General features: G+C 42.5%; 1 non-coding gene across 1 annotated transcript; it reads left to right on the plus strand.

Annotated features, from left to right (window-relative positions):
* The first annotated feature begins 72,998 nt into the window (after positions 1-72,998).
* On the plus strand, positions 72,999-73,073 carry Trnas-uga (transfer RNA serine (anticodon UGA)). The gene has a single exon. It is a non-coding gene; the product is annotated as a tRNA-Ser (tRNA).
* The last annotated feature ends 71,106 nt before the right edge of the window (positions 73,074-144,179 follow it).

A 144,179-nucleotide genomic window follows, 5' to 3' on the forward strand; every position in this document is an offset into this window, starting at 1 on the left:
GTGTCTCTCCTTTGCTGACACTAAACGGTTCAGTGACGTGATGCCGCAGTTTTATCCGTCTGGTACATGAAGTTGAACAGGCTGTACGAAACGTTCAGTATCTGCAAGAAAATGATACTACTGGTGTGGTTAAACGTAAAATTATTGCAAGATATTAACAAGGTAATAATTTCAAATCATCTATGCAAATGAAATGGAAATTGCGATATGCCTATAACTTTTATAAAAGTGTGGAAGAGTCTGGCCCAGTACGACAGTGGGTGTTCCAAATGGTGTAAGATTACCGGTAGACCTCACGGTGGAACAAGACACGCAACATCACGACATTGCTCAACCGACATCATAAGATAACAGCATTTCACGAGTACCATCAAGACTCTCCTGATGAGTCGTCGATTCTTGGTGAGTTCCTGAGTAAGATCTGCAGGTTGAACAAATGGACTTCCCCAGGCTTCCTATCATTTCTGATATTTATACGATCAATTAAAGATCTGATCTTTAGACTTTTCTTTCCTTTTTCCCCTCGGGAAGAAACACACATGCTGTCTTATGCAGCACATCTCATAATTTGTTCCATTACTCGCTTGACGTTCTAATATATCTCGTAAGCCTCATCTGATACAGATGTCTGGTAAGTTCTCGTATTTTGAAATTGTTACTTGCTTACGCTTTAGCTTTCCACAATTTTTTGCACGAGGAGACGGCACTGCCACCTTTGCTTTAACCAGAGAATAATTTGATACTAAATATAAAGAGTGACTGAGCTGCTCCTACAGTTTTATGCAAACTGTAATGCTTTCAAACACGACATGTAAGATTTTTATACTCTTTGGCTCGCTATGTACAAACTGTTAGTCATACAGGAGAAATGACCAGGACATTTTTGGAGGAAATTTAGTGCAGTTTAATTTTTTAATGCGAAACATTTTTGCTAGAACCCATAGTCTTAGAACTATTCAAGGAAAGTGTACAAATGTGACCTTCAAACAAATTTTTGTTCAGTAACACGCTAACTGTGCCCTGCCACGAAAACATTCTAGAGCAAAATTTAACTACAATAAATTTCCTACAAAAAGGTTCTGTTTGTCTTTGCCGTAGGACTAATTGATACACATAGCAAGCGAGAGGACATGAAAATCTTTCGTGTGGATTGTCAAGGCGTTATGAGTTGCATAAAACGCACCAGTAGGGGCAGCTGGAATCACCCGGTATGTGGATACATATAATGAGATTATTGTGCCTTTTATTGACAATGATATAGTTTACGAGTTTTCTTTATCTTTCAAATGTATTCGATTATGACTTTATTCTTACGGAAAGTAACAAAATTTGTAGTTCATCATTTACATTATGGCGCCTATAGAGAATGTTGGACCTATTTTTGTAGCTAGTATATGAGGTCGTGAAAAAAATACCTTTTATTATTTTTTGCTATGTAATACACTGTTTGACAAAAAATGAAACGCCCATAAGATATGGCCAGGTGTCTATGTAACTTTGAAAATGTTCACATCATTTCCGGCTATATGAATGACTAGAGTTGCAATTCCCTGCGACCAGTAGACTGACTACAAAGTATATTAGTGTTGACCGTGTTTAGTTTTGTTAACAGGCCTGGTAGGGCCTGTCAGGTCCGTGAACAGCGTTAGATCTTGAGTGATCACTGTGAAGGACTTGGAGATGCCACGTACTCATATGAGCCAGCGTTATCAGTTGAAAAGAGTTTGAAAGAGGCCTCATTGTATGTCTCCATTTGGACGACAGGTCGTTTCACGCGGTAATCAGATTTGGTAGGCAGTGGCGCTATGCTGGACTGCACCGGAAGGTGAGGGCAGGCGTACTCACCATCAAGGTATCGGTCGGCCACAAGGGAGGATCACCGTATTGTGCACCAAGCAAATCGAACGTCTTTACATCTACGCCTACCATCCGAGGGCAAGTAATGGGCCTGATGGAGTGGCCGGGAACCATGCACTACTGATAAATGGCGTCGCATAGTATCCGGGAGTAAATCGCGGTTCTGCAGTGCTCCAGATGACCATTGTTGGCGAGTTTGGCGACGACCTTTGGAGAGGTCCCATTCTCCCAATGTTTCGGAGACGCACAGTGGTTTTACTCCTGGCGTCGTAGGGTGGGAAGCCGTCAGGTATGACTTCAGACCTCAGCTAGTAGTTGTTGAGGACACAAAGATGCATCATAGATGTGTCCTCATATGTTACCTCTCTCGCGATAGTATCGTGGTGCCAATTTTCAAACGGACAATGCTCGTCCGCACGTGACACGTTACTCCATTAAATGTCTGCGTGATCCCGAGGTACTCTCCCCTAGCCAGCAAGATCCTTAAGATCTGTCCGAACAGAACATGTGTGTACCATCTCTGACGCCAACTCCGTCCCAGTGGCAGTATTCAGAGTAATCAAAGAGCAGTTACAACAGATGTGTGCTAGCTTGCCTCAGGAGACAATGCAACGGCTTCACGGCACCTTTTCCAGTAGAATGGGTGCGCGCATCCAGGTCTGAAGGGGTACAACGTAATGATAAGTGGATTCATACTGCCAAGTTCTTTGTAAATTTGAGTCGATAATCCCTAAAATAACGTCACATACTCTTTTGATTCCTCCTCTCTGTGTTGGCGCTTAAACGTTTCTTTCAGGCAACATAATTTAATCTCAAGATATTTTTGGGCACTGAGTCTACGTCTGTCATTCGTGAACAGCATTTCAGGGGGTGTTTTCCAACAGGATAACGATCGCCCATATATCGGTGTCGAAACACAACTGTCACCACAAAGTGTCGATTACTGCCTTGGCCTGTTTCATCGTCAGATCTATCTCCACTCGAGCGCATATGGGACTTCATCTAACGATAACTACAGCGTCATCCGCAACCAGCATTAACCGTCCCTGTACCGACCGACCAAGTGCAACAGGCATGAAACTCCATCCCAAAACCTGACTTACGGCACCTGTACAACACAATGCATGAATGTTTGCGTGCTGAAATTCAACATTCTGGTGGTCACTCTAGTTACTAACGTACCAGCATTCCACATTTGCAATGGCTTATCTCGCGCTTACATTAACCTGTCATCTTACACAGACAAATGTGCTCCAGTGCTCCACATTAAAAGTTTCTTTGTGTTGCGATTTTTTTTACTTCAGTATGTGTCCTGAATGAGTCTACAGCCATCACGGGTTCCTTTTACGTAAAACGTCTAGACTGCATAATATATTCATTTATTACGGCATTTCGCCCACTTCCGTCACCATATAAAAACTTATAACTTGTAAAATAACATTCAGTTTCACTATACCAAAGCGGGGCGATTATCTTACCCACCCCTTAATGACCTGAGCTGCTGTTACGTCTCTAATGACCTCTACATCGACGGCACGTTAAACCTTACTCTTCCTAAGGTTTCCGGGGATTGTTTTTGGGTCATCAATCTTCTGACTTCATCTCCGAGCAGCTCTTGAACCCAAAGTCCTCAGTTACTCGTCAGGTCAGCATTTGCACCAATCGTTTTTGATTACTTGTTGGATATACGCCGATCACAGTCCTTCCCTACAATTTTTACCCTCTACACCTCTCTGTAAACTTCACCATTGACTCTGCTTAAATTTTGGAAAAAGAATTACCAACGACAGCAGCCGAAGACTTCCGGTATAAGTAGTCACAGTCCTCCTGCCAAAAGCCTCCTCTACGATGGTGATTAGTGGACAGTTTCAGGCCAACCACTTGCACCGAAAGAGCAGAAGGGTCAGCAATGATTAATCACTTCAGGATATAGAAGGCAGTGGAAACTTCTGCATTAGGGACACATCCACAGGAAACGTAGCTTATCATTAAAAAAAATAATAAGGTCATGCTGATATCTCCATCGATTCGGATCTCCAGAACGGAACTGCGAATGAAAGCTACGAGTCGCAGCATTTGAACGTGGTGGGGTACTCAGAAAATCTGAAAATAGAGATGCAAGAGCTAGATGTAGATTCAGTGCGTATAAGTGAAGCGAAATTGCAAGTCGATATGAATATCTGGTTAGCCGAATATACGGCAATGTTAACAGGTAGAAAATTGTATAATGCGAGTAGAATTCGTTATGAATAGGAAATTTGGACTGCGAATGAATTACTGTGAACAGTTTCGTGATAAGTTTGTTCTCACCAGAACCGGCAACAAACTATCGCCAATACCATTAGTCCATGTATACATGCCAACGTCAAGATTTTAATATGAAGAGATACAGAAAATATATGAGTGTATTGAACGGGTAATTCGGTATGTAAAGAGAGGTAATACTCTAATAATCTTGAGGGATTGGAACGCGGTAGTAGGGAAAGTTATGAGGAAATATGTGCTAGATGGTATGAATGAGAGAGGAGAAAGTCTAATTGAGTTTTGCAATAAATTTCAGCTAGCAATAGCGATTGCGTTGTCCAAAAATTGCTATAGGGAAAGGTGTAGACCAGTTGGAAAAGGCCTGGAGACAAGGGAAGATTTCAGTTGGATTAGATCATAGCCAAAAATTGTGTAATTTGATAAAGACTCAGAGTACAATATAGTAGTGATGATAAGGAGACTGAAGTTCAAGATAAGCACCATCGAAAGAAGTAGTGAGGAAAGATGAGATGCCTTTGACGTTCTCCAAGGCTGTAGATACTGCGATCATGAATACCACAGTATGAAGATCAGTTGGAGAGGAACGGGCACCTCTACAGAAGGCAATCACAGGAGTTGACAGCCAAACATAGATACAACGAACGTAAGTGCAAACACAGTAGAAGTACTTGAACTGGTTGACAAACGAAGTGCAATAATGTTCAAAGAGAGACACGAATGCAGCAATATAAATCAGTTAGGAATGAAATAAGTTTGAAGTTCAGAGGGAGCCTAGGCTAAATGACTGTAGGAGAAATGTGAAAAAAATCGAGAAAGAAATTACCATTGGTAGGACATAGCCAGCATATGGAAAATACAAAACATCCTCTGGTGAAATTAACTGCAAGGGAGTCATCATTACGAGTGCAATGGGCACTCCACTGTTTAACAAAGATGAGAGAGCAGATAGATGGGAAGAGTAGCTACGAGGATGAACTTTTCTGATCACGTGACAGAAGAAGACATAGGATATCCAATATTATATTCAGAATTTAAATGATCTTTGCAATAGCTGCGATCAAATAAGGTAGAAGGGGTACATTGCATTCGTTCAGAATTTCTACGCCCATTGGGAAAGCGTAAAAAAAAACGACTATTCAAGTTGTTCTATAGAATCTCTGAGACTGGAGAGCTACCATCAGATTTTCACAAAAATGACAGGCGAGGACGAGAACTCTCGCAGAGTCATCTTAAGGGCTCATGTGACCAAGTTGCTGACAAGAGTAATGTAGGGAAGAAAGGAAAAGAAAACTGAAGTTCTGTTGGATGACGACCAGTTTGGCTTTAGAAAAGGTAAAGGCACAAGAGAGGCAGTTATAACGTTGTGGTTGATAACGAATGTAATAGTTAAGAAAATCAAGAGATGTTCATGGTATCTACCGACCAAGGAAATGCCTTTGAAAATGTAAGACTATGTAAGAAATTCGAAATTCTGAGAAAAATAGGAATAAGCAATAGGGAAGACGAATAATATGCAATATGTACAAGACCAAGAGAGATCCATAAATGGAAGACCAAGAACAAAGTGCTGGGATTAAAAATTGTAATCAGTATGTGGCCTTTCTCTCCTATTGTATGCTCTATACATCAAAAGAAGCAATAATGGGAATAAAAGAAAGATTAAAGAGCGGGATTAAAAGTCAGGGTGAAAGGATATCAGTGACAAGATTCGCTATTGACAGTATTATACGAAGTCAAAACGAAGAAGAATTACAGGGCCTGTTGAATGGAATGAACACAGTACATTATATAAGTGTAGAATAAACTGAAGAAAGAAAGTGATGAGGAATAGCAGAAATAACATTAGCAATGAACTCAACATTAAAACTGGTGTTCATGAAATAGTCAAGTTACGTAGCTCTGCTACATAGCTTAACGAATGACGGACGAAAGAAGTAGGGCGTAAAAAGTAGACTAACACAGGCATTACTGGCTACAAGAAATCTACTTGTGTCAAACATAGGCCTTAATTTGAGGAAATAATACCTGAGAATGTATCTTTGGAGTACAGCGTTGTATATTAGTGAAATATGGACTGTGGGCAAATCGGAACAGAAGAGAATCGAAACATTTGAGATGTGATGCTACAGGTGAATGTTGAAAATTACGTGCACTGGCAAAGTAAGGAGTGTGAAGGTTCTCTGCAGAGTCGATGAAGAAACGAATATATGAGAGACACTGACAAGAAGAAGGAACAGCATTATAGGAGAATAGTTAAGACATCATGGAATGACATGTATGGTAGAAAATGGAACTGTGAAGGGGAAAACAATTTAGAGAAATCCTCTTCCGCTGTAGTAACATTTATTTAAATCACGACCGGTTTCGGGATTTTAAAATCCCATCTTCAGTTGTATGAAAGTGTAGTATTTAGTAATACAAAACACGCGGACGGACCAATTAGTGAAAGAGATCAACACATTGCGTGTTGGCGGGAACTGTCTACCGCTGGCAGCTGCACGGTAGGAAATGGTTGGCCCTCCTACCTTGAACCTGCCCAGCGGCAGACATTTTCCGCCAACACGGAATACGTGGATCTCTTGCACTGACTGACCCGTCCGCATGTTATGCATTACGAAATACTACACTCTCATACACCTGAAGATGGTATTTTCAAATCCAGAAACCGGTTGTAGTTTAAATAAATATTACTAAAACTGAAGCGGCCCTCTCTACATTAATTAGGATGCCTCTTAGTTGCGGTTGTCCTACGTACCAGATCTTGCGATATTGGAATACATACATGTTGTTGTTGTGGTCTTCAGCCCAGAGACTGGTTTGATGCATCTCTCCATGCTACTCTATCCCATGCAAGCTTCTTCATCTCTCAGTACCTACTGCAACCTACATCCTTCTGAATCTGTTTAGTGTATTCGTCTCTTTGTCTCCCTCTACGATTTTTACCCTCCACGCTGCCCTCCAATACTAAATTGGTGGTCCCTTGATGCCTCCGAATATGCCCCACCAACCGATCCCTCCTAGTCAAGTTGTGCCACAAATTGCTCTTCTCTCCAATTCTATTCAATACCTCCTCATTAGTTATGTGATCTACCCATCTAATCTTCAGCATTCTTCTGTAGCAGCACATTTTGAAAGCTTCTATTCTATTCTTGTCCAGACTATTTATCGTCCATGTTTCACTTCCATACATGGCTACACTCCACACAAATACTTTCAGAAACGACTACCCTCAACTTATATCTATACTCGATGTTAACAAATTTCTTTTCTTCAGAAACGCTTTCCTTGCCATTGCCAGTCTACATTTTATATCCTCTCTACTTCGACCATCATCAGTTATTTTGCTCCTCAAATAGCGTCTCATTTCCTAATCTAATTCCCGCAGCATCACCCAATTTAATTCGACTACGTTCCATTATCCTCTTTTTGCTTTTGTCGATGTTCATCTTATATCCTCCTTTAAAGACACTGTCCACTCCGTTCAGCTGCTCTTCCAGGTCCTTTGCTGTTTCTGGCACAATTACAATGTCATCGGCGAACCTCAAAGTTTTTATTTCTTCTCCATGGATTTTAATTTCTACTCCGAATTTTTCTTTTGTTTCCTTTACTGCTTGCTCAATATACAGATTGAATAACTTCGGGGATATGCTACAACCCTGTCTCACTCCCTTCCCAACCACTGCTTCCCTTTCATGCCCCTCGACCCTTATAACGACCTTCTGGTTTCTGTACAAATTGTAAATAGCCTTTCGCTCCCTGTATTTTACCCCTGCCAGCTTCAGAATTTGAAGTAGAGTATTCCGGTCAACATTGTCAAAAGCTTTCTCGAAGTCTACAAATGCTAGAAACGTAGGTTTGCCTTTCCTTAATCTATTTTCTAAGATAAGTCGTAGGGTCAGTATTGCCTCACGTGTTCCAACATTTCTACGGATACATATACATATATAAATTCATACACGCATACAAATAATCCAGCGACCACAGGCCCTGCACACCATTTGCTGCCTCCACAAACTGCCTCCATTCCTTTATGTTCTTGTGCTCGCTTCCTTCATGTGTCTTCAGTACGCAGGGCTGTCAGGTCCATCGCGAAGTCGTCCATCCAGCTCTGAATTGGTCGTCCTGAAAGGCGTCTGGTGTTCAGTTTTCCCTCAAGTGCATTCCTCACCTATCTTTCTTCAGCGTCTGTAGGATTGTTGGTAGTTGGATCAAGAGATGGATTTCCTCGTTCTTCTTCCTCCTCCATTCTCTCTTATCTCCTTTAAAATATTATCTCTTTTTTTCTTTTTTCGTTTACTCATGCACCAGGTTTCTGAACCGTACATGGCTGCTGAGCGTGTCTCTGTGCTATATATTCTCATCTTAGAGTTCGCTGTTTTTGATTTCGAAGTGAGTATCTCTCTGATCTCGTTGTCTTAACATGTATAACACTGTCCTGTATCTTCCCCTTGTCAATGTTTTCCAAATTTTCTTGTCTTGTTGGGTAATGAGTCTGAAAAATGTCCATTCAGTTCTAATACTGGGTGCCCTATGTCTTCCATATCGACACCTACAATGTTTCATTTTCTGTCACGTTCAAAACACTTCCTCTCGCTCATAGAGGTCTTCAGTTTACTCTTCTATCTATCTGTTCTCTCCTCTGCATTCAACGGTGGAATTTATATTGCACTCTTAACGTTGACGCCCTTGCTTTTAATTTCACCGAAAGCTGTAGTGATTTTTCTGTGTGTCGAATATATCCTTCCGACGGTCATTTCTTTTTAATTTTCTCAACATTTTCCAGCAACAATTTCGTCTTGGCTTCCGTGAAATTCCTATTTATTTCATTCTGAAGCGCTTTATGCTGTTGTATTTGTGTCTTTTTCTGAATATTTTTGTTCTTCCTTCTTTCGTCGATCAACAAAAGAATTTCATGTGTTGCCCAAGGTTTATTCGCAGTTACCTTCCTTGTACATCTATTTGTCTTCCCAATTTCTGTGATTGCACTTTTTAGAGATGTCCTTCCTTTTCAACTGAACTGATTATTTTTCTACCCATTTTCGTAGTACCTAATGTGTTCCCTCATTATTAAGTACTTCAGTATCCTACCTAGTCCCACGCTGATTATTCTGGAAAATTGTCTTAAATTGCAGTATAATTTTCATCATTACTAAATTGTGAGCTGAGAATACACCTGTTCCTGGGTAAGTCTTCGAATCTAACACCTGATTTCGAATCTCTGACCAAGGTGTAATCCAACCAGAATCATACCATGTATTCAGTCCCACGCATACAGACCTTTTCCAACTATACCTCCCCCACTTGTGGTTTTTAAACAGTGTAATCGCTGTTAGTACCCGGAATTAGTTACTGAACTAAACTAGCCTTTAGCTTTGAGGGATGATAGTATTAGTGATTCTGAGCAAACAACTTCGTATGAACATATGCCCTGTTCCGAGACAGAACAAATTTAACGCAACTTTTGTACATTTTTCTTGAATAACTGGAAAACCGCACCCTTCAGCGAAAACGAAATTAAACTACATTAAATTTCTACAAAAAAGGTCAAATTCATGTTTTCTCTTGGACTAATAGTTTGCTCGAAGAGAGCGCGGAAATACTGAAAACCTAACGCTAGACCTGTGCGTTGCAGCTTAGGTAGTTTTTATGGGGAAATATGAAATAGTTTTCGGACTTGATAGACCGCAAGTGTCCTGTATCAAATTGTTCCTCTCAACTTCCTCTACTCTACAATGGAAATGTTTGAATAACACAGAAAATAGCAAACAATGCACATTAAATGTGATCTACCTCGGAAACCTTTGCAAAGGCATATGTTCATATGACGTTTGTTCAGAATCATTAATACTATCACTCCTCAAAACATGTACCTTTTTTCCTAACTCACCTTTTATTTTCCCGTAACATCGTCTTCAGATCCTTCCCCCACCACAGCGTTACAGCGTACCAATACCCCAAGATTATTAGATTATCATCTACCTTCATATACTGAATTACTGGCTAAACACAGCGTCACAACGACATTATGGGTAACTCTATGACAAGCATATCGGACAAACTATCTGTCACTGCTAGACGGCGTCACGCCCATACCGCGCAGCAAAGCCGCTGCCCGTGGTAATGGCATCAGTTCAGCGGTAAAGAGAGACTACAAGTTTCTTTAGGTAAGCCATATCTACCTGAAGCAATTTATTTTTGATTAGATTCCACAGAGCTAGAAAATTGCAAGGATGTTGATTGTCTACGTTTTATCCGACATCCCAAATAGTCTCGAACATTTTGTATGGGATTAAGAGGTCATGATTTAGCGGAGCAATCGATATGTAGTAGGGATTTTGGCTTTTCTTCAGACCAGGAACGTAGGCTTGCAGATCTCTGAACAATGCTGTTATCATGGAAGACGGAAGTAACCGCAGTATACGCATGATGAAAATGTTGAAAAAATGGCTGCATTTGGTCACAATGCGAGCATGCACATGTTAACCTGAGTTAAAGATACCAAGTCATCGTAAGAAAGACAATCCTAAACCATCAGAGAACGAAAAAGAGGAAATTTGCGATACTGCTGTTACGGCACAGAGTAATACGGGTTCCGAGCTATAAAATGTTTAACGGAGTTCAGCCAACTTAATGCAAGATAGGCTGGTTACGCCACGATTAGCGGCCGAGCAGGAAGCACAGTGATGCAAGACGTCCGGGCAGCACAGTCTGCAACTCTGCAGTAGATAGAGAGAGAGAGAGAGAGAGAGAGAGAGAGAGAGAGCGCACGCAGCGGGAAAACAGAAAACGACAGCGACTAAGCAAAATAACACGCACCCACGTGAGCGCGGCGGGATGCCGTAAGAAGCAATAGACACGGCAATAGACCAATTTAACTACCTGCTAACAGAGAATTAAAGCAAGGATAGCATCGCTAGTAAACCGCACGTCACGGAACTACGGAGAGCTCTTTAAATTCCGGAGCCCCAGCTCCAAGTTGAGGAGAACGGTTCAGGTCAATGGGAACGATGGAATCCGTGTCGACGACATTCCGTTCCATGACAATGTTGCTTAGATCAGCCAGCGCAGTACCAGCAGCCGTGGAGTGCTGCAGGGCTGAGCTCCACTGATCAACTTCATGCCGTGTCACACCAACCACTACTGGTGGGAGAGCTGATGAACTGCCAGCAGCAGTGCTGTACCAGGTGCTGTACTCTCTGAGTACGGGACGGAAGACGACGACCAGGTTTCCTGGAGGACCACTGTCCGATACGCCTAAGCGACCCTGGGTGTGGGGATACCCGGCCAGTAGTACTAGGTTCAACGCCTGCTGCCTACACCACATTGCGGATGTGGTGCTCCAGGGAAGAAGAGGCACGAAGTGTGATCTAGTACAGTCCCTCAGCCGGTAGTAGCTATCCATGCGGCACGAGGATGGTACCAGGCTAGGCGAAGCATCCGTATCGACGCAAAAGAAACAATGTCTCGCTAGGACGCAGGCGCAAGGACTGGCTCAGCGTCCGACAGCGAGAGTCTGTCCGTGACCAGGGCAGGAGGCAACTTCGGAACTTCGGCTAACAGTGCACTATCTTTTGTAAAGTTGTCACAATAAACGATTCACTGAATAACTGTTTTCTTAGCGCTATGAGCGCCTCCAGACGGTTCCTGACATCGTGCAGAGGCGTCATCTTCTCGACCTTCCTGTAAATTGCCATCAGAAGTGTCGACTGCTGTTTTCATCTGGATGTTGGGCATCGGATGTGCTCCGACTCAATGCTTGCAGTAGATCACTGTAGCGAGAATCCAGACTTCGCAACAGCAACTGTAACGAGGTGAGCACCATAAAAACATGTTTCCTCTTCTGGTGGCTATGTCGCTGGTTGAGTTTGTAGAAAGCATATGTTGTCGTCATTATTTTAGTAATATGTGGATATGGGATGGAGGAAATAGTAATTCTACATAACAGTATCTGTAAGTTGTGTTCATTAGCACGTGTCAAGCTGGTTTAAGCCATATGAGTTGGTGTGTCAGTGACTGGATCACGTGTATGTGTTAGAGTTAAGGTGTGCGAGGAGTTTGATCTTGGGTCGTTAAGGGGTCGCGTGGACTGCAATTAATTGTCATTTACGCATTATAGTATTTAGTTCTGTTGTCTGTTCTGCTGTAGTGTCATACCTATCTGTTACATGTTGTGGCTTAGAAGATAGTAGTAAATTACACAAGGATGCCAGACAAGGTCGGTTTCTACCAGTGAGACAATAGCCGATTTAACAGATCAAGTATCACATTTTCTAGGAGAGAATGTACAGCAAAGAGTGCGTCATGAGGAATTAATGGCACAATTTGAGGATTTTCGAGCTGCACAAAATTCACAGCCAGGTTCGGGTGAAACAAAATCTTCAGTAGGGCAGTGTCACTTTGCAATAGATTCTTCTTTAGCTCACTTGATTACACCTTTCTCTGGGAAGACAACTGAGGATGTCACGGTGTTTATTAATGATGCCTTGGCTACAGCCGTAATGTGTAATCGCTCAGAGGAGGTGAAGTTACGGATGGGTAATTTACGCTTTGTGGGTGAAGCGAAGACGTACGTCATGTATCATGAAACACTTGGTAAATCAACTTCATTCAAGGAATTAGCTGAAGGTTTGCGGCAGAGGTACCGTAAAGAGAATAGTGCTATGTTTTTTATAGAACAGTTGAGTGGGTTAACTCAGAAAGGAAATGAAACAGTAGAAACGCTTAGACATATGAATTAGCGGTAAATCCAGACGCGAATCTGAGAACAGGGCTTTAGATGTGTTTTTGAGGGGTATTCCTGCGGAATTTTCACGACGAGTTGGGATGGGAGTTCCGGATGATTTAGCTGCAGCATTGCGTATTGCCACGCATTTCCAGGAAGTAGACAGTGCGACGCGAGGACGCACAGAGAAACAGTAGTTTGAAACAGATGAAACTTGCTATCGTTATGGAAACAAGGGACACGTCAGAGCACAATGCAACCAGGTGCAGTGTTACGGCTGTGGGTATTTTGGCCATAAAGTGAATGAATGTAAGAGTAGTAAGCGGATTGGCGGAAATAAACTGCAGGACGCGTTAAATCGCACCGGGAATGTTTCGTCCGTCGGAAAGCATTCCCAGTAAACCAAAATACTGCAGAATTTAAGGCAGAGACGGATTGTTGTTTGATGAGCATTATAAACAGTAAGAAGAGTAAGTTTCAGGTCGATACCGGCCCAAGTGTTTCTGTGGTTAATCTAGACCTCGTGGGAAGGAGAAGATTGGCGACTTCAAGGTATAATTTACGTGGAGTTGGAGACAATGGTTCGGTGTCATTAGGGACGACCCTACTCGTTTTTTATACTGGAAATACACAATTCTGTGAGCAAATGGAAGTATTGTCGTCTATGGGACAAGGTATCTGTGATTCTTGGACTTGACTTCCTGGATAAGCATAATTTAAAATTAGTCTTTCGCAGCGCACAGTCGAACTTGGCGGAAACTTGTTTCCAATGGGTACGACAGCTGTAAATATTACAATGTCGCAAGGTGCACCGTTAGCTAAGGTGTTACCAAATGAATTGCGTACACATGCATTAAGGATAGTTACTGCTGGTACAGGGAGTTTGGGTATCGGTAGACGCCAATATTCCACAGGAAAGATTATGTGTGGTTGAGCCACTGCAGAAAAACGAGACATTGGATGAAATAAGACTGAGTCTCGCACATATCAGATGTTAATGGAGAACTGATGATTCCGGTTAGCGTGGATAATTTCGGGGCAGATGAAGTGGATCTCCCGAAGATTTAATTGTAGCGAGCTTAGAGGTACTCGACGAAGAGAATATCGACGGGATCACACCGTGATCGTGGCATCAAACAATCCGTTAATGCAGATGTACTACAGAACAAGGTTAGTCACTTGAAGGATGGAGAACAGGAAGGCATGAAAGCTTTATTGTAACAGTGTATAGATTTATTTGGTTCGAATGGTCCACTACCAGCAACACCGATCACGCAGCATCATATACCGCCAGGATATAAGAAGCCATGTAGGATTGGAAAGCATCTGAAAACACTAGTAGACGAGTTGATTCACCAGCAGCTGCATGAATCTATCATAGAACATAGTGATTGTGCTTGGTCCAGCAACATAGTCGTGGACCCCAAAAAATCAGTTGATGATACAAAAAATATAGCTGTTGTTGCGACTTTCGGTTTTAAAATGCACGAACAACAACGGATGCATATCCAATTCCTAACATTACGGATACGTTACGCAACCTAGGAAATCTGTAAGTATTTCTCAACGATAGACTCCCAAAGCGGTTACCACCAAGTAGAAGTGTTTCAGGATGAAAAACATAAGACTGCATTCAAAGCCAATTCTGGACATTACCAATATCGGAGAAAGCCATTTCGTTTGAAGAATGTTCCTGCTACTTTTCAAACGTTACTGGATGGTGTTCTTCTTGGTTTAAAACCAAAAATTTATTTGGTCTATCTGGATGATGTAATACAACATTCAAAAACAATAGAAGACCACATTAAAAGTTTAAACGAAGTGTTTAGTAGGTTACGAGCAGCACGTCTTACTTTAACACTAGAGAAATGTCATTTTGTGCTAGCACAAGTATCGTATATAGGTCATATTATACAACAGATTGAGTCGAAACAGATCCTAGACTTACATCAGCCGTACGTGATTTTCCAGTGCCAAAGACTACTAAGCAATTGCACTCTCATCTTGGATTGTGTAATTACTCCCGTACATTTGTCAAGTGTTTTGCTGAAATCGCACAACCATTAACAAGATTACTTAAGAAAGGAGTTGGTTTCCAATGGTCACCACAGTGTCAAGAGTCTTTCGAGAACCTTAAGAAAATTTTAGCGCCAGATCCTGTGTTAGTGTTTCCTGATTTTGAATGTGAGTTCATATTGGTATGTGAGGCATCTAATATCACGTTGGGTTGTGTATTAAGTAAAATATAGATTGGAATGAACATCCAATGGCGTGCGCCTCCAGACAGTTAAAGCAGAAACAAATTATTCCACATCAGAGAAAGAAACGCTAACTGTCATATATGGAATTTCATACTTTCAATGCTGTTTGTATGGTTTGGTCGGAAATTCAAAGTCGTTATAGACCATGCTTCTCTGAGATGCTTACTGGGGTTAAAGGATTCATCAAGCCGATTTGTGAGATGGACACTGAAATTAAGTGAATTCTATTATGAAGTGATTCACAAATCAGGAGCTTCAAATAAAAATGCTGACATGTTAGGCAGAAAAGTTGCTGCTTTACAAGTAACAGGTTTTGATTGGACAGAACGGATAAAAGCTCAGCTAGCTGGTGGAGAGTGTACATTGTTTCGCACACAGCCACAGTTTGAAATACAAGAAGTCTTGCTGTGCAGAACTACAAAGTGCAGACCACGTGTTGCAGTTCGTGCAGCACTGACACAGGAAGTTTTACGGCAGGCTCACGACCATGTTTTATCAGGTCACAGAGGTAAACATGTAACAGATTGACTAGTAGCTGAAAGGTTCTGGTGGATGACACGTCGCAATGATATAGCGCAATACATAACAAACTGTGTACAGTGCGGCCAATGATCGAAGTGAAGTAATCAAAAGATTGAGTTACAGCGACAACCTGAAGCAGATAGACCACTTTCTTTTTTAGGATTTGACAGTCTGGGACCTTTTAACAAAACACCGGCTAGGAACAAATATGTTTTAACAACTCTGGACCATTTTTCACGTTATTTGGTTATGGTAGCTATTCCTGATCAGAAAGCTAGTACAGTAGCACATGCAATGGCGAACAATTGGCTACTGAAGTACGATATACCTGTAACTACTACTATAGACCAGGTAAAAAATTTTGTATCTGAACTACTGAAACAACTATCTCAGTTATGTACCAGTACCAATCCATTCGATCCTCAAGCAAACGGGCGTAATGAACGAGTTCACCATGTATTGTCTAAGATGTTGAGCCACTAAACTGCCTCACAGCCTTTAAATTTGGATGACTATTTGAACCTAGTCGTCTGTGCCTACAATGCAAAAGTTCATTCTGGAATGTTTCTCTCGCCATACAAAGTTGTATATGGTGTATATGACAGGAAAATGCCATCACCTTTCAATGTGCTCCAACATAAACTGTGTCCACAACGTGAACAAGTAAAAGAAATTGCAAAAAATTGAAACAAATTTGGAGAATGGTGAAACGCACCACACAAATGCATTAGAAAAACAAGAGTGTATTGGGCAAAGAGCAAGTGAACTACCACAGTATAGAATAGGACAAAGGGTGTTGTTAACTAATCCTTATACTTTGACAGGCAAAACTAAGAAATTTTTGACTAAGTATCAAGGACCATACTAAGTTTTTGAAATGACTTCACTGGTCAACGTAAAATTGCAGTTACCAACAAGGACTTCGACAGTGCATGTCAATCGAGTCAAAACATTTAGTGGCATAGATGATACACTGTCACAAATCTCTTCAATTAATCCTGAAAGACCAGAAGGACAAAGTAAGCAACTACCAGAGAAGGATATACCTTGTTCACTCAGATCTAGGAGTACGTAAAGTAGGATTCTCCAGTGTAATCCAACTATCATGATTGTTGTTATTATGATAGTATCATTTTTATTCTATTATACTGTTTTGTCTTTAGTTAGTTCTTTAAAGGAGGGAGGGGAGTGATGATGTTTACCTTTCTCTCAGGTTACACGCTGCGATGCTGGTCAGAAGATTTTTTCTGTGCATAGCATTGCTATATTGTTGCAAAGGAGATATAATGCAGAATCAACCACTGCACAATGGTATCGTGTTCGGTAGAAAAGCTGATGTCCTACTAACAAGCCACAAATGGATAATTGAGTTTGTTTTTGATGTTTGCGAAGTTAGAAATGAAGTAAGAAGTCTACAAGACAGGTTTGTAGTATTACAGAAAGAGGTGGGTAGAGGAGGGTTGTTTGAGGATATGAAAAGCGAGTACTAGGTAATCGAAATTGTACCGCGAGCGTCAGTACGAAGGAAGCGAGGTTGGTTAGATGCAGGAGGAAAGCCATCAAAAATGGTATTTGTGACAGCATATAATTAGGATATTGAGAACATCCACAGTAAGATTCAGAGTGTACAAGAATTATAGGAGGATACGAGAACAAAAGTGGAGTGGCAAACAACACTAATAGGGAATATGGAGCAAGGAATATTCAATATGACTAGAACAGTAAGAAATTTAACAGCGGAATTAGAGTAGTATGCGCATGGAACCAGAAATGTTTGAATTATGATTTAGGGAAGATTCAGACTCATTAGATTAGTTTACATGATAAAATTCTGATAGCCGCAACACTACGGACTCTAGCGAACACATTAGGTGAAGCAAGAGTAGAGGTAGAGAAATTGCATGAGGCAATACACCGTGCTACTCATGTGCAGTTGAGCTGAACGTTAGTAAGTCCACAGCAAATTCTCATAGCCTTACAAGAAGCACAAGGAGACTTTCCCGAGGGGTTGCAGGCTATCGTGCTAATAACAAGTAGGATTATAGCTTTATTTTATCATATATTTACCGTAGAAGTTACTGCTGATTAAGCTAGGATACAAGTTAGAACTACATTTCCAATAGTAGGAATGAATACGCAATACCAATGTTACATGGAACATCTATATCCAATAAAGTCGTGTAGAATTCAAAAATGGGTACAGTTACAAACACGAGAAATAGTATTACTTTGTAAGAAAAGACGGCTTATGTTGTCATGTCCGTAGCGGCTTTCAGCGATTGCGTTCAGGAAAGAATTGCTATTTGTCCTGCAAGGGCGATACAAACGAACCAAAAGTCCTGTGAAATGTAATTATTTTAGGGAAGCTAGAAGCGAATCAGAGACCGCTGGCTTTACTGTATGTTACGTTGTTGTTGTTGTGGTCTTCAGTCCTGAGACTGGTTTGATGCAGCTCTCCATGCTACTCTATCCTGTGCAAGCTTCTTCATCTCCCAGTATCTACTGCAACCTACATCCTTCTGAATCTGCTTAGTGTATTCATCTCTTGGTCTCCCTCTACGATTTTTACCCTCCACACTGCCCTCCAATGCTAAATTTGTGATCCCTTGATGCCTCAACACATGTCCTACCAACCGATCCCTTCTTCTAGTCAAGTTGTGCCACAAACTTCTCTTCTCCCCAATCCTATTCAATACCTCCTCTTCTGTAGCACCACATTTCGAAAGCTTCTATTCTCTTCTTGTCCAAACTAGTTATCGTCCATGTTTCACTTCCATACATGGCTACACTCCATACAAATACTTTCAGAAACGACTTCCTGACACTTAAATCTATACTCGATGTTAACAAATTCCTCGTCTTGAGAAACGCTTTCCTTGCCATTGCCAGTCTACATTTTATATCCTCTCTACTTCGACCATCATCGGTTATTTTACTCCCTAAATAGCAAAACTCCTTTACTACTTTAAGTGTCTCATTTCCTAATCTAATTCCCTCAGCATCACCCGACTTAATTTGACTACATTCCATTATCCTCGTTTTGCTTTTGTTGATGTTCATCTTATATCCTCCTTTCAAGACACTGTCCATTCCGTTCAACTGCTCTTCCAAGTCCTTTGCAGTCTCTGACAGAATTACAATGTCATCGGCGAACCTCAAAGTTTTTACTTCTTCTCCATGAATTTTAATACCTACTCCGAATTTTTCTTTTGTTTCCTTTACTGCTTGCTCAATATACAGATTGAATAACATCGGGGAGAGGCTACAAACCTGTCTTACTCCTTTCCCAACCACTGCTTCCCTTTCATACCCCTCGACTCTTATAACTGCCATCTGGTTTCTGTACAAACTGTAAATAGCCTTTCGCTCCCTGTATTTTACCCCTGCCACCTTCAGAATTTGAAAGAGAGTATTCCAGTTAACATTGTCAAAAGCTTTCTCTAAGTCTACAATTGCTAGAAACGTAGGTTTGCCTTTTCTTAATCTTTCTTCTAAGATAAGTCGTAAGGTCAGTATTGCCTCACGTGTTCCAACATTTCTACGGAATCCAAACTGATCTTCCCCGAGGTTACGTAAGAAACAGTAATCATTACTTGTTACGAAAATGGAAAACCTACAAGAATTGTGCAATTAGAATTACAAGGTAACGGATTGCTAATAAATGGAACTAGATGCGAGATTGCAGGAAGGCAGTTTCACCTTCCAGCTACCATTACGGGTACAACACTAATTAACGTGTCCAAAACAATGTTGTATTGGCCAGAGGAACCCTCACACGTTCTATCCCACCAAAGCCTAACTTTTATCAACAACGCATTGGATTCAACTTATTACAGTCGATAGACAACTTGATACATTTCGGAAACCAACAGATCTCAGTAAAACAATTATTGCAGCATGTGAAACGGTATCATGAAAAGCATAGGCAAAAGACAATTATTTACAGTTCTTCAACCATAGCGTCATCTTGGTTCTGATATTTATTTGTGCAATCTACTTCTGTTTGAAACGTAAGATGGTACACTAAAGTGAAATGACAAACCACCAAATGCCAGTAAAATGAACACAACCTAGTTATAAGATGGAAGCAGAAAATACAACATTGTAATTAGATAAACATAGCACCGAGATTCAATATTCCATTGTAACTTAGCATAAGGAGAAATGTAAATTAATGTTTAAGAATGTATAGGCTAACTAAGAACAAGTGAAGCTGAAAATACGGGTTGAATTTTGACAAAGGGGTGGGATGAGTTACGGCACAGAGTAATACGGGTTTCAAGTTATAGAATTTGTAACGGAGTTCAATCACCTTGACGTGATAGGCTGTTTACGCCACTATTAGCGGCTGACCAGCAAGCACGGTGATACAAGACAGACGGGCAGCACTGTCTGAAACTCTGCAGTAGCTGAGTGAGAGAGAGCACACCGAGTTGGAAAACAGAAAAGGACAGCGACTAAGCAAAATAACACGCACTCTCGTTCGCGCAGTGGGATGCTGTAAGAAGCAATAGACATGACTAAGGAAAACACCCATAGACCAATTTAACTAGCTGCTAAGAGAGAATTAAAGCAAGGGTAGCAGAATAACGAGGCCACATGCGATCATCTCTTGTAAGCCTCACGTAACAGAACTACGGAGAGGTCTTTAAATACCGGAGCCCCAGATCCTAGCAGGGGAGAACGGTTGAGGTCAATGGGAACGATGGAGTGCATGTCGACGACATTCCGTTCCATGACAATGTTGTTTTAGTATGTCTTGTCTCAGATCACCCAGTAAGGTTGATGGTAGCCTCTTTGTATGTTTGTATGTTGGCAGCGCTGTGTTAATATCGCTGACAGCGCTAAACGCCCTCGGAAAGAGATTCTAGGGTTGGACAGACTATTGTTTTTATTGTGTAACGACAAAGTCATCTGTTCCCTGTTCCCATGGGAGGTTTTTCCCAGTTCTCCCGAGCCAAGTCAATACGTGAGGAATGTCGTCTTGCTCGGTTGCAGGCTTAAATCCATTGTGGTATACTACTGATGACATCACAAATTGGTCCAAATTGTCCCGCTCTTCAGTGGCAGTTCTGCACATGTACGCAGTCGTTACTGATATACACTCCTGGAAATTGAAATAAGAACACCGTGAATTCATTGTCCCAGGAAGGGGAAACTTTATTGACACATTCCTGGGGTCAGATACATCACATGATCACACTGACAGAACCACAGGCACATAGACGCAGGCAACAGAGCATGCACAATGTCGGCACTAGTACAGTGTATATCCACCTTTCGCAGCAATGCAGGCTGCTATTCTGCCATGGAGACGATCGTAGAGATGCTGGATGTAGTCCTGTGGAACGGCTTGCCATGCCATTTCCACCTGGCGCCTCAGTTGGACCAGCGTTCGTGCTGGACGTGCAGACCGCGTGAGACGACGCTTCATCCAGTCCCAAACATGCTCAATGGGGGACAGACCCGGAGATCTTGCTGGCCAGGGTAGTTGACTTACACCTTCTAGAGCACGTTGGGTGGCACGGGATACATGCGGACGTGCATTGTTCTGTTGGAACAGCAAGTTCCCTTGCCGGTCTAGGAATGGTAGAACGATGGGTTCGATGACGGTTTGGATGTACCGTGCACTATTCAGTGTCCCCTCGACGATCACCAGTGGTGTACGGCCAGTGTAGGAGATCGCTCCTCACACCATGATGCCGGGTGTTGGCCCTGTGTGCCTCGGTCGTATGCAGTCCTGATTGTGGCGCTCACCTGCACGGCGCCAAACACGCATACGACCATCATTGGCACCAAGGCAGAAGCGACTCTCATCGCTGAAGACGACACGTCTCCATTCGTCCCTCCATTCACGCCTGTCGCGACACCACTGGAGGCGGGCTGCACGATGTTGGGGCGTGAGCGGAAGACGGCCTAACGGTGTGCGGGACCGTAGCCCAGCTTCATGGAGACGGTTGCGAATGGTCCTCGCCGATACCCCAGGAGCAACAGTGTCCCTAATTTGCTGGGAAGTGGCGGTGCGGTCCCCTACGGCACTGCGTAGGATCCTACGGTCTTGGCGTGCATCCGTGCGTCGCTGCGGTCCGGTCCCAGGTCGACGGGCACGTGCACCTTCCGCCGACCACTGGCGACAACATCGATGTACTGTGGAGACCTCACGCCCCACGTGTTGAGCAATTCGGCGGTACGTCCACCCGGCCTCCCGCATGCCCACTATACGCCCTCGCTCAAAGTCCGTCAACTGCACATACGGTTCACGTCCACGCTGTCGCGGCATGCTACCAGTGTTAAAGACTGCGATGAAGCTCCGTATGCCACGGCAAACTGGCTGACACTGACGGCGGCGGTGCACAAATGCTGCGCAGCTAGCGCCATTCGACGGCCAACACCGCGGTTCCTGGTGTGTCCGCTGTGCCGTGCGTGTGATCATTGCTTGTACAACCCTTTCGCAGTGTCCGGAGCAAGTATGGTGGGTCTGACACACCGGTGTCAATGTGTTCTTTTTTCCATTTCCAGGAGTGTATAAACTACTCGCTTCAACTGATCAATTGCTCGGTTGGGTTCAAGCCTAGGGAACAGACAGTTCACTCCATTCTGGTGATCCTAGCTCGATGAAGGAACGTGTTCACGAGAACAGCTCAATGAACACACGAGTTATCATCCAACAAGATGAAATTGTCACCAAAATGTTGGCGATACGGTTCCACTATTTGCTGCAGAATCTCCTCCCTGTTCCGTGGAGCAGGGAGACTGCTCTGAACAGGCACGAGAGGTTTACGGCGGCACCACGTAATGCTACCACAGATCATCACTCCGCCTGATCCACTTTCGGGACACAGTGTTGGAGGCGTTCAGTATTACCGGGTTGTCTCCAAACACATAGTATGTGGCCATCAGGGTACAAACACATCCGATTTTCGTCCGCAAACAGAACCCAACAAAAATCCTGGGGCGACCACGCTGCGTGATTTATTGCCCATTTGTAACGGAGTCCATGGCGTAGTTTTTCACAATATGGTGCTCACGTTGCTTATCAGGAATGGAGATATGCGTCACGCATTTGTCTCTTAACATGCCGTACATTACGTCCTGTAGCCTCCTTGAACGCGTAATTCATTTCTGGACCATTCACCTCACTGTTTCTCCGATTCAGAAGTTGCAGGTATCGATCATAGTGTGCACCAGTCGAATGTGGACAACCCGTGCAGAGTAAGTCCTCAACACTACCTATCTGTCCGAACCGATTCCATGTCTGCCCAAGACTACTTTGACTCCAGTTCACACGTGGAGCAACTACCCCGGTTAACGAGTCTCCTTCGTGTAACATGGTTATGCAGTCCAATCATCAGTAGGAAAAACAATCTTCGGATACAGCATTAGTAATGCCCTGCTTGACACTGTCGCTTCATTTAAATACCTGGGCGCAACGTTGCAAACTGATATGAAACTATATGAAACAACAAGTTTACTGTTCCCAGTCACTGTTTACTTATCTCCACGACGCGTTTCAAATGTTTAAACCTCCGTCAGGTGGATTTACATTTGTTAGTATGACATTTGTGTGTGTATACAAGATATTTGTGTGTGAGTACAAGAGATTGACCTCCTTTACATATATATCGTCACACCAACAGCTTGTACCCCTTCTGAGCTTGGAACTATACGTACATGAACTACTGGCACACATTGTACATCCATTTGCATATTTTAAAAGCATTAACTAATTTATTACCCCAACTTTTAGGCAGTTATTACATGTAACAGACAGAATGTTAAGACCCCTTGCCATGTAAGTCTGCTCTCATACAATCACTCATTCTACCCTCTCTCTCCCTCTTTCTCTTTCTCTCCCTTTGCCTCCAGCTTTTCATATCTATCTATTAATCCCAATAAAAATTGTTATTTATGTATAATTTTACCGCTGTAGCCAATATGATTATTGTACTTGAAGTTTGTAAGATTTCACCTGATTGTATAAACAAGTATGAAGTTTAAGAGCCGGCCGGAGTGGCCGTGCGGTTCTAGGCGCTACATTCTGGAACCGAGCGACCGCTACGGTCGTAGGTTCGAATCCTGCCTCGGGCATGGATGTGTGTGATGTCCTTAGGTTAGTTAGGTTTAATTAGTTCCAAGTTCTAGGCGACTGATGACCTCAGAAGTTAAGTCGCATAGTGCTCAGAGCCATTTTGAAGTTTAAGATATTTAACCATTTCACCTGGTTGTATAAACGAGTATAAAGTTTAAGCTATTTTTACTTGTCAAAATCGGATTTATATACCACCTGAAGTATTTATTTCAACGCATGTATTCGATACCTCAAAACAAACACCTCAAAATCCTTAAAAAAACTAATCTGTAATGACGTACTTTGTACTTTGATATACTGTTTTCTCTTCAGCTATACGATCCTTGCACCCAATAGTTTCCAGACGCCATATTTGTTTAGACAGTATGACAGTATACATGTGATGTGTTACGACATCGCAAGGAACCTGTGACAACTGGAGGTACTGTAATTTACTTATTTTATGTTTACTGTTGGATATACGTTAACTTTTGCCAAAAGGAAAACAAAACCATTGACACACGCAGTGGTTACCGTTACTACAAGCCACACCACAAGTTGGGAAACGGTGCCAAATTTCTAGTAGTTTACTGTCGAGATTTTCACACGCAAATGTTTTATTCATATCTTACAGAAACTAGCAGTACGGCCATAAACAGCCTTTTAAACACGTCGCTAAAGGCAATCAAATCATTTATAACAATACAACAATTTAAAAAGTTTCTTTTTAAAAAACGGCAAGCAAGTCATTTATAGCAATACAACAGTTTAAATTAAAAAAAAAAAAACACGGAAGCTAACAGTGCGGCAATAACAGCCTTTCAAAACTCGCCACTAACGGCAATCAAATAATTTGTAGCAATACCACAACTTAAAAAAAATTCTTTTTTTAAAAAGAACACAGAACTTTGTTAATAAAGTACGGTGAGGTAGTGAAGCTACAAACACCGCCATTAAAAAAATCAAAGGTCTCAGCAAACACACGATTAATGGCAATAAAGGAATGGAGGAATTTAAAACAGTTTTTAAACGGAAGTGTCCTGGAATATCATTAGAACATAACATATGACGGACCCGTGTAAGGTGGCCAGAAATCACCCACTCAGGGATGCTCAGGCTAGGCAGAATACTGACCAATTTAAATACGCCCGTAAACACAATTGCCACTCTCAGGCTCGTCCCTGCACCGGCTTTTAGCCAGCGAAAACATGTAATAAGATGGCTTAATTTGCTGACAGAATTAGAGCTAACCTCGTGCAAGGAAACATTACACCACACAGTCCTGAATGAGCGACCACATGATCAACCAACAAGGAGCATGAATTTACTCATAACACACGACAGAACAGCGAAACAATGAAACTGCCAAAACTACACCTCCCATCGGGCAGTAACGAGAGGAGGAGGAAAGATCACTGTCTTCAATTACACCTGTGCCGGGGACAGGAAACCCGATCGCCGGAGGCCACAAGGTAGAAGACACTGGTTACGCAAACTTATTACTTAATGATTAAATCTTACACTAACTTAACTTGCAATTATGCTCGAACAGGCAGTACACGACCTCCGATGGCAAGGATCCACACATCCGACCGCGCACTCGTCGCCAGTGTACCCAACACGCCACGGTCACGCTACAACACGCTCTGTCACCGGAGTTCACGTCTTCTCTGCAACGTTGACGGATAGTGACCGCTCTTTCATGTTAAGTGTCTCCTTTTTAAACTCCAGTGTTGAAACGGAGGACTTAAAGAAGTTTGTTAACGTCCCACCAAGGTGAAATGAACAGCAACTACTCGTGGTGCGATTCTGTGTACAACCAACCTGTGGGGAGCTCTTCCGTCAACTCGACCCGCTCGTTACACACAACCGACATACATCACGTGGCGACTCGGTACAACCGACCACGCCTGGTCCGCGCTGGCGAGCCACACTGCTTTCCCGTGTCCACCAGACTCTCTGTGCGCGCAACAACCTTACTTCCACGCCACCACGCGAGGTTACCACAGGTCAGAGACCTCACTTCCTCCATAGCAGTTTCCCGGACGCAAAAACGCAGATATCGATAGCAGAGAGAAAAGACAACCAAGCAGCCACTTAACGACAGACAACATATCAAACAAACATGTCACGGGAAGAAAAGTAAAACCAATGCAGTCTAAGCACAAGGTGTAGCACGAGTCGATACACGGCTCAACCATGTTCTGAAATAGTGTCTTGTTTTCTCCGCTATACAGTGCCACGATTTCCTCCAAAAAATCGTAACACAACACACACACAAATGTCACACTAACAAATGTAAATGCACCTGATGGTGGAGGTTTAAAGCTTTGAAAGGTATCGTCGATATAAATAAACAGTGACTGGTAACAGTAAACGTGTTGGTTCATTTAATGCCAGTAACAGTAACGGTAAGGCCTAACCCAAAAGGTTCGCATTTAAAGTTAAACCGATATGAAATGGAACGAACATGTGAGGATTGCAGTTAAGGAGAATGGTCGAGTTCAGTTTATTGGGAGAACTGTAGGACAGTGTGGTTCACCTGTAAAGGAGACCGCATATACTACGCTAGTGCGACCTATTCTTGAGTACTGCTCGAGTGTTTGGGATGGGAATCAAGATGGATTAAAGACATTGAATCAATCCAAAGGCGGGTTAGATTTGTTACCTGTGGCTTTGAACAACATGAAAGTATTACAGAATTCTTTGGGAACGGGAATCACTGGAGGCAGGGCGGCGTTCTTTTAGCCTTCTTATTGATACGGGAACAGTCACAATAGCAAAATACCCACATGACATTGGAGTGATGCAAAAGTTTTGTTGGTGTGTGTATTTAGTCCGGCGAGCTTAGAAAAGCTAGACGGCCGTTAGACGGCGCCTACCTGCAGCAGAGTCTCCCTGGACAGCGTGTAGAGGCCGCACACCTTGAGGCTGAGCGCGCGCGAGGATCGCCGGCAGAGGGCGACCAGCAGCCGCCAGCAGTGGGTGTCGGCTTCCGGCCATCCGCAGCTGAAGGCGGACCGCGGCAGGCGCTCGCTCTGCAACACCAGGCGGCCACTCAGGCTCAAGCCGCCCACTCACAGGCCGACCAGTCGACCAGCCTCCCTGCCGAGCTGATCTGCCCCGACACGTTCGCTTATATTGTACGATTTTATAAATGTCGGGTCCCAGGGCCTGGGTTCATCGGCTCCACAGCCCCACCACTACCTGCAAGCCACGACTTCTACCTGTCACTCCACACTCTGCCTCTTCCCTTCTGCTTTGGTATGGTGAAAATTGTGTGGGGTCCGCCACGCAGTCACAGTGTGCCCACACACAATCAGATGGGTCAGTGGCCGGCCCAGCGGTGAGGGGCAGGGTCGGCCAAGACTCGTCGGCCTCTGCATGGGCGGCTTGACACTTTGGTCAGATAACAGCCAGTCCCATTCACCGGAAAAAATGCTGCAGGACTAAACAAAATTTAACACAATATTAGATTGTGGGAGAAACCCAGTGGGGTAACCGAGAGTGCTAATGCGCTGCTTCCTGGACTCAGGTAGGCCCGCCAGCCCCGGATCGAATCCGCCCGGCGGATTAACGACGAGGGCCAGTATGCAGTACAGCCTGGATGTGATTTTTAGGCGGTTTTCCACATTCTGCTCGGTGAATGCCGGGCTAGTCCCCATGTTCCGCCTCAGTTACACGGTTCGAAGACACCTGCACACATTCGCACTACTCCATGGATTACACTAGACGCAGACAGTTGGGGTCCACTAATTCCTTCCTAGGGGGTATGGTGTGGCGATAGGAAGGGTATCCAGCCACCCCTTAAAATTGATTCGCCACATCCTATTAATCAGCAGACCCCGCAAGTCGTGATTAATGCTTAGAAAGAGAGATTAGATTATGAGAGAACATAAAAAAAATTTCAATGAGGTTAATGACAGTGCACGCAGTTCACACTGGTGCTCTGAAATGTGTGCAGTGAAATTTGTGGCGGGAAAAGATTGAGGAAAAGTCCACTAATCCCCTGTCCAGACCTCATCTTGCCCAAGAAATAGAAGAGCAGAGGGTTCTTGTGTGATGTTTTAGTTTATAACTACTGATGAAGAACAGTGAACGTTTTCTTTGAAGAACTGTAATTGAAAGATACCTATCTGCTGCCTTCTATAGAATTTATCCTGAGCTCTGTGCTTACAAGGGAGCGGTATTAAGTTCCTGTCACCGACTTTTTCACATTGACAGGATGTGTACCGCACGACTAAGATTTCAACATACGTAAAAAGGAAGACGCAGCTCTCAACTGTCTTCGAGAAAACAGAGTTTGAAAGTTTTACGCATGTTTATATATTTTGTAAGGTCCGCTAATACTCAAGAAGTCCGCAGCCGACTGCCGGCACGGTAGCTAAGTGTTTCCAGTCATAAGATCGCCTGCCCTCTGTAATAATAATAATAATAATAAAATTAGTGAATTATTCAAGGATGAACTTGAAGGGGGGTCATGTGACGTCCGCCCAGACCGAATGCCGAGAACATTAACTAAAGAAGGGAATTAAATGGTTAGTCTCAGGAGCGAGAGGTCCATGGATTGAATACCCCTGCCAGCGCTTCTGTTTCATTTTTTGTTTTGTTTTTCTTTTTTTCTTTCCTTCCTACGGAATTATTATGATTGTGCGGACTGCCGTTACTGAATGATTCATTTATTCCTTTTATAACCTCTATCCTGAAAAAAGGACAAAAAGTTTTTGTAATGGGATTGAAAAAAAATGGATACACAAGGGCTCCTAATCAAAGCTTCATAATCATTTTATTTACATTATTTTTTCTAAGTGTATGGCAAGTATAATGTGTAACCTATGGAGCACTGTACGAATCCGGATGATACTGATCATAGAAACATGATACACAATAGTTATTGCGACGTACGGCCCTTGTAATGAACGCAGAACCTTTGCATGTGCACGGATTTTTCAATGCGTCTATTGAAAAACACACTTGGGTTACCTTCATACGCGGTTATCGGTCATCACAAAATTTCGTTGCGTACCGCGCGTTTCAGTTGTTAGAATAACGTGGAAATGAAATTTAAAAAAAAACCGGAAGCCTGGTTTTATCCACAGTCCTCGCTCTTATGGAACTACGCGCTTACTCCCTTAGCTGCGGAATCCTTGGTTACTAGCAGCCATACGAAGTATCTAAGAACGTGTAAAATGTAGAAACTCGATTTTCCCGAAAACGGTTGAGAGTTTCGTCCTGCTATTTACATATGTTGCAGTCCTAATCGTGCAAACATGAATCAAAGGGGCGAAGTTCGTACGGTCCCTTTATTTGTGAAACATGCCGTTTGCTAATTCTCATTTAACTAAACCTTACTTATGAAATCTATAAGATAATTATCCTCGGGCTATTGGGAGACAAGTTCAATGTTTGACCATAAATCAAGATGTATCAACATTCAGATTTTATTGAGACGACGGAAACGCAACATTTCCTTTATACATTTAGGTCAAGTACTTTATCCATCAGTAGCATTTGTATGTATAAAAAAAATGGTTCAAATGGCTCTGAGCACTATGGGACTCAACTTCTGAGGTCATCAGTCTCCTAGAACTTAGAACTACTTAAACCTAACTAAGCTAAGGACATCACACACATCCATGCCCGAGGCAGGATTCGAACCTGCGACCGCAGCGGTCGCGCGGTTCCAGACTGAAGCGCCTAGAACCGCTTGGCCATTGTATGTATCATCAGGGGCTATAGCTTGTAATGTACAAAACATAAAGTTTGTTAAAGACTTCATGAATCAAATTTATTTTCAGTACAGAGATCAAATGTGACATGGGACAGTCAATACCCTACATAAGACAATAATGCATACTCAAAATAAGATTAACCATAAACATACAATTATGGGAATGTGCTCCAGTTTATTTCAAGCAGAATCTGGAATCATTTCATCGTTACGTCACGGCGGGAAAATAATTAAACATGGAATGAAACATTCCAGCAGTCATAAAGAAATACTGGAGGTTCGATAGAGAAGCAAGTCATCACAATGAGCAATTAAAAAGAAACAGGGAAAATTGTAAAACTGAGAAAATTAGAAATCAGTTAAACTAGTTCTGCATCGAAGAAGAAAGCAATTGGTTACGGAAAGTTATAGCGCCCTGCAGCATTATATGATAAGCACGTCGACTGACAGAAGCATGCACATAAGAAAATCACGAAAAAACAGTAAATTAGAAACCAGATGAAATTTAACTACACAAATAGATTTTCATTTTATGAAGGAAATTAAGTATTCTTCTATGATGAATACGAATAGTCATCTCAGTACAAAATAGTGAAAACGTGGTAGAACCCTGACGAAACTACGATGTACGAAACCCGGCTATGTAGCCTCAAAAAACACATTTTAGTGGAAAGTCACACACATTCTAGACATACACTGAAAGTGAGAACACTTATGAAAGACTACGAAAGCAAAAGACATCGATCCTTTCACAGCATCACTCGAAATGTGGCTGGAAAAAAGACCCAATTACAAAGTCCGTTAAAAAATAGGGAAATTTGGTATTCCAAGACCACGTTACATGAAGATTGACCCCTTCAATATATCTAAGCCATTGAGATTGAAACGGCTCGAAAAAATATTTAACTAAATATGATTCCTTTGTGTCACCACACCACGTGGTGAGCATGCGATCTGTAGACAAAGAGCTAGTCCTGTAAATATCAGAAACACTAGCGTACTTGCGAAAGTATAGTGGAAACGAGTAACTTAAATTTACAGTAAACTCTACGCAGAACACTTCTGCCAGACAGTTGGTACAATGTTTATGAGCATTGTTTTGGATTTGCTCTGTAACGTTACATGCAACAACCAGACCGCTTGTGTCATGACTTAAGCACAAATCGGCAACCTGAAGATGTTCTACTAAAGAAACCGGTAGTAACACAATAAATAGTTAACACTGGCTGATTCAAGACATTCTGCTTGGGGGGTAGTAGGTTCACAACTGCCTAGTATTGAGGAAACTTCGTTAAATTTATATTTTGTCCGTCTCAGCTGCGCGAATATGCAATTAATTGTTTCAGTTGTTACCTGTTCAGGGCTGATTCTCTCATTCTCAACCCACGCACCTAAAATTTACAAAGTACATGTGGCACAGAAATATTTACATTCAGGATGCATGTCCATATTGCAATTACTTACGTGATTATAGACATACCTTGTAATTAACCGGAATTAGCTACACAACATGGTGCCAAAAGACACGAATAGCTTTGTACAAGAAAACCAAACTGTGAACAACAAATACTCTCATTGGTAAGACAGCCTACGTGCCTACTGTTACACCTGAACGACGCAACCAAACTGACAAATGTAGTTTTTAGACGTCAACAGGACACGTTGATATGTGTCGGTTTCATACTTACCCGCATAGACATATGATGGTCTATTAAGCTGCTATGGTGCTGTCGCACCCACCGTCATTTATTAACAACATTCGTAGAACGTAGGGAACTACCTGTTTCACATTACAAGAAATGTTAACAATTTTATTTTAAAAAATAACGCGGCATCTAAATTAAACAAAATCCAGGAGGTGACGACTAGCACACCATACCGTATACAACATTGTATTTTCATTGCAAGGTACAATATTTCTAGCTATCTCTTGAAATAATGCAACACTAAAAGCTGCTACATTCCATACAGGAAGCCAATGCTGAAATCCAAAATGTCATTTCCTTGTTATATGTTATTCACAATTAATAAGGGGAAAGAAAAATAAGGTGAAATATATTAAAAGTTACATCTTTTTTATTTATGTAACCTTTGGTAACAAACCTCCAGTTACGCAGTGAATAACTTTACACAACGCCATACTAAGCATCACCCAACGCAATCATAATCCATGGTGCGAAGGCCGCATTTGAAGCCCAAGCTTAATTTGTACATTGAATGACATTTCTTGAAATGTAAAATTCGTAGTTTTGTATGTTAGACAAATGCTGGCAAATAAACGACAAGATGTGCTGAAGCACCACAGCAAACTAATAGAGAGTCACATGAGCATTCGCATATGTATGAGGGCGACGGTTAGCAGGGTGTCATGTTGACTACTGGAAGTTTTATTTGTAAGTGTGGTTGTGTCGTTCAGGTGGAACAGTAGACGCACAGGCTAACTTATTAATGAGAGTATATGTTGCTCACAGATTAACTTTCTTGTACAAAGCCATTGTACACCTAGTTACGATTAATTACAAGGTATGTCTATAACCATATGAGTACTCGTAGTATGAACATGCATACTTTATGTAATTATTTCTGTACGACATGTGATTCGTAATTTTTAGAAGTGTGGTTTGAGAATGGGTGAATCAACCCGAAATCTCTAACCACTGCTGGGTTAATTGTGTATTCATGCAACTGAGGCGGACAAAAAAAAAAAAAAATGTGGTGTCACCGCCAGACACCACACTTGCTAGGTGGTAGCTTTAAATCGGCCGCGGTCCATTAGTATATGTCGGACCCGCGTGTCGCCAGTGTCAGTACTTGCAGACCTAGCGCCACCACATGGCAGGTCTAGAGAGACGGACTAGCACTCGCCCCAGTTGTACGACGACTTTGCTAGCGACTACACTGACGAAGCCTTTCTCTCATTTGCCGAGAGACAGTTAGAATAGCCTTCAGCTAAGTCCATGACTACGACCTAGCAAGGCGTCATTAACCATATCTGGAGAGAGTCTTATTTGTATCGTCAATAGCGATGTACCACAATGATGGATTAAAGATGAGTATTAACTTAGCTGCATACTTTTCTTATTAGCATTCATAACTTATCCTGTTCCAGACTTCACGCCAGTCGGCGTGTGTGTGACGCGTGCCCCTCGGTAACCTCACCCTGTGTCTAGACTGTCTTGTCTAGACACAACAAAAGTTGGCGACGAGTCTTAAAAAAGACTTTCGCGTTCGTATTGCTCTGATTTGATTTGCTTGTGTCATGGCTTCGCCACATTCTCCAGATGTACTGTCCGAATTTTATCGCTTGCAGAATCAGCAGACGCAGGCCTTATTGGATGCCCTTGGACAGCTCGTCCAGGGTCAACGTGCGCTGCAAAACGATGCGGCCGCCGCCGCTTCATCGCTCCCGCAGCCACAACACGCAGTTGCACCCCAGTTTCGTCCGTTTCGCGCGGACGACGAAACATGGACGGAGTGGTCACGCCAATTTGGATTCCATCTCGCCGCCTACAGAATTCAAGGTAATGAGCGGCAGCCGTTTTCGCTTTCGTGTGTAGGTGTGTCCACCTACCGTGTGATAGTGAAATTGTTTCCCCTACGCGACGTAGCAACTCTGTCCTACGAAGAAATTTTGTCGGCTTTAGATGCCTATTTCAAAGAAACAGTCAATGTAGTTGCAAAAAGGTATACATTCTTTCGTACAAAACGTACGGCCGGTCAAACTAATCGGGAGTGGGTTGCAACTTTGCAAAAACCTTCCGGAAAATTGAGACTTTGCGTGGACTTCAAGGCAACAGTGAATCCACAACTAGTGACTGCTACTTTTCCTTTGCACCGCCGCGGAAATTCTTTGCTTGGCCAAAAGCCACTTCCCCTTGGCACCGCTTACACATAGATTTTGCTGGTCCCTTCTGGAATGCTCGATGGTTGGTTGTTGTCGATTCCTTCAGTAATTTTCCTTTTGTTGTCCGGATGTCTTCCACGACGTCTTCTGCCACCATCCAAGCGTTGTCTGCTACCTTTTGCGTGGAAGGTCTTCCACAGACTATTGTTTCCGACAATGGCCCACAATTCATGTCCGCAGAATTTCAGTCATTCTGCAAGGCCAATGGTATTCAACATCTGACGTCCGCGCCGTTTTCGCCTCAGTCAAACGGTGCCGCTGAACGATTGGTCCGGACTTTCAAGTCACAGATGTTGAAAATGAAAGAGTCGCATTCTCGGGAGGACGCGTTGTTGCTCTTTTTGTCTTCGTATCGCTCTCAGCCCCGCGATGGTCGCTCGCCGGCTGAGTTGCTCCACGGTCGTCCTCATCGAACTTTGATGTCTTTGCTGCATCCACCGCATCAGGTTCCTGTGCAGCGGCAGACTCCTGCTTTTGCTCCCGGCGACGTTGTATTCTATCGAAACTATCGCGGTTCACGGCGTTGGCTCGCAGGGCGCATTCTTCGCTGCCTCGGCCGCGCGATGTATTTGGTTTTGGGGGCCTCTGGTGAGGTGCGTCGGCATCTCAATCAGCTGCGCCTCTGTCGTCGCACGGGTTCTGCCGCTCCCCGTCTGCTTTCAGCGACGGTGCCGTCCGGTCAGCGCCCTGGGGACGCATCTACTGGCTCGCCTCATCCCCAGGTGTTACCGACGATGCCTTCCATTTTGCCCCATGGCGTCGCGCCGCCGCCGCTGCCGCCGCCGGCGCAGCCCGCAGAGGACGCTTCGCTGCAGCTGCCTTCCGCCTCCCTGGGTCACGCGCCGCCGATCGCTTCCCGTGACCAGCTGTCCTTCGCTCCGGACCACATGGCGTCATCGCGCGTCCGATACCCCGATGCACTGGAGGTCGACCCTTCGGACCGTCCTGTCTCATTACGGGCGCATACGTCGCATGTTGACGTGCACCCTGGACTAGGTTTTCAGGCGTTTCCTATCTCCCCTCGGACCGAATGGCCGGGTGCGGGTGGCACAGCCTCGCCTGTTGTTAGGCTCCCCACCTCATCGCATACGTCAACATGGGGCCCTCCCCACGGCGGGCGGAAGCCTTATAACACGACCGTTCGCCGATTTGCGGGGGAGGAATGTGGTGTCACCGCCAGACACCACACTTGCTAGGTGGTAGCTTTAAATCGGCCGCGGTCCATTAGTATATGTCGGACCCGCGTGTCGCCAGTGTCAGTACTTGCAGACCTAGCGCCACCACATGGCAGGTCTAGAGAGACGGACTAGCACTCGCCCCAGTTGTACGACGACTTTGCTAGCGACTACACTGATGAAGCCTTTCTCTCATTTGCCGAGAGACAGTTAGAATAGCCTTCAGCTAAGTCCATGACTACGACCTAGCAAGGCGCCATTAACCATATCTGGAGAGAGTCTTATTTGTATCGTCAATAGCGATGTACCACAATGATGGATTAAAGATGAGTATTAACTTAGCTGCATACTTTTCTTATTAGCATTCATAACTTATCCTGTTCCAGACTTCACGCCAGTCGGCGTGTGTGTGACGCGTGCCCCTCGGTAACCTCACCCTGTATCTAGACTGTCTTGTCTGGACACAACAAAAAATTATCATCGTTTCATCAAATGTGTAATAATACAGCCGAGGTGGTTTTCACTGATAATTAACGAAACTAATTGAGATGGACCTAGACTAACTGACCAGCAATTCTTGTTTTGTTTGCAAACAGTGTAGTTGACAGAGCGTGGCACTTGTCTCAGGTCCCCGTCGGTTAGAATACTTTTACTACCACTGTTTCCAAACAGTGATATGTGGCTGCGAGCTGCACATCATTCCTTGTACATATTTACACATTGATACATCAATAAATTGGGCAACTTCATTCACGATGTGTTCAAAGAAAGGTACGTCAAAACACAAAGCCTTCTTTTTCCCATTCTACGATTTCTCCACTTCGGCCTATTTTTCTGCACAGATTTCGTACAGTCGTCTGGCACATTGGCACCACTACACTGCAAAGACTTATTTTAGCGGTAGACGGTCGTATGACCGTAACTTTGTAACATGGTTATGTCATTTACGTGATCTGATACTGAAAAATAAATGAAATAATTTTGTTTAAAAAACGAGCACTGTGTTTCTAAAAGGCAGTATGTACAGGGTGGTTCACTGATCGTGACCGGGCCAAATATATCACGAAATAAGCATCAAACGAAAAAAATACTACTAAGAACGAAACTCGTCTAGCTTGAAGAGGGAAACCAGATGGCGCTATGGTTGCCCCGCTAGATGGCGCTGCCATTGGTCAAACGGATATCAACTGCGTTTTTTTAAATAGCAACCCCCATTTTTATTACATATTCGTGTAGTACGTAAAGAAATATGAATTAGTTGAACCACTTTTTTCGCTTTGTGATAAAAGGCGCTGTAATAGTTACAAACATATGGCTCACAATTTTAGACGAACAGTTGGTAACAGGTAGGTTTCTTAAATTAAAATACAGAACGTAGGTTCGTTTGAACATTTTATTTCGGTTGTTCCAATGTGATACATGTACCTTTGTGAACTTATCGTTTCTGAGAACGCATGCTGTTACAGCGTGATTACCTGTAAATACCACATTAATGCAGTAATCCTCAAAATGATGTCCGTCAACCTCAATGCATTTGGCAATACGTTGAAAGGTGGCTACACTGAGCCACAGCGCCAGAAATCGCGCCAGAGAGAGTATTGTTCCGCCGCCTCCACTGGCAGTGCGTGTTGAGAGGTAGCGGCAGGCAGTGCTTTATGAGACGTAGTGGCAAGCAGTTCTTGCCGAGAGTTCTTGCCGAGAAGTTGTGGTGGACACAGCTTGTAGCTGAAGTGGGATGAGATGTGGTAGTGCAGAGTGTTGTTCCATGTTTTATGCAGTTATTGATGGGAGAGATAGCAGATGTTGTTCCAATGCAGATATTGTAATGATCTGAGTGCTTTTCGTCAATATAAATTAAGTAACTAACTACTGTTCTTATTTTCTTATTATTGTGTGTCCTGAATAATGCTTCATTACAGGTTCAGTCAACAAAGCATCTGGTTTGTGTTCTTGTATTAGAGTGTAATTTTGGTTTTCTTGCACAGTTATAGTATTTCTAATTTTCCTTTATCACGTCAGTATAATTGATATTTAAAAATTCTTGTCTTATTGAAGAAGAACCGTGCCAGATGTGTACGTTGAGTCACACTCCCACACACAGAACAGTTATACTTGTGCTTTGGTTTCGTAGGTTTTATAGTTGCTGGGGACTTAATTAATTAACTGTGTTAACGAAGAGTTTCTTTCATTGTTTGTTGTTATTCTATGCAGTCAGATAGCGTAACAATTAGCTGTCAGGGCCATCCGTTCACGAGACTTGCGTTATCGGACATACAGCTACTAAAATTATTTGCATTTCATTTTATTAAGCCCCCATGCACGTGGCGACCGCTGCTTCGGATCGTCCCTTGGAATCTTCTGATTGTAAAAATAGTAGACCGTAGTATTGTAGTAATTTGTAGTTTAGTAATTGTAGTCTATTTTGCATGTGTAGATTTTGTAATTGTCATTCTTCTTATGGTATTTCACAATTTAATTTGTTGTCTTGTATACGCGTTCGACGATTTAGTGCAATTATTTCAATTGTTCGTTAATCGTGTTTGAAGGAAGCATTTCGTGTGATTGATATTGTTGGTGATAAAGTGTCATTGTGTATAAATTTCATATAGTGACGAGTTTTGTACATTTCGTAAATGATTACGCGGTCGATGAAAAAGGCAAAAATGATGGATAGTGAGAATGACGAAATTGTTAACATGGCGAACTCGCCAACACAGGACAACAGTGTGATGAATAATGAAGTTGAAAACAATTTAATAAGTCGGGAGAATAGTCCAGAACCATTTCAAAATTTTTCTCAATCAGAAAATTCACAGAATACGAGGTTAACGATAGAGGATTCTGAAGTAGTATCGAACAGAGATAGCCTTACAGCTATGCAGAAGGAAGTTAGTTTTGTGGGAAATGTTAGGGGCGAAAAGAATTTCGAACAACTTAACACGGAGCAGTTGATGAGTGCAATATTAAATTTGGGATCACAAATGGGAACAATGGAAGCACGGTTTAGATCTGAATTAAAAACAGATAGGGAAACAATGGAAACACGGTTAGACTCATTGGGATCACAGTTAGGTTCTGAATTTAAAACAGAGATTGGAACTTTGGAAACACGGTTAGACTCACGAATAGGGACATGTTTCAAAAACATGAAAGATGAATTAAAGAAAGAAATTCGAGAAGAAGTACAACCGATTTTGAATGCTCACAATAATAGATTAGTTGCAGTAGAGATTAGACAAAGGGAACAGGATAGAGAACAGGAAGAAAGAGATCGCGTGATAGTACAGAAATTTTCAGAGTTAAATTTACAACGTGCAAAAGATAAGGAAGAAATATTTGAGAGAATCGAGGATTCCGTACCAAATGACAGATTAAATAACCTAACACAACAGTATGAACAGTTAACTACTAAATGCGTTAATACTGAAACGCGAGTCGCGACACTTACGGAAGACGTAAATAAACAGAAAGAACAAATTGGTGACTTATCGGAAAGAGTGGAGGAGATTTCAGATAAATTGACAAATCTTAGTTTAAATGGGGACAGAGATTCAGATGACACAGCTCCATTGCCATTTTCAGAAACCGAAGAGTACCAGAACATAAATAAGCATGTTGAAAATCAGGGAAAATTTAATGAACACGTTAAGAGGGAAGTTGAGGCATTACGAAAGCAAGTGAAACAAATTGAAGGCGAAATTGTAGGTAAAGACCGTAGAAGAAATTCAGAATCACAGATAGCAGAGGGGTTTGAAGAAAATAATTTGTTTCATTTACGGGATGCAACAAGAGAGCGCCAGGCGCGCGAACTTGACAATAATCGGCATTGGGACTGGGACAGACGCGGTAGGTCTTTGTCGCCACGAGGCGAAAACTTTGACTATAAACACTTTTTGACTGTTCGGAAATTTAAGATCTTCCGCAATTCTAAGAATGACATACATCCATGTTCATGGTTGGATCAATTTATGTACGCACTTCCATCAAATTGGCCACTAAGTCACAAACTGGAATTTATGTGTGGGTATTTAGAAAACGAACCGGCGACGCGGATGCGCGCAATCATTAGAGATTGTAATAGCCTAAATGATTTTTATCATGCATTTCTATCGGCATATTGGTCCGAAAACACGCAAGACAGAGTCAAACACAGTCTTATAATGCAGCGTAATTTCAAACAGTCTGAATTCCGCACGCCAGCGGAATATTTTGAAGACATGATTCGAAAGAATCAGTTCCTTTCCAACCCTTATAGCCCGACTGAATTAATTCGCATTTGTTTAACCAAGCTGCCACAATCCATAAGACAAATTGCTTTAGCCGGAAGATGTAAAGACGACATTGAGACTTTTAAGACTTTGCTACAAGAACTCGAGTACGACAATGACGACGGGACTACCTGTAATTTTTTCAGTAGCAGTAATTATGATAGATTTTCAGAGAAAAGGGACAGTGATCGGAACGGACGTTATAGCGGTAATTTTGAGAATGACAGACGAAACAGACAGGACAATAGATACCAGCCTTATGACAATAACAGGCGTTCTAACAGAAATTACACAGATAATTATAATAACGGTAATTCGTACCGGAATGATCAATCATACGGAAACAGTAATCGGTATTATCAAGACAGAAATTATTCAAACAGTAATAGAAATTCTTACTACAGAAATAATCCGGGTAGTAGATACAACAATAATTTCAGAAGTGACAGTCGAAATTACACAAGAAGTAGTTATGCAGACAGACAGGAAAACAGAAATTTTAATAACAGACACAACCAAGAATTTGTATCTAACAGACAGGAGGGACCTAATTGGCATCCTCCACGTGACAGAACTTCAGAGAGACAAGTGCAAATCGTAGAAATGGATCCGCGAAATGACGCGAATACTCAAAGACGTGACGCAAACAATCGACAATGACTTGCAGCTTCGGCTTCTGGCAGCAATATAGACGGTTCAGAAAGTAATGACACTACGGCTTTACACTACGTACGCCTGGAAGACATGAGAGACATTTTGTTAGACGAAAAGGAAAATAATGTAGACGCATTTTTACATCCTGTTATTGAAGTATGTGTGGGTAAGAATAAGTTCACTGCAGTTTTAGATTCTGGGAGCCCATTGAACGTCATCAGTGAATCAGTTTTTCGTATATGTGAAAGAACTATTGCCTGTCCTGTGTTACCTATTTCTAAAACTACAATTCGAGGAGCGATTTCTGGAAAGGGTGTAGAAGTTAAACAACAGACCAACCTAAATTTCAATTGTCAAGGATACGAATTTTCTGCTAATTTTATTATTGTTCCATTACTCAGTACACAAATTATATTAGGTATGGAGTTTCTTAACGCACATAAGGCAATTTTGAACTTTAAAGAAGGAAGTGTGAATTTGACTGTTGCCGGAATGCCGAAATGTTTGAAATTTTTCGAGTGTTTAACAAGATCTGAGTCAGATACAAAATGTTTAAGGTTTCTTACTTCTGATGTTTTCGTTGAGCATTATGACGACAATGTGTTTATTCATGACAATGACAATAGATACAGAGACGCGATGGATGACATAATTAATAGCGAAGAACTAATTAATGAAAAGGTTAAGAAAGCTGAAGTGCCAGATGACGTTGCAAGAGAAGAGCTGCACCAAATTTTGACTTCACATGCTACAGTGTTTAGTCATCACACGGGAACTATACAAGGCTTACAATATTTATTTAAAGTAAAAGAACACACACCATTTCGCGGGAAAACGTACGCTATTCCTTTGGCTTACAGAGACAAGGTTAAGAATGTACTTCAGTACATGTCAGATCAGGGCATTATTGAGCCTGCAGTCAGTCCTTATACTAGCCCATTACACGTTGTTCTTAAAAAGGATGGGTCAATTCGTTTGGTTCTGGATTCCAGACAGATAAATAACATCATCATTCCTGAAACTGACCGTCCACAAAATTTAGATGAACTTCTTCAACATTTTCATGGAATTAAAGTTTTATCCACGATTGATATGCGCGCAAGTTTTTGGCAAATAGAACTCCACCCGGATTGTAGAAAATATACTGCCTTTTTAGCCTTTGGTAACTGTTACCAATTTCGGAAATTACCGTTTGGACTTACTGTATCTTCGGCAGCATTCATTCGTAGCTTAAATGAAATTTTACCTGTTTATCTTCGTGACAATATTACTTCATATGTTGACGATATTCTTATTGCTAAACATTCTTGGAGTGAACACAACAAAATTTTGGATTCATTGTTACGTATCTTTGCAAGAGTTGGCATTACGGTGAACTTAGAAAAATCTGAATTTGGTCGTTCTCAGGTGAAATTTCTCGGTCACATTATTTCTACAGAAGGTATTCTTCCTGATCCAGAAAAACTAGACGCTATTCGTAATTATGCTGTTCCTACCACAAAACGTGATGTTCGTAGTTTCCTTGGTGTCTGTAATTTTCTTCGACGCTTTGTTAAATTGGACGATTTGGCCACACCTCGTTTATGTGAACTATCTGGAAAGAAATCTAATTGGTGTTGGGATGAGGAAGCTCAGTCAGAATTTGAACAACTTCGTGATGCTTTAGTTGCTGCTCCACTTCTTTCACACCCGGATTTATCTAAAGATTTTTGTTTGGCGACGGACTCATCATACAAAGGACTAGGTGCACATTTATTTCAAGAGATAGAAGAAAACGGCGTTGTAGTACAAAAGACTATTGCATTTGGAAGTCGTGTTCTCTCTAAATCAGAAAAGAATTATTCGATTACGGAACTTGAAGCTTTGGCTGTTGTTTGGGCTTTTACAAAATTTCGCACATTTTTGTTTGGCAGACATACTAAGGTTTACACCGATCATCGAGCTCTTGAGTTTCTTATGTCGACAAAATTAACTCATGGCAGATTGTCACGATGGGCATTGTACTTACAGGAATTTGACTTTAGTATTGTTTACATACAGGGTTCTTCAAATATTGTTGCTGATGCTTTATCACGTGCACCTATGGGTTTGAAACAAAGTGCTGAAGAGGACTGCAAGGAAAACAATTATTGTTTGATGTATATTCAAGGTGTTGCGTTTGAGAACTTTATTTCGTCTTCGCTCCAGGACATCGCTAAGGAGCAAAATAAGGATCCAATCTGGAAGGACATTAAGGAGAAGTGGAAGAGAAAGGAAAGCGTAGCGATTAGACAGCATTATTTAGTTCGCAATGACATTCTTTTCAAACGAAAATCGGTCGACAACTCTGTTTGGTTAGTTTGTATTCCTGATGAGTGGGTTAATAAGCTGATTTGGTATACGCATTTCAGTTATGCACACTTTGGTCCCAGAAAATGCTTTCATAAATTACGAGAAAATTGCTACTTCAATAATATGGAAAAACGTATTCGATTTGTTCTTGCCAAATGCAAATTATGTCAAAAGGCTAAACCGCCGACAGTTTCTCACAGAGCACCGTTGTTTCCTATCATTCCAGCAAAATTAAAGGACATGGCTGCAGTTGATTTGTTCGGTCCAGTGGTTCGTTCTACTAATGGTTTTGCGTACATTTTCGTAGCAGTGGAGTTGACATCAAAATATGTGTGTTTTACACCGTTACGCAAAGCAACAGCTCGTTCAGTATCTAATGCTTTCATTAACCATTTTCTTAAAGAAGTGGGTCATGTTGATAAGGTTATATCAGATAATGGATCACAGTTTCGTTCTAAAATTTGGCTTCGTACTCTACAGCGTCGTAAAATTAAACCAATTTTCATTTCACTTTTTCACCCTCAATCTAACGCTTCAGAGAGATGGATGAAGGAAATTAATAAATTGTGTCGTCTTTATTGTCATCAGAATCACAGAACGTGGGATCAGTATCTTCATATTTTTCAAAACATTCTGAATGAACTCCCTAATGATTCAACTTCTTTACCGCCTATACTGATATTAAAAAACAAAGCACCGACAAATCGCATTTCTGAAATCGTTCCTTTTCCGCCTTCACGGAAACTGCGGCATTCTGAAATTGTGAACCTGGCTCTGCAAAATATTGCATCTGCGGCTGCTAGAAGAGAGAAATCAGCTAAGCGTCCTGGTCGTTTAAAAATCTTGTCAGTTGGTCAGAAGGTGTTAATTAAGTCCCATCGTTTGTCTCACAAAGGAAAAGGCTTATGTCGCAAATTTTTTCTGCTTTATAACGGTCCATATAGAATTCGCAAAATTATTCATGATAACACTGTCGAAGTAGAAACTCTTAAATCACGACGCTCTAAAGGAATACATCATATATCTAACGTTAAAATTTTTGTGGAATGATATACTTTTGAAAAATTGTTTGTAGAATGACATACTTTTGAGAAACTAACAGTTGTATGTAAACACACGGAGAGTACAAGGATACCGCGCTGTGTTTTGGCGGCGGCACATACTCAAAGCAACAGTCAAGTCTGCGCGCCGCTAAAGGCAGTCGTTGACCGCAAACAATCACTTCCTACGTCACGCGCCTACAGCTGATCGAGCGCTCAGTGCGAATGCACTGACAGCCGTAAATAAATACACAGTCTAATTTCTCCGAATAAAATCAGTATAAAGCTATAGTGACTTGATAAATTCTGTTATTAACATTCAGTATTTTTCAGGATACGGTTCTATAAAATATTTAAGAACTTCAGGTAAATTCTGTGCGTGTCCGACGTTAAGACGACTTGCTATCGAGAAAATTTCAGGAAAAATGTCATTTCGAAGAAGAAAGTAATAAACTAAAAAAAGGTAACTATTAATTGAGTTTATTTTTTCAGGTAACATATTTCCACTTAGGTACGTACTTTAGACGTAATTTGCTGCTCGCGATTACGTGATTCATACTTTGTGCTAATTACATGTTCTATGAATTTGCTTGTGAAGCGACGTGCTTGCGTACGTTAACTGATTTTGACAATGATTATCCATGAATTGAGTTGTTACTTGTGTATATTATGCATCGCTTGGCTGCACTGCTTTTTCAATGATGTCATATTTTTTAATTATGTGCCTGCTGTGCCAATTTATTTAAATTATAATTGTCACCTGATTAATTGTGCTGATGTGGTTAGGTATGTAAGTTATACTTTGTGATTTATCTGCTTGCGCCTTCATGTTTACTTATTAAGATACGATGCTAATGACCTGTTTAGTACGTAAGATATATGTTTACTGCTATGCGTATGGATTGCACATTTACATATTTCTGCTTGTTGTCATAACTATACTTCAATTTGGTATATAGCAATGCTGATGTACAGTGTACAAACATAGAGTTTAGGTTACACTATGGTACTAGTTACAGATTGTTCGCTTGGCAGAGCCTCGTTGTAAGATTTGTGCTGCATCCACTTGTTGACATTCTGTTCTCTACTGGTATATTTACTCGCTATTGCTTGTTTTGCTTACGCACAGTGCTTTATATTTTAACATAAGAAAATGAACTGCAGTAATTCGACGAGCGACTTTAGTACAAGAAACGTCATAGAAGTCACATGAGCTGGAGGTTTTATGAAAGCTGTATAAATGTATGCTAATAGGAAGGAAGCTAACGACATGACATACCAACACAGTTATTACACTGCATTTTTCGTGAGCAATTGAAAGAGGATGTGACACTTGACACAAGAAATACTCCACATGTTTGCTTCTGTTTGCCATAATTCTTGAAGTGGTGTACAGACTGTGAAATATTATGATCATTCACACTCCGTAATCGTACTTAATTACTGAGGGTTATTTGAACTAAGTCTGTTAGAGGTCATGTATGCATTCTTTGTTTATAATTCATAATGAGTAGAAGATTTTGGTCAGATGGATTACACAGAGGTTGTGTGTTGACAGTGTGTCTTCGGATTGTATGGGATGAGGAGGTTTGCATTAGGATTTTATCTGTACTTGTTCGACGAAACTGAGTTGAGGAAAGAGTTGTTATGGAAGTGAACTGATATTGGTGCTAAGGTTTATATGTCGACGTATTGAAGAGGTATTATGGAGGTATTGAGATTGTATGAAGTTGATTGGAGTATGGGTATAAGAGGTAAAATAAGTGAGGTGCATATTTTTTGTTGTTGTTGGTCTATATGGAACAAGGAGGATGAAGATAGCAGACTAGAACACTAAAATGGAAGGAAGATTGTCTACACACACTTTGTTAAATCACTAAGCAGTATGTATTTTTTTTTTTTTTTGGAGAGAGGAAGTTGCATATCTTGGCACACTGACAGTTGTTCAGTAACAGTACATTTTGATCTGGCTTGGCAAACATTGGTCTTGACATGATGACTATGACGTTGACTTAACTATTATTGACTGTTATGCATTGGTGTCACTACTACTTGATACACATGATGAACATGAAATTCGACAGAAGTGGATTCAGACAGTTAACACTATACAATTACACAGTAGTACTTAATGTGGATGAAAGATGAGTGGGTGTGTTTTGTGTGTTTTCCTTTCCTAATCCTACCCACCTATCTCCTAAATAATATTTTATTTGTTTGTAGTGGCTTGCACTGACACCCATAATTATTAACTGATGTTTGTGTATTTGTAATAGTAATATAACAATTATCTGATATCATTTGTGTGTTGTTATGATTTGTATGTTTAGTGTAAAAGCATTTGTAAGTGTATTCAAACTATTGTTCATGCTTGAACTGTCTGAGTAGGGATGAAATTATGGACTGTTACTTGTACTGTTTCTACATGATTGGTGCCACTAGGACATGTTTAATTTGTGCTTAGGAACAGTGTAATCAGTGATAGTTGTTTAATGTCATTTGTTGGGGTCTGCATCTACTCCACAATGCTGGGTGCCACTGATGGAACTGCTTCTACTGACATAATGTCACTTGATGGTGTCTGCACCTACTCAACATTCCTGGGTGCCACTGATGGACTGCTTCTACTGAAATGAAGTCACTTCTTGGTGTCTGCACCTGCTCAACATTCCTGGGTGCCACTGATGGAACTGCTTCTACTGACATAATGTCACTTGATGGTGTCTGCACCTACTCAACATTCCTGGGTGCCACTGATGGAACTGCTTCTACTGACATAATGTCACTTGATGGTGTCTGCACCTACTCAACATTCCTGGGTGCCACTGATGGACTGCTTCTACTGAAATGAAGTCACTTCTTGGTGTCTGCACCTGCTCAACATTGCTGGGTGCCACTGATGGACTGATTCTACTGAGATGATGTCACCTGTTGCTGTTTGCACCTGCTCAACATTCCTGGGTGCCACTGATGGAACTGCTTCTACTGAAATGGTGTCACTTGTTGCTGTAAGCACCTGTTCAACATTCCTGGGTGCCACTGATGGACTGCTTCCACTGAAATGAAGTCACTTCTTGGTGTCTGCACCTGCTCAACATTCCTGGGTGCCACTGATGGAACTGCTTCTACTGACATAATGTCACTTGATGGTGTCTGCACCTACTCAACATTCCTGGGTGCCACTGATGGACTGCTTCTACTGAAATGAAGTCACTTCTTGGTGTCTGCACCTGCTCAACATTGCTGGGTGCCACTGATGGACTGATTCTACTGAGATGATGTCACCTGTTGCTGTTTGCACCTACTCAACATTGCTGGGTGCCATTGATGGACTGCTTCTACCGAAATGATGTTACTTCTTGCTGTCTGCACCTGTTCCACAATGCTGGGTGCCACTGATGGACTGATTCTACTGAGATGATGTCACCTGTTGCTGTTTGCACCTACTCAACATTGCTGGGTGCCATTGATGGACTGCTTCTACCGAAATGATGTTACTTCTTGCTGTCTGCACCTGTTCAACAATGCTGGGTGCCACTGATGGACTGCTTCTACTGAAATGATGTCACCTGTTGGAGTCTGAACCTACTCCACAATGCTGGGTGCCACTGATGAACTGCTTCTACTGAAATGATGTCACCCGTTGGAGTCTGCACCTGTTCCACAATGCTGGGTGCCACTGATGGACTGCTTCTACTGAGATGATGTCACTTGTTGCTGTCAGCACCTATTCAACAATGCTGGGGGCTACTGCTGGAACTGTGAACTACTTGTTGTGAATATTTGTATTAACTGATTTTTTGTGTATTACTGTTTGTGAAAGTTATAAGACTCTTACGTGCTCATATTCGTCATTGCTGACATTATCGATTGAATTGTTTAACCACATGATATTTCTGTAAACTATTATGTAAAGTCACATGTATGAAAGAATTTGTATTGCTTAGTGTATTTTATATATTAGGCTATTGAAAGGTCAGTGCAAAGCCAAAATTTTATCTAGTTATATGATATTTACGTATTAATATGATCTTTTATTTTTGTCTGTATTTTTTTTGACGAATTTGGTGGTATTTTCACCACCAATGCTGGCAAAAATACCATCAAATTCTAGCCCGTGGAGGAAGGGCATATGAAAGGTGGCTACACTGAGCCACAGCGCCAGAAATCGCGCCAGAGAGAGTATTGTTCCGCCGCCTCCACTGGCAGTGCGTGTTGAGAGGTAGCGGCAGGCAGTGCTTTATGAGACGTAGTGGCAAGCAGTTCTTGCCGAGAGTTCTTGCCGAGAAGTTGTGGTGGACACAGCTTGTAGCTGAAGTGGGATGAGATGTGGTAGTGCAGAGTGTTGTTCCATGTTTTATGCAGTTATTGATGGGAGAGATAGCAGATGTTGTTCCAATGCAGATATTGTAATGATCAGAGTGCTTTTCGTCAATATAAATTAAGGTAACTAACTACTGTTCTTATTTTCTTATTATTGTGTGTCCTGAATAATGCTTCATTACAGGTTCAGTCAACAAAGCATCTGGTTTGTGTTCTTGTATTAGAGTGTAATTTTGGTTTTCTTGCACAGTTATAGTATTTCTAATTTTCCTTTATCACGTCAGTATAATTGATATTTAAAAATTCTTGTCTTATTGAAGAAGAACCGTGCCAGATGTGTACGTTGAGTCACACTCCCACACACAGAACAGTTATACTTGTGCTTTGGTTTCGTAGGTTTTATAGTTGCTGGGGACTTAATTAATTAACTGTGTTAACGAAGAGTTTCTTTCATTGTTTGTTGTTATTCTATGCAGTCAGATAGCGTAACAATTAGCTGTCAGGGCCATCCGTTCACGAGACTTGCGTAATCGGACATACAGCTACTAAAATTATTTGCATTTCATTTTATTAAGCCCCCATGCAACGTGTAACGACATTACTCTCAACAGCGAGTAGTTCGCCTTCCGTAATGTTCGCACATGCATTGACAATCCGCTAACGCATGTTGTCAGGCGTTGTCGGTGGATCACGATCCTTTAACTTTCCTCACAGAAAGAAATCTGGGGACGTCAGATCCGGTGAACGTGCGAGCCATGGTATGGTGCTTCGACGGCCAATCCACCTGTCATGAAATATGCTATTCAATACCGCTTCAACAGCACGCGAGCTATTTGCCGGACATCCATCATGTTGGAAGTACATCGCCATTCTATCATGCAGTGAAACATCTTGTAGTAACATCGGTAGAACATTATGTAGGAAATCAGCATACATTGCTCCATTTAGACTGCCATCGATAAAATGGGGGCCAATTATACTTCCTCCCATAATGCCGCACCATACATTAGCCCGCCAAGGTCGCTGATGTTCCATTTGTTGCAGCCATTGTAGATTTTACGTTGCCCAATAGTGCATATTATGCCGGTTTACGTTACCGCTGTTGGTGAATGACGCTTCGTCGCTAAATAGAACGCGTGCAAAAAATCTGTCATCGTCCCGTAATTTCTCTTGTGTCCAGTGGCAGAACTGTACACGACGTTCAGAGTCGTCGCCATGCAGTTCCTGGTGCATAGAAATATGGTACGGGTGCAATCGATGTTGATGTAGCATTCTCAACACCGACGTTTTAGAGATTCCCGATTCTCGCGCAATTTGTTTGCTACTGATGTGCGGATTAGCCGCGACAGCAGCTAGAACACCTACTTGTGCATCTTCATTTGTTGCAGGCCTTGGTTGACGATTCACATGTGGCCGAACACTTCCTGTTTTCTTAAATAACGTAACTATTCGGCGAACGGTCCGGACACTTGGATGATGTCGTCCAGTATACCGAGCAGCATACATAGTACACGCCCGTTGGGCATTTAGTAACAATAACCATACATCAACACGGCATCGACATTTTCCGCAATTGGTAAACGGTCCATTTTAACACGGGTAATGTATCACGAAGCAAATACCGTCCGAACTGGCGGAATGTTACGTGATATCACGTATTTACACGTTTGTGACTATTACAGCGCCATCTATCACAAAGCGAAAAAAGTGGTCCAACTACAACATTCATATTTCTTTACGTACTACAAGAATATGTAATAAAAATGAGGGTTACTATTTTTAAAAAAACGCAGTTGATATCCGTTTGGCCTATAGCAGCGCCATCTAGCGGCCCAACCATAGCGCCATCTGGTTTCCTCCTTCAAGCTAGACAAGTCTCGTTCTTTGTAGTTTTTTCGTTTGATGCGCTAACAAAAATGTTAATATAACTCCGTTATTGAGAGGCCGAGTGGCCCAGTAGATCAATAAATATTCAAAAATTTTCTTGTCTCTTTATTTCAGGATTCTAACCCAGCGGCGACTTTGTGCTATCACATTTGTTATACGAGAGATATTCGGAAAGTAAGTTCCGATCGGTCAATGAATGGAAACGACTGTGACAATCTAAAAAAGCACTGCACATATGTGTTCGGCAGTGTCTTTAGTATGCCTGTCGGTTGCATCACTTCGTTCTTTTCAGTTCTGAGCGCATGGTGAGCACGTAAAGATGTGTATAAAATAGTGTCTCCCGCCATGTATGAGGTCCTGCTGAGAGATTTCGCCTGATGTTATGCAGCCCACATTACAGAACTGTCATACGGTTCCTACTTCGTGACAATTCTCGGTCGTAATCTACAGGGGCAATGAAAATGCTCCTGCAACGTTTTGGTTAGGAAGTGTTTGACCACCCGCACTGCAGCCAGTAATTGGCTCCCACTGTGTTTCATCTCTGCTCACATTAACTACTGGCTATGAAGACAACATTTTCGCACAGACAACGAGCTATAGATGAGCGTAGAGAATTGGCGGGAAGCACAGGCGGCTGATTTTTATGGCGAGGGCATTGGAAAGTTGGTACAACGCCACGACAAATGTCTAAGTCAGAATGGTGACTATGTAGAGCAGTGGCTCAAAACTGTAGCTAACTGTTCCATACAAAATATTTCTGATTATCACAGTGGTTTTCATTTCGCAATCAATCGGAACTTATTTTCCGAATAGCCCTAGTATACTCTAAGTACTATTCACTTCCACCGGATATGTGTACAGGGTGTGTTCGTGAGAAAGTCCAATTCTAATCCACTACAGAAAAACAAACTAAGATAGTTACTTTTCCATATGTGGTGACGAGCTGCAACGACGGCTAACAATCTCAAGTGTTCCATCATAGTATGGCTGTAAGTGTAGACCATGAGTGGCTTAAATTCATAGGTGTAGTACTGATGGGATTCCAAATAAATTAATAAGAGACGGAACACATCCCCCATGGTACACAAATCAGGTCGGAACAATGAAGCACAAAAGCAACGAAAAAATCACGCCAGAATTAAAAGAACGCAAAATCGCGAAGATTGGTGCTGTTGTACAGGAGCTCGAAATTTCTTGCGGACTTTGATGTAAGATCCTTTTAGTAGCTCCAAAACGAAACTCTTTCTAGAAGTCCGGCAGAAAATCCAAAGAGATTCTAGTCGTATGTGAGTACACCAGCAACTAGACACACGCAATACCTTCATTACATGATAGCAATGGCAATGTTACCGACTGCAGGTGTTACTAGAGCAGAGTGTCTAAACAAGATTTTCCGAACTTATTTCGTTAAAGAGGACGAAGTAAATATTGCAGAATACAGATCAAGAAAAGCTGCCAGCATGAGTAACTTATAAGTAATTTCCAATGGTGTAGCGAAGCAACTAACATCACTTGATAAAGGCAAGTCTTCCAATTTAGACTTTATAGCAGTTCCTTTCGGAATTCGCTGATTGTAGCTAACTCGTATCCTCTGGGCTTTTAGTCTCAAATTTAATGACTCAGCTACAGATTCACACTCCAAGTAGAAAATTACATTCTAATACCAACGTCAAAGACTAAATAATCCCTACGAAAAGGTAACAAAATTCTGTAATGCTGTGAAGACCTGCTCCGAGAACGCCAATCGTAAGGCCTTGGTCGGAGTGTGGAAAATTCAGCCTTACGAAATCGTCCAGCAAAATCAAACCACACTGTTATCAGAATTTGCATGGAATTCATTTTCGTTCTAGGTAACACTTGTACAACAGCGCGTATTGTAATAATCACTCATGTACTTATTACTAGTAAGTCATAACAATGCTTAACCTTTTTATGGATTTGAAATAACCTCGGTGTTCGTAACTTTTCGCCTATAAATCAACGTACATCAGGCAGCCCCTCATGTACAATATTTCCGAATTGGGGCAAAAACTGAAAAACTGTATAGTGGCGCTCACCCCCCCCCCCCCCTCCGCTTCCACCACCTCCCCGCCCTCCCTTGAGCGTTTGAGATAGGACGTAAAAAATTTAAAAAAATGGATTTTTAAAAAATGTGTTAATTTTGTAGCGCAATTCATTCTGAAGATTTTGATATATAAAACGTGTATGTTCGAGGGCATGTTATTCGGTCTTAAGTGAGCCAAAGTGTAGTGTCACGCCTCTTCACACAGTATTCTTCTATCTCACATGACTGTACTGCGCTCTGTGGAATTCAAGTGTGTATATTTTGTAATGGAAGCCATCAAACCCAGATTCGAAACAGTGGAAATTAAAATGTTCTGTGGTGCCCCTCCTGTTCCCAGTCGGCTGGTTTGACATCCTACCCTCCCTTAAAAAAACTCACGATTAGTACTATTATTTATGACCGGGAGAATAAGAACTCTTCAGAATGTTTGCACACTTTATTGTCTATAGCTATAATAAAATTAAATAAAGGAAACATAAAACCAGTAAAGACAAGAAACAAGCAAGACAGTACAAATTTCTTCAATCCTTAGGTCCCAGCACTTTTTTCTCTCTAATTTGCTACTGCCTTACAGGGCATGCTTTCATTTCTGCGAAAGAATCTATTACCTAAAATTCTAAAATGTTTTCCTAGATGAAAAATCAAATGGTCGTTGTCTAATACTGAAAAAGCTGTTAATTCGTTTAGTACCCATGAGTGATGTGGTTGCTCGGTTTGATTACGTCTATTTGTCACTGTCTGTTAGCTAAAGCGAAATGGGCCATAGTTCAACATGGCGGCGAGTGAGTGACGTGCGTTAGCTTGGCTCGCAAGTTTACGTGAAATCTGGAGGTGTTTTAAGCAGTTAGGCTAGTCTACATATACTAAAGCCGTATATCTACTGCCGAGTGTCGTATTTTACATCACATACTGAGCACCAATTACACGGAATCGCACTAAAAATGTAAACTCGCCGAACAACCCGCAGTGCAGCCAACGGCCAGGCCGGCGACAGCGCAGGCGTGGAGTCTACACCGGGAGCTGCGGCCGCTCCGCCCGGCATCGCTGACATCGCCGCACTCGTGAAGGCTGAGGTGAGCGCCGCGCTGCAGTCTAAGGAGACGCTCGGGCTCGTTGTTCAAACCATCACTGATGCTGTCACTGCAGCAGTGACGGATAAAATACAGAAAACTCTGGAGGCGAATGCGAGCGAGATCCGTGCACTGGACACATCGTTAAAAGCAAGTGAGGAGGAAGCACGACTGCTCGAACAGAAATTGATCGAGAAGACGGACGAGCTCGAACAATATCAGAGACGCAATAGTCTCAGACTGTTCGGCATTCCAGAGAGCAGCAGAGAGAACACAGATGAACAAGTGATAAACCTTGTCGAAGAAAAGCTAGGCGTGCAGGTGACTCTGAGTGACATTGACAGAAGTTATAGAGTGGGTCGTAAGTCGCCAGGTTCTACAAAACCAAGACCTATAATAGTGAATTTTTTTTTTGTCGTATAGGAAAAGATCTGAAATCTTCGGAGCAAAGAAGAATCTCGCGAAGTCCGGTCTGACAGTACGCGAGGATCTGACCTCTGAAAAACTAAACATTTTGAAGAGCGCGATTTCGAAATTTGGGCTACAGAACGTATGGACAAATGACGGCAGGATAATGGTTAAGACCGAAAACGGAAAGAAAACAATTTGCAGTGTTAATGAACTCGAAAGCCTGTGCTTTAGAAGCTAAATCATGTCTAATCTTGCTGCCAGTAACCTGTATTTTTATATTGTTTACACTGTCAACCATATCGTAACTAATGTATTATCAAATTGTTCGTTTATCTACATAACTATTTTTTTATCTCCAATTATTTTTTCTCGTGTAATATTTGTTATTATTTGTATTATCAACTTTTCGTTTCTGCACATAACTATTTTCATTTTTAATTGTTTTTCTCATGTAATTTTGTTAATTATTACATAAGGTAGTCTCACTTCCATCCTTAATTAGCAACCCACCATCATACTTTAGTTGTTATCCTCACAAGTGAAATTAATATCACATTCTGTCGTAACGTGCAGATTACTCCCGTTGTGTTTAACGAAATTCCTTCCCCTGCCAGCCCACAGCTACTTCCAGAACCGTTGCAGACCTCGCTGACCTTCGCCGCAGATCCCATTGTCTCCCCGGGGACCAACCCCCTCCCCCTCCCGGCCGCTTTCACTGCACAGAACTGGGAGGACACTCCCTCACCCCCCGCCCCTCCTTCACACGCCTTCCGCGTTCCTCATGCCAGACCCTCTTGTCACCGGCAACCACGACCCGCAAACATCGGTCGGCAGCCTCCTCGGGCAATCAACACCTGAACGCACCAAGCTGCATATTGCACATGCAAATGTCCAGTCTCTGCCAGCTCACTTCGGCGAGTTCAAATATGTATTTCAGACTGCTGATATACACGTAATACTTTTGTCAGAGACTTGGCTCAAACCAAGTATTCCTACAACTTCCGTAAACCTAGACGGCTGGCCGGCCGCGGTGGCCGTGCGGTTCTAGACGCTGCAGTCTGGAACCGCGGGACTGCTACGGTCGCAGATTCGAATCCTGCCTTGGGCATGGATGTGTGTGATGTCCTTAGGTTAGTTAGGTTTAAGTAGTTCTAAGTTCTAGGGGACTGATGACCTAAGATGTTAAGTCCCATAGTGCTCAGAGCCATTTGAACCATTTTGAACCTAGACGGCTATATCTTTCTCAGGCACGACAGATGCAACAGACGAGGGGGCGGAGTAGGGGCGTACATACGCTCTGATTTGTCACCTACAGTACTACACACATCCGACAACAATATAGATAAACAAGTGGAATATATGTTCATAGAGATCAAATCACTTAACAGAAAGTGCTTAATATGTGTCCTTTACAAACCTCCTAAAGTAGGTGCGTTCGCCTGCTTCGAAACTGCCCTCTCTAGTCTCGAATCGTCATATGAACATGTAATTATAGCAGGTGACATTAACATTAATTTTCTGTGCAATAGTCCTTCCACTGGGAAATTTAAGAGGATGCCTTCTTCCTCAAATATGACGCTACTTCAACTGGCACCTACTCATCACACGACTACCAGTCACACTTTCATAGATATATTCGCAACGACATCTCCGAACAGAATAACCCACACCTCTCAAATATCTGCGCCTGGCATGTCTGCCCATGACATCATTTCCATGACGTATTCACTAGAATGCCCTAGAAAGAAACAAAAACTGTCTACATACCGAGACCTCAAACGCATAAATATGCCTGAACTCGAAACTAAGGCACAAGAAATAGTTTGGGGGATGACCTCTACTCCCCTCATGGACGTAAACGACAAACTCCAGGATTTCACTAACAAAATTACTCAACTATATGACAAATATGCTCCAATAAAGACCAGAAAAGTAAAAAGGCAACCTGCACCTTGGCTGACTGATGAACTAAAACAGCTCATGAATCTCAGAGATGCTGCACATCGAGCATACAAGATACACCCTACACCTGAAAATCATGCTGTATACAAGCAGAAACGAAACAAAGTCAGTCAAGCGATGAGAAACGCTAAGCTCAGACATGCCCGTACATTAGCTGACAATACGAGTTGCATTCAAGTTCTAAGGCCTCCGACTTTTTTTCTAATTAACTACTCACCCGAAATCGATGAAACTGGTGTTACTTCTCCACGTAATTGCCCTGCAGACGTACACATTTTTCACAACGCTGACGCCATGATTCCATGGCAGCGGCGAAGGCTTCTTTAGGAGTCTGTTTTGACCACTGGAAAATCGCTGAGGCCATAGCAGCACGGTTGGTGAATGTGCGGCCACAGAGATTGTCTTTCATTGTTGGAAAAAGCCAAAAGTCACTAGGAACCAGGCCAGGTGAATAGGGAGCATGAGGAATCACTTCAAAGTTGTTATCACGAAGAAACTGTTGCGTAACGTTAGCTCGATGCGCGGGTGCGTTGTCTTGGTGAAACAGCACACGCGCAGCCCTTCCCGGACGTTTTTGTTGCAGTGCAGGAAGGAATTTGTTCTTCAAAACATTTTCGTAGGATGTACCTGTTACCGTAGTGCCCTTTGGAACGCAATGGGTAAGGATTACACCCTCGCTGTCCCAGAACATGGACACCATCATTTTTCCAGCACTGGTGGTTACCCGAAATTTTTTTGGTGGCGGTGAATCTGTGTACTTCCATTGAGCTGACTGGCGCTGTTTCTGGATTGAAAAATGGCATCCACGTCTCATCCATTGTCACAACCGACGAAGAGAAAGTCCGAGTCGTGCTGTCGTTGCACATCAATATTGTTCGGCAACATGCCACACGGGCAGCCGTGTGGTCGTCCGTCAGCATTCGAGGCACCCACCTGGAAGACACTTTTCGCATTTTCGGGTCGTCATGCAGGATTGTGTGCACAGAACCCACAGAAATGCCAACTCTGGAGGCGATCTGTTCAACAGTCATTCGGCGATCCCCCAAAACAATTCTCTCCACTTTCTCGATTATGTCGTCAGACCGGCTTGTGCGAGCCCGGTTTGTTGTCACACGATGTTCTGCCTTCATTAAACTGTTGCACCCACGAATGCACTTTTGACACATCCATAACTCCATCACCACATGTCTCCTTCAACTGTTGATGAATTTCAATTGGTTTCACACCACGCAAATTCAGAAAACGAATGATTGCACACTGTTCAAGTAAGGAAAACGTCGCCATTTTAAGTATTTAAAACAGTTCTCATTCTCGCCGCTGGCGGTAAAATTCCATCTGCCGTACGGTGCTGCCATCTATGGGACATATTGACAATGAACGCGGCCTCATTTTAAAACAATGCGCATGTTTCTATCTCTTTCCAGTCCGGAGAAAAAAATCGGAGGCCTTAGAACTTGAATGCACCTCGTAGATGTAGACCAGCTATCCCGTGGAAAAATCTCCATAGTCTCGGTTTAGGCAAAATAAAAGTTGCAGAAGATCCCATGGTCCCAGCTGAAGAACTAAACCGATTCTTCACATTACCTACAACCAAAATTGATCCGCAAAAAAAAAAAAAAAAAAAAAACAGAGAATCATTGATTACTTCATGGGGATGAACGACTGTAGCAAAGAAAAATTCTATCTACAGCACGTCACTTGCAGTACTGTCAAGAAAGCCATAATGCGGATTAGATCAGCATCTACTGGACATGATGGTATCACTATCCAGATGGTAAAACTTATTATTGGCCAACTACTGCCCTCTATAACAGACATTTTCAACAATTCATTAATCACAAGTGTTTTCCCTGAGGCCTGGAAACTGGGACAAATTAAGCCACTGCCTAAAAAGGACATCGCCACAGCACCCTCTGACTACCGCCCCATCTGCCTTCTTCCTGCGCTATCAAAGGCCTTAGAATATATAGTTCATGACCAACTCACCAACTACCTAACTACTAACAACCTACTAGACGAATACCAATCAGGTTTCCGTAAACATCGAAGCACAACATCTGCTCTGATAAAGGTGACAGATGACCTGAAACTTGCCATGGACAGACAAGAAGCGACTATCATTTGCTTCTCTAACTTTCAGCAAAGCATTTGATACTGTCGACTTCGACATCTTACTAGCCAAACTTAGCGGTCTAAATTTCTCACCAAGCGCAGTGCAATGGTTTCGCTTATACATGATGTCTCGTCAGCAACGCGCCCTGTCTGGGAATATAAAATCACAATGGCGGCAGGTAGTGTCAGGCGTTCCCCAAGGCTCAGTATTAGGTCCTATACTCTTCTCTCTTTATGTCAATGATGTGTCATTGGTCCTGATCTATTGCAAATACCATATGTATGCTGATGACCTTCAGTTGTATCTAAGTGCGAAACCAAGAAATCTCAAGAAAGCTATTGAAAATTTCAATACTGACCTCGATGCACTGTCAAAATGGGCACAGGACATAGGTCTAAAACTAAACCCATCTAAAACCCAAGCGGTACTTGTTGGTCACTCTAAGCTCATTAGCCCAAAACATCGGGAATCCGTACCACCTCTTATCCAAAATGGAACAAATATTAACTTCTCTCCCTCAGCAAAGAGTTTGGGAGTAATAATAGATGAAAATCTAAATTGGACAGAGCACGTAACTGCAGTGTGCAAAAAAGCATCAGCATCCCTTCATGTCCTACAAAAATATAAAAAAACTCTTCCCTTTCAATCTGAAAAAGAAACTAGTATAAACGCTTATACTCCCAATCATTGACTACAGCAATATTATCCTACAAGGCCTCTCTCAGGAAAATTCCCGACGTCTAGAACTGGTCACGAATGCCTGCGTCCGATATATCTGTGACGTTCGACTGTTTGTTCACATTTCACCAGCATATGCAAAATTGTCCTGGCTGCGTGCAGACAAATGCAGAGATTTCCATACAATCTGTCTCATCTACTGCCTTATAAATGTACACTGTCCCTCATATCTCTCCTCGTCCCTAATGCTCATGTCGGAACAACATGACAGAAATACACGTTCCCATTATAATAAAATCCTCTCCGTTCCATTGCATCGCTCAGTCACCTTCTCCAAGTCCTTTACAGTAGCGGGAACCCGACTCTGAAATAACTTCCCTCGTTATGTTAGAGAACTTAAAAACATGACCGGCTTCAAAAAACAGTTAATGACGTATCTCCTTAAGCAACAGTAGTGCCTTCCTCTGTACATGAGTGCACTTCACCTCATTACTTCCCTCTTTCCCCCTCCTTAAATCTCCCTTCCCCAAAACTCGCTATACGAGTAAACATCTACTTTACACACCAAGATATTAATGTACATCTGCACAAACCTTCATTACTATTGCCAATCTTTCTCATGTTTGTCATTATTATTTGATTTTTTTACTGTTATTATAATTGCTCTCACCATAATCTGTATGTATAGCACCTGATGTAAAAATACTGCCAGCATTTACTTTATTAGGTCTTAGTCATGTTTATCATTATTATTTGATTTTTTGTTTTACTGTTATTATTATTGCTTTTATCATAATCTGTATGTATAGCACCTGTTGTAAAAATACTTCCGCATTTACTTTATTAGGTCTTAGTCACTACTCTTTATTCATATTGTCACTAGAGTAAGCTAATTTTCTCATTTAAACTATGTTCATGATGTAACTTTGATGTGTGAAGTGCTGCATGTGTGGGACACTGACCCGATGTAAGAGAGGGCCTTATGGCCCTAATCTGATCAGGTTAAATAAATAAATAAATAAATAATATCGCAGCAATTGTAACACACGCCAAATAAGCCAGACTGTTTTGGCACAACGGTCATTTTTATTCATTTACGTAAATAACACGACAGAATATAATTTATGAAGTACTAATATCAAATGTATATTATGCCTACCACAAGCAACAAGTTTTAAGTTAGGAATTAGTTTCACTTTTTACTCATACGCTGAAGTTTCTCAAGTTTGAGATCGAAAAGCAGTGATACGAAATTTTTATATAAATTTGGAGTCATCATATTTTTCCATATAATTAGTGTGATGTCCCCGTTTCTTCTCCCTCCACTTTCTAACAAACAGTCTCGTTATCACTAATTCTGTAACTATTCCTGCCATTGCCAAAACTTTTTCTCCTATTAACTTCACTGACCCTGCCATAATGACAGGTTCAGTTATCCCGTGTTTGTTCTCCGGTTTGGCGTTATAACGTGTTCGTACAATGCGTTTTCCGCGCTATTACCAAAATATAACTTAAAGTTGCTGCTAAACGGGTATTGTACAACTGTCCCTTAGTAGTGTAGCGATCTGACAAAAATTTTCAGTTATGACCAAAGCTTTGCGAGTTCTCTTATAACATTAGTGACAAATTTTCTGCCATTATCAGACTGAAGAACGCACGGCGCTCCTACAGTTAGGAATATGTCATTCAAATGATAAGCCTCTTCTTTAGCCCTCTTTGATGTTAACCCAAGAAGGAGAACAAATTTTGTGAGGTGGTCTTGGTAAACTACAATGAATTTTAAATTCCCGTCTGGTTGTGTTTGGAAATCAATCAGATCAACTTGGCATCTGCTATTCATTTCCGAATCGAGAATTGGCTTTGAAACTAGCCCTTTTTTTCTTTTTTGTCTTCTTTTGTTGACAAACATATAGTATTGATAAATGGAGGTATATCATTTCCTTCGTGATATTGCCATATTTTTTTGATGTCTCGGTTAATATCCTATTGAGACCACCATGATCCACAGCTACATAAGCTGCGTCAATCACATGATAAAGTTAATCAGCTGGAACAAAGTATTTTATATTCCCTTCACACCGTACAATGAGTTTTTTACATGACCAATTCTCAAAACAGCAAATCGTTTCAGTCTTCTTTTTTGTAACGATGTCCTTCTTTACAACTTTTCCGTGTATTCTACTTGTTTAACCAAATCCGCATATTTGTCTACTGATAACACATTGTAATGAGAAGACTTTTTGTTTTCACTCTGCAAAATTTCCTCCAGAAACTTTTCTCTCCACAGCTTTTGATTGGCTTGTCTACTACACGAAGGCTCATCCATGATGAAACGCCTCACAATAAATATACTAGGATTATAGTAAAATCTTTTAAACGCAACCAGCAACTTAACACTCGCACTCGTCGATGCAAAATACCGTTCAAAACAAAGAACAGTGCGAGCGAAGAGCGGTTGAAGGGCGCGAGGTGGATGATTCGGGGGTTCCCCTTTCGTACATGCAGCGACATGTGTTCCGACTAGGCAACATTATGTCAGGCTAGGACGTACCAGTTTATCCTAAAGCATTGCAATTCTAACTAGGATAAACCGATTCGACCTAGGCTAAACCGTTTTATCCTATCGGTAACAGGATGAACGAGTTTGACCTAGGCGAAACTAGTTCATCCTAAAATCTGATTTGGTCTGTAACAGATACACCGAGAACATAGTATGTAATCTTCCTTGGTCTAACACACGGCTTTCCGGGAGGGAAGGAGCGACTGGTCCCTGGCACGAATCCGACCGGCGGACTTGTGTCGAGGTCCGGTGAGCCGGCCAGTCTGTGGACACTTTTTAGGCGGTTTTCCATCTGTCTCGGCGAATGCGGGCTGGTTCACCTTATTCCGCCTCAGCTACACTATGTCGGCGACGATTGCTGCACAAACAAGTTCTCCACGTACATGTACACCACCATTACTCTACCACGCAAACATAGGGGCTACACTCGTCTGGTGTGTGACGTTCCCTGGGGGGGGGGGGGGGGGGGGGGGGGATCTACCAGGGGCCGAACCGCACAATAACCCTGAAAGAATGTTTCGGTGTGGGGCGGCGGAGGGGTGAAGTGGACTGCGGTAGTGGTCGTGGGATTGTGGACCACTGCGGCTGTGGCCGGGACAGAGCCTCTCCGTCGTTTCTAGGTCCCCAGTTAACATACAACGCAATACAATGCAGTGTAATCTTCCTTACCTGTTATTCCTGCCAGTCGTTTATTTCCACACTGGTAGTCTGAATCTATGGATTTCGCTAATAATTACAACAAGTCTGATCATTCGCGCACCTTATGAACCGCAAACAGCGATTGGCATTCACCAGTTCGGGTTTATTCTGCTGAGCTCATATAGCGCTGTCCCCTTTTGTCTGCGAGAAAGTTTCTTATTTCTAGATATGACGGGCATGGCAGAGACAGCACGTACACTATGCACGCATTCAAAAATAAACTTGCAATTATTTCAGAAATCGTCTTAGAATCTATTAAATAATGTTCGAAAACAAATTGGGATGCGTTTCAAAATCTTATGAATAACAATCGACAGACCAACGTGCGCTGAATACTAGGCGCTCTGTGAAATAAAGAACGTGAATTTGGCACCCCCTGGAATTGCCGCCCAGGGCTGATGCCCCGGTTTGCCCGCGCTCAACACCCCCCCCCCCCCCCCCCGGCCCCTCCCACCCCTAGATGCAGGTATGGTAGCAGGTCATAACCTGACGGAAAAAAATTGCAACGATAAGGAAGAGTTGTCTGGCACAAAGTCGCTAGGCGTGTATCTATATCTGAAAGATGATATTCATTCAAATTTCGCTCCAGTCGCTTTAGAGTGACGCTAGTAGGACACTATGAGGACGCAAATCAGCTTTGCTTTAAATGCATTCTGTAGCGGTTGTGAACGCTAGTTATCTCTGAGACTGGACGTGGTGAGTTGATGTCAGTCAACAACGCCTTTAAGGTGACGTCGACACCATTATCATCACTGCACTTAGTTTGAGGGAGGTTGTATAATAGGCCTTCGAGAAGCTAGATGTTCATTTTGCGATACTGCGGAAAGAATTGGCAGAAATATAGCTACTGTACGTGATTCCTGGCAGCGTTATTCACGAGAATGTACGGTCACTAGGCGACCGTGCTTTGGACGGCCATGTGGCACTACCGAGAGGGAAGACCATCGTACTGCATCTGCAGCAGTAATATGAGCAACAGTTAGCGCCACAGTGACCCGACGGACTGTTACAAAACGGTTACGTCAAGGACAGCTCCGAGCTAAACGCTCTACCATGCTTTCCACTGACCCCAAATCACCACCATTTGCGGCTTCAGTGGTGTCAAGCGAGAGCTCACTCAGGGGCAAGGTGGAGACCACTTGCGTTTTCTGATGAAAGCTGGTTCTGCCTCGGTACTAGTGATGACGGTATGTTGCTTAGAAGAAAGTCAGTTTAGGGCCTGCAACTAACCTGTCTGCATGCTACACACACTCAACCTATACCTGGAGTTATGATCTAGGGTGCGATTTAGTGTGACAGCAAGGACTATCTCGTGGTTATCCCATTCACACTTACTACAAATGTGTACGTCAGTCTGATGGTCCGACTTGTGATGCTGCCATTCGTGAACAACATTCCAGGGAATGTTTTCCAACAGGATAACACTCGTCCACATACCGCTGTTGTAACCCGACATGCTCTGCAGTGTGTCCAAATGTTGCTTTGGCCTGCTCGATCACCAAATCCAGCACATATCTCCTGTGCAGGAGAGCTTCTGTAAAGTGTGGAAGATAGGAGACGAGGTACTGGCAGAAGTAAAGCTGTGAGGACGGGACGTGAGTCGTGCTTGGGTAGCTCAGTTGGTAGAGAACTTGCCCGCGAAAGGCAAAGGTCCCGTGTTCGGGTCTCTGTCCGGCACACAGTTTTAATCTGCCAGGAAGTTTCATTCTTACGGTTACTGTGAAATAACGCCTCCCGTGATCCGGTAGAAATAATTCACTGTTTATGTCTAAGGAAAGATATATTTTGCGTTAACTGCAGCGATCGTGTAACGTTGATTGTCTGAGCTAATGTCAAGCTTACTATGATTGGCGTGGCATTAACATCTCTCTTACTACTATAAATTACGATGCGTGACCGATTTTGCGCTCTCTATTCTTCTAGCGCCTTTCTGTTAGCCTCTCGAACTATCAGATTCTATCTTCTCAGACATTTTAGTTGTAGTGTGTTCTGTTTCTTAATATTGTAATTATTCCTTGTGTCTTATGACATGCATCGCAGTTACTGCGATATTATTATTTTTCACGATGATTTACTCTGCTGATGAGCATTCTAATTTATAAACAGGACTAAAATTAGTAAACGATAACTAATTTTCGCAGTAAGTTGGCAAATTCCATTGTGTTTTCTTTGCAGAAGATGTCTGCCATGAAACTTCGTAAATGTACGAAACAATTTTTCTAAATAATAATTTGAATTACTTTAAAATAAAAACGGGATGGTTTTCACAAAATTATTTATTAGTTAGATTTCGAGAGTCTCAGATATTCTATATTTCAATGTTAGTCGAACCCACTTCTGGACAGTAATAAGAAAAAAATATTTTTCTCAGCAAAGTTTTACCATGCTCTTTAAAAGCTATCCGGTGTATTCTATATTTCATTGTTAGTCGAACCCACTTCTGGACACTAATAAGGAAAAAAAAATTTCTCGGCAAAGTTTTACCATGCTCTTTAAAAGCTACCCAGTATACAACGCAATTAACTGTTGCAATGTCTTATCTCGTGCTTCCATTAATCTGTGGTTGTGCAATGTTCATCACTTAAATGTGTTACCTAGACAAATGTAATCCCGAAATCCATTACTGCAAATTAACTATTTTCTGGTACTGCGGTCTTTTTCTTGTTGGTGTATTAATCATCCTTACGCACCAACGAGCATAACAACAATAAGGGACCATGTAAATTTACCACCTGAGCTATTTCGTTTCAGATACATGAAATGGAGTTAGTGGTAGCGTTAAGGGTGAAAGCATGCACGATGTTCAAGATTTTTGTTGCACTAAAGAGCATCTCGAAGACGTAGACTTACAAACGGCGATGTGAGGTCTTGGTAGGATTGCAAAGGTTACAAGTGAGACTGACCTCATTGATGATCTTCTGACCGAGCAGGCAGAACAGTGCCACTTGGTAAGCGTACAGTGTGGAGCTCATCAACATCTTAACCGTCTGGATGACCTCCACGTCCTCCTGCAGCAACTGAAACAACAAATGTCAATTGTTGTATAATCCTCTAACTGAAGTACAATTCCGTTTGTTGCCCATATTTGTTGTCTTTCAGTGTTGTTGTTGTTGGCTCAATCGTAGTCAACCAGACTGCTTAGGTAGAAGTCTGGGGTTCGATATCACGTCATGTCTATGATCTATATACATCACTTACCACCAATTTCATATCTGGCAATGTTTTATGTGAAAACTGCAAAGTTTGAGCTTGGAGTCCACGTTAAACTACTGGGTGTCCCAAAAAGAATGACCCGACTTTAACTTGTAATAATATTGAGATAAATGTCACTAGGTAACTGAAAAAGCGCTAGATGTAATCGGGATCATCTAGAGTTTCAGAAAAAATCCGCTAGATGTCGCTACGAGCGCTGACCTGGAGCATGCAGCCAGTCTCCCGCAATATGGCGTCCGCGCAACAGAAGGCGTATTGTGTTACTGAATTTAGTCGTTCTCAATCAGTGATCGCAGTTCAGTGGGTGTTTCATATTCGATTTCGTGCTAAACCACCATCGCTAAAGAACACTGGACGGTGTATAAACTGGTCTACGCGTCCTGCTAGCCGAGAACTTGCGTTACCGCGCATGACAGTGTGGCGTGTGTTATGGCGTCGTTTAGCCTTCAAACCATATCAATTACAGCTGGTACAAGCTCTTCGAGATACTAACAAAGTGAAGTGAGTGGACTTTTTCAATGCTGTTCTAGAGGACATGGAAGACGACACTTTTATGTCACAGTTGATATTCAACGTTGAGGCTACTTTTCATATTAGCGGTAAGGTTCACCGTCGCGATGTGCGCATATGGGGGCTCGAAAATCCTCATGAAACAATTGAATACGAACGTGATTCACCAAAAGTGAATGTTTTTTGTGCTCTTTTGCAAATCAAGGTTTACGGACCCTACTTTTTTGAGGAAGAAACCGTAACAGGATTATCATATCTTGCAATGCTACGGAACTGGTTATTCCCACAACTTGACTCTGACAATTTCATCTATCAGCAAGATGGAGCACCACCGCACGGGCACAACAACGTGCGCAGTTTCCTCAGTGCCACGTGCCTCAACGTTGGAGAGGGCTACAGGACCGCGAGACCAGGCTTTACACTCTTGGCCTCCTAGGGCCCCTGACTTAACACCATGTGATTTCTTCCTGTGGGGATATGTTAAACAATGTGTTTATGTTCCTCCCTTACCTCGTGACATTGATGAACTAAAAACCAGAATATCAGCTGCTGTAGCTTCAGTGACAGAAGACACCTTACACTTAGTTTGGGATGAATTCGGCTATCTGTTAGATGTCGTCCGTGCAGCCAGTGGAGGACATATTGAACATTTATGATGGATTTTTATAAACTTCTGTCTTTTCTGAGTAATTTAGTATTCAATTCGTTGGTGTTAAGCGCTTCTTCCTAATAAATACACTCCTGGAAATTGAAATAAGAACACTGTGAATTCATTGTCCCAGGAAGGGGAAACTTTATTGACACATTCCTGGGGTCAGATACATCACATGATCACACTGACGGAACCACAGGCACATAGACACAGGCAACAGAGCATGCACAATGTCGGCACTAGTACAGTGTATATCCACCTTTCGCAGCAATGCAGGCTGCTATTCTCCCATGGAGACGATCGTAGAGATGCTGGATGTAGTCCTGTGGAACGGCTTGCCATGCCATTTCCACCTGGCGCCTCAGTTGGACCAGCGTTCGTGCTGGACGTGCAGACTGCGTGAGACGACGCTTCATCCAGTCCCAAACATGCTCAATGGGGGACAGATCCGGAGATATTGCTGGCCAGGGTAGTTGACTTACACCTTCTAGAGCACGTTGGGTGGCACGGGATACATGCGGACGTGCATTGTCCTGTTGGAACAGCAAGTTCCCTTGCCGGTCTAGGAATGGTAGAACGATGGGTTCGATGACGGTTTGGATGTACCGTGCACTATTCAGTGTCCCCTCGACGATCACCAGTGGTGTACAGCCAGTGTAGGAGATCGCTCCCCACACCATGATGCCGGGTGTTGGCCCTGTGTGCCTCGGTCGTATGCAGTCCTGATTGTGGCGCTCACCTGCACGGCGCCAAACACGCATACGACTATCATTGGCACCAAGGCAGAAGCGACTCTCATCGCTGAAGACGACACGTCTCCATTCGTCCCTCCATTCACGCCTGTCGCGACACCACTGGAGGCGGGCTGCACGATGTTGGGGCGTGAGCGGAAGACGGCCTGACGGTGTGCGGGACCGTAGCCCAGCTTCATGGAGATGGTTGCGAATGGTCCTCGCCGATACCCCAGGAGCAACAATGTCCCTAATTTGCTGGGAAGTGGCGGTGCGGTCCCCTACGGCACTGCGTCGGATCCTACGGTCTTGGCGTGCATCCGTGCGTCGCTGCGGTCCGGTCCCAGGTCGACGGGCACGTGCACCTTCCGCCGACCACTGGCGACAACATCGATGTACTGTGGAGACCTCACACCCCACGTGTTGAGCAATTCGGCGGTACGTCCACCCGGCCTCCCGCATGCCCACTATATGCCCTCGCTCAAAGTCCGTCAACTGCACATACGGTTCACGTCCACGCTGTCGCGGCATGCTACCAGTGTTAAAGACTGCGATGGAGCTCCGTATGCCACGGCAAACTGGCTGACACTGACGGCGGCGGTGCACAAATGCTGCGCAGCTAGCGCCATTCGACGGCCAACACCGCGGTTCCTGGTGTGTCCGCTGTGCCGTGCGTGTGATCATTGCTTGTACAGCCCTCTCGCAGTGTCCGGAGCAAGTATGGTGGGTCTGACACACCGGTGTCAATGTGTTCTTTTTTCCATTTCCAGGAGTGTAATTCTATTTAAAATCGGATCATTCTTTTTGGGACACACTGTATAGCTCTCCCCATAACTGGCTGGTAGGTCAGTTCGGAAGTCAGAGGAAGGCATTCCATCTCCAGTATGACCGTGCCTGGTAAAGGATTGTGGTGTTCAGGCTAACCCTCGGTTTTATGACAACTTTACTTTTACTGTAATAATTAATGGAAACCACCTTGACTGTATTATTACATATTTATTGTGTTACGACCGGTTTAGTTCCTTTGAATATCTATGGATTGTCCACAGTTAAACAAAACAGGAAATTAGGCTGCAGCTACAGCATCTTAACGAATTCAATAAGCGACTCGCACTGATAACACACTTTAGAAAATCCCCACCGAATCGTGCTGAAGTTAAGGCATAAATGGTCTGGTTGTCGTATGTAATGTTGAAGACTAAATCCAAGACGACTGATCGTAAACATTCTGTCGACCGCTTCGCGAAAGCAATTACGCATGGTACAACAGAACCCACAGTTGTGATCACACAAAGTGATCATGGCAACAGAATAAAAGCCAATACAAAACATAATGCCTTGTCACTGAAGGTATAAAAGAACTGAAAATAGCTGAACAGAGCAGATTTAATGCGTTGCTAACCAACTAAAAGCGAGCCATGCTTAATTTGATACATTTCTGTATATCAAAGGAACAGATTCCAAAGGTTAAAAAAATTGCACTTACATAGATGGATGAGGTGGATAAAACAGTGAGTAACCACTTACACACATGAAGTAACTGAACACAACTTAGTAGAAAAACTGTTAAGTGACATTGAGCAGTGCATAAAGGCGATTACAAGAAAACATGTTGTCGCTGAAAATATGGAATGCTAGAATTACTAAACTGGGTAGTTTCAGTCGTTTATTGACAGTTAAAGTCTAGCTGTGTTTACCTTGCTACCATTTTGTACAAGTACAAAACTGATGAAGAATAGAAGCCACTACATAATAAATTCGAACGACTGAAATGTTTTGTTCTGCGTATCTATACAATAGAACAATAAATGCCGAAGTTCTTAAATGAGCGCTAGTTTCTTGAGCAAGAGTAACTGAACTCACTTCCCTTGAAGTTCCCTGGTATATTTTCAAACTCATTCACGTCTTAGTGTTCTGAACAGTATACTGATGTACACTCCAATACAGAGACGATGCAACTAATGTTTAGGCAGCTCTTAGTGCGTAGTTTGGTTACTCTGTTTGTGATGAGGTTTTATGTACGCTTAAATTTTTTGCGTTGATACTTTTATCCACATAACGTTAATGGTGCAATGTTGTTTTGGTCGTAAAGCTTATGTCTTGCAGATTTGTATTTATACATATCTCACTTTTTGATGTTTTCTATTCTTTTGACACAAGTTAATGGTGATAGAACCATTACATGTTTTACATCATAATAACTCACTAACGTATCTATTTAATTATGATATAACTTTGGGCAACCACTGGTCATTTCCGCTTTTATCGTACATAATAATAGCAAATATAACACAGCTGGATTTAGTTGTCAACAAATGACTGAAATTACTCAGTTTAGTTCTTTTATTTTTTCACGTTTTCAATGAAAACATGATTTTTTGTAACCGCTTTTATTCGCTGATCACGGTCACTTTCGTTAGCACATTTACTGCCTGCGCTATGCAGTGAACCATCACTTCATATTCGTTTGTGAAATCAGTTAGGCGTTGTCCCATCTGGAAACGTTAGTGCATCTAAGCTTTGATATTTTTTCTTCAATTTTATAGTCACGTAGAAAATTCACACAACCCGCTTTTAGTTTGGTAGTAACACACAAGACTACGCAGTCGCGATTTTTTATTCCTCTACATATTCAACGAAAACTTTTATTTTTAATTGCTTTTCTTAAACATGATCATTTTCATATAATCACAATTACTGGTCCTGTTCTTCTGTATCTAATCCTTCGACAATCAATTGTACAATAAATTGTGTGGCTGTGTCAACCTAGGGTTTGGTAACCACTGGCATTTGTCTCTTCTATTGTAAATAATTGTAGCTTATTGTAATATTATTAACAGTACACGATAACAACCAGAATAGATGATTCGCTCATTTACATTTGTAATATCAATGTGTTTTCTGTAATTATATTATTCATGACATACGATAGTTTTGTGAGATTTTAATTATCATTCCTGAGTATTTTGTAACTTATTTTACAGTTACCTACTTACGGTCAAATGCGTCAAAAGAGGGTACAGTTTGGTGTAAGGTATGTTATCTGATCCATTGTCACTGTGCATAGTTGTATTGAAAACATATGCTCGTACCTATTTTCAGTTGTTTGGATTAATTATGTAGTGGATTTTATTGTTTATTAGTCCTATACTTGTACATAAACTTGTACATAATAGTAGAAAGTCAAACACAGCTAGATTTTAATTGTCAGTAGATGGCTGAAACTATCCAGTTGATTATTTTAGCACTCCACATTTCAGAGACAACAAGTTTTCTGATAATCGTTTTTATTCGTTGCTCACGGTCACTTTGTATGAGAACATTTACGGCTTTTTCACTCTGTTGCGTGCAATTACATCACATATGCAAGTGGTTACTCACTGTTCTATCCATCTAAGTAAATGTAACCTAGTGAAAGCTTTGGAATCTGTTCCTTTGTTGTACAGACATGTAGCAAATTAACCACAGCTCACTTTTCGTTTTGTTAGCAACGCACAAAAACTACTCAGTTCAGATACTTTCCGTTCTTTTACGATTTATATGACAAGACGCTGTTTGTTGTAACGTCTTTTATTCTGTTGTCATGATCACTTTGTATGATCACACTTACGGATTCGATTGAATAATAAGTCGTAAGGCGCCATCAACCTGATGATGATATGGCTTTGTGTAACTACTGATGTATGTTCTCTTTCATTGTAAATAATCCTAGCTAACTTAAAACAGTTCGATTGTAACTAACAGCGTACGATAACCATCAGTTTGGTTACATTAGCTCTTTTATATTTCGAAAGACAACGCATCTGTCGCAAATGACTTCTGTGAGATCAGGGTAGAGGAAACAGAGGATATCCAAAGAAGAGCAGTATGTTTCGTTACAGGTTCATTTACTAAGAGTGAAAGCGTTAGGAGATGCTCAGCCAGTTCCATGGGCAAATGCTGCAAGACAGGCATTACGCATCACGGTGTGGTTTACTGTTAAAATTCAGAGACTGTTCGATCTGAGAAAGGTCAACCGATATATTCCTTCCCTCTACGTGTCTCCGATAAGACCGTTAAGGCAAAAGTAGAGACATTCAAGCTCAACCGAAGGGTTTGCAACAAACATTCTTCCCTGGGACTATTAGCGACTGGAACAACAAAGGGACTATGTGACAGTGGTACATAACGTCTTTCCGCGCAGTAGAGATGACGATGTAAACCGAAATCTTCCTTGTTTTCCTTGCAACTGGGCAAACCCATTATAAAGTCATGACCTCACCATTATTAGTTTCTTCGTTTTTAAATGAAGCACATGATTTCTAAAACAAATGTATGTCAGTAAACAGTTTTTGATGTGCTGAGCAACAGTCATACAATATTTTTTAAAGGAACACTCCCCATTTGACCATTTTATTGTTTATTTAAGTTCAACCCAGGGTTCGGGGTCTTATGCCATTTTCAAGTATTTGATTTTATGTCTTTAACATATATTGCAAAAGAATTAACATCTTGTCAAGTTCAGAGCTGCCGTAACTTAAGAAAAATATTAGCTCCCCACGAAATGCCAGATGTAAAATGACCTTCTTGTAAGATATCAGTAAATAATCATGGGAGGACATCATATTTAATAAAAACAGGCTTACATTGGTAAATAAAATTTTTGTTATTTACTGATCTGTTACAAGATGGTGATTTTACGTCTGGCATTTGTAGGGCGCCAGTATTTTTCTTAATTTATGGCCAACTTTGAGCTCGACAACATGTTAAATGCCATGCAGTATATGTTAAAGACATAAAATCAAATTATTGAAAATGGCATAAAAGATCAAAACGTGGGTTGTACTTAAATAAACAATAAAACAGTCATATGTCGGTGTGTTCCTTTAAAAAAATGTTTGTCAGTTTGTTCATTAATCTCTCACCCTCCCTCACTCTCTGTCTCTCTATCCGTCTGTCTTCCCTCATTTTTCTCTTTCTCTGAGTACCGAAGATCTACATTTCAGTACGTATTAATAGCTCTGACTCCGTTTATATGCTGTTTAAGAAACTTATTGTATAGGAAGTACAATGTCTGCTGTGAACAGTTTCACTAAAAAGTGTGTCGTAGTAGTAACAGATGTATTTATTGCCACCGTTTTTCTCTAGGCTTTGTTATGCATAGTCAGTTGGCGCCTGTTGTACATCGTTACCTTCGTGGACCAAATGATACTCACCACAGCTGTAGCCATGATTTGGAAGCAGATGGAGACCGTGTTGCAGAAGAGGAGCATCGAAGTCGCACGACTCAGCAACTTCTGCAGCAAGCTGACACATCTGAAAAGAGACCAGAAAAACAAATTATTACGGTGTTTAACTATACATGATATTTCTCATTTTACGGTTAACTTGGCTTGCCATCACTGACAAGTACCTTATGCCCATTTTCTTAACTCATTTTCAAATACAGTTTATTAAATAAACAGTGTTTCTGTCTGTATAAAGTATTTTGTTGTAATTGTATTAAGAAAGTTACGCAAAAACTGTGAAAGGCACTGAATGATTCAGAAAAGAAATACTCCACTTATGAGCTAGAAGCATTAGAGAGTTTCTTAGGAAAGTTCGCTATTATTTAGAATATCGAAATTTTACCTTAGAGACAGACAACCAAGTCCTCAGCTGGATTCTAGCTAGGCAACAGAAAACTGGGCTTATTGCCAGGCGAGTAATCTGGATTGTAACCTTCAGATTTGTGGTGCACAACGTAAAGAGGCTGGATAATTTGGTGGCAGATAGAGTGAGTCACATGTTAGATTGGCGTGATAATAAGCCAGCAAATGATCAGGCCGCAAAAGATCGAGGTCATGATTTGATTGCGATTTCCTCGATTACTCCGTGATATAAGGGAATTTCAACATCAGGCTGACTGGCTGACTGGCGGAAAACGACAAATGAGAGAGAAATGAGCAGGTAATGCCTTATGTCTTAAGAGAAAAGATCATCAGTTATTAGTTCCGGGCTAGTGAATATAATGTAGTAGTGAATATAATGTAGTTGTTCCAAAGGAGCTGGCTCCTTTGCTTTTTCGATATTTTCACGAATCACAAGAAGGGGTAGGCGGAGGGTATTTAGGCATACAAATACGAAATTATGAAAAAATTTGGCAGAAATTAATATGGAATTTTGGAAGACGTATTTGGATTTTGTAGGTCCTTTGACTAGATCAAAGCTCGGTAATCGCTACATTCTGGTTCATGTCGATGCATTTACGCGTTTTCTGTGGCTGCTACCTACTAAAGTTTCTACTGCTCAAGTAATTGACAATGCTAAATCTTTTATGGCCCATAGTTTTAAACAATGCTGCCTAAGTGCGGGAACTCAAATGGAGAATGTTAGAGGTAATCAGTATAGACTGTTGCGTCCATTCGTCCACACTTCAGCAGCTGACTGACTGCCCAGAGGAAAATAAACACTAGTGGCTTGCTTGTACCATGCATATTTGACGCTTCTCACCAACCTAAAACCATACTACTCGTAATAGCTATAATTTTTAGTGTGCAAATGAAGAAAATATTTAAGTAATGTTGGTCATCATCACTAGACATATCTGCACTTGTATCTCTTTTATCACCCTGAGCGCATTGATAAGAACTTGAAGTCTGCCTTTATAGCTTATGATAGCAGCGTGGCTGAGATCGATTGCTTCCGTCGCTAACCATGGAATTTAATAATGTCCGTTATAGAAGCCAGCAATGTATCCCCGCTATTTGCTCTTGGGTTCTTGAGTCGGTGCTCCACTTTGTAGCTTTTGGCCAATTGATAACGTTTTGCCTCAGAGCAGAAATTTTCAAGAAGTAGCCACTCAGTGAAGAAGGGCTAAGAGGAAGATTAAAGGACCACATCAAGAGGAAACTAAACGGTAAAACATGGGCCGGCCATCCAATATCTACCGAGTTGGGAGCAACGTTTTTGTGTGGAACTGTTTGGTTATTAGTAAAGCCACTGAAATTAATCACCGAAAAGCTTTTGTCCAAGCTCAAAAGTCCATTCCAAATTACCAAGTTTCCAACTCCAGCAACAGTTTTGTTGAAACTTCCTGGCAGATTAAAACTGCGTCCCGAGTTCGAGTCTCGGTCCGGCACACAGTTTGAATCTGCCAGGAAGTTTCATATCAGCGCTCACTCCGCTGTGGAGCGAAAATTTAATTCTAGAAACATCCCCCAGGCTGTGGCTAAGGCATGTCTCCGCAATATCCTTTCTTCCAGGAGTGCTAGTTCTGCAAGATTCGCAGGAGAGCTTCCGTGAAGTTTGGAAAGTAGGAGACGAGATACTGGCGGAATTAAAGCTGTGAGGACGGGGCGTGGGTCGTGCTTGGGTAGCTCAGTTGGTAGAGCACTTGCCCGTGAAAGGCAAAGGTCCCGAGTTCGAGTCTCGGGCCGGCATACAGTTTTAATCTGCTAGGAAGTTTCATATCAGCGCACACTTCGCTGTAGAGTGAAAATTTCATTCTAGAAACAGTTTTGTTGATTGATATTCACACTGGAAGAGAAGCGAGAAGCGAGAGCTCACTTTTCCCAAATAAAGCTGGTTCTCGAGACTGATCTGATCGTTTAGCCTTATGTAATCAAATCGGGAGGGGGTAAGTGTCAAGGGTGGCGCTATTTTTGTTTATGTAACAAGTTTGGCACAACAGTAGGTCTGCGGGCCGCTTGTAAGATCAGGTGTATGGTCCCTCTGGCGACAATGTGGCTCTGAGCCTTGTCAAGGAAGTTCACTGAGAACCAAGTTCAGGGCTACTGTCAGCGGAGCGCTTGATGTCTCTGAGCACTATGGGACTCAACTGCTGTGGTCATAAGTCCCCTAGAACTTAGAACTACTTAAACCTAACTAACTTAAGGACAGCACACAACACCCAGCCATCACGAGGCAGAGAAAATCCCTGACCCCGCCGGGAATCGAACCCGGGAACCCGGGCGTGGGAAGCGAGAACGCTACCGCACGACCACGAGATGCGGGCGCAGAGCGTTTGAGGCAACGGGTGTCATCAGTAGAGACGTGTCCGGTTGAGTTCTCAGAGTACTCAGTCGACGTTATGGAAAGTGTGACTCCAGAGTGCTGAACGTATAAATGCGGCTCATAATTCTGGCATTTTGGACACGGTGCGTCATTGGGTAACCCACAAGTAAATGTCATGAGCATGTGCTCATAAAGATAGATTTTCGATCAGATACTGTAAGCTGGTGTTTCGCTAATGCCGCCCTCACTTACCTGTAGGGATTAAACCGTTCCATTTGGATGCAAACTTATTTATTTCTTTGTCAAATGAACTGGCCGTCAGTAATCAGGTTAAATGCGCAGCGAATGAAGTATTCGTTGCATGTACAAGGGTGCAACTACTCGGAATGAACTGTTGTTTTAAGTGACTTATGGAAGTGTTTCCAAGTGGCCAGTGGGTAGTGATAAAAACTTACTGCGCGACTCTGGAAGACGTTTTTAAAATATTTAAGCTGTTAACGACACACGAGAGGCGCACGTTAAATTGAGGTTGTAGAATGCTGTGGTGTCTTGTGTCTAACACTGAAGTGTGTCAGGCACACCTTCGAGTAATGCCTAATTTTGGTGTAAACTATATGCACGGATGATGATTAATTGTTCAGCCATTATGAAGTAACCAGTCGGCAGGTGTAATGGAACCAGGTGGATGTTTCATAGCAGTTACGTTTGAACAAAATTTTCTAGAATCGAAACTCCATCGAAGTCATTCTCGAACTAAGCTACCAGTCTTAAATGTTTGATTTTTAACATTGTGTTATACATTGAAGAGCCAAAGAAACTGCTACACCTGCCTAATATCGTGTAGGGCTCCCGCGAGCACGCAGAAATGCCGTGGCGTGGACTCGACTAATTTCTGAAATAGTGCTGAAGGGAACTGACACCATGAATTCGTAATAGTACGAGGGGATGGAGATCTCTTCTGAGCAGCACGTTGCTAGACATCCTATAAATGCTCAATAATGTTCATTTCTGGGTAGTTTGGTGGTCAGTGTTTGAAATCAGAAGAGTGTTCCTGGAGCCACTCTGTAGCAATTCTGCACGTGTGGGGTGTCGCATTGTCCTGCTGGAATTTCCGAAGTATGTCGGAATGCACAGTGGACATGAATGGTGATCAGTCACCTATCAAAGTTGTATCTAGATGTATCAGGGGTTCCGTATCACTCCAACTGCACACGCCCCACACCTTTACATTCGTACCCGTGGACGTCCATCCGCTCGATACAATTTGAAACGAGACCCATCCGACCAGGCAACATGCTTCCAATGTCGTTGCTGGCGAGCCCAGGCAAGGCGTAAACCTTTTTGGCGTGCTGTCATCAAGGGTACGCGAGTGGGCCTTCGGCTCCTAAAGCCCATGTCGATGATGTTTCGTTGAACGGTTCTGACGCTTGTTGATGACCGAGCATTGAAATCTGCAGCAATTTGCGGAAGGGTTGCACTTCTGTCCCGCTGAACGATTCTCTTCAGTGGTCGTTGGTCCCGTTCTTGCAGGATCTTTTCCCGGCAGCAGTGATGTCGGAGATTTGATGTTTTACTGGATTCCTGATATTCACAGTACAGTCGTGAAATGCTAGTACAGGAAAAATCCCTTTTCCTCGCTTCCTGTGTCCCATAGCTCGTGCGCCGACTGTAACATCACGTTAAAAATCACTTAAATCTTGATAAGCTACCACTGAAGCAGCAGTAACCGATCTAACAACTGCGCCAGGCACTTGTCTTATATTGGCGTTACCGACCGCAGTGCCGTCTTCTGCCTTTAACATATCTCTGTATTTGAATATTCATGCCTATATTGGTTTCTTTGGCGCTTCAGTGTATAATTGTCAGCTTCCGTAATCGTTCGGAAGTTCTGTTTTAAATATTGGTTTCGCTACCATTAAGCTGTGTTTTAAAAGTGATACTGTTTTTAAGCGTGATGTTTTGAGAGTTGTTAAGAGGCTTATGTCTTTGATCTTCTTTTTGTTTACTAGACATTTTTTGGCATAATTGTAAGTGTTGAAGCTGTTCGTCACTTGCCCTCGTTTTACATTTCGAGACTAAACATTATTATTGCGATCTGTTATGTCTAAAGGTTTTTATTTAAATAAATGTACAAATTTTTGCAGTTTGTAATTCAAGTCAGTAATCCGTCCGATCCTTCCATCATACTGCCATAAGAGTGGAAAAGAAAGTATATGACAGCGTCGAAAGCAACCCCCTCAAGAAAAGATATTCCCGCAGTATCGGTGAAAAATCGTACGGGGAAATGTCTCAGCGCTTTGTTACTGCCACTAAGGCACAGCACACGATACGAAGTTGTAAACAGGGCGATGCCGACCAATGAAAAACTGCAGGCAAACATATGATCGGGACAGATGGCTGCGACCCGAGCAGTGAACTGGACGCTCTGGAGCACGGGGTTTTGGGTCAAATTATCTTAGAGACGTTTGTCAGACTAATAAATAAATTTCCAGTCACATCAACAACACCTGGTCGAATCACAATGATGCAACAATAACCACAGAACCGGTACACATATTAGTTACAGTCTGGAAACAAATATTATGGAGGTAAGGACCACCAGCCCCCTATTGGGGTGAGCGTGATTATGTGGAGAGACGAGGCAGAAGGAGGAGATGGGAACAGATATCGTGGGAGGAGATGGACATAAAACGGAAAGAGATGGATGGAAAGAGGGGGTGAAAGGACGGAGAGAGGGGAAGGGAGAGATGAACACACAGGGGGAGGAGGAAATGGACAGTTTGTTTCATAAAGGAGAACTACACACACTATCATCTGAACTCCATTTTGTGTATCGCAGCCGGCCGCGGTGGTCTAGCGGTTCTAGGCGCTCAGTCCGGAACCGCCGACTGCTACGGTCGCAGGTTCGAATCCTGCCTCGGGCATGGATGTGTGTGATGTCCTTAGGTTAGTTAGGTTTAAGTAGTTCTAAGTTCTAGGGGACTGATGACCACAGATGTTAAGTCCCATAGTGCTCAGAGCCATTTGAACCATTTGATTTTTTGTGTATCGCAATATTCAGTTTGCTACCAGAATGAAATTTTCTCTCTGCAATGGAGTGTGTGCTGATATGGAACTTGTTGGCAGATTAAAACTTTGTACTGGGCCGAGACTCGAACTCGAGACCTTTGCCTTTCGCGAGCAAGTGGTCTCTGTCAACTGAGTTACCCAAGCACGACTCACAACCCATCCTCACGGCTTCAATTCTGCCAGTACCTCGTCTCCTACCTTCCAAACTTCAGTTCACAGGAGAATTTCTGTGACTGGAGCGAGGTGGCACCGATGCAGGACTGCTCCTCACCTGCTTTCGCTGGGTTCCTGGTAGAACTTCATCAAACCGGCTGTGAAGCAGGTGACTGTGTTATGGCCCGATTACATCCACATTCTTTTTAATTCCACCCTAAAATTTAAAATGAAACGGTGCGCTGTTGTATTGAAAAAGTTTGCTGAGTGATGAGACAAGGGCTACAGGGTGTGGTAAACTGCTTCTATTAAACGGCATACATGAGAATATCACCTTCACGATGGAAGTAGAAGAGAATGGCTGTATTCCATTCCTGGACATACTGATCAGGAAGAAAGCGGATGGCACGCTGGGCCATTCAGTATATTGAAAAAAGACGCACACAGACCTGTACCTCCATGCAACCAGCTGCCACCATCCGGCGCAACGCCAGTCAGTACTGACCACCTTGGTACATAGGGCGCACGTCATTTGTGACAAAGAAAGCCTCTCAGACGAATTACACCACCTAAGAGAGGTATTTCGGAAAAACGGATACAGTGAAACACAGATTGGCAGGGCCTTCAAGAGGAGACAGGCTGACAAATTTCAGGAAGAGGAAGAGGAAGTTAACAAGAGACTCGCCTTTCTTCCATATTTGGGGCCCACATCAGCCAAAATCGGGAGGCTATTAAGAAAATCTTCCGACTACCGCCGAAGACGAAAGAGCTGCTGGGCTCAGCTAAAGACCCACTCAAACTAAACACACCTGGTATATACAGCATTGCCTGCTAATGTAGTGTGCAGTACATTGGTCAAACGCAGCGCTGCATCTCTAAAAGGTGCGAGGAACACATCAGGCATGTTCGACTTGGACAGATAGAGAAATCTGCTATAGCTGAAGATAGCATCAAAGAAAACCACACTTTGATTTCGAAAACACCAGGGTGCTCTACCGAGCCGGGAGCTATTGGGATAGAGTCATTAAAGAATCAATAGAAATACGGGTCCACGAGAATCTTGTGAACAGGGACGAAGGCTATCAACTGAGCGCGGCCTGGAATCCAGCATTAGCTGCAATACGCCAAGAACGCACCAAGAACCGTCCAGCTCACGAGACGCGACCAGAATGCTCTGACAGAGACACGAACGGCGCACCCGCTTCCCCCTCCACCCCGCCCGACGGCTCCTCTGGACCCAGCCTCCCGCGGCCAGGAGGTGGGGGGCACACCGCAGGTATAAAGGGACCGGCATCCGCAAAGTCTCGGCACTTCGCCAGAAGATGATGAGTATGTCACTCGTCGAAACGTCGCAGTTTGAAGACACCGCCACCCGGCTGGAAGCCCGAGAACTCTTCGCCAGCTGTATACGCCGGGAAAGCATACATTCACATTTGCTTTTATTAACTTTTTGGAAAATCTGTTCCCTGTTGAGGACGCCTGATGCGTCTCGCAGATGCAAACTCCCAGGAAATACACGGAAGATGCGTAAGCGCTGTAGGCGATGAACAATGAGCCAGACGACGCGCTGTCTACAGATGTTCTTGCCGTGCCGAAAGCAGTTTATCATTTCCTTGGTCCAGTGTTCCATGAGTGATTATTCTTTGGTGGCTTGAAGTTAATGTAGTATGCAAAGAGAGAAGCGAACGGTGCATAACAGTCACGGAACGAGAAAGTTGCGCGAGTGTTTCAAATTCAACGATCATACGGACCCTATCTTTTAAAAGCAGGCGCCGTTCTCTGGATAGTGCCCCCCCCCCACACCCCCTTTAGGACAGGGAAGTCTTTTCGCTGGCAGTGGTCTTTTCCAAACGCTAAACACTTCTTGCTGAACTGTGTAGATTAGTGGACGTGCACACAAGGTTATTTCTACCTGGTATGAGGGGAAATTTGCCGTTTTCAATTGCGTTTACTTCAGCTCAGTTACGATAGCGACGCAGTTTGCGGTGTTATTACATTTCACACGGGGAGTTGGACTCGCTCTCCGTTCGGCAATGATAATTCTCTGCTTTATCTACACTGTTTTACAATAGGAAATGGTAAATAATACAAAAGCATATTTTACATGTCCACCTATGAGGAATACGAGAGAATAATATTTTTCCTTCATCGTTAATGATTATACCAGTTTCTCTCCAGAGGAGTATGTCTTTGAATCTTGAACAGGTGCATGTTAGAAGACCACTCGCTGTTGTTATAGCGTCCTGATTGTAACTGTAAATATGCGTGTTGAACCAGTTAACTTTATCTTGAGAAATAAAAAATTCACCGTAGAATGTAGGCTTTCACGGCCAGTTATTTGCATTACTGCTGACATTTGTTTCAAGGGCATCAGGCCGTAATGCAAAGCACAGTTCTCTGCCTAACGTTTCGTCTTCCGATGTTGAAGACACCTTTACAGGTTTTAACAACTCAGAAAGCAACTGCAGTTCAAATAAGCTCAGAAAGTCGAACTGTTTGTATCTAAGCACGCAAACGTTCGATCGTGACGCATGAATCAGCTGTAGCAGGTTATGCACTGGAACAAGTGGTTTAAGCAAGAGCTAATAATTTGGGGATGGCGGGGCAAGATGGGGAAGCTAACTTTAAACCCTTACAAAAGGGACAAAAATAAACAAATTCAAGTAGGTTTGATTACCATTTGTTTACTTAACCATTGAATTACAATAGCATGCAAAGAAACCTGCAAACTTGTTACATTTAGTTAGAAATATCTCGATTTGAAACAGAAACTACCTATTCCCCGGCTTGCCCCATATGCGGGGTAAGATGGGGAACTAGCATGAATTCATCTCTAAAGCTTAAATAAGGACTGGAATAACGAAATCATGTGACGATAAGGTTTCGAAACATGGTTCTGCGAATTGTAGAATCAGGTATTACGTTTTATTTAGGCCTCTTACATTCACATAGTACACAAGTGTGGACAGCCTCGTCATCATCACTTTTTGTCCCTGCACAAGTGTCGTGGGCACCCCGACGCTGAAACACAGATTTCTGTCGCACGTTGAACTATCGAGCAGCCATGATAGAACCCATATGACCTTCTATAACAGCATTTACAGCGCCTTCCATTGACTCCAATGACCAATCTTGCCTAGACGTTTGTCACCGAAACTTGCGAACCATCTGAAATAAAACACGTGGAACGTACTATTGAGTCAGATCATTCCTGGTAATCTATATTATATAGTAAATACCATATTTCCAATAGTCAGTCGTTAAGGCATAGCAAGAATACTGACTTTGCACGTTTTGTGTATTTTTATTCACCATATAGCCTAAGGCATACTTTCTAGTTAATTAGGAAACATTGGAATAACGAATACCATTCTATTTACAATTGCATTCAACGTATAATGTACGTGTTCAAAACCCGCAGCGAGACGATAAGAACGTAATGGTTGGACAAATAGTAGGGCCAAGACAGGGAAGCTCCCCATCTTGCCCCACCCCGTCTTGCTCCCTACTATGCTGTCAGGTTATATTAAGACCTACATGAACACTATGTAGTGAAGACATTGACTACTGACACAGCAGTTTACTGTTAATAAGACGTACTGTTCAGTGCTATTTATACAGTGTGGGCAAATGTTCAGGAAACACATGTTTTAGGATCTCGAAAGGTGTAAAACATTGCAAATCAGTATAACAATTGTACTTACCTTGCAAAGCTCACAGAAACCGCCGCGAAACTAAGGTTCAGCAATGTCAACACACTGGGACCTGTTTACTGATGATGTTGACGTAGCTATCCACAGATGGCAATACTCTAACTGTACCTTATAGCCCTTCCCCGTCTTACCCCACCTCCCCGTCTTGCCCCGCCTTCCCTTACTTAGCTAGGATGTACACAGAGGACATAAAAATTTAAAAACACACAAACAGCTTTAAAGGAGGATTAAAATTAGCCAGTTGTCGACCTTAGTGGTAAATACAACACACAGCATCGACTTTTCCCCAAGACACTTTCCAACATCTGTTTGTTAAAAAGTCGGTATCTCTTTCCGCGACATTGGATTATTCTTTACTGGAGCGTGATTTAATTCATTCTAATAACTGACGCAACAGGCAGAGTTGCTCATGTAAGGGTGGAAAGCAAAAGAAAAGAGAGATGGCTAACTAGTAATAGCACACTTTCATTTTCAGCGACCTTCTGCGAAGCTAATAAACAGAGAACAATTGGGCTGCTTTGAATAAGACTTTCCTTTTACTGGCAGATGCTTGTGATATTTTACTAAACTTATTTTAAAAATGGGTGCAGTGTGTCTTTCTCTGTTTTATTTAATGATTGCCACGTGGAGTTGTGTGAATTTTTTACTTTTACAACTAACGTGGAGTACTCTCGACTTATCACACGCCAGGAGGGGCAGAACTTTATTTTCGTACGAAGCTGGTTCATTTAAATGTAATCAGATTGCATATTTCACGGCCACAGTGGGATTTTCTTTTAGTATATCAGGAGAGATTTATATTAGACTTCTACCAGGCATGTTTAACCGGAGACAAAAAACGTTTATACTTTTTCGATACGGAGACTCGTGCAATAAAACTCAGTTATCCACTAAAATAGCAAAAGCGTAACAACTGGAAATACTTGCACGTTGGTCTTTCATTTCTTCCTTTTGTTTATTAAGTAGATTTTTAAAATTTCATCGTTTTCAATAGTTAATGCAGTTGTGACTGTCCAAGAGCATCAAACGTTAAATGAAGAAATGAATAAATAACTGGAAGACTCTAGGTAGTATCAGACCTAATTACTGCGCTGCTTGATTACTGAGATGGGATTGCACAAAAATTCTTGACTAGATAAGACTGACCAACATGATTTCATAGCTCCGAAGTACATGCGTTTTAGCTTAAAAAATGGCAAGCCATGTCGCGCTAACACTCGATCCGTCAGCTTAGATGCATATGTGGCAACGTCAGCAAAAAAGGAATATATATATATATATATATATATATATATATATATATATATATATATATATACTCCTGGAAATTGTAATAAGAACACCGTGAATTCATTGTCCCAGGAAGGGGAAACTTTATTGACACATTCATGATCACACTGACAGAACCACAGGCACATAGACACAGGCAACAGTGCATGCACAATGTCGGCACTAGTACAGTGTATATCCACCTTTCGCAGCAATGCAGGCTGCTATTCTCCCATGGAGACGATCGTAGAGATGCTGGATGAAGTCCTGTGGAACGGCTTGCCATGCCATTTCCACCTGGCGCCTCAGTTGGACCAGCGTTCGTGCTGGACGTGCAGACCGCGTGAGACGACGCTTCATCCAGTCCCAAACATGCTCAATGGGGGACAGATCCGGAGATCTTGCTGGCCAGGGTAGTTGACTTACACCTTCTAGAGCACGTTGGGTGGCACGGGATACATGCGGACGTGCATTGTCCTGTTGGAACAGCAAGTTCCCTTGCCGGTCTAGGAATGGTAGAACGATGGGTTCGATGACGGTTTGGATGTACCGTGCACTATTCAGTGTCCCCTCGACGATCACCAGTGGTGTACGGCCAGTGTACGAGATCGCTCCCCACACCATCATGCCGGGTGTTGGCCCTGTGTGCCTCGGTCGTATGCAGTCCTGATTGTGGCGCTCACCTGCACGGCGCCAAACACGCATACGACCATCATTGGCACCAAGGCAGAAGCGACTCTCATCGCTGAAGACGACACGTCTCCATTCGTCCCTCCATTCACGCCTGTCGCGACACCACTGGAGGCGGGCTGCACGATGTTGGGGCGTGAGCGGAAGACGGCCTAACGGTGTGCGGGACCGTAGCCCAGCTTCATGGAGACGGTTGCGAATGGTCCTCGCCGATACCCCAGGAGCAACAGTGTCCCTAATTTGCTGGGAAGTGGCGGTGCGGTCCCCTACGGCACTGTGTAGGATCCTACGGTCTTGGCGTGCATCCGTGCGTCGCTGCGGTCCGGTCCCAGGTCGACGGGCACGTGCACCTTCCGCCGACCACTGGCGACAACATCGATGTACTGTGGAGACCTCACGCCCCACGTGTTGAGCAATTCGGCGGTACGTCCACCCGGCCTCCCGCATGCCCACTATACGCCCTCGCTCAAAGTCCGTCAACTGCACATACGGTTCACGTCCACGCTGTCGCGGCATGCTACCAGTGTTGAAGACTGCGATGGAGCTCCGTATGCCACGGCAAACTGGCTGACACTGACGGCGGCGGTGCACAAATGCTGCGCAGCTAGCGCCATTCGACGGCCAACACCGCGGTTCCTGGTGTGTCCGCTGTGCCGTGCGTGTGATCATTGCTTGTACAGCCCTCTCGCAGTGTCCGGAGCAAGTATGGTGGGTCTGACACACCGGTGTCAATGTGTTCTTTTTTCCATTTCCAGGAGTATATATATATATATATATATATATATATATATATATATATATATATAGGTTCGAATCCTGCCTCGGGCATGGATGTGTGTGATGTCCTTAGGTTTAAGTAGTTCTAAGTCTAGGGGACTGATGACCTCAGATGTTGAGTCCCATAGTGCTCAGAGCCATTTGAACCATTTGAGCCAAGAATAACTCGAAAAATAAGCTTCACACGAAAAAATGTGTAGAATCCAAAGTTGATTATTTGCTGGTGCTAATATTAGCCCGCCACCGCAGCCCCCTGGGGGTGGGACGGGAGGCAACTTTAAAATTTCAAATGGGAAGCCCCATTTCTTATTGAAGAATCAGAGTCTACACAAAAAACTACGTACATTTTGTCTTAAACATTTGTTTTCCTTCTTGGTAGTTGGCACTGTGATTCAAAAAAATCCATGTTCTCATTTTTGTGTGGAAAATGGTTACGGATGAATGAAAAATACTTATTTACTTCGTAAATTTTGATTAGCTAAAACTAAAACACTCCCACTATCCCTATAGGATGGCGTTTGAGGGAGGGAAATTAGAGATTTACAAATGTTGACCCAAACAATACTTATCCGAATCTCAATATTTTTAGCGCAACGCAATCTGACTTTCAAAAATCCCTACAAAAGAATGGCCCTGACTAACAATAACCTATACCTTTCATGAATCACTTACCTCACAAAACTCTGCGTTACTCAAACTACTGCAATACAGCTAGCGCCAATACTGCCAGCTGAATAAAAATTCTATTTACTGAAGGCACTAACTACTGATAGGCATAGTTAGCAAATGAAAGATTTCGATAGAGAACAAACAATGTATTTACCTTAATAGTGTTCAAAAGTCATAATATATATATCACTTCATGACATCCAGTCTTACAAATTTACTCTCTCTGATGGACACACGTCCAGATCATCCGCTCTAAAAACTCCGCCATCTCTCTCTCTCCACATCCACCACTGCTGGCGGCTTACCTCCAACTGCGCAACGCTACGCGTTGTTAACAGCCAACTGCCCAACACTACAATAGCAAATTCCAACAATGCAAACCAGCCACAGACTGCACACAGCACAGTCAGTGATTTTCATATAGAGCGCTACGTGGCGTTAACAAAATAAAAGCTAAACAGCCTACTTACAATATTTGCTTCATCATTTGTAAAACTCTAATTCCTCTCCCTCAAACCCCACCCTATGGGAAGAGAGGGAGAGTTTTAGTTTTAGCAAATCAAAATTTACGAAGTAAATAAGTATTTTTTTATATAACTGTAACCTTTTTCCACGCAAAAAGGAGAACATGGATTTTCTTGAATTACAGCGCCAACTACCAAGAATGAAAAAAAGAAAATGTTTTGAGACTAAATGTACGTAGTTTTTTTATGTAGAATCTGATTCTGCAATAAAAATGGGGGTTCACATTTGAAATTTTAAAGTTGCCTCACGTCCCACCCCTACGGGGCTGGGATGGCGGGCTAATTTTAGCACCAGCAGATGTCCACCTCGAAAATAATCAACTTTGGATTCTCTACATTTTTTCGTGTGAAGCTTATTTTTCGAGTTATTCTGGTTTGTCAACTTAAAATGTATACGAAAGAAATCAGCCCCACAGTAGTCTGTAAGAAAGCCTTAGGCTTCTGTTTATGGATGTTAAGGATGACGATAGCAACAAGAGATTCTAAAGCGTGCGTTACCTGATAATCATTTGATGGTGTTTTATGTTGTCCACCAATTGTTGATACATTTCGTCGGGCGCATATCTACTTCGAGACGTGGTCGTGACTGAGGACCCAGACCGTTCTCCAGCCACCAAAGACGATGGGGACGCCGGCGACACCTGGACACGAGTGGCCCCCGGCACACCCTGCCCAGTGTCCGCTGCGGTGGCGGCGAGCCTGTCGTTGAGGACGGCGAGTTCCGCGGCCACCTGCAGTATCAGCGCTATGAGGGAGCCGTCCACCAGCACCGTGGTCTCGGAGACGGTCCAGCCGAAGGCCAGCTGCAGGCAGTACAGCGTCTCGTAGGCCGGCGAGGCCCGGGTGTCGAGCGGCAGCCACAGGGGGATCACCAGGTCCCTGCTGGCGCGGGACGCGCTCCCGGCCGCCACGATCCTGATGATGGGGGCCACGCTCCAGTAGGCCGAGTTCATCCGGTAAGTCACCTGCAAAACGCGGCGCATTCTCGCAGAATTATAAGAATAGTACTAGTGACCGAGCGAGGTGGCGCAGTGGTTAGACACTGGACTCGCATTCGGAAGGACGACGGTTCAATCCCGCGTCCGGCCATCCTGATTTAGGTTTTCCGTGATTTCCCTAAATCACTCCAGGCAAATGCCGGGATGGTTCCTCTGAAAGGGCACGGCCGACTTCCTTCCCCATCCTTCCCTAATCCGATGAGACCGATGACCACGCTGTCTGGTCTCCTTCCCCAAACCAACCAACCAACCAACCAATAGTGCTAGCGGTTTAACCACAGTTACAATACACTAGAATATACAGATCTTCCAAACAACCCTGAATGTAGCAAGGGTAGATAAGTGTGAGAACTACCATGCAGTCAGCTTAAAGGTGCATGCATCGAAGTTGTTGCCAAGAATAATGCACAGAAGAATGGAAAAGAAAATTGAGGATCCGTTAGAAGGCGATCAAGTTAGCTTTCAGGCAGGTAAGGACACCAGAGCGGTAATTCTGACGTTGCGATTGGTGATAGAAACTTAAAAAAAAACTAAGGCATGTTAACAAGATTTAAATTACTTAAATGGTGTTATAGTGGGCGCACGAGCAATTGGACACAGGATTTCCGAGGTAACGATGAAGTGGGGATTTTCCCGTGCGACCGTTTCACGAGTTTACCGTAAATATCAGGAATCCGAAAACATGAAATCTTCGACATCAGTGCGGCCGCAAAAAGATCCTGCAACAACGGGACCAACGACAACTGAAGAAAATCGTTCAGCGTGACAGAAGTGCAACCCTTCTGCAATTTGCTGCAGATTTCACTGCTGCATCATCAACAGGAGTCAGCGTGTGAACCATTCAACGAAACATCAGCGATCTGGGCTTTCGGAGCCGAAGTCCTACTCGTGTAACCTAATGACTGCACGACACAAAGCTTTACGCTTCGCCTCTGTCCGTTAAAACCAACATTGGACTGTTGACGGTTGAAAACATGTTGCCTGGTCCGAAGAGTCTCGTTCCAGATTGTATCGAATGGACTGACGTCTACGGATATAGAGATAACCTCATGAATCCATGGACCCTGGATGTAAGTAGGAGACTGTTCAAGCTGGTGGACGCTCTGTAATGGTGTGGAGCGCGTGCAGTTGGCGTGATGTTTGTACCCCTGATACGTCTAGATACCACTCTGACAGGTGTCACGTACGTAAGGCTCCTGTCTGATCACTTGCATCTATTTATGTCCGCTATGCATTCCGACGGACTTGGTCAATTATGGCAGCACAATTCGACACCTCACGCGTCCAGAATTGCTACAGAGTGGCTCCAGAAACACTCTTCTCAGTTTAAACACTTCGGCTGGCTACCAAACTCCCCACGTATGAACGTTACTGAGTGTATCTGGGATACCTTGCAGCTTGCTTTTCAGCAGAGATGTCCACTTCCTCGTACTCTTACGGATTTATGGGCAGCCCTGCAGCGTTCATGGTGTCAATTCCCGCCAGCACTACTTAAAACATTAGTCGAGTCCATGCCACGTCGTGTTGCGGCAATTCTGTGTTTTGGCTGTGGCCCTACACGATGGTGTACCAACTTCTTTGGCTCTTCAGTGTATACACAGGATGATTCAGGAGGAATATTGTGATTTGTGAGGTGTCTCATTTGAAAATAAACCGTGAAAGTCCTAAGAACATGTGTTCGATTTCCCATCTTTACGGAACTGGAACGGATCCAACACAACTCACACTATCATCACTGGATATGAAGACAAGTATGAGTATTACTTAGCTGAAATACTGTATAGGCACTGTGATGGACAGAATAATGGTGGGACAGATGACTGATTCATCCTACAAGAGCTGTGGGGGTTCTCAAATAGATGGAAACACTGTAACGTTGCACCGAGGCAACAATTGCAAGCGTAACCAGCTTGCAATCGTGGGTTGGATGAGCAGTCGTGAGGCTCTGTGCGTGTTGTGCTTGAGTGTTGTTTAATTGAGCAAGTCCACTCTGTCAGTGAATACCAATACGTTCACACATGCAGAATACACGGACGTGTTGTTTGTCTACAGTTTCTTTAATGTGCGGGTATGAGAAAATACCACAGACGTTCCACTGATCGATGAACCTCTGTGCCATGGTATTTCCTAGGTTTTTCAAACATTACGTGAGTCCGGAACACTACTCATTGTACATGTAACATCGGAATGGTAGGCCGTCTAATCAGCAGAGGAACGGGAAAATATTTTTGCAATATTACAACGGAATCCCACAAGCAGTAAACGGGCATTAGCTGTCAGTTCTATATTCCAAAAACACGAGTGTGGCGCGTGTTACATTCCGAGGGCTGGTATCCATTCCATGTGCAGCCTGTGCAACATATCCATCCAGGTAACTCAGTGAGCAGACAACTATTTTGTGAATGGTTGGCTGAACATAGAACGTCGTTCAATACACTTCATTGGCAGATGAGCTTGCATTTATATGCAATGATATAATTAATATCCGAACTTCTCATACATGGGCGATGGGGAACCCATATGACACTAGGGAATCAAGATTACAAGCTAAGTTCTCAGTGAACGTTTGGTGTGGAATGATTGATGACCTGGTGATAGGGCCTGCCAAATTGCGCGACATCTGCAACATACACAAATTTACTGATTGAAGACCTACTTGCACTTTTGGAAGACAGGACATTAGAGCAAGGACGGCAAATGTACCTGCAACATGATGGTTCACCGATTCACTGTACCAGGTACTCCATATCAGCGACCTCAGTAGTCATTGGACATCGCGAGAGAGCAGAATGGGGCGCTCCACGTAACTCAGGGACTTCGAACATGGTTAGGTGATTGAGTGTCACTTGTGTCATAGGTCTGTACGCAATACTTCCACACTCCTAAACATCCCTAGGTCCACTGTTTCTGATGCGATAGTGAAGTGGAAACGTGAAGGACACGTTCAGCACAAAAGCGTACAGACCGACCTTGTCTGTTGACTGACAGAGACCGTCGACAGTTGAAGAGGGTCGTAATGTGTAATAGGCAGACATCTGCCCAGACATTCGCACAGGAATTCGAAACTACATCAGGATCCTTTGGAAGTACAATGAGAGTTAGGCGGGAAGTGAGAACTCCTGGATTTCATGATCGTGCGGGTGCTCATAAGCCACACATGCTTCCTCCTTCGTAGCGTAGACATTCCCCTTTAACCATCCACATAAACCGAAGTGTAATGAGTTAAGGTCGGGTGATCCGGTAGTCAAGTTAATGTCAAGGAAATGCATTATTCAAATACTGGGATACTTGTCTGGCGGAGGAGCGGATAGAGGTTCAGGGCACTCTCTTGTCCTAGGGGTGGGACATTGCCCCTAAAGGCGGAAGAATCAGCAATGATCAACGACATGAGGATGCAGAAGGCAATGGAAACCACTGCATTAAAGACACGTAACGTGTATCCACAGGACATGTGACCTGTAATTGAAGAAGTGTCATGATGATCTCTCCATTGGCAAAAGATTCCGGAATAGTCCCCCAGTCGGATCTCCGGGAGGGGACTGCCAAGGGGGAGGTTACCATGAGAAAAAGATTGAATAATCAACGAAAGGATAACGTTCTACGAGTCGGGGCGTGGAATGTCAGAAGCTTGAACGAAGTAGGGAAACTAGAAAATCTGAAAAGGGAAATGCAAAGGCTCAATCTAGATATAGTTGGGGTCAGTGAAGTGAAGTGGAAGGAAGACAAGGATTTCTGGTCAGATGAGTATCGGGTAATATCAACAGCAGCAGAAAATGGTATAACAGGTGTAGGATTCGCTATGAATAGGAAGGTAGGGCAGAGGGTGTGTTACTGTGAACAGTTCAGTGACCGGATTGTTCTAATCGGAATCGACAGCAGACCAACACCGACAACGATAGTTCAGGTATACATGCCGACGTCGCAAGCTGAAGATGAACAGATACAGAAAGTGTATGAAGATATCGAAAGGGTAATGCAGTATGTAAAGGGGGACGACAATCTAATAGTCATGGGCGACTGGAATGCAGTTGTAGGGGAAGGAGTAGAAGAAAAGGTTACAGGAGAATATGGGCTTGGGACAAGGAACGAAAGAGGAGAAAGACTAATTGAGTTCTGTAACAAGTTTCAGCTAGTAATAGCGAATACCCTGTTCAAGAATCACAAGAGGAGGAGGTATACTTGGAAAAGGCCGGGAGATACGGAAAGATTTCAATTAGATTACATCATGGTCAGACAGAGATTCCGAAATCAGATACTGGATTGTAAGGCGTACCCAGGAGCAGATATAGACTCAGACCACAATGTAGTAGTGATGAAGCGTAGGCTGAAGTTCAAGACATAAGTCAGGAAGAATCAATACGCGAAGAAGTGGGATACGGAAGTACTAAGGAATGACGAGATACGTTTGAAGTTCTCTAACGCTATAGATACAGCAATAAGGAATAGTGCAGTAGGCAGTACAGTTGAAGAGGAATGGACATCTCTAAAAAGGGCCATCACAGAAGTTGGGAAGGAAAACATAGGTACAAAGAAGGTAGCTGCGAAGAAACCATGGGTAACAGAAGAAATACTTCAGTTGATTGATGAAAGGAGGAAGTACAAACATGTTCCGGGAAAATCAGGAATACAGAAATACAAGTCGCTGAGGAATGAAATAAATAGGAAGTACAGGGAAGCTAAGACGAAATGGCTGCAGGAAAAATGTGAAGATATCGAAAAAGATATGATTGTCGGAAGGACAGACTCAGCATACAGGAAAGTCAAAACAACCTTTGGTGCCATTAAAAGCAACGGTGGTAACATTAAGAGTGCAACGGGAATTCCACTGTTAAATGCAGAGGTGAGAGCAGATAGGTGGAAAAAATACATTGAAAGCCTCTATGAGGGTGAAGATTTGGCTGATGTGATAGAAAAAGAAACAGGAGTCGATTTAGAAGAGGTGGGGGATCCAGCATTACAATCGGAGTTTAAAAGAGCTTTGGAGGACTTACGGTCAAATAAGGCAGAAGGGATAGATAACATTCCATCAGAATTTCTAAAATCATTGGGGGAAGTGGCAACAAAACGACTATTCACGTTGGTGTGTAGAATATATGAGTCTGGCGATATACCATCTGACTTTCGGAAAAGCATCATCCACACAATTCCGAAGACGGCAAGAGCTGACAAGTGCGAGAGTTATCGCACAATCAGCTTAACAGCTCATGCATCGAAGCTGCTTACAAGAATAATATACAGAAGAATGGAAAAGAAAATTGAGAATGCGCTAGGTGACGATCAGTTTGGCTTCAGGAAAAGTAAAGGGACGAGAGAGGCAATTCTTACATTACGGCTAATAATGGAAGCAAGACTAAAGAAAAATCAAGACACTTTCATAGGATTTGTGGACCTGTAAAAAGCGTTCGACAATATAAAATGGTGCAAGCTGTTCGAGATTCTGAAAAAGTGGGGGTAAGCTATAGGGAGAGACGGGTCATATACAATATGTACAACAACCAAGAGGGAATAATAAGAGTGGACGATCAAGAACGAAGTGCTCGTATTAAGAAGGGTGTTAGACAAGGCTGTAGCCTTTCGCCCCTACTCTTCAATCTGTACATCGAGGAAGCAATGAAGGAAATAAAAGAAAGGTTCAGGAGTGGAATTAAAATACAAGGTGAAAGGATATCAATGATACGATTCGCTGATGACATTGCTATCCTGAGTGAAAGTGAAGAAGAATTAAATGATCTGCGGAACGGAATGAACAGTCTAATGAGTACACAGTATGGTTTGAGATTAAATCGGAGAAAGACGAAGGTAATGAGAAGTAGTAGAAATGGGAACAGCGAGAAATTTAACATCAGGATTGATGGTCACGAAGTCAATGAAGTTAAGGAATTCTGTTACCTAGGCAGTAAAATAACCAATGACGGACGGAGCAAGGAGGACATCAAAAGCAGACTCGCTATGGCAAAAAAGGCATATCTGGCCAAGAGAAGTCTACTAATATCAAATACCGGCCTTAATTTGAGGAAGAAATTTCTGAGGATGTACGTCTGGAGTACAGCATTGTATGGTAGTGAAACATGGACTGTGGGAAAACCGGAACAGAAGAGAATCGAAGCATTTGAGATGTGGTGCTATAGATGAATGTTGAAAATTAGGTGGACTGATAAAGTAAGGAATGAGGAGGTTCTACGCAGAATCGGAGAGGAAAGGAATATGTGGAAAATACTGATAAGGAGAAGGGACAGGATGATGGGACATCTGCTAAGACATGAGAGGGAGCTGTAGAGGGCAAAAACTGTAGAGGAAGACAGAGATTGGAATACGTCAAGCAAATAATTGAGGACGTAGGTTCCAAGTGCTACTCTGAGATGAAGAGGTTAGCACAGGAAAGGAATTCGTGGCGGGCCGCGTTAAACCAGTCAGTAGACTGATGACCAAAAAAAAAAAAAAGAACGTCCGCACGCAAGCTTAGCTGGGTGGTTACGTACTTGCCTCCCATGCAGCGGTCTCGGAGTCGGTCCGGCCGAACTTCCCCGGATGGGATGGGGCTTCCCGGCCAACAATGCCATACGCTCGTTTCCTTTCCATTGGAGCCTTATGCGATTTTATCTCGGAAACACTTGACGTATGGTTTCACAAATATCGTTAGAGGCGCGATACTCTGCTGAGCATAAGTTACCTGCAGAAATCGGTGCAGCCTCGTAGCTGTGACGTGGTGACGAGCTCTGTGGCCTTCTTTGTCCGGGAATCGTTGACGAGACGCTGCCAGCAGTCGCAGCAGTTCCGTTAGGCGCTGCCCGTCCAGCGAAAACGAGAACATCTGCACAGTGCAAGTCGAACAAGAGGCTATTACCAAAATGTGCATTACTCTGTCACCTCTACGGTTCCACACCTCGTGGCTGTCCGGGAAGAACCCCGAGCGAAGTGAAGCGGCGGTCAGTACACCGGACACAATATGTTTTTTCATATCGGATGCTACAGCCACAAATTTATTAAAAGACAATTCCATTTTACACCTTGGCGTATAAAGATCACAGTCATTTATTTCACACAATTATCTGGTTTGGCGAAGTGCCATTTTCATGTGGTTGCTCATAACAATGATGTCTTGAATTTATCCATATTCTTGCAATATGTCGATGTCTACAACTTATTGTATATTTATGAAGTAATTTCACCTGTTTCGGTCACTTTTTATCAGTATTTAAGTAGCGCGATGTGTTTCGGCTTCATGGTACCATCGTCAGGTACATTCCAGTTTGCTGGTTCATTATATTAATTTGAAGTACGATTAGATTCATTTGGTGTCTGTGGCGGTGAGACTAAAAGTTGGAAATTGGAAATTTAGTTGTCTGGATCACAGAGTACGTTGACAAACGCATTACAGCTTAATACTTTCACACAAACATATAACAGCTGTGGTAGACTATAACCAGAACAGCTTTCCATACTCTTTAACAATTTAAAGAAGGCTTCCGCCTTACTGGTAGATGTGGTGTCATTGCATCGTTTAAGGCAAGTACTTGCATTCTTCCTTTAAAAAGGTCGATGAAGTCGTTTCGCAATATGGGCTTTTGCTCAGCGTCGTATGACCGCGTTGTCAAACTACAATTCTTTCACTCTCTCAAGCGAAACCAGTGTAAAACATCGTACATTACCCCAAGATAAAGTCACTAGTCAAAAACAAAGTTTCAGCGGAACGGAATCATTTGGGCCTCTTGATTGACTGATCCAATTAATCTAACACTGAAGATTCCTGGAAGATTAAACTATGGAGACATGGGTCTCTTGACATCTCAACATAGGTTAAATCTATTCGTCGTCCTAATACATTAATACTGTTCAGCTTAGTCCAGCAGACTGACAGTGAAAAATGGAAGCTAAGGCAAATTAATAGACTAATGATAATAATAGAAATAAACCGTTAAGTTCGAGTAGCTTCCAGCAGCGAGGGTTCTATACAAACTTACTTAGTTATTTACATAGCTAGTTCATCCATTCTGGGTATCTAGAAACTCGACGATCTCTGCCTGTTATTGATATCGATACAGGCAAGATACTGGTCCCGGGAATTCTAAGACTTTCGAGATTAAGTCGAAGATAATTTTCGGATATTTTCCCTTAATTGTACTGTGAAACCTTGCTTATTGCCACATTTCATGATTCTGGGTCAACGGGAAGTACCCTATAGTTTTTGACGAGCGACTCTGCGAATATCAAAATATGTGACGTCAATGGCCATATCTTTTGATTGCAATCACTGAGAAGCTTAAATTTCTTACATCGACAAGGAACTGTTGACTTTAACATGTGACATAAATTTGAACTTGATGTATCTAATCTGTCCCTTAGAAAAGGGGAGTCTTAATGGATTGGCAGACCGACGGATAACAAATGACAAAAATATTTTTTAATCGATATAATTACAAATTAATAATTTGCGGATCTTTTCCTTTACTTTAATTTTGCACTCTTGTTTCTTGTTAAATTTCATGATTCTAAATCTTGCGGCCGCATATCGTTTCACCTCTGAAGTTCAAAGTATCAAATGCCTTGTGGTACTGTTTCTAGTTTTGTTTGTAAAATTGATGCTTGAGATGCTTAGTCCGTAGTAACCCTAGCTGTTATAAAGTAGTAATGTTTGTGTTTTCTCATACTTCAGTTCTGCATCGTGGGAGACATGAACTAGTCCTGTAGGGTAGGAGATTTTATGGATATCGCGAAGTGAACATACTGATAGAGGAGATAAATGAAACTGTTGCTTTTTGCTTCCAGCTATGGCTGATGGTTGGTGATACTTATGTACGTTTTGTCTATCTTTGCTTCGAGTCTACTGTTACTGCACGCTTCTTCCTCGGCCAGCTCCACCGACAGCTATCCAAGGGCAACTCAACGCCCTACCCCCCCCCCCCCCCCCACCTGCTCTCGCAGTTTTATTTCTACCAGTACCGCACATTCTGCCTTTCAAAACATCACAAAAGTTCACCTGCATACCTTACAGGACTATCTTTCCTGGAAGAAAGGGTATTGCAGAGACATGTCGTAGCAAAACCCTGGGAGATTGTTTTCAGAATGAATTTTATTCGGCAGCGGAGTGTCATGAGGGCGGGTCAAGAGTCGTGCTTGGAAAGCTCAGTTGGTAAAGCGCTTTCCCACGAGCGGCAAAGGACTAAGCATCGAACGCAGCTCCATTACAGAGGTTTAATCTACCGCGAAGATTCTAGTCAGGACACGCTCCACTACTGATTGAAAATTCATTGTACTCGTAGAAACAGTTCCACAGACTTTGACTAAGCCATGTCTCTGCAGTATCCTTTCCTCCAGGAATGTTAGTTCCACAAAGAATGCAACCTCCTTCCAAGTTTTTCAGTCTATTTCTGACCACCCTGTATTGCGATCTCGCCAGAGGATTCTTTGGGTTCCATAGCCTCCAAAAATTTTGCACTATGAAACCGTTATGGTTTGCTCCTCTGCTGTTTGACTCTTGAGAATGTGAACCTATAATTTCGTAAAGATTAGCTAGCTTCGGCCGTGCGTCATTTTCAAATTTTATTGGCAAAGTATCTAACGTATACAAGGTGATTCCGCTGCCCTTACCTATGGCTTTTATGCAACCGGCAACACCTTCAAAGACCATGTGTCAGATTGTCTTTTTCTCTCGCAAACTATTAGTCCTACAGAAAAATGAACAGGATCTTCCAATACGAAATTTAATGTATTTCCAATTTGTACTGGGATACGTTTGCGTTAGAGGAGGTAATTTTCGAATTGTTCTAGAAAATTGTACAAACATGAAAAATCCAAGAAAACTGTACATACATGAGCTTCAAACTTGGTTCTCTTGAATAACTCAGAAACCAAGGCCTCCGACGAAAACGTATCACAGAACAAAATTTAATGACATTAAATTTCCTACAAAAAGGCTCATTTTTTCTGTAGAGACTGAGTAGGCAAATGTTTCATGTGGTTTTGGAAGGCATTTCAGACTGCATAAAACCCATAGGTAGAAGCATCTGAATCACCAAGTGTACAGTAAAATAAAACTGTCGTCAGCGTGAAGGTTGGTTTGACCACTGTCGTGCTTCAAAAGGTTTGATTTTATTGGATGAGTTATGATCTGGTCTTCCTCTGGTGTTTTAAATGACTTACCCAGAACAAACCTGAAGGGGCTGGGAGAGAAGATGGAGGGTGGAAGAGCGCTATAACTTAATGTCGACTCTGAACCATTGCCTAAGGCGAAAAAAGCGTTATGTGACAAAAATAATTATAGAACAAAATGAGTATTGACCTCCATACTTTTTACTCCGGAATTTGACAACTGCTGAATCACACAGATCCTGTCTTTGTAGATATCTGTAAGGCGTTTCACGCTACATCATATCATCGGTTACTAACCAACATACGACCATATGGAGTGTCTTGGCAAATATGTGTTTGGGTTGAGGAGTAGTTGACTAACATAAGGGACGATCAAAAAGCTTCCAGTCGAAGGCTGTACAGTCCGTAATCCACACGCTAGTCAGTCACTGAGGCAACATCCCACTGACACAGCAAGTTGAAGATTGCCGTTTCGTAAAACACTGTGTCCTGATGTGACAAGGAGTCTGTAGTGCCAGCTGAAAATCCTCGTCCGTCAAGGGTCGTCGACCCCTGAAGGCCATTTTTAAGGGACTGAATGTGTGATAATTCCGTGAGTCCAGATCAGGAGAATAAGGCGGGTGCTAGAGTGCCTCCCACTTGTTCATAACATATGAGGCAGGCCTTCCAGAATGAGTACCGTCTTGTATCGAATCGCGAGCAGCACGGAAATTCGCGCTCCACTGCACAACAGTGGTTTCGACAGACACACTACTCCATGCACGTTCTTCATTCCCCAACGGATCTCTACCGACGCTTGGTCCTCAACACCCAAGAAAAGAACAACAGCACATTGGTCCTGTTTGGATGCATTTAGTGATAACGTCGCTATAGTTCACATACACTCATTTACCATATACACGTCTTAAAACACAAATGACACACTAACCCTTTACCTACTTATTGGTGATTGTATAATCGCATCGAAATCGCGCTTCGTTGCAGCAATTCCCTCAAATAGAAAAGTTTTGGTCGCTCCTTATATATACATAAAAAAAAAGTTTTGCGTCACCTCGGTTCCGAGAGTTCCGGAACCTGTACAGAAAATTGGAATAGAGATCAACATGAACATCATTTCCGCTCTTTTTATTGCCCATGTAAACCACACATTGCATGTTGTATCACCATACAGCGAGACCTTCATAGATGGTGGTCCAGATTGGTGTTCACACCGGTACCTCTAATGACTAGTAGCACGTCCTCTTGCATTGAAGCATGCCTGTATTCATCGTGGCATACTATCCACGAGTTCATCAAGGCACTGTTTGTCCAGATTGCCCCACTCCTCAACGGCGATTCGGCGTATAACCTTCAGAGTGGTTGGTGGATCACGTCGCCCATAAACAGCCCTTTTCAATCTATCCCAGACATGTACGATAGGGTTCATGTCTGAAGAACATGCTGTCCACTCTAGTCGAGCGATGTCGTTATTCTGCAGGAAGTCATTCACGGATGTGCACGTTGGGGGCGCGAATCATAGTCCACGAAGTGGAATGCCTCCCAAGTATTCTACCGATATGGTTGCACTATCGGTTGGACGATGACATTCACATATCGTACAGCCGTTACAGCGACTTCCATGACCACCAGCGGCGTACGTCGGCCCCATATAATGCCTTTCCAAAACAGCAGGGAACCTCCACCTTGTTGCACTCGCTGGACAGTGTGTCTAAGGTGTTCAGCCTGACCGGGTTGCCTCTAAACACGTCTCCGACGATTGTCTGGTTGAAGGCATATGTGACAATCATCGGTGAATAGAACGTGATGCCAATCCTGAGCGGTCCATTTGGCATGTTGTTGGACCCATCTGTACCGCGCTGCATGGTATCATGGTTGCAAATATGGACCTCGCCATGGACGTCGGGAGTAAAGCTGCGCATCATGTAGCCTATTGCCCACAGTTTGAGTCGTAAGACGACGTCCTGTGGCTGCACAAAAAGCAGTATTCAACATGGTGGCGTAGCTGTCAGGGTTCCTCCGAGCCATGATCGTAGGTAGCGGTCATCCACCGCAGTAGTAGCCTTTGGGCGGCCTGAGCGAGGCATATCATCGACAGTGCCTGTCTTTCTGTATCTCCTTCATGTCCGAACAACATCGCTTTGGTTCACGCCTGGACGCTTCCCTTGTTGAGAGCCCTTCCTGGCAGAAAGTAACAATGCGGACGCGATCGAGCCGCAGTATTGACTGCCTAGGCATGGTTGAACTACAGGCAAGACGAGCCGTGTACCTCCTTCTAGGTGGAATGACTGGAATTGATCGGCCGTCTAATAGGCGCCGCTCGTGCATACTTGTTTACATCTTTGGGCGGGTTTAGTGACATCTCTCAACAGTCAAAGGGACTGTGTCTGTGATACAATATACACAGTCAACGTCTATTTTCAGGGGTTCTGGGAACCGGGATGATGAAAAACGTTTTTTGATGTGTGTAGAATCCAGTACGTTGTACTGAAAGGCGAATATTCCGCTGAACCTAAAGTAACGTACAATAGGGCTTTGGGCTTCTTAACAGACACGCACGATTTGTCAGGGTGGATCAACAGCCCTTTAAGGTAGTTCGCTGACGATGTTGCTATGTACAACCGCGTGTCGAAAAGTAATGCCTCCGATTTCTTTGTGTGAAAACTCTTAAGGATTTTTAAGTTAAACAAATGTTATTAACGTTCTACACCTTTGTTTATCATTTCAAAATATTTGCAGCCATTTACCGCTAGAGGACCCCGAACTGTAACTTGGTGGTGAGCAACGTAACTATGTCGGCGCGTGATACTTGACATGCTGTAATCGCGTTTCGAATTCGAAGAGATCGTCGCACATGGCGTACCTTATCCTTCAGCATGACAATGGTAGACCACACAGGACATGCGCAACAGTCCGACGCCTTGGGTTCACTGCCATCGATCATGCTCCACACAGTCCCAACTTGGCCCTCTCCGATTTTCATCCGTTTCCAAAACTTAAAGAACACTTTCAATGATTACCTTTTGATGGTGATAAAACAATGCAAGCAGAGGTGCGGATGTGGCTGCGTCAACAAAGTCAAACATTCTACGGTGGGGATATCAAAAAACTAGTCTCTCGTTGGGAGAAGTATGTTCGTCGCCAGGGTGAATATGTTGAGAAATGGACATGTAGACATGAGAAATACAGATGTGGAATGGTAATACCGTTTGTTTTATGTAAAAAGTCTTAAGATTTTTCCCTGGAGCTCGTACAAAATTATATCGTGTCCGGCTACCGTTAGTAATTGCAAAATGACCCGGACAAAATTCTGCTTAGTATCATGAGTGGCAATTCTCTTTAAATGTAGATAATTTCTGTAACAAAGAGAAAGAACGTGGTAGTTTTTTCAAAGGATCAGTAGTGAACATTTTGAGCAGGTCGTAGTTTGTAAGCATTTTCGGGTAATAGTAAGAGACGATGTGTAGTGGGACATCACATAAAATCGGTATTAGGAAAGTCAAATACAAGAATTAGTTTCGTTGGATGTGTTTTGGGAAAATTCAGTGCATCTTTAAAGAAAATCGCATACTAGTACAGGTTATTCCCCCAGCGCTTGGAGTGCCCATTAGGTATGCATGACAACAGACAATCAGGGCCGCGCTGCTAGGCTAGTAATCGATCTCTACAGCCCATGCGAAAGGGTAACAGAAATGCTCAGGTAGTAAGAAAACGTAGTTTTCATCAAATCATGTGCGACCATTTTACTGACCCATTGCATCTTTCGCATGGGGGTCATGAAAGTTAAACAAGAAAAGTTCCTTATCCATATGAACGATTTAAAAGACAGTCTGAGCAGCCGTCTAAGGTTGTATGCAGATGGTGCTGTCGTCTATCGTCTAGTAAAGTCATGAGAAGACCAAAAAAATTGCAAAAAAATTTAGAAAAGATATCTGTACAGTATAAAAATTGGCAACTGACTCTAAATAATAAACGTCTGAGGTCATACACATGAGTGCAAAACGGGATCCGTTAAAATACAGACCATAAATCAGTCAAATGTAAAGATCGTAAATTCAACTAAATACATAGGAATTTCAATTACGAACATCTTAAATTGGAAAGAACACATTGAAAATGTTGTTGGAAAGGCAAATCAGAGACTGCGTTTTATTGGCAGTATACTTATAAAATGTGACAGACCTACACTATGCTCGTCCGTCCCCTTTTGTACTGTTACGCGTCCTGGGAATCTTACCAGATAGGATTGACGGAGGACATCGAGAAAGTTCAAAGAAGAGAATCACGTTTTGTATGATCGCTAAAAATTGGAGAGAGTGTCACTGATATGATACAGGATTTGAAGGGGACATCATTAAAACAAAGGCGTTTTTCGTTGCGGCGGAACCTTCTCATGAAATTTAAATCACCAGCTTTCTCCACCGAATGCGAACATATTTTGTTGACGCCGATCTACATACGGAGAAACAAAAATGTCGTGTGGTTCAAATGGCTTAACATCTGAGGTCATCAGTCCCCTAGGCTTAGAACTACTTAAATCTAACTAACCTAAGGACATCACACACATCCATGCCCGAGGCAGGATTCGAACCTGCGACCGTAGCGGTCTCACGGTTCCGGACTGAAGCGCATAGAACCGCTCGGCCACAGCGGCCGGCTACGGGGAAACGATCATAATTATAAAATAAGGTAAGATATAGGTGTTCGTTTTTTTCTGGGCGCTGTTCGAGAATGGAATGATGGATAATTAGTGTCAGGTGGTTCGATGAACCGTTTGCCAGCCACTTAAGTGCTATTTTCATAGAATCCATGTGATGTACATATAGATGTACTCGTCGGTACCCTTAGTTTCTCAAGTGATTTACAATGAATTACTGCTAGGGGGAGCAAGATCTTTTGCATAATCTTTGTAGAATCTTATAGGTAGCTCATCTGGTCCTGGAGCCTTTCCACTAATAAATGATTTTTGTTGTATTTCTGTTCCGTGATCTTTATCTCAATATCTGCAGTTTACATGTTCGTACAGAGATTGAAATGAGAGACCGTGGTACGATCCTCTGCGGTGATACAATTTCGAAAGACCGAATTCAGCATTTCAGACTTCTCTCTGTTACCTTCTGTTTCGATGCCAGTATGGTCACTGAGTGAATGAATAGATTATTTTGACCCAATTACTGAATTTACATTGTACCAAAACCTCTTAGGGTCTGTACTCAGATCGGTTGACAAAGGTTTAATGTTTTACTTTAAAAGTCATTGAACGCTTCCCTCATGGCCCTCCTTACGCTTATTTTCGCTTCGTTCATCTTTTGTTTGTCAGCTACGTTTTTTACTTCTCTTGAATAAGAGATCAAGTACTCTTAGTTTACGTAGCAGTTTCATATCACGCCTATGAAACCGTGGAGGATCTTTCCTATCTATTAAGACCTTACTCGAGACATGTTTGTCTGGGGCACATTAGAGGATGCCTTTGAATTTTTTTCCGTTTGTTCTCTACATCTTCGTCTCAGCACAGAATATTTGATGCCGACTGCAGAAACAAACCGAAATATCCTGTCACTCTAGCTAAGCAAAAATATCTTCCTAAATTTCTTAACATTCTTTGTAAGACACGTTGTCCTGGGTGCTATCACAGCCTTATGATCATTGATACCTTCCTCTACGTTAACTGATTCACTAAGTTTTGCATTTCAAACTTTGCTGAAGGATTTTGCTAAACCGGTTCCAGTCTTGCGCAGACCGTACCGCACACTGTACATCATGTAACACTTGATAATGATCACGCACCGTTTTATCGAGAGCACCATTTTGTGTTTCTTCCAACCGTTCGCTAAACCCGTCTGCTCCTCACACTCAGTGAAGAGTACTGAAACAGTGAAGCACTCAGGACAGAGAATGCAGGAGATGCTGTGTCAGAAACCCATTAGTGCTTGAAAATCATGGTTTTCAGCATTTTCTAGGACGGGCACTTCTACTGTAAAGTAAGAAGTATCATTCCAAGTCAGTCTCACAAATATTTTCCGAGTCAGCTTTATTTTACTTGCATATAGGCTGATTCATCTGCCCCTGGCTACGGGTTTCATGCAACCTGCTGCACATTCCACAAGCTAGATTTTCACATTTTCTCGCTCGCTGCACAATCTTTTCGTAGGAAACTTAATGTAGTTAAATTTTGTACTGGGTTCCGTTTTCGCTGGCGGCTGCGATATTTGAGTTAATCAGGAAAAACGCGTTTGATAGTTGCATTTGTACGTTTTTCTTGGATAACGGGAATCATCGCCCTTGTGAAAACGTATTAGAGAACAAAATTTATGTACACGAAACTGCCTACAAAAAGATCTTCACTTTTTATATAGGACTAAATACTTTGTACGTAACGAGCGAGAGAATATGAAAACCTCGCACGTTGTTTTTGAAGGTGTTGTGAGTTGCTTAAAAACCAGAGGTAGAGACAGCTCAATACTTTGTATCTGTTATACGTGGCGTTAACTGGGACATTCATTTTTTCTTGCCGATATCTCAAAGCTTCGTTACTTTATAAAATAGTGAAAACAACAGTATCTTGCAGTTTTATTTAGAACTTAACCATTCGCACTGAAGGAACCTCAAATGTATCTCCTACTGAAGGATTTTGTGTCCGTGTGTTATCGTTGCTACAGCATCCTCGAAATTTGGCTTTTTATGTAGCAAAAGTAATTCAAAATTGGCCCGGCAAACTAAGGCATATATTTGGATACAACAGGCCAACGTTTTTCTTTCTCCTATGATATTATGTATGGTTTCTAAAGTTCTTATAGTGACAGTACTTTTACATCAGAGTATTTTATTCCAGTCTCCCCTTTACAGCTTGTTTTCTGTAAGCAGATCCATGTGTCAGAGCTAATTTGTCATATTTAGTGGAAATATTAAGACGACAGACGCATTAATGGTGGACATAAAAAAATTGCCTCTCACGTAACACCGTTTGAATGGTTTTTTCTACAAGGGGCAGGTTTTTGTGAACCATACAGACACCGTTTTAACCCCTTCCCTGAAAAATATGTCTTCAAATTTTGTTCAAAATCACTTTTCTGCATGACTCGTATTGAACTGCACTCTATGAGTAGAAAAATCAAAAAAGAAAAAAGCCGCAGCACGAAGGAATGATCCGAATGGGACGGAAATCGGTAGATGTCATTTCGAAAAAATTGGAAAATTTGTTCAAGAGAAAGAGTTACACAAATTGAGCAAGCCGAAAACGAGTTGTTCAACCTCTGGTACATACGCAAGCAGTTATTCGTATGAGGGTTGACTGACTGAGTTGCATGTCCTGAGGTTGTTCGCCGTTGTGGTTTGCAGCTCTCCATGCTATTCTATCCAGTGCAAGCCTCCTCATGTCACAGTACCTACTGCAATCCAGTAAAGCTGCATGCCCTGGGGAAAAATTAGGCTGTAGTTTCCCCTTGCTTTCAGCCGTTTGCAGTACCAGCACAGCAATGCCGTTTTGGTTAGTGTTATAAGGCCAGATCAGTCAATCGTCCAGACTGTTGCCTCTGCAGCTACTGAAGAGGCTGCTGCCCCTCTTCAGGAACCACATGTTTATCTGGCCTCTCAACAGATACCCCTCGGTTGTGGTTGCACCTTCGGTACGGCTATCGCTGAGGCATGCAAGCCTCCCCACCAACGGCAAGGTCCATGGTTCATGGGGGGCCTCCTGAGGTATACTATATAAAATTCTGTGCAGTATCTGCGTTAGATTGTCAAAATCCTGAGATGGTTGCAGGGCCCTACCCGTATTGCTCCAAACGTTCTCAGTTGGGGAGAGATCCAGCCATCTTTATGACCAAGGTAGGTTCTGGAAAGCATAACGAACAGTAGAAATTCTCGCCGTGTGTGGATGGACATAATGTTTCTGTAATGTAGAAGCAGGTTGGCAAGCTGTGAAGGGCAACAAAACGGGGCGTAGAATATCGTGGAAGTACTACCACCCTGTAACGTTGCCGCGGATGACAACCAAAGGGGTCCTGCTGTGGAAAGAAGTGACACATGAGACTACCCCTGACGGTTGCACGGCGGGCGACAGTCTGCTGGTATCGCACCTCTGCTACGTCTCCGCTGGTCATCGAAGCTCAGATCGAAGCGGAATTCATCAGTGAAGACAATTCTGTTGCAGTAAGTGAGATTCCAGGGCGTATAATTTGGCACGATATCCCTCAAGAGGACATTCAACAACTCTATCAATCAACACCAAGCTGAATAAATGCTTGCATGAGGGCCAGACGTGGATCAACACTTTATTTACTTGCTCAATTTGAGAATCTCTCACTCTTGAATAAATCATCCAAATTTTCTAAACTTGCAATCATTTGTTTGCTTGTACACATATAACATATCTACTAATTTACATACCATGCAAATAATTCCTTCGTGGTGCGTCTTTTTTTAATCTTAGAGTGTATGTTTTAGTAACTGAAAGATGCATACATAAATAGTTTGGAAAATTGTGTGATTTACACTGATGAGTCAAAACATTTTGACCACCTAGCTAATTACTTGATCGTCCACATGTGGAATGCAATACAGGAACAGTTCTGATTGGCATGGATTCAACAAGTCCTTGGTAGGAGGACGGATATATGTAGCACCGTATATCTATGCACGTGTCATGTAGTTCCCGTAAAGTACTGGCTGATAGTTTGTGGGCGTAGATCTGGTGTCCTATAATGTCCCAGATATGTTCCATCGGGTTCATATCAGGAGCATTTGGTGGCCACGACGTCGAAATTAGTTGACTACCATGCTTCTCAAACCACCACAGCAAGATTTTGACAGTGTCCCACTTACAGTTATCCTGTTGCTTGATACCATCGCTGTCGAGAACACATCAAGCATGAAGGGGTGTGCTTGGTCCGTAACAACGTTCACGTAGTCCTCAGTTGTCATCCTGTCTTCGATTACTACCACCGGTCCCATGGAAGCCCAGTTGGAAGTCATCCACACCCTAATACTGCCCTCACCAACATGCGTCCGGCGTGATGTCATTCAGAGCATTCAGTCACCTGGAGGACATGATATTCACACACAAACACCGATCTAGTTCAACAGCAAACGTAATTCATCCGAGCAGGAGACATGATTCCATTGACACCCTGTCCAGTCTCATATCATCCTGTGCCCATTACAATCGTAGTTGACGATGTCATAGGGTCAACATGGGAACGAGTAGAGGTCGTCTACTGTGGAACCTGATGTTCGACAACGTCCACCGAACGGTGCGCTCCGAAAAACTTGCATCAACATTAGGCTCTGTCGTCAAATACGTCACAGATCCCCGCCTGTCCTGGTTTACAGGGCAGGCAAGACTCCGACCGCCGCATTCTGTGATCAGGCGTGTGCACGTCAAACATACTGTCGCCTGCTCGTGTTTCCGCCGTCCTCCTTTCTCACTTTGCATAGATGCTCACGACTGTAGCTGGCGCGTTACGTGGCTGATCGCGACAGTTTTCTGCCGGAAGTCGTCACAGGCGACGAAACATCAGTTCAACCTTAAATAAAACGGCAATCCATGGAATGGCCTCTCCTCTGAAGAAGAAGTTCAAAACCGCATCCTCAGCATTTAAAGTCACGGCAACGGCCTTCTGGGACCCTGTAGGGGTTGTTCTGCCCGATGTCTTAATTCATGGCGCAAGGACCAACTCTGAACTTTACTGTACTACCCTCCGGAAGTTGAAGAAACGATTTCAGCGTGTTAGTCACTACAAAAATGTATACGAACTTCTCCTCCTCCATGACAACACAAGCCGTCACACATTTCTGTTCATCCGAGAGGAGATCACAAAACTTCATTGGACTGTTCTTTCTCATCCACCCTACAACCTGAATCTCGCACCTTGCGACTTTCATGTGTTTTGCTCAACGAAAGATGCTCTCGCCGAGACGTTGGCTGCTACGTCGACCAGTAGAGTAGTACCAGGCGGTCTCACACGCCCCCCCCCCCCCCCCAGTCGCGGTGAACTGATATTATGTTGAAAAACAAGGTTTTGTGTCAAAAGAGTAGGGAAGAAAGAATATGGTGTACTAGAATCCTGAATAAAACCATCCTACTCTCAGAAAGAAATGTATTACTTAGTGAAGGCCCTTCGTACAAGAATGGAAACAGAAAAAACTGCTACATCTACATCATTGATATCGACTTTGTAGGAGGACTGTGGAAAAATGATGCTGTGTTCCATCATTGTAAAATGCCTCGAAGGAAACGATCTCTTGGCACATAACCTGCACAGATTCCAAAAATGTTGACCTTGTGAAACGCAATTGACCCTTAATTCACATGAAGTAACGTATATTATCCACTAGGACTCTCAAGTTGATTAAACATTTCCTTTATTTTCAAAAGGCTTTTGATACTGATCCTCATAGGCGACATCCATTGAAATTGTGTACCTATGGCGTACCGTTTCTGCTGTGCCACTGGATACGAGATGTCTTGTAAGAAAAGTCACCGTTCGTTGTGACGAACGGAAAGTCATCTAGTGAAGATATTTGGGCGTTCCTAAACAACTGTTACAGGCTACCTGCTGTTCGTAATCTATTTCAATGATTTAAGAGTCAATATGAATAGCACTCTCAGACTAGCTGCAGATGATGCTATCGTTTACTGTCTGCTAAACTCTTATCAAGGTCAGACGAATTACAAAATGGTTTAGAAAAGACGACTGCATGCTGCGAGAAGTGGCAATTGACCCTGAACAATAAAAAGTTTGAGGTCATCCATATGAGTAGCAAATGTTTTTGAAAATATTGCTGGAGGGAATCAGTTATCGAAATAGAATATTTGATATTTATTGTAAAAAAGCCTACTCGCAAGGGCACCCTTATTATAAGATAACCGATTTAGATCACCACATGATCATTTTCAGACCTTCATAACGATACTGATGGACAATGGCTGTTGACGGAGCAGGAACCGTTGAATGACTATAGTCAACTGCAGACTATCGTCATTCAGCGATTACTGCTCCGTCTACAGCCATTGTCCATCAGTATGGTTTTGAAGGTCTGAAGATAATCATGTTGTGCTCGAATCCAGTCACCATGTAATAAACGTGTCTTTGCGATCTAGCATGTTTTACGATTAATTGCAAGTAAAGAATTACTCTACATTTTCGTTACACAATAAATAACACAAACTTAAAGGCTGTCCGTTAATCCAAATACCTGGGGTTCAGAGTTATGAATAATTTAAATTTTACATCACGCTGAAAATGTCGTGTGGAAGGCAAATCAAAGATTTCGGTTTATTGACCGGCATGACACTTAGGAAATGCAAGGAGTCTGCTGTAGTGGCTGCCTACGCTACGCTTGTCCGTTCTCTTTTGCAGTATTGATACACGGCAGCGAACAGTTACTAGATAGAATTGACGGAGGACATCGCGACAGTCAAGAAAGGGCAGCTTTTTATATGATATGATGAAAAAGAGGAGAGAGTGTCACGGAAATAAAAGCTAGTTGGGGAGTCAGTAGCTGAAACAATGGCTTTTACCGTTGCTGAGATATTTCTTCATGAAATAACAGCCATCAGATTTCTTCTCCAGAAGTCAAGAAATTCTTTTGACTCCCTCCTTCATAGGAAGAAACGTCTATTGTGATAGGATAAGAGATACGGGAGTTCGCACGGAATGATTTAGTTGTTAATTTTTTCCCACCTGCTATCCGAGAGTAAAGCTGTAGAGAAATAGTCTGAAAGGGAGTCGATGGTTTTCCATGCAGTTAAGTTATATTGCATAATAATCATACAGATACTCTAGAATCATCAACTTACGTGTAATTACGTATAAAGACGGAATTAAGTCAGTTGTTTTATGGCTGGGAAACATGTTTGTTACTTGTCTGCCATATATGTAGGTGATCTTGTACTTATCTACACGCCGGGACACCAACCTCAGTAGACCTTGACGATAACTTCACTTAACAAAGTGTAATTCTACCCAACATTGTTGTACTTAATAATGGCTTGAGGCCGAAATCATCATAGTAATATAAATTAAAAACGATTTTACAAAAATGGTTCAAATGGCTCTGAGCACTATGGGACTTAACTTCTAAGGTCATCAGTCCCCTAGAACGTAGAACTACTTAAACCTAACTAACCTAACGTTATCACACACATCCATGCCCGAGGCAGGATTCGAACCTGCGACCGTAGCGGTCGCGCGGTTCCAGACTGTAGCGCCTAGAACCGCTCGGCCATCCTGGCCGGCGAAGATTTTACAGTCAAATGGTGTAAATATCATTCGAACATTATTACATGACTGTGAACTAGAAGTACGAAAAATTATGAAATTAACTATTTTAATCTAAGACACAGGGGGAAAATGCTGTGGATCTGGTTTGTTTACAATTAATTTGTGATAACTGAAACACTGCTGCAATAACACTACAGTACAAGTAAGTGTGGGCACTGAATCTTTTTTATCGAATTAGATGCCAGTCTGTTTGCTGTAAGGCAGTTTCTCATGTTTCCGATTTCCGCACCTACCTTTGAAGCGAGACCTATGTAAGTCAAGCAGTTATAGGCAATGAATGATAGTCGTGGAAGGTCGCTCGGCGTGTCCATGATGATGCTGGCGTTGACGGTGAGGAGGAGGCAGACGTGTGAGACCATGACGAAGGCGAGCACCAGCAGGTGTCGACATCTGCGGCCCGGGGGCGGAACCCACAGTCCCAGGATGCCGAGACCCCTCACCACGTGGGGCAGCGGCCACACCAACTCCGGCTCTGTCGCTGCCATCTCTGTCAACAAAACGCGTATGTTGTATTACTGGGGACCAGAGTTCTTCTCTGTGGGTGTTCACGACAGAGGCTTCTCTTCTGGAGAGGCTAGCCATGGACCCTGCACTACTGAAGGCAACAAGAGATGTTAGACCTGAGTTTCTCCTGGCGTATAAAACTTTCAAATAACTTCCGGGAATTCAGCCAGGTAACACTTTCAGCGACCGCCGATATTTCGGCGGGAGAACACCCCGCCATTTTCAAGGCAAACTGCAATGGACAGGCGGCGTACATGCAAATTTAAAACCTCGGTTCTCGGACTGAAGCAGGAAAGATAACACACACACTGAACACTAGTGCCACCAAAGATGACCAAAGTCAGAGGTATCGATAGTGAGACTATGAATTCGCAGGTGAGGTAGCATTGACTCTGTCCCTCTGTTTTTTGACAAGGGAGAGAGCCGGATTCCAGAGTTTAAACAGAGACCTCCATCCCTGTTAACGAGGTTGCTCGCTAATTTAATCTCAACTGCCTCCATAATAACACTGTCCCATTAGCTGGACGTGCATGCCAATATCTCGGTGTTATTATATAACATGTGGTGACCAGTATCCAAACAATGTTCGGCAATAGCAGATCTATTTGGCTGCTGTAATCGTGTGTGCCGTTCGTGCTAAATACATCGGTCCTCCACGGTCCTGATAGTTTGACCAATATATGCCATGCCGCTGCTACAAGGAATACGATATACACCCGCCTTACGCAGTCCAAGATCATCCTTAACGAAACTCAAAAGTGCTCTAATTTTAGATGGCGGTCGGAAAACACATTTCACATCGTATTTCCGTAAAATACGACCGATCTTGTTGGACGTGTTTCCTACGTAAGGCAAAAAGGCAGTAGACTTAGGTGTTGACTCAGAATTATCATCAATCACCCAGTGTACAGTTGGTCGATAGCATAACGCACGTTCAATCCGTCTATCACTATAACCATTTTGACGAAATGTAACTTCAAGATGGAACAGCTCGGCCGGCAAAGTCTCAGCGTCAGAAACGACATGTGCCCTGTGTACCGAGGTACGAAGTACACCTTCACGCTGAGCCGTATGGTGACAACTATTAGCCTGTAAGTACAAGTCGGTGTGAGTACGTTTCCTGTAGACTGCATGTCCCAATGATCCATCATCCTTCCTCCTAACCAACACGTCAAGAAAGGGAAAGATGAAACTTCCTGGCAGATTAAAACTGTGTGCCCGACCGAGACTCGAACTCGGGACCTTTGCCTTTCGCGGGCAAGTGCTCTACCATCTGAGCTACCGAAGCACGAAGCACGACAAGTTTCATATCAGCGCACACTCCGCTGCAGAGTGGAAATCTCATTCTGGAAAGGGAAAGATGTTTGCAATCAGGGTATTGCAGTATGCCGCGGTGGTAGGCATGCTTGCAGATGAAGTAAGCCGGCACTTCATTATACTGGGTGACTCACGGCAGACGAATGGTTTTGAACTGCGTAGTACTGAGGGCGCGGTGGTGGGAGGCGGTCATGGTGGGGATAGTTCTGATCCACACAAGACGCCATTTCATTTACTCAGTCACTATGGAGCAGTGGGATTTGCAACGTCGAGTGTTTGTCCATGACAGTTTCGTGAAAAATAGTGAGTTTGTTATTGCTACTCAGCGATTGTTTTGTGCGCAGTTTAATGTCGGCCGACATGGAGCTGTTCCGAGCCGTAACACAATCCTCATATGGGTGGAAAACTTCAGATCAACTGGAAACATATTGGATAAGAAGCATCTTGGCCCGAGACGCAGAGTAACGACACCAGAAAATGTTGACAGGCTAAGGCAAGCGGCAGTCAGAAGCCCAGGACGGTCAGCTAGACGTCATGCTTTTGTGTTAAGAATCAATCGTGAATCGGTTAGATGAATTTTGCATAAAGAATTAAAATTCCATCCCAGCAAGATGCTCATTGCCCAACAACTTAAGGAAACTGATTTTGCTGTACGAGAAGACTTCGCTTATAGAATGCAAGTGATTTTGGTATCGAATGAAAATGAAATTTTATTGATGAGCGATGAGGCTCATTTTCATTTAAATGGGACTGTGAATAAGCAAAACCTACGTTACTGGGATCCAGAGCATCCGCACCTTATCCACCAGCGTCCTCTACACTCATAAAAGTAACAGTCTGGTGTGCTCTTGGCTCTGTTGGCATTATTGGACCTTATTTTTTGAAGAGAACGGGGCCACAGTTACTGTTAATTCGGTTCATTACATTCATATGCTTGAAACATTCTTGAAACCAGAACTAAGAAGACAACGAAGCCCTTTAAATCGCGTTTGGTTCCAGCAGGATGGGGTAACATCGCACACTGCAAACACTTCAATGACAGTTCTTAGATGCGTGTTTCCTGGTCGAATTATTTCACGTTTTGGCAATGTTCCTTGGCCTCTCAGGTCTCCCGACCTGTCAGTGTGTGACTTTTTTCTGTGGGGGTACCTTCAGAACTGTGTCTATAACCACAAACCACGAAATTTGGACGAGTTGAAGAATGCAATCATTCAAGAAATTGCTGCCATCCCTGCAGAGATTTTAATCCGTGTGATGGAGGATTTTGAGAAGAGACTTGAGTCTGTATTCAAAATGATGGACATCACCTTTACGACATTATTTTTCACAAATAGCTTTGTTAACTAAAATGAAAAATAATGAGCTTTGATTTTGTGTAAATAAACATGCATTAATTTTAAATTTGGCTGATTATTATTTAATTAAAAACCGTCCTTCTCCTGTGTGCCACCCTGTATCTTCAAGCGACGCTTTCTGCAATTTTGGAAATTATTACTGCCTTTTCACGCTTTGTAACTTAGAACATGCCAATTTCATTCTTGCTCTTCAGTTTTATACGACTGTTGAAAACGAAAAATGCGGCATTCTTATGGACAAGGTCATTTTATTGTAAAGTGAGGTGAGAGATAGTTTATGACTGTAGGAGTATATGATAAGTTCAGACCAATTGAAACACACACTTGGCAGTAAAGGGTACCAAAACAGTCCCATCAATACATACTATATCCCCTCTGTCGGCAAAGCAGGCGTGTATTCTCGCATGCAAACGATCTTAAAGGTGCCGAATTCCATCTTGTGACAGATTATATCAGGCATCTTCCACCTTTTGTTGGAATTCGCCAATGGTTCCAGCAGGCTCCAGGCAACGAGTAAGTTCCCACTTCATCATGCCTCGAAAGTGTTCAATTGTCGAGAAATCTGGCCACCTTGCTGGCCAGGAATGTTATTGTTCTCAGTGAAGAGCGTATTGTGGATCAGCATTGTTCTACTGAAAAAGCACATCACTTATCTCACAAAGGAATGGTAATGACCTGAGGATAACAACTTGCACACTGCAGTGGGCACCAGTTACTTTTCGCTTCAGAATCCCAAACGTGATGTGTAACTAATGGTCCATACACCATCAAGTCTTGGGTGGGGCCTGTGTCTCATGAGTGAATGCACTGCAGAGTAGACTGCTTACCAGATCTGCAGCATAAACGTGTACACCCACCACTCTCATACAGACAGAACCTACTTTTGTCAATGAAGGTAATGGAGCGCCATTCCAGTCGACAGTAGAGTTCCACTTGGTGTCATGGTCTCAGTGGTGGCCTGGATAGGCGAACACACGATCGTAGTCCTGCTGCAAACAAACGGTTCCCAATGACCTTTGATGACATAGCAAGTGCAACATCTTCCCTAAAAGATGTTCGGTCGGCTCCCACTGCTCGCACAGTGCATCGATTTTGACATGTATCTGTACCACATGGACATCAAGAACCTAGTCTTCAGGTGTAGGAATGTTCCAACACTACTGCTAAAAGAAGCAATGCACCAGCAATAATTTGTGCACAACATGTGTAGCCATCCATCGATACATCTATTCAGCTTCGTGCAGGCCCACAATGCGAACCCATTCAAATGTCTGAAGTTGTTCAACAAGAGTACGTACTCGTCGGTGAGCTATGGGTGTACTCTAGACTGAATGTTGCAAACAATGGTTACTTCCAAACTGCCTGCAAAGTCTAAAGAATGAGCGCACAGTCAGGCTTCCTGAACACCATCTAATCAGGGATGACCATGACAAATGAATCACTGACATTATAATCTGAGAGTATGCATATGTTGTGTCCTACTGCACTGAAGACATTCCTTGACGGTGTTGCATTTTTCTTTTCTGTCAGCGTAGAAAGAGATGAAGTTCCCCACTATTAAAGGGCTGTATGCATTATGTTTAAGTGAACGTACCTGTTGTGTTCAGTATCTCAGCCAGTAAATATTGCATAACTAATCTGCGTGTCAGGGATCCAATTGTGCATGGATGCTATAATTTTTATTTTCATCTACAGTTTCTTTCAAATCAGGCAACAATTTGTTAAATCGAAAGAGCCAATTTTTACTACAATGTGGATTCCTCGTTAAAATGGATGAGGCACTTCCATTGCCAAGTCAGTTTCTTCTGTTTCTATTTGATCCTGGTCCCATATGCTTGAGTCAGTCAAGGATGGGACGAACGATTGTTTCGTGAGTAGTCTCCTTAGCAAACATTCTCTTCATTGTTCTTGGAGCATAACACTTTACAAACTTGGAATTGTTTCCTTTTCAATTTGGGTGTTGTATTTTTTTCTAAGATTATTCTACCTTATCTCAAAGCCTCTACTCCACAGTAATCTCATGCTGCTGTAGAGTTTAGGAGTGTTTTCCTAATCTAAACTGCACTCACAAACTAGGTGCATCAGTTACTTCACAGACGTTTTCCTTTTCAGGCACTGGAAAAAAAAGAAACATGACACAATCAAATATATCGTGGATGCTTTTACAACAAACAATGCTACTTTTGTGGACCCATTTCGTAAGTGATATGCATGTTTCAGGTCGTGTGAAACTTCTTCAACAATTCGCTATAAAATCTATTTTGGACATTATCGCTATGTAGGGTCAAAGTACCACGAACAAATTGAAGAGACTGCAAAGATATTTCTTGGAGGTTACTTAACGACCAAGCTGTCTTTCTTATGGTATCATGATTGTAAGCCACTTAGCAACACCACTGCAACCCAATGCATCACTACCCTGGAGGTCAGGTTTGCCAAAGGCAAGGACCAGCAGATAGGGCCATCTGCAACATGGGAGTGTAATCATTAGTGCAGGCGTCTCAGACACCTCACTGCATATGGCAGAAAGAATAACAGGTCTGATTCGTTCACCCCCTGTCAATATGCGTATGTCATATTACTGGGGATCGGAGCTCTCCTTTCCATGAGGTTGTCACGAAGGTGATCAGCAGCCGGTGGCGCCACTTGCGGTCCAGGGGCGGAACCCACAGCCTCAGGAGACCCAGACCCGTCAACAAAGGTGACACAGGCCACAGCAGGTGCGACTCACTCGCCTCCATCTGTGTAAACAAAACACGACTGATACTGGCGACTGGAGTCCCTCTTCCTGTGGTTTACCAACTCGAGAGAAGCTTTTCCATTTCTAACATCTAGTACTCGGTCTGCCCATCGATGTTCTGAAACATGAATAATGTCAGCCAGGATTTGGGATTCTGGTTCTCCACCATAAATACAACACATTCCTTCGATTCAATTTTGTTCTGTGCAGCTATATCTACTATAGACTTCACAGCTAATTTTGACTAATAGAACCTAGTACATTATACTAGATGGCCAATGTTCAACATACAGCTTCATTATAGCTGGCCCCAAGCCTAGGATTGGGAGGGGAAAAAGTAATGTCTCGTTAAAAAATAAAACTTTTCCACCTGATTCCAGATGTTAGCACCTTGTAAGAGCTCATTATCCGGGTTATGACGAAGACCTCAGCACAATGACAGAAGAAGAGGACCCTGATATGGTGAAGCTTGCGGAAGAGGCAACCCTATCCACGACAGGAAGGGTGTTTAATCTATGGTAGATGAGACTCTGCACTTACGGAGAAACCAGTTCATCAAGAGTTCAGAAGAGAAGAGAAGAACAGAACTTAGTGTTTATATTATTGGGGAAATAGTAACGATTATAGAAGAAATTGGGAAGAACATATTAACAGAATGAGTGAAGATTGCCAACACAAGTAAAGGCACAGTAAACCCACAAGGAAATTGAGATCCAGAAAGACCTAAGAAAACATAGGAACAACTCTGAATGTGAGAACATTTTGCCTGGGCCGTGAAATACAGAAAAAGAAGAAGAAAAATGTGTTCAGCTGGTACGAAAGTGGCGTTTGGTGTGACCGCTGGAGGCATAATTTCCCTCGACATGCGTAACTGAGTTATCAGATGGGATTAGCAACATTTGTAAATTTTTTGCTGGCAGTGGTGTTGCCTGTAGCACCTTTGAGACAAATTTTAAACTTCTATCTCACAATGGGGGACAATTATGGGATTTCAAAAATGTGACCCTATAATTATATTGTACGGCGTAAATACATATTTTCTAGTATTTTTTAGGACGAATTTGAAATACTGCAAGTTAATATTTGTAATTTAATGTTTCCGTCAAAATATAATAGGTGAAACCATACCGGAGAAAGAAACAATAGCCGAAGAAATTACTTAACCGCAAGATTTATGTTTGTTTATATAAGGGGCTATCAAAAAGAAACGAGCCGGAGTCTGGAATGCGCAGACCGGTAACAGGAGGGTAATATCGTGGCGTGTGTAACGAGGTGTGGTTCCGACCAGAGTGTGGAAGTTCACAGCCCGTTGCTAGTGGACACGTGCACGTCACATGACTATACAGAGCTAGCAGCAGCATGCATCAATCGTCCAACGCTGCCAGTCGCTTTACAAACAGTGACATGGAGGCGTCAACGACGAGCAAAGAGCTGTTGTTGGTTTTCTGACAGCGGAAGGAGTAGGAGGAACGGACATTCATCGACGAATGTCGTACGTCTACGGCGAATATGGCATGTCCCTTGCGAGGGTCAAGGCGTGGCACAGGCGCTTCAGGGAAGGACGGCTGTCGTTAGCCGATGATGCACGGTCTGGAGCAGCACAACGCATTACCGCTGACATCGTGCAGCTGCTGGATGCACTCATTACCCAGTACCGCCGAGTGACAGTGAAAGCCATAGCCGCCGTTGACAGATTGGGCGTCGGAAGTGTTCACGCCACCATGAAAGAACGACTGCACATGCGCAAAGTGTGTGCCTAGTGGGTGCCCCACAGTCTTCAGGCAAACCAAGAAGCATGTCGCCCACTGTCTCCTCATCTGCAGCGCTATGCTCGGGAAGGGATGGGATTCCTGGCACGCGAGGTGGCTGGAGATGAGTATGGTGTCATCATTTCGAACCAGAATCTAAACGACAAAGTCTCCAGTGGAAGCATCCAGGACCACTACCAAAAAAAAGCCAAGGCCATCCACACGAGTGCAGAAAAGGTTATGCTGATGTTCTAAAATGGTTCAAATGGCTCTGAGCACTATGGGACTTAACATCTGTGGTCATCAGTCCCCTAGAACTTAGAACTACTTAAATCTAACTAACCTAAGGACATCACACACATCCATGCCCGAGGCAGGATTCGAACCTGCGACCGTAGCAGCCTCGCGGGTCCGGACTGAGCGCCTAGAACCGCTAGACCACCGCGGCTGCTGATGTTCTTCTTAGACCAAGATGGCCCCCTTCTCACTCACTTCCTGCAGCACGGGACAGCAGTGAATACCAAGCGTCACTCGCAACCTTGGCAACCGTTCGCCAAGCGATCAAACCAAAACGATCATGCAATGTCACCAGTGAAGTCATTCTATTCTACCACAATGCAAAGCCTCATACGGCCAACACAGTCGCGGCACTCCTGCACAAATTCAAATGGGAAGTTCTCGACCACCCTCCATACAGTCCGTGCCTCTCTCCCTGTGATTACACCCTTTTTGTCCCCTTAAAAAGGCTCTGAGGGGCAAACGATTCACCTCGGACGACGACGTCCAGTTGTACATGCGGAACTGGTTGGCATCGCAACCCCGGGAATTTCATGAGACAGCCATTCACCGCCTTGTGTCACAGTGGGACAAGGGCCTCAACAGCCAGTGTCAATACTTCTAACATACAGGTATTGGTTTCTGTAATTATGCCTCCGGCTTGTTTCTTTTTCAACTCCTTTTATAAAAGGAGTGTCTCGTAGAACCTAGTAACTCTAAAATATTTCGTAAAAAAAAGGGTGACCAAATGAAACCTGAAGTGTTAACACCTGTATTAGTACGTGGAAGGCCCTTGGCCGCAGGTATTCATGGTAATACATACAATTATATCCATAAATGTTCTGTATTAGTGAAAGGCTAAGATCGCAGTCAGAAAGATAACGTGTTTCTGATAGAACCGAAGAGTGCAAAGACAGAGGTGAATATGTGAATGCTGAGGTGGACAAGTAGTACTATGTTACATGTTTCGGCTCCGCTAAACAGACTTTACAAATACGAGTTTAGGGTGACAATTATTGAATTATATGAAATAAAATAGTCATAACTTTTAAATAGTTTGCGTTAAGACGTTCAAACCGTACGGTTGGCCGCGGGGAATGATCGGAATTAGTAAGGTTTGGTTTAGTTTGGTTTAGCGGCGAAGTCCACTTTCATTTGGCTGGGTTCGTCAGTAAGCAAAACTGGCGCATTTGGGGGTCGGAGATTCCGCATTTCGCAATAGAGAAGTCTCTTCACCCTCAACTAGTGACTGTGGTGTCCAGTCACGGAATAATCGGTGCGATACTCCTTGATGGCACAGTGACTATCGAACGGTACGCGAAGATTTTGAAAAATGATTTCGTTGCTATTATCCAAAGTGAACCTGTTTTCGAGAAGACGTGGTTTTTTGCAAGACGGAGCCCGACCCCATCGAAGCAGGACTGTGTTTCATGTCCTGGAGCAGCACTTTGGAGACCGCATTCTGGCTCGGGGCATAGGCCTCGATTGGCCGCCGTATTCTCCGGATCGGAACACACGCGACTCCTTTTTGTGGGGCTACGTTAAAGGCAACGTCTACACCAATAAACCGAAAAACCATTGCTGAGCCAAAAGCAGCCATTCAGGAGGTCATCGACAGCATCGATGTTCCGACACTTCAGCGGGTCATCGCTATTCGTCTGCGCCACATCATCGCCAAGGATAGCAGGCCTATTGATCATGTCATAACCTAAATCTGAATATTTGTAGTGACGTCTAAATGTTGAATAAAGTGTGTGCACGCCGTAGTTTGTAACTAGTTTACATTTTTTTATGTATAGTTCAATAACTGCCATTCAGTCATATTACACTATAACAGTCAGTAGGTTTGGATGCTTTAAGTAGTGGCTTCATTAAACATCCTGTTTCGTAAGATGAATCCTTGCATGCAAAGTAGGATGCATGTATCTAACTTAATAAGCTCATTTTGAACCCTCGAATTTTCATTATTTTGTCAACAAAATTTGTGAATTAAATCCACATTCGGGCCTGGATGTAGAAGTCACACACTTTCAGACATTACCAATGTACGGAAATGAATATCGAGAAAAAACCGAACAAAGTGGCGCAGTGTGAGGACACTGGGCTCGTATTCGCGAGGACGGCGGTTCAAATCTCCGTTGGTGAACTACGTCTAGGTTTTCCCAAATCGCTTAAGACGAGCATCAGGATGGTTACATTGAAGAGGTACAGCCAAATTCCTTCCTAGTTCTTTACCAATTCGAGCTTTTGCTCTATCTCTGATGAGCTCGTTGTCGAGAGGACGTTAACCCCTAATCTTCCATCCTTACTGTATTTCTTACTTCAGCGTAATTATTTTCTCGGGTGTATGAAGGAGCATTCTTCATATTCTATCACATTTCTGGCGTGCGTATCGGACAGTGTAAAATCGATTCCATTTTTGGTAGGAGTCGCGCTCTTTTGTTTCCGGCTGTTCGAGTCGGCTAGATGGCGTGCGGTGGCACGGGTGTTGGTGGCGAGAGCGTGCGGCTAGAGAGAGAAAAAGGGCGCGAAGTGAGCAGAAACACGGAAGCGTGTGTTGTGCATGGGTTCGTGGCGGTCCTGCCGTAGCGCCTTGTTGAGAATTGTCATGCTGTGGTAGATGGTTTTGTTCCACCTTCGCCTTGGTCTATGATTTACTTCTTGGCTAACAGTAAAGTCAAGAGTTCCGCATTGGAGAGTTAGCTGATTATATGTGGGTAATCTCAATTCACACTTTGTAGTTGCTTCTGCTTTTACTTGTGGCGCTGTTCATTGTGTGAATTGGAATGTATCTTTTTAGGCTGTTATATGACATTCGAACCTCGACATATTGTGTGTTACTTCCTTGTGAGTGTTCTTTAAGTTGACCTGTTTCAAACTTGATTTTGCTAAGAACTGAGCTCTTTCCATTATATTGGGAGCAAACTGTGTTCCATCATTTTCCTTTTTTGTAATACTAATGTTTTAGTTGTTTTCCTTCGAGCACCGCTGAAAGTCGTTGAGTGCTTGGGCACAGTCTAACTGTGACATCTGATGCTTTGGGCGTGCATTTGTTTGTACCCGCCTGCGTAATGGATGAAGAAAGTAGGTTCAAAACTGTAAGCAGTTTTGCTATTAAAAATAGCACGCCATAGTGTGCCTTTGGCTATTTAAATTCCGCGCTAATGTTATTGTTAGAGATATATGTGTTGAGTGCTGATTAGAAATTCCTCTCATGGTGCGTAACTATCTGTTGTATGAAATCTCTCTCTTTGATTTATTGTGTCGATAAGGGAACAAATTTTTAAAGTGCACTACTGTTATGTACATTACCTGCTGATTAGTGTCATTAATACCTGACACAAAGTGTCGCATGTATTTAGACCAATCCTAATTCATACATTTTCGCCAGCCACTGTGGCCGAGCGGTTCTAGGCGCTTCAGTCCGGAGCCACGCGACCGCTACTGTCGCAGGTTCGAATCCTGCCTCGGGCATTGATGTGTGTGATGTCCATAGGTTAGTTAGGTTTAAGTAGTTCTAAGTTCTAGGGGACTGATGACCACAGAAGTTAAGTCGCATAGTGCTCAGAGCCATTTCAATCATTCAAGTGGTCTCTGACAAATTTTCTGCCGGTCTTATATCTAGTTCCGCATGCAGAGATTCAAACGACTTGTTTAATGAACATGTCAATGTGTCCTTCAGAGTCGCAATCTTCAAAAATCCTCCATAATTTTGAGGTACACAACATACTGTAACTATAACGCCAACAGATTCAACAGTCACATCTATCGGCTGAAAGGTCAAATTCGCATTCAACAAAACAAAAATAAAAACTAAAGATTTTGATAATAGTTGAAAAAATATAATTTGGATCACAATTTTTTTTTCCAGGTGAAGGTCTTAGTATGTAAATTTCTTTTCTATAGATCAGTTGCTTTGAACAAGTTTTAGTCTCCTTCATGACAATAGCTTTCCACACTTTGGCGGATACATATGTGGGGCGACCGCCCTCCCCCCCCCTACCCCCTTCCTGTTTTGCAGGGCCGCCCACATTGACATCCGCATCTATTGCTACAGTTTTTCAACATTGCGACTTACAAAGACATGGCTGACGTCGACAATGAAAGAGGATCGAGTTAATGGCTTAGCTCTGTTGAACACTCACCCTGACATTGAGTGCCCTATTGACGATGTAATTAACCAGTTGTCAGGAAGAATAGACGCATAGGATTGATCATTTAAGGAAGAGAACCACAATTGTAACTTTTTTTGTATCATAAGATGGCATTGTGTTGTATATGTTATAATCACTTTAAATAGAACTTTCTTAAACTTTGCATGTGACTTGATTATTTTTTACTACAGTAAATGTAAAGGTAGCTCAAGATACCTTTAGCGCCCCCTCCTTGAGGTTGTTCTGTATCCACCACTGTTCCCATATCAATTTACCTGAAACACTAATTGCCACATACCACTAGTACAAGAATAATCGAAAAAAAACGATCCTTGATTATTGTATTTGTTTTAAAAATACCAGTTTTCACTATAGATAACAGTTTTTCGAATGAATTAACTGACACTCGATAATACTCAAGAAATATGTCGGAATATTCCTTCGGGTCCAAAAGTAGGCGAACGAACTACACGTTTGTTGACCTGTCACTTAGTATAGACCGGATTCAGCATTTCCTCTTCTGTCTTGACTTGGACGACGACGAGCGCGTAATAAACACAGCGCAAAAATTGAATTTATGTCCTATAAACCATTATTCATTAGTGTTCTAGAGAAGTTACGTCTCTGGCGCATGTACCTGGCCATCTGACTGCCAGAGACCGACTGCTTTTCTGCTCTTTGTGACCAGCACACTTCTGAAATTACAGCCTCGTTTTCGCCAGCTCATATCACGATGGGAAAACCTCTAGTGTTGCTGTAGCAGTTGGAAGTCTTTGTCTCTGACACAAATTTCATTTCTGCGCTTTCAAATTCAGTACCTACCCATTAGTTATGTGATCAAACTACCTTATCGTCAGCATTATTCTCTGGCATCACATTTCAAAATCCTCCATTCTGTTCTCGACTGAACTTTTACCGTCTACGTTTTTCTTTTGTTAAGGCTCCACTCCCTATAAATACTTTCAGAAAGGACTTCATAACAGTTAAATTTATATACGATGTTAACGAAATTTTTCTTTTCAAAACTGCTTTTCTTGTTATGCCACTCTGCATTTTATAACTCTGTACTTCATATATCGTTGTTTGTTAAGCTGCCGAAATAGCAAAACCCATCTACTGCTTCTAATGTCTCATTTACTAATCTCATTCTCTTAGCATTGCCTGGTTTAATTCCAACACACCCCATTACTCTTCTTACAGAGTACCACTTTTCAAGATGCTATGCTTTCTGTTCTGCTGATACTGCAAGTCCTTTGAGACTCTGCTGGAATAACAATGTCACTGGCAAATGTAAAAATTTTTATTTTTTTCCACCGGAACTTTAATTCCCATTCGAAATTTATCGATAGTTTCATTCATCGCTTGCTTAATAGATAGACTGAAAATCATAACGGACAGCTACAGCACTGTCTCACAGCCTTCCTATCATTTCTTGCGAATCGTACAAATGTGGTCTGGTATCTGTACAAGTTTCCTGCTACCGTCAGAATTTCAAAGAGCATGTTCCAGTCAAGCCTGTCATAAGCTTTCTATAAGTGCGCAAGTATTATAAACATATGCTATCTTTTCTTCGGTCTATGTCAGAGACAAAACTTGTGAACATAGGCGCCCGCAAGCGAAGGCAAGAGGAGCATTAACTCCCTCCTGGAGTTTGGGTATAGCCTTTTTATTCATTACAGATTTCTCCGTAACTTCTAGCATTCATTTTATGCGGCACTACTAAACTGCAGATAAACACTGTATGGTTCATCGGCAAGTACTGTAACTTTAGCGATGACTAACTGTCTTGGGACCTTTTTTTTCCTATGTCGCTCACGAGAAATTATGCTAATTGTTTGGTACGGCGGCAGTTTCGGCGCTATTTCGCATTCGATATGGATGCGAACCATTAAAGAACATTTATGAAATAGTGTCAACAATGTTTTCTGTGTTTGTGCTCGTAAAGCTCTTTCAGAATTGCAGAATGGGATCGAGTCAATAACTTGTGGCGCGAATTCCAGCCTGACAGAAGTCTAAGTGTTCGTCATCGGCCCACAGCTTTCACAAAAACTACTCCTAACCTTGATGCACAGCAGAATGTATGCAGTAGTTTACCGTTCGTCTTTGCACGAGTAAGACCAGGCTTGCAAATTCTTCATTCAGTTTTACGCGACAGGGCTACACTACCGCTCATTAATTGCAATACACCAAATAAATGACATCTAGTTCTCTGTAGATAAGGTCTAATACCGTGGGTACGATTGAGGAAGCAAAGGAATAGTACAACAGAAGTACACATCTCATGATTTTTGTTTGTGGTCATCGAGATACAATAGTATCCAAAAAACAATGTTGTGTATATAAACTTTATGTACCTATCTGATATGTTTGTTTACCTATTTGCCGACGGACGCCGTATTTTGTGCACCTTGTTCCCGGTAGTGAAGTGATGTCCGCAGCGAACGGCAAGCATTGCTACGATGCATAATATGTGGTTCCTGCACGTCAGTTCCTTCGTGATATTGAAGTGTGTACATGGCTAGTATTGCTCCACGAGTGGAGATGTACATAGAAAAAGTGCTACAATTGTAGCACTTAGCCAAGCAGGTTTATCTTTTCTCCAAATTGCGAAACAGTGTAGTGTGTCTATAGGGGGTGTGCAACACACCATTCACAATCAGAAGACAACAGGGAGCAATAAGGACATACCACGACCAGGTCGACCTCGTAAAACAACTAAAAGTGGTGATAAATATATCAGAATTACCAGTAAGAGAATTAATAAAGCAAAAACAAAAGTAATGGCATGCGACAAAAAAGATCAAGTGAAAGTTCAAGTTCATGTAGGCAATGAACTGCTTGAACAAGTCGATAAATTAACTTATCTGGGCAGTAATATTACCAGGGATGGAAAGAGCAAGGCAGAAGTGAGAAGTAGAATTGCTCAAGCAAAGGCTGCTTTTAACAAGAATAAAAACATCTTAACATCTACGAGCATCAGGCTTGAAATCACGAAAAGATTTTTGAAATCATACGTGTGGAGTGTGGCATGCTATGGGTGTGAAACATGGACTCTCGGGAAAGAGGAAGACCAGAAGCTAAATTATTTTGAAATGTGGTGCTATAGACGCATGCTCAAAATAAAATGTATCGACAATGTCACAAACGATGCGTTTCTGGAAAGAGCAGGTGAGAAGAGAAGCTTCTGGAGTTTCATTGTTAAAAAGGAGAGCAATTTACAGGCCATCTATTAAGACATAAAGGACTCCTGTACACAATTATAGAGGGATATGTCGAGGGAAAAAGACGAAGACGAAGACCACGGCTGAGGTACATGGATCAAATCGTGAAAAATGTGGGATGTAACACCTATAAAGAAATGAAGAGAAAAGCTGAAAGGCGCACAGAATGGAGACAAGCTGGCATTGCAGCTGTTGCAAACCAATCCTTGGATTGACCACTACAGCAGAAGAAGACCAGTAAGAGAAACAGATTCAAAACAGCGCCCCAAATTTTTGCAGAATTGGTAGAAATGAAGACGACAACAATATCTGCAATATCTGTTGCAATCGTAAAAAGGAGACTGACTGTAGCCGGCTTGAAAGAATGTGTCACAGCAAGAAAACCCCTTCTGAACCCAGTAAATAAACATAAGAGACTTAAACAGGCTAGAAAACATCGTAATTGGACATCGGAAAAGTGGAAGAAGGTCTTATTCAGCGATGAATCGAAGTTCGAGAATTTTGAAACCAGGAGGAGAATATTTGTTCGCCAATTTGTAGGGGAAAGGGTAGCCCAGCAGTGTGTTCCATCTACAGTTAAACACGGTGGAGGTTCTATTATGGTTTGGGGATGTTTTGCCAGAGACTGAGTTGGCGGCATATCAAAATAGAGGAATGTATGGATCAGAAGCATTACCACCGCATACTTCAGTATCATGCAATACAAAGTGGATCGCGCTTAATAGGGAAAGAGTTCACTTTACAACAGAGTAATGACCCAAAACATCGGTAGGCATTCTGCATCAAAGGAAAAACAAGAAGTCCTGAATGATATGGTAAGGCCGTCCCAAAGCCACGATTATAATCCCATTGAAATGGTCTGGGGTGGACAGACGTATCAGGGAAGTTAATATATCCAGCAGGGCATACATCTGGAATATTGTTAAGGATATGTGGAATCATATAGATTCACGATACCTTCAAAAACTGATTGACCGCATGCCTCGATTTTGTGAAACAGTCATTAAATCCAAAGGAGGATACTCTGATGAAGGTAAACATAATGAGTGTGGTTGTATTATATATATGGAAGTTAATATAATTATATTTTGTAGGAAATAACGTTTGATTTGTGTTGTAAATCTGAAATACTAGGGTGTATTGAAATTAATTAGCGGTAGTGTATTGCACTGGAATCTGAAGAACACAGCCCTCCGAACTTCATCTATGAGCAAAAATGCTTCAGTCAAAACATAAAATCTGATTTCATGCACCAATAGTAAGGAAAAAAGCGTAAATTTTGAAGGAAGAAAATACAGAGTGTGAAGGGTGTGAGTGCAGCCATTTATATTGGTGATGCGGACGGTGTGTTGAACATCACATCAGTGTGTACGTCATTTTCATAATAATAAGTATAGCTATTACAAGTCTTGTGTTTTGAGGTTGAGTAATACCTGCAAGAATATGTTGCAAGAGTAAGCAATTAATTACGCCTGGACAGCGGGTCAGGCGTTGCAATATTGAAGCGTGGACGAAAAATGGTCAGGCTATACTGACAGGCGAAGAAAACATTAAGTCGTATAGTTTCTGACGTGTTTGTGGGAAGACTGTTGGGCACAGAGAAAAAAACAACCAACACAATGATATGTGCATGTATTAAGGTACCACACATAAAAATAACTGCACTTATACACTGTTATGTCCTCCTTCCTTAACTCAACGGCTTGTGACTAAGCGCCAAATGCATTCATAGCAATTCTGATGGCCAGGAAGGAAACGGTCTATTGACACACAGTCAACATGGGTTTAGAAAACATCGTTCCTGTGAAACACAACTAGCTTTTTATTCACATGAAGTGCTGAGTGATATTGACAAGGGATTTCAGATCGATTCCGTATTCCTGGATTTCCGGAAGGCTTTTGACACTGTACCACACAAGCGGCTCGTAGTGAAATTGTGTGCTTATGGAATATCGTCTCAGTTATGTGACTGGATTTGCGATTTCCTGTCAGAGAGGTCACAGTTCGTAGCAATTGACAGAAAGTCATCGAGTAAAACAGAAGTGATTTCAGGCGTTCCCCAAGGTAGTGTTATAGGCCCTTTGCTGTTCCTTATCCATATAAACGATTCGGGAGACAATCTGAGCAGCCGTCTTCGGTCGTTTGCAGATGACGCTGTCGTTTATCGGTTAATAAAGTCACAAAAAGATCAAAACAAACTGCAAAACGATTTAGAAAAGATATCTGAATGGTGCGAAACGTGGCAGTTGACCCTAAATAACGAAAAGTGTGAGGTCATCCACATGAGTGCGAAAACGAACTAGTTAACTTCGGTTACACGATAAATCAGTCTTGTAAAGTATTAGCAAGTGTAATTAGTGCTTCATTTCCCTGCGTTTTATTGGCAGGACACTTAGAAAATGTAACAGACCTACTAAGGAGACTTCCGACACTACGCTTGTCCGTCCTCTTTTAGAATACTGCTGCGCGGTGTGGGATCCTTATGAGGTAGGACTGACGGAGTACATCGAAAAAGTTCAAAGAAGGGCAGCACGTTTTGTATTATCGCGAAATATGGGTGAGAGTGTCACAGAAATGATACAGGATTTGGGCTGGACATCATTAAAAGAAAAGCGTTTTTCGTTGCGACGGAATCTTCTCAGGAAATTCCAATCACCAACTTTCTCCTCCATATGCGAAAATATTTTGTTGACACCGACCTACATAGGGCGGAACGATTACCACGATAAAATAAGGGAAATCAGAGCTCGTACGGAAAGATATAGGTGTTCATTCTCTCCGAGCGCTATACGAGATTGGAATAATAGAGAATTGTGAAGGTGGTTCGTTGAATCCTCTGCCAGGCACTTAATGTGATTTGCAGAGTATCGATGTAGATGTAGATGTAAATGTAGACAGACTGCAGAACCACTACCTTGGTTCCGTCATAGGTTGTTAAGAGTAGATTCTACTGGTTCGTTTGAGGGGGATTTTGCAAGATTTCTCACTTTCATCTAGTCGATTACAGGCCCTTAGATGACACTTTACGTAACCAACCCAAAAACTGTAGTTTCCAAAACACATTTTGTTCAATTTGAGTAATACTAGGCAGATAAAAAAAAAGAAACGTGAGAGTGATGAAATAAAACCATGAAGGTGATCAGAAGTGTTTTTAAGCAAAGAAGATGTGGATGGCGTCAGACTTAAAATGGTTTTTCAGAGTAACAGCCTATTCCTCCACTTCGAGGAGTTGTAATGTTGGTTACTTTCATTGATATTCAACAGGACTTGCTCAGTCGTTGCAATTTTTCAGTTTCAGGTTTTTGATTTTCGTTACACACCACACTGTGAGCTTACAAAAAAATTGTTACAAAGATTTTCAGTCTTTATCTTATAGCTAGCGTGATTCACTGGATTTAATCATATTAGGATGAGATTTAAGAACTTCGAATAAAAAAGGTGGAATCCAATACATATTAATAACATAAGGGATGTAATTTGCATATACAAGTGGACAAGTGGCTATGGTCACATTTTGAGATATCAAAGTAATCTATCTTAAAAATAATAATTAAATAACTATGAATCGTTCGAGGGACAGTAAATTCTTGTCAAGTTTAATTCCTGGAGCACAACAGGTCTTCTAATTCACCGAACAAGTTATATAAAAAATGGCTATTTCAGAACCATCGCCCCTCTTGAAAATATTTCTGCTGACGTCCATGCTTGTGGCACCTTTTAAGCCCAAACTAGGAAAGGGAGCATCCAACATCCACCGGAATAAAATAAAAGAAAAATCTAAAGATGGTGTTTTGTTTAGATTGCCGTGTAAGGTTTCACATTATTTAACGTTGATAGATCGAAACGTTGTTACTGAAATTGTAGGACATAATGACGGTACTTGCAGCATAAAGCGTTGTTGTCTCAACCACAACACACACTTTGGTGTAGTGTTCTTTGACGTCATTTGACTTGATATACTGAAACAAAGTGTTCAGCCCACACTCAAACCCTGCCTTTGCCATCACCACTAACGCTGCCGCAATTGAGTACAATTCGGGCCGTGTGGTGCGTTCGGATAGCTCATCTGACTAGAACGTTATTGACTAAAGCCGATGGTACGCTTTCGAACTTTGCTGGGTACAGACATTTAATCTGCCAAGGAGTTTACAGAATAGAACATTGTGCCTTTTCTAACATGAGAGTGAAAGCGTTCTGCTTACCTAGGCGTGGCTGCCTTGCTCCCAAGTCTTCTGCCGCAGCAGGTATATCGCCCCTTGCGTCCAGACCTCGTCCAGAAGGATGTGGAGAGAGCACCGCTCGCTGCTGTTAAAAAAGAAGCGACCGTCCACGTTGAGACACACCGCTGGCTCCCTTAGCGTGACTGCACCATTCGTTAGAACTAACCGCCCCTTAAAAAAGAAAAGAAAAAAAAGCATCTGTTTTAGGCAGTGTCACTTGTATGTCCCTTTCTCCCTCCAGACCTTAAAATTTTTATATCGAAACGACGCCTGGGAAAAAGAGATACAGATCAGAAACAAACTCTCTGCAGTCGTCACCATGTGCTGTTTATTATGCAAAGCTCTGGTATCTGATGTTCCGCCCTTATTGCAACACGCTGTTACTTGGTTTCACAGCGGAAGGCGACCGACACGAATTGATGTTGAGCGGCGAAACTCTCTTTTGTGCGTTTCTAATCACGTGCCCTGAAGGGACAGCTGTTGTTGTTTGTTCAGCGTCCATCACTCGGAATATGAAAGAAGTTATGCAGATGAGCGATAATGAACCCAGCAAATGACGAGACGATTCTTTCAGTCTTCAGGTTCTTGTCGTAAGTGAGAAAATCTCGATTAAAGAGAACGTTTCGATCATTACTCAAATATTCAGGAAGATAAACCGACCGTCTGGCGTCGCGTTAATGACGTCTGAAGAAAGAAAAATCTGGAAAAAACACGATCAATAAGACTCCTTTCGAAATCTTTAGCGAAATAACGCCTGTCCATGTTCCAGAACGATTTTACTGCAATTTTAAGATCCAATTCGCTTTATTTTTTTCTAATACGAGGATAATATTCACCTCTTCTTTTATACATAAACTCAGCAAGCCACCATACAGAGCATAGTGGAGGGTACTTCGCATCATTATTATCGAATTTTTTGTCCAATTCCATCTGCATACTGAGCGAGGGAAAAATGTCTCAGTGTCTCTGATCGCACCATAATCTCTCTTATACAAGGGATAAACGATGATGGCAATATAATTCTCATACAGTCCTCTTCGATTTTATGGTCTCGAAATTTACGCAATTCATTTCCGTGAGCACATCGTCGTCTTTCATCCAAGGAATCCCATAAAAGTTCCGAGAACTTTTCTGCTACACTAGCATATAGCCTGTATCGATCTGTTATGAACGTACCAGACGCAGTTAAGAATTCGTTCGCTGTCTTTCGTCATGCTTGCTTGATAAGGATGCAATGCAGTGTATCAACAGTGTACAACTGCTCACATGAGCGTTTTGCATGCGATTTTCTTTTCAGATACATAGTGTTTTCCAAGAAGTCTTCCAAGAAACCTAAATAATCTATTCTCCTTTCTTTAGGCACATTCTACATGTCTGTCCGATTTCAAATTGCTTCTTTTATTCCTAAATACGTGTGCAAGCCGTTGAGAGAGATCTGTTTCCTGGTGAATGGTGAGTCCTGTCAGGGTAGGATAAATGAAAGTGATCTTTTGGTTATTTGCTATCTGCTACTCTGGGAAGGGAAGGCAAACGAAAGATTTCTACTCTATCAAAAATTCACCTAAACTTGCGGGAATAGTATACAGAATGCTGCTGCACTTTGTCTTGTTTGGTTCGGTCGCGATATGGAAGATTACCATTACAAATAAACTATATCAAGCTGTTCCTTTAATTTATTCACTGGCTTCTCTTCAATAATTTATTTATTGACCCGTTTGTTGTCTGAATTTGACAATTACTTAAAAAAACTAAACACACTGTTTTCTTTTCATTTAATATATCAATCAGAGAGACAGAATATCTTATCTAAATTCATTAATGGCGATTTTATCTTATTCTGCCATAAGTTCAGTACGGATGGGGCATGGGGTTGCAATGCAGAAATCATGATTCACTTTTGAACATACAGTCCGAATAACGTTTTGAACAATTACGTTAAATTTGGACCAAGGACAGACTGTAAAATGGCATTTACAAGTACATTACATCGGTTTGATACCTACTTCACACGGGACTTCCATCAAATTTACCAGTTCACCAAACTTAATAATGATAGGATTATCCGAGATAACGAAACATATGTGAATTAGGAAACCGATCTTCTCATTCATACCAAAAAAATCGAAACTGTTCATTACTACCACCAACAGCACCATGAAACCTAATGCCTACTCAAAAATGGTTCAAATGGCTCTGAGCACTATGGGACTTAACTGCTAAGGTCATCAGTCCCCTAGAACTTAGAACTACTTAAACCTAACTAACCTAAGGACATCACACACATCCATGCCCGAGGCAGGATCCGAACCTGCGACCGTACTGGTCACGCGGTTCCAGACTGTAGTGCCTACAACCTCTCGGCCACCCCGGCCGGCTGCCTGCTCAGGAGAGAGAATTTTTACTAGGAAGGTGAAATACAATATGTCCTGAACGAAAGGTCCTCACACATGCCATTACACACATAAAAGAAAACCCACTACAACCACGATAAAGAACACAAATTTAGTACATGAGTAAATGATCCACGAAAGTTGAAGGCTTATGCACATGTCGGAGAATTAATGAAGGGATGGAATGAAATTGATAGAGTTCCACAAACCATAGAAATACACTAAGTTACATAATTCATGAACCATGAAATAATTTGGCCATTTAGCTACTCATTCCACTCTGCAGATTGAAGTCCATCTACTTATCAAGTAGGGTTTGCTATATGCCTTACTCTGAACACATGTGGCTGAGAACATACAGGCTCATTTAATGAACAATCATCAGTTTAATAAGGAAAAATTCAACTTAAATTTGGAATTTATTATGGATAACACTCATGCACTGATGGTGCATACGTTTACTGAAACTGACGAGGAACAGAATTAAATCATGCCATTGTGATTGTACAAGGCCAGAAACTTTCCAGTTATGAAAAAGCTTCAATAATCTAAAATTCAGCTTCCGACCCCTCACATTTACAGTTAATAAATTTTTCTTACACACTGAGAACAATTCTAATACACTACCTATCTAGAAAAATAAGGTCTCTTTGTCCTGCCTCATACATAGAGCCTGATTCAATCACAAACTAAGTATTCTATAAGAGAAACTGAAGAATAACATTAAATACCCAACGAAATCACCTCTATGAAAATTAGAATTAATACCTCTGATTACCAAAAGAACTGAAATAAACTGATTGCAATTAATATACTAAATAATTCAAATACCTCCATCCAGGGACTGTTCTTAGATACGTCAGTAATCACTCAGTCACTACAGAACAGTAAAGTGCACGCACAGACCTAAGAACTCGCCGCTTTCGCTAACCCTGTGGTGGTGCTACCATCAAAGATGCAAGGGTTCTTACCTGCGAACGTAACGCTTTGTACTTACTATGTACCTCTCCTGATGATGTCTTTGTATTTCTTGTTACACTATAGCTACTGGCGAAATTGTGGTACTCGGAGCAGACAACAGCTACTGGCTGTTGTTACGAAAACTCACAGTCAATCGTTTCAGTCATACACAACCGATTTAATGATAGGACAAGTATATAGGAATGGTGCATTGGCACAGAGAAGAAATGATATACTTCCTTTTGATAGGCTAATGGCACAGAAGAATAATAGAGACAAGAAAATTAGCAGGAAGATATATGAGGTGGATTCTCATCACAGAACACCTCGTGGAAAAGCAAGTGCCAGAACAAGCCCTGTGGTGGAAAGTTAGTTTCAGGCAGGTTCATAAAAGGAAGTCACATTGTTTCCTTGACAGTGCTCTCTAACAACAATGCAGTTTGCATAATACAATGACATCACAATTAAGGTTATGAATTTAGGGACCAACTTTTAATCTACAGGGTGATTCAAAAAGAATACCACAACTTTAAAAATGTGTATTTAATGAAAGAAACATAATATAACCTTCTGTTATACATCATTACAAAGAGTATTTAAAAAGGTTTTTTTTCACTCAAAAACAAGTTCAGAGATGTTCAATATGGCCCCCTCCAGACACTCGAGCAATATCAACCCGATACTCCAACTCGTTCCACACTCTCTGTAGCATATCAGGCGTAACAGTTTGGATAGCTGCTGTTATTTCTCGTCTCAAATCATCAATGGTGGCTGGGAGAGGTGGCCGAAACACCATATGCTTAACATACCCCCATAAGAAAAAATCGCAGGGGGTAAGATCAGGGCTTCTTGGAGGCCAGTGATGAAGTGCTCTGTCACGGGCTGCCTGGCGGCCGATCCATCGCCTCGGGTAGTTGACGTTCAGGTAGTTACGGACAGATAAGTGCCAATGTGGTGGCGCTCCATCCTGCTGAAATATGAATTGTTGTGCTTCTTGTTCGAGCTGAGGGAACAGCCAATTCTCTAACATCTCCAGATACTGTAGTCCAGTTACAGTTTCCCTTTGCACAAACACCCATTCTCTGTAAACTGTTTATACCAACGTTTAATACACCACCTATCAGGAGGTTTAACACCATACTTCGTTCGAAATGCATCCTGAAAAACTGTCGTCGATTCACTTCTGCCGTACTCAATAACACAAAAAGCTTTCTGTTGAGCGGTAGCCATCTTAGCATCAACTGATGCTGACGCCTAGTCAACAGCGCCTCAAGCGAACAAATGAACAACTAAATGAAACTTTATAGCTCCCTTAATTCGCCGACAGGTAGTGCTTAGCTCTGCCTTTTGTCGTTGCAAAGTTTTAAATTCCTAAAGTTGTGGTATTCTTTTTGAATCACCCTTTTTTTGTGGTAACCTCATATAAAATACACAAAATATGTTAATGTGAAAAGTAATACTCAATACAACAAAATTATCACACAAATATCATATATATATATATATATATATATATATATATATATATATAGTCTCAATCACATTTTGAATAATCAACTCTACATAAGTGAACTCTTGTTACCAAACAGAACAAAATTAATTTGCAATTCATACAACAATGTCTTAAATCTCAACAAAATTACCAAGCTAGGTTACAATGGCCTAATAGAACTAAAAATACAAGTCACTAAATATTACGAGAATAAACTACAATAAATCAAGTGAACAAAGTTGAAATAACGCATGCATAGCTATATCAAATCAGTAACCACACTACTATAAACTGAAGTAGAAATATGTACGAAAAACAGTCAAAAATATGTGTCACAATATGAGAAACGTTCAGTCACTCAAGTTATTTAATTTCTGAATAAATTAAAAAAATAAGAAGTAGGAAACTCTGTCATAAGAGAGTAACTACAAGTATGCAAAAAACCAATAAAAACACAAAAATTTACAGGAACTCACACTGATTGGAAGTGACTGCCACATACAAGGAATAAAATAAAAACTAATTTGAAGTAGTAATGTGAAATGAAGCAGAAATATCGAATGTCTGAGCGTGATCACTGTCATGCATAAGGCAATGTATAAAAGAATCAACAGTTATGTACTCATTGTCCATGTAAACAATTAATTTATGCTGCATATGAAAGGAAGTTGAATGCAAAAGCTATATTTTTACCCTGATAGTGTAGAAATTTTCAACATACACAACAGTACAACAAGAGAAGTTACTTACTTATGCTCATGAAGTTGAACTGTGTAGTTGTGTTTTCAAGTTCAGGCAAACAAATATCTAAGTCCACAACTACAATTTATGTTACCCATAAAAATAAAAGAATGGCTATCATGTGTTTATTGGTACGCAGACATTGACAGCTATGGTACATATCAAGATTGTTGTAAATATAATAACATATATTTAGATGATCAAAATTCAAGAGAGTTGCCATGTAATGTTTACTCAAATCCTTTCTTCACACGTTCCAAATCAAAATGATTAGATGTAGCTGTTTTGAAACGGATTGTTAAAAACTCGTTTATGTTTAACAGTAAGATGTTTAATTCATCACTAAAACAAATAAGCACAATTAGAGAAATATTCTCCAGATATCACGGAACACTCACTTTAACAAATTCTGACGGAAAAATACACCCTTAGTCACACTGAATCTACATGTCGCAACGTATTAACGGTTCACAATTCACTGTCCACTGACATTATACGATGGTGATGTATTATGGAGCCATTGGGTGGGCTATATCTTCAGTATGCGACATGTCGGAATAATTTGCGACGATGTCGCTGAAGAATCGTGGTGTACCTGCGGATGTCTCCACGATATTGCGTGCCTTGCTAGCCAACTGGCAAGTGCTGACAGTTTCGGTCAGAGATACACTGTAGTGTGGATTTCATTTCTACAGACATGATTGACATGGTATTGATCATGTTTCCCTGCTCAAGATGATCATGACAGCCATCAGGAAAGCGTCTTCTTCTTGCCATCCCACTGTTTCGCCCACCGATGATGAATTGAGCTATACGCAATGTTCCATATTCAAAACATCATGCAAGTACTCTCTCTTCTTACAATGGAACCAGTGCTGCTATGGCACTGTGTGGCAGTCACAGTCCTTCTTCCTGCAATCAGGTTGAGTCCTAGACTTAGTATTTAGTATTTCCATAGCTCTCGTGAATAAGAAAACCCTCTTCTCATGATTCGCTTTGGAGCTATTATTTTGTCGCTCAGAGACGATTGCCTTGGTACGTGCACTGCAACAAGCTTTAAAGCTATAGCATTTGGCTGAACATCTGCCTGGCCACTCTCAGCTACAGGTGACAGTAGTCGCCCTACATCAGCAGCATGGTGTCCCCCCTAGGTCAACCAGTGTCAGATGAGTGAAAGCAAACAGTCCTGGCATCTACAGGTCAGACGACGTCAGTAGAAGAACGCTATGCTCCCTCTGACGGTCCTTACTCTCGCAGCTGGACGTAGGTTGGGGCACCCATCACGAGCAACTACAATAAATGACCACTACACTGCCCAGGCTCGCTACATTTTCCTCACTTGCATAGTTAGGGAGGAAACAAGCGTGCACTTGCTATCTCTGCTTTCTTATGTTCTCCAGCGTCTACTGTTTCTTTCTCAACAAACCAAACACTACTAACAATAAACATAAATACACAAAACACAATCTTTGTTAAAAATATGCTTCCTCAGATAACTCTTAGAAAAAGAGATATGGTTCTTATTCAGAATCATTGAGCAGGAATCTAACACGCAGATCTCTAACACGTTTGTCAGAAATAAAAATATGCAGGATCTAATCATTCTGCTTTCATGAAAAATTACACATCACATGTCACACTCAATCCTGAAAAAATCCACATCATTCATTCATTTCATCGCTCATGGTTCACATTTCTTCTCAGACACGTTTGTCTGCCTACTATCCCATAGCTATGTACTCCCCCACAGTATCCCCCACAGTATTGGCTCTGAGCACTATGGGACTTAACATCTGTGGTCATCAGTCCCCTAGAACTTAGAACTACTTAAACCTAACTAACCTAAGGACATCACACACATCCATGCCTGCGGCAGGATTCGAACCTGCGACCGTACCAGTCCCCCGGTTCCGGACTGAGCGCCTAGAACCGCTAGACCACCGCGGCCGGCCCCCCACAGTATTCTGTAACTACTCATCTCAGTGACTAAGCGTCAGTTATCACAATTACCATACACAGAAATTTCGTATTAGACAGTCAACACTCTACCGTGCATTAGTTCCCCAGAGTCACTCTACTGTACGTCCACTGTTAGGTGCACTCCTGCACTGATTTCAGCTACACAGAGATAGGTTAGTAAATCGAGTAAAGAAAACCATTTTCAGTTAACACACTTCTCAAACATCATTGTAAACAAATAAAAGAGGAATCACCATCCATAACTTTTCAATTGAACACACTTATCTGACATCATTATAAACAAATAAAAATGGAATCACCATCCATAACTTTACTGTAATTCTCTTGTTTCATTCTCCCTGTGCTTGACATACCGTAACCTTACTATCTCCTTTCTTCGGCTTGATACTCCTCAAAGTTATATTCCCTACTCACAATAATTTACCAATAAATGGGTGTAACATCACATGGTGGCATTCAGTTTCCTTGATTCATTCCTGAAACTCAGTATAGTCCCTTAGCATTCTATATAAATGACTCACTGAAAAATCCATAATCAGCAGTCATTCACACGTTATCATTTACTCCGGCCTCAGCTTGACATAAGAGATGCAATGCAGCCCATGGGATTTTAGTGTCTGAATCGTTTCTATCGCATCATTGATTCATTTAGAAGTTCATTCGTAATGCCCTGAAATGACGGAAGGTACACATCCCATGTAGCGCGTTTTCTAAAAAATAGTGCCTGCAAAATTTCCCTATCTGTCTCATCATCCACTCCAAGATTTGTATCGTAGGTGACACCATGCGATAAAAACTACCTTAATTCTGTCTCCTCGCCATATTTTACCAGTTCAATGGTCGGTACTTGGGTCCATTAAAGAGATCGCATTTCTAACTGACCTCACTTCAGAGAAGAAATGTTTCTCAATACTAACAGCCAATATTTCTCCTGTAGCCTTCCATAATAGCATAAGACTAACACATTTTGCCGATAGCTCTATGACCATAAAAATATAAGAACAACGTTAGTTCGGGGAATAGATTCAAACAAATTGGTTGCAACTAAGTCCCATAATCTCATTGGAACAATGGAATAAACAGACGCAGGATAGGGTGCTGCAGGCGACTTCACTTCCTGATATGTTTTACACATCTTAACATTTGACACATTCTCTTCATACTAAATTTGTTAAAAACTTCATGGACCAAAGTGATCACTACTGAGGTGAAATACCAAATGAGTTTTTTAATCAACTGATCAGAAATCAGTAATAAACACTGGAAATCGCTGAGATCTCTGTGTTTAAATAGGACGTCATTAATTACTAAATAGTACTGCTGTAAGGCCACGTTTCCTCTGTCATAGCATTTCGGCTTTACCTCTCTTATGTTGTTGTTGTTGTGGTCTTCAGTCCTGACACTGGTTTGATGCAGCTCTCCATGCTAATCTATCCTTTGCTAGCTCCTTCATCTCCCAGTACCTACTGCAACCAACATCCTTCTGAATCTGCTTAGTGTATTTATCTCTTGGTCTCCCTCTACGATTTTTACCCTCCACACTGCCCTCCAATACTAAATTTGTGATCCCTTGATGCCTCAGGACATGTCCTACCAACTGATCCCTTCTTCTAGTAAAGTTGTGCCACAAACTTCTCTTCTCCCAATCCTATTCAATACCTCCTCATTAGTTACGTGATCTACCCACCTAATCTTCAACATTATTCTGTAGCACCACATTTCGAAAGCTTCTATTCTCTTCTTGTCCAAGCTATTTATCGTCCATGTTTCACTTCCATACATGGCTACACTCCACACAAATACTTTCAGAAACGACTTCCCGACACTTAAATCTATACTCGATGTTAACAAATTTCTCTTCTTCAGAAACGCTTTCTTTGCCATTGGCAGTCTACATTTTATATCCTCTCTACTTCGACAATCATCAGTTATTTTGCTCCCCAAATAGCAAAACTCCTTTACTAATCTAATTCCCTCAGCACCACCCGACTTAATTCGACTACATTCCGTTATCCTCGTTTTGCTTTTGTTGATGTTCATCTTATAACCTCCTTTCAAGACACTGTCGATTCCGTTCAACTGCTCTTCCAAGTCCTTTGCTGTCTCTGACAGAATTACAATGTCATCGGCGAACCTCAAAGTTTTTATTTCTTCTCCATGGATTTTAATACCTACTCCATATTTTTCTTTTGTTTCCTTTACTGCTTGCTCAATATACAGATTGAATAACATCGGAGAGAGGCTACAACCCTGTCTCACTCCCTTCCCAACCACTGCTTCCCTTTCATGCCCCTCGACTCTTATAACTGCCATCTGCTTTCTGTACAAATTGTAAATAGCCGTTCGCTCCCTGTATTTTACCCCTGCCACCTTTAGAATTTGAAAGAGAGTATTCCAGTCAACATTGTCAAAAGCTTTCTCTAAGTCTACAAATGCTAGAAACGTAGGTTTGCCTTTCCTTAATCTTCCTTCTAAGATAAGTAGTAAGGTCAGTATTGCCTCACGTGTTCCAACATTTCTACGGAATCCAAACTGATCTTCCCCGAAGTCGGCTTCTACCAGTTTTTCCATTCGTCTGTAAATAATTCGCGTTAGTATTTTGCAGCTGTGACTTATTAAACTGATAGTTCGGTAATTTTGACATGTGTCAACACCTGCTTTCTTTGGGATTGGAATTATTATATTCTTCTCGAAGTCTGAGGGTATTTCGCCTGTCTCGTACATCTTGCTCACCAGATGGTAGAGTTTTGTCAGGACTGGCTCTCCCAAGCCCGTCAGTAGCTCTAATGGAATGTTGTCTACTCCGGGGGCCTTGTTTCGACTCAGGTATTTCAGTGCTCTGTCAAACTCTTCACGCAGTATCGTATCTCCCATTTCATCTTCATCTACATCCTCTTCCATTTCCATAATATTGTCTTCAAGTACATCGCCCTTGTATAGACCCTCTATATACTCCTTCCACCTTTCTGCCTTCCCTTCTTTGCTTAGAACTGGGTTTCCATCTGAGCTCTTGATATTCATACAAGTGGCTCTCTTTTCTCCAAAGGGCTCTTTAATTTTCCTGTAGGCTGTATCTATCTTACCCCTAGTGAGATAAGCCTTTACATCCCTACATTTATCCTCTAGCCATGCCTGCTTAGCCATTTTGCCCTTCCTGACGATCTCATTTTTGAGACGTTTGTATTCCTTTTTGCCGCTTTATTTACTGCATTTTTATATTTTCTCCTTTCATCAATTAAATTCAATATTTCTTCTGTTACCCAAGGATTTCTACTAACCCTCGTCTTTTTACCTACTTGATCCTCTGCTGCCTTCACTACTTCATCCCTCAGAGCTACCCATTCGTCTTCTACCGTATTTGTTTCCCCCATTCCTATCAATTATGTAGGAAACGTATTTTTCTCGTGTTTGATATGTGCCAAAGATGAGGCTGCATAGTTCTCAAATGTTGTGTTTCATAAATGTTTCTTCCGAACTGTTTGGCAAACTAAGAACAAGTCAGCTATCATATTCTTACTTCCTAGAATATGTTGTCATAAATCTGTGATCTTGGAGGAAAAGTGATCACTGAGGTAAGCTACACAACCGTCTCACTATATGTGTTTCTGTATGACATTTAGCGCAAATTTACCTCTCACTGTATAAAAAAAAATTATTTTTATCTCATTATAAAATTTGCAATTTTATGTATAAAATGAAAATAAATCACGTATAAACTCACATGCGAAGTATTTTATTTAAATATTTTTAAATATAAGCAACACCGGTTTAAAATGTTAAAATTTTTACGTGCATTGCTTCAAGATCTAATAAAGTCGGTAATCTTTTATATAGAAGCCTGTGGATTGCTGTGTTATAAAGGTGATGTCCAGAAGAGGATGGGCACCAGGTTGAGGAAGTTGAAACACAGTTTGAGAGACAAGAAACTTTCTGAATGGAAAACCATAAGAGGCAGGCTGACAGACAAGATGATTGATGGACTACAGCAGATTATGGGATGGCCATTAGAAATAATACTGATGATCGTTTGGAAATGAAGCAGGCAGTATGGGCTACCTTCTTCCACAGACTGTCAACTGATGAAAAACCGGTACACCACCTTTGCCCTCCTGGATCTGATTCATGGTGCAATTACCACAGTGCCCAGTACCCAAACAGTTTATACAGCGATAAACATTCAATCCCAGCAGCAGTCATGGATATCATAAAACCTATTTACAGTGACCTGGCAAATCACGAAGAGTCTGCACGGTCGGACTCAAAATCCCAATGAGTCGTTCAATAATCTTATATGGGTTTCACTTACCAAAAAATGTTTTTGTTGGAATGAAGACAATAAAGTGGGGGGTGAGTGATGCTGTTATTGCTTTTAATGGTGGCAACATTGGTAGGGTGAAACTGCTACAGCATATGGGAATTAATCCTGGAGCAAACTGCATCACAGAACTTGAACGGATAGACAAGGTTCGCATTGATAAAGCAGAGTATGCAGAACAGTTGTCCACTTAGGAGTCCAGAAAGAAGAAAAGAAGAAAAAACTTGGAAAAAGATCAAGAGGATAATATACAGTATGGTGCAGAGAATTAAGCATATATTAAGTGAGTTACAGTATTTTAACACTTTAGAAGCCGTTCCTCAAAATTTACTTTATCTGTTGCATTTTTCCATAAATCTCAGAAACCACTTCGAGTAGAGTATTCAAATTTTCAGTGAGTAATAACATACATATCCTGAGTCTACAGAACTAAAACAAGAACATAATGTTATGTATAATAAAAATTATTTAAGATAACGTACAAAACAGTACAAAAAATGTAACTGTGTAATTAAAAAATTGTATTTCCGAAAGCAGTGGCTCAAATATAATTATTGTAACTCTTCATTCTTTCCCGGCGAGATCTTGACATTTGGAATAATCGGGTCTACTGCCGGATGTTTGTGTCGCTCTGGCACAGTAATCGGGTCTACTGCCGGATGTTTGTGTCGCTCTGGCACAATATTTCGGCCACGTGACTCGTTGCCTTCTCAGGTGCTACCTGAGACTGCCGTGTTGGACGATCTAGTCCAACACGGCAGTCTCAGGTAGCACCTGAGAAGGCAACGAGTCACGTGGCCGAAATATTGTGCCAGAGCGACACAAACATCCGGCAGTAGACCCGATTATTCCAAATGTCGTAATTATTGTAGTTCAGTAGACTCAGAACATACAGTTTAATGTCCTGTGAAAGTTTCATGTCAATGGCTACAGTGGTTCCTGAAATACAGTGAGTCCAAGTCACTAATTTTAACATTATCGGGATAGGGCGTTCCAACTCCCCTTAAATGTACACCTGAAGTTATCTGGCCCTAATCAGAATTTCCACTTACCTTGCATCTTGACAAAATTGTTGCAGCAACCAGCAAGCAGGCTGCGACTAAGCTAGATTTCCATTTCTAAATAAATATTCAAACTGTTGCATTCCACATGGTGCAACGTGGTAATCCGTACCACATGGTGCAACGTGGTAATCCGTACTGCTAAACATTGTGCAAGCAGTTGGGAGGGCTGTCCGGTATCGGAAGGCGCGGACGTTGAATGCGCGCCAGAGGGTATGGACGTGGATACCCCACTAGGCGTCTCTGTGGTCCTGCTCGAGCTTGCGCCGCGAGCCTCGTCGTGCGAGGGCGCCACTGACCGTACCACGTGTAGTCCGCAGCCAATCGCGTTTCCCGCTGTCATGTATTTAGGCGGCCAAGTGGTGCTACCCTGGCATCTCATTCCTTTCCCCCATCTGCTCCTATTCCTCGAACATATCCGCATCCTCTACACCTCCCGCCGTCTTGAACCCCCTCACCCCCTGGTTGCTCCTCTCCTCTCCCATCCCCGCCCCCTGCCACGTCTTCACCGTTGTGTCCCCCCTACCCTCCATCTCTACACCCTCCATCTCCTTTCCCAAGGTGGCTTCCGTCAACTCCCCCTCCCGGATGATGCCCTCTCTCCCTCCATTTATCCTTCCTATCAACTCTGATCCTCCCTCCCCCTCCTTTCCTCTGTCCTTTCCCTGGGCTCCCTCTTCCCCCCCCCCTTCTGTCCTGTTTCCTCCCCACTAAACCTCTCCCTACCTCCCTTCTCCCCCCCAGTCCTTTTGTATTCCCCTCCTCTGCCTACCCCCCTCCCTGTCGCGTCTGCCCCTCACCCCTCTTATGGGTCCTCATCCTCCATCAGCTCCTTTCCCGGTTCCCCCCCTTCGCTTTTACTCTCCTTTCCCCCTTTTTTGTTTTCCCATCTTCTGTACAGTTTCCCCCCACCTGCTCTCGACTGTGGTGTCACATTTGCCAACTTTTTCGTGCAGTGTTCCAGTGACTATTCAGTGTTGTTTGTCTTCCTCGTGTTGCGAACAGAAACCATGCTGTCGCTGGGTGTGAATTTTATGTCTTTTGCGAACAGAATCCAGACTGTCGCCGTGTGTTTTAATTGTCTATTGTTTTCCATGTCTGCTCCATATGTATTTTTATTAGCATCATCATCCCTCTGTTGTTTGTTTTAAGTTCCACGATTTCTTTTCGCCTTGTTACTCTCTAAGTCTCCGATTTTATCGCCTGTTTTTTGTTATTATTTGTTCTCCTGATCTTTGTCACAAAATCTGTAGGCTGAAGAGCGGCATACTACGCTGCTGCCAGCCCGCCCCCTTCGGGGGGAATTGAAATTCAATAAAGAAAAAAAAAAAAACCTACCCTGGCATCTCATTCCTTTCCCTCATCTGCTCCTATTCCTCGAACATATCCGCATCCTCTACACCTCCCGCCGTCTTGAACCCCCTCACCCCCTGGTTGCTCCTCTCCTCTCCCATCCCCGCCCCCTGCCACGTCTTCACCGTTGTGTCCCCCCTAACCTCCATCCACACTAAACCTCTCCCTACCTCCCTTCTCCCCCCCCCAAGTCCTTTTGCATTCCCCTCCTCTGCCTACCCCACTCCCTGCACTCCCTGTTGCGTCTGCCCCCCACCCCTCTTATGGGTCCTCATCCTCCATCAGCTCCTTTCCCGGTTCCCCCTTCGCTTTTACTCTCCTTTCCCCCCTTTTTTTGTTTTCCCATCTTCTGTCCAGTTTCCCCCCACCTGCTCTAGACTGTGGTATGTCACATTTGCCAACTTTTTAGTGCAGTGTTCCAGTGACTATTCAGTGTTGTTTGTCTTTCTCGTGTTGCGAACAGAAACCATGCTGTCGCTAGGTGTGAATTTTATGTCTTTTGCGAACAGAATCCAGACTGTCGCCGTGTTTTTAATTGTCTGTCTATTTCTTTCCCTGTCTGCTTCGTATGTATTTTATTAGCATCATCATCCCTCTGTTCTTTGTTTTAAGCTCCGCGATTTCTTTTCGCCATGTTACTCTTTAAGTCTCCGATTTTATCGCCTGTTTTTTATTATTTATTCTCTTGATCTTTCTCACAAAGTCTGTAGGCTGAAGAGCGGCATACTAAGCTGCTGTCAGCCCGCCCCCTTCGGGGGGAATTGAAATTCAATAAAGGAAAAAAAAACTACCCTGGCAGTCTGTTACTCGCCGTAGTTCGCGTGTGCATCTCGGCCGTATTTCGTTCTGGTTCCATGTGTTGACATACCTGGGGCTAGGACCGCATCCATTTCGATTTTGCGGGTCCGTTCTTGGGGTCGATATGGTTACTCATTGTGGATGCATACACCAAATATACGCATTTGGTGTGTATGGTGTCCACCACGACTAATACCACACACACTACCTTGGCTCAGCTTCCCGCCATCGAAGGCCTGCCTTGTACCTTGGTCTCCGATAATGGCCCCCAATTCACGGCAGCCTTATTCCACGCATTCTGTGAGGCCAATGGTATCAAACTCATCTGCATCCCTCAGGTCCACCCGTTCTCTAATGGCACGGCAGAACGACTGGTCAGGACATTTAAACTCAACTGACAAAGCGGTCGAATGCTGTGCCACAACATTGAACCTCACCTTACTCTACATCTACATCTGCATCTACATCCATACTCCGCAAACCACCTGACGGTGTATGGCGGAGGGTACGTTGAGTAACGCTATCGGTTCTCCCTTCTATTCCAGTCTCGAATTGTTCGTGGAAAGAAGGATGGTCGGTATGCCTCTGTGCGCGCTCTAATCTCTCTGATGTTATCCTCATGGTCTCTTCGCGAGATATTCGTAGGAGGGAGCAATATACTGCTTGACTCTTCGGTGAAGATATGTTCTCGAAACTCCAACAAAAGCCCGAACCGAGCTACTGAGCCTCTCTCTTGCAGAGTCTTCCACTGGAGTTTATCTATCATCTCCGTAACGCTTTCGCGATTACAAAATGATCCTGTAACGAAGCGCGCTGCTCTCCGTTGGATCTTCTCTATCTCTTCTATCAACCCTATCTGGTACGGATCCCACGCTGGTGAGCAGTATTCAAGCAGTGGGCGAACAAGTGTACTGTAACCTACTTCCTTTGCTTTCGGATTGCATTTCCTTAGTATTCTTCCAATGAATCTCAGTCTGGCATCTGCTTTACCGACGATCAACTTTATATGATCATCTCATTTTAAATCACTCCTAATGCCTACTCCCAGATAATTTATGGAATTAACTGCTTCCAGTTGCTGACCTGCTATATGGTAGCTAAATGATAAGGGATATTTCTTTCTATGTATTCGCAGCACATTACACTTGTCTACATTGAGATTCAATTGCCATTCCCTGCACCATGCGTCAATTCGCTGCAGATCCTCCTGCATTTCAGTACAATTTTCCATTGTTAAAACCTCTCGATATATCACAGCATCATCCGCAAAAGGCCTCAGTGAACTTCCGATGTTATCCACAAGGTCATTTATGTATATTGTGAATTGCAACGGTCCTACGACACTCCCCTGCGGCACACCTGAATTCACTCCTACTTCGGAAGACTTCTCTCGATTGAGAAAGACATGCTGCGTTCTGTTACCTAGGATCTCTTCAATCCAATCACACAATTAGTCTGATAATCCATATGCTCTTGTTCATTAAACGACTGTGGGGAACTGTATCAAACGCCTTGCGGAAGTCAAGAAACACGGCATCTACCTGGGAACCCGTGTCTATGGCCCTCTGAGTCTCGAGGACGAATAGCGCGAGCTGGGTTTCACATGATCGTCTTTCACGAAACCCATGCTGATTCCTACAGAGTAGATTTCTAGTCTCCAGAAAAGTCATTATACT

This window comes from Schistocerca cancellata, chromosome 9, assembly GCF_023864275.1.
Source record: "Schistocerca cancellata isolate TAMUIC-IGC-003103 chromosome 9, iqSchCanc2.1, whole genome shotgun sequence".
NCBI classification, from domain to species: domain Eukaryota; kingdom Metazoa; phylum Arthropoda; class Insecta; order Orthoptera; family Acrididae; genus Schistocerca; species Schistocerca cancellata.